This window comes from Pyrgilauda ruficollis, unplaced genomic scaffold (assembly GCF_017590135.1).
Source record: "Pyrgilauda ruficollis isolate IOZ18807 unplaced genomic scaffold, ASM1759013v1 scaffold1, whole genome shotgun sequence".
NCBI classification, from domain to species: domain Eukaryota; kingdom Metazoa; phylum Chordata; class Aves; order Passeriformes; family Passeridae; genus Pyrgilauda; species Pyrgilauda ruficollis.
In genome coordinates, this window is record NW_024508100.1 from 13,796,807 (window position 1) to 13,940,985 (window position 144,179).

The following is a 144,179-nucleotide window of genomic DNA, read 5'->3' on the forward strand; positions in this document are numbered from 1 at the left end:
TCCTGAAGAACTCTCACTTCACCTAATTTCCCAGCTGGAGTTGAACTGTGAAGTTACTCAAGGAATGAATTATATTCCTGAGATGGAGAAATATGAATTATTTAGTGTGCACAAATGAAAAGTCGTGTTAACTGAGGATGGTGTTAGCGCTTCCAAGTCCTCAATGAGGATCTGAACGTGCCAGACCTTAAGCAAAAATGCAAGGGCTAAGAGTGTATTTGTGTATAAGGGAAAATGGGGACTACTGAACTTCAAGCTGTAGCTGCTGCCTGGAAAACCCCTGCTCTGGCAATTGTTGGAGGAGGAATACGCCAGTACTGTGCTCGGTTTCTGCGTGGTAAGGCACCTGAGTCAGTCTGGTCATCAGCTGAGCTTTTGAATGGAGAGATGCAGGAATCTCAGCGTGGAGGCAGAGCAAAAGGTTCATTAGAAAAGAGAAAGGACTGTTTCCTTGTCAGTGATGCAACCACTCCCCTGCCTTACTGCAGCACTGAACCTATTCTGCCTGCTCAAAGTGACATGAAAAATAATAGTAATCAAAACCTGAACTTTGGCTGGTCCAATGGACTCTCTGCTCCTGTGGCCTTCCAAGCCCCACCCTCAACACAGATGGGTGTTTGGGGTCAGAATTAAATCTGCCCAGGATTCTGGGCAGATGTATTTGTGACTAGTGTGGACAAACACTTGCAAACGAGTATACAATTTCTTCTTGGACACTCAGAGAAAAGGGGAGTTGTTGCTTTATGGATGTAGTAGTTTACACTTGTGATAGAATCTGCAAATGTAAGCCCAAGATTGTTTGCAGAGCTGCTGTTTGGGAACAAGCAGGGTTACATGGCACTGACCTAGTCGGAGTTTGAAGTAAAGTAGCTAATAAATGGGTAAAAGGTTTCCAGATCATCAGCAGCACCTTTATTTACACCATTTCTTGCAAGACAGAGCTATTCCTTTCTGAACATATCTGCTGCAGGTGTAAACTACCTCATCCATTCACCCACACCAAAAGACTTTATATGTCTGCATTTTAGGCTAATTCCCTCCCCAACACAGATGCAATCTATGTACTCAGTGGCCTCCAGCTTCATCAGGTGCTAAAAATTTTAATCTCCTCTTGCCTTGCTGCCCAAACCTTCACCCTCCTTAATGATACATAAGTATGTGCTGTCACTCCTTCCTTGAAATTTATTGCATAGAGTGAAATTTGGAAAATGTATTTGTTTCCCTTTATTTTCAGTGGCTCTGTGGGCTGCTCCTAACAGGTAATTCATCATCACATCTCACTTCACCCCACAGAAAGAGATGGAGGGCCCAAATGCAAGAAACCAAGAAGTGCAAGATGGTCCAACAATTGTGAACGGTAATTTGTCAGGGCAGACATGGAAATCCTGAAATATTAATAAAATTAACCTTTTAAATTTGATGAAGCTGAATGCAATGCATCAGGAGAAGCAACCAAAAATTGCTTTAGTTTCCTGGATACGAAAAAACAGTAGTTTTGTCGGTGACCTGTGTGTGAGATACTCCCCAAGGAAAAGGGGAATTGCTGGAATTAGAGAACAGTTATAGGAGGTGAAAGAGGAAGATTCATGTTAAAGATATGGAACAAAGTAGAGGGACCTCAAGCCAGATGTGAAATTTTGCAGTACTAAAAACTGGGAAAAAAAAAAAATAGGGTGTAAATTTACTTGATGGTGTAACCAAAAAGCAGGTGTTCCTAAGTGTCCCTCCTTCAAAGCCCTCCCGCCTGATACCCACGATAGCTGATCACACAGGTGGAGAGACTCTCACAGACACAGCAAAGTGCTCAAAAGCACTTGCACAAATACTGTTCGTCCTGAGAGGACCAAGGACAAATGTAAGTAAATAACAATTCTTGGCACACAGGTAGAGCCTGAAGTTGCACAGATGGCTACATTTGAGCCCACAAGCACAAGGAAATAATATCAAAGTTCTTCAGTTTATTTTATGTGTTAGTAGATTAGAAAATGTTATTCAAACTGCATTTGGAGGAAGCACAGACACAACAGGAATCAGTTATAAAATTGCATTTTGGTACGTTTATATTAATTTAGAAATGTTACTTTTGGTAGAGTTAGGAGACTAATTGAACCCTCAAGGCACTGTAGCCTAAGCAGACACGTAGGTTTGGAAATTATTATCTAGCGAAGCCAGGTGGTAGCACTGAGACGCATCGCAGACTGCTGCTGTCAGTCCTCAAAATGAGGACACAGGAGCTCTGTGGTGAAAAAGAGCTTTAGAAAAGTGAGCTGGAGGTGAGGCAGGAGAGGCAATACCTGCTTCTTTCTGGTGAAATGCTAGTTAGTTGCTGGTAACTATTAAATGCAACCACCACAGTTTGGGGAGGGGTTTTGTTTTTTGGGTTTTTTTTGTTTTGTTTTGTTTTTTGTTTCTTTTTAAAATAATCCTTTGCTTCATTAGATAGTTGTTTTTCTACTTACTGCAACTGTTTTTTATGGTTTGTGAAGCCTTTGTCACTCCTACTATGTCTGATGGAATATCATGTTCCTGGAGGCTGCCTCCCCCCATGGCATTGGTAGCAGGGGTGAGTTCTGTCTTGGCTGGTGGACAAGACGTGGAGGAACAACTCCTGAATTAATTTCAGTACCGTACCTGTAGTGTTCTTTTTCCTTTTTGCATGTGGCAGAACCATCTTTTGGGATGCCAACAGGAAAAACAACTCCAAAGACAGAGTGTCTTGTATGACATTGCAATCCTCATATTCCTTTGCAATAACAGCAAGCCAGCCACAGCAACACTGCCAGATGTCCCCACAGGGATATGGGCTGAGATTTGAGCCAGTTGCAGAGCAAGGAGCATCTCTGGTTGCTCCACACCTACCTTCAGTTTAGCTATGAGATCCTGATGATCTCAGGTGTTAGAAGGAGCACAGCGGGTTTGTAGGAGTCAATGCAAAGTTCCCAGCTGGCTGGAAAGTTCTCTCTTGGGCATTATTATCTATTTAGCAAAGTTGCCCCTGTGGTTTCACCTCAGTATGTCATTCTTCACTTGGTCAGGAATGAGGCCTCTTAGCAGTTGCTAAATATTCTCAGAACAAGGCCCTGAGCAAGCATCCATTAAAGAATAATAAAAAAAATTGCCTCTGACAGCAAGCAAAGTGCATGAGTAGCCCCCTTCCTGTGAATTTAGGTTCTGTACATGTGACTTTTCTTTACGCCTGTTTTGTAACTCTGGTTTTTTTATAACTTTCACAGGACGTATGCAGTGATTTTTGTCTACTGTTTTAAATCAGACTTTGTATATAAGTTGCATTTCTTCATTGTATCAGGAAATATTTTTTAAATTTTAATAACTGTCAAAATAGCAGGACATCAATTAACTTGTGTTTACCCCATAGGGGATGATTCCTACTTGATGTTTGCTACCAGCAGATGCTAATGAATATGCTTTGTTTGTCTCACTTTACAGTGGAACAACTGACATCGTGCTAGCTCAAAATCAGCTTTTTGGACACAACTGGGAGTGGAAGCCAAGAAAACTCTTCATGAAATAGTTATCTGTGAAGATGCAGACAAATAGCTCCTAGCAGGGATGAATTGCCATTAGGCAGCAAAACAGGAGTTTTACAATTCATGAAGATTTCCTTTACATTTTTTTTCTTTAGGAGGTACCCAAGGCAGCCTAACAAGCACTTCAGAAGGAAAAAATAAAAACAGGTAATTCTAGAAGTTGAGGTTTTATACACAGTGAGAGAGAAATTCTGGCATGTTAAAGGCACACATTACTGTGCTGTATGTAACCCCTGGGAGATGAACTGGGTGCATGCTGGATAGATTTTGCATAAAAACTGAAGCTTTTAACTGAAATTAATATATGCATATAGAAAAAATGAAATTTCTCTATGCATATAGAAAAAATGACTGGAAAACTGTGGCCAGAGGGTGAGCAAACTGCTGACCTACATGCACATCTGAGTGAAGTGGTATTTGGTCGGTCTATGTTATATTTGAAGTGAAGAGCAAAACATTTTACAGAAAAAACCCAACCAAAAGTCCAACCTTTCATTTTATATTCTCTACCACTCTGTCTCTGATGCTGTAATAAAAGGGCTACAGCCTCTGCTCTCACGTAATCCTTTCCCAGATTTAAAGCCATTAGGTTTTATCTTTCTATATTTTCCTTTTGAGAATAGGCATCTTTTACTACCAGAAACCCTCAGTTTAGCTCAACATCCGTTTCAGTATTGACTGATCCTGAACTCATCCTGAAGTTTTCCTGAAGAAAAGCATTGTGATGAGCCATGCTGGGTGTGCTGGGGTTGCACCATCCTTGGCCTCAGAGGCAGAGCAGAAACAGGAGGGGATGCAGGAGCAGGTGGGATCACAGACAGGCTCTCCACTTTGCCAAGAAGGGCTTGGTGGTATTGGAAAAGAGGCCATGACTTGTATAAGGGGTGTAAACCTTTAGTGGCTGGAGTTCCAAATCCACAGACAGCTTTCCATTAAGAGCATTAAGGTATTTTGTCTTGGCAATAGTGAAATACCTTTCCTTTGACCCCTTACCAGTTCCTGTATTTAGCAGTATTGTAAGGCATCAGCATTAAAACATGCCCTAATAATAGAGGTTGCAAGTACTAGTGACAGAAGTATCAAAGGAGGATCTGGGTGTAATTAAAGCTCCACTTTTGTTTTCTGAACTAGTGCATCCTGCTTGTTAGAGAGCCAGTGTTCAAGAGCCGCTGTGCGAGCTCATCTGTAGGAGTGTAGGGGGATTGCAGAGCTGCTGTGTGCTGGGCAGGATGTATTGCCTGGAGAAATGTGCTCCAGGAGTCTGTCAGCTGGAGATGATGGGGGAAATGAAGATGAGAGTGCTTTCTGGGAAAGTAAATGTGGGAAGGAAAATAAACCTGTCAAAGAGGAAAAAATCATCTAGCTATTAGTGGTACTAGGAAATTAACCGAGAGATTGAGAAGCATGCAGTAGAAAAATCAGATGGTGTCATGCAGCTGAAAGAGATAAGGGAAGGACAGACGGAGGGGGGAAAGCCCTGGGAGTTGGGAGAAACGGAAAGAAGATAAAAACTTCCAAGATTTATGGACATTATGCACCTGAAATTCATTTGTTTGCCATTTGTCTGCTACATCTGGAAAACAGTTTGTTTTTAGTAGGATACTGCTTGTAGTAGGATGGGATTTTTCTCTACAACCCCTGTAAACTACTGCTACAATGAGATTTCATGGGCTGTTTTTATTTTGGTATGTTTATTCCACCCATATTTATTGCTGAATACCTTTCCAGTGACATCAGCATCTGAATTAAAGGTACTGGTAGGATGATTCTTTAACAATGAAAGGGAAACATTTGGACCCAGGAATGACTTCTGCAATGCACAGATCAGGAAAAATGGCATTAAGATGCAGAAGGGCTGAAATTTCCTGTGCTAGGAGACCAGGGCAGAAGAATACAAAATGACTGGATTGCTATATTGCATTTTACAAGCTTAATTCCTAATTCTTGCTGGAATTTGGCACAAGGCTTGTGGCTAAGGGAGCTTGAAAAAGAAATATTGTGTTGCTATAACAAGAAAATAGGTGCAGAGGGGGCAATGGAGGGGACGAGTGACGCACACACAGACGGGCCTTGGAGAAATGGCACATTTCAACCCTTCCCTGATTGTCTCCCAGCCACCACTCCATCAGGATCTTCCCCTGCCTTCCTCATTTCATCACCTCCAAATTGTGCTCCCTGACAGCTACGAGAAGGGAATCAATCAGAAACTCTGCTCCTTTCAGCTGCAGCTACGGGAGCCATGGGGGGCTGAGATTTGATTAAGGCATTGTTAAAAATAGCTTTTGGCTTTCATCTGAAACCACTGTCCTCAGACTCAATCAGTGAGAGCAGGTGAACTGTGCATGTCCTGTTATGTCACTCGGGTGACACAACAGGTACTGGAGAAGCTGCATTTACAAAAGGAATTTGCTTTTGAAAGAGCACACAGAGCTGTGGTATGGGCTGTCCTGCGATACATCACGTAGACAGCAATAGTCACGTCCAGTATATTATTAACATGTGGAGGGTTTTCTTACTTAAACAACAGTTTTTAAACTATTGCCTATAATTGATCCAGGCTTTCAAATGGTATAAAATGATTCACAAGTATGTTTTCTGCTGTCACTGTTCCACATAAATTCCAAAGCAGCTAAGTTTGTTCCTTCAGTTTCAACACAGAGGACAGGTTTGTAGAGGGTCTCAGCATGTATCTGTAAGTGAAGTAAAATTTTCATTTTATTGCTATGAATTAAATCCCGTAATTTAATTTGTTGGGTATTTGCAAAAGGTCAGATTGATGTCAGTAGTCTCAGCACTGTTCCAGGAGCAGCGCTACTTTATTAAGTAGGCAGGCAGAACGTTGTTTCTATGGATTGTGCATAAATAGTGTTTAGAATTTTTTTTTTTTAATTTCCTGTCTGTGGACAAGCTGGATGGAAAAAAAATAATAACTGAAATTGTGTCCTAAGTTGTTAGGGTAAACCATTTCAGGCAATAACTGAGTGCAGAACATGGATCTGGGTCCTGGAACTCACAGTATATTTCTAATTTAAAATCATTCTGTAAAGAGATCAGATTTTCCTGATTAAAAACCTTGAGATGGCTTATATTTAATATCCACATCTACATTCCACGCTGTACCCAAATTTAATCTCTGTCTAATAACAAGAGTTTATAATGATATTGATTCAGCTAGAAGATAGAAACATCTCCAACAGGATATTTTCACAAACCAAAATAAGTGATGTAACTTCTCCATCTGAGTCCCACAGAGCAAAGGACAAGACCTGAACACCCACACTCACCTGTGTGCTGCACAGGAAAGAGACTGGATTCTCGCTCAACACAGCACCAAAAATTACATCATTCAAACCTGTTCTACTCCATCCTGAATCTCTTTACAAGTACGTGTAGTTGGAGAAAATAGCTGCTCCAAAGTTTAGAAAAACTGTTTTCTGACAAAGCCTTTCAGCCTTTGCTCGTTGTCCCTGCCCTTTCTGCCATTCTGCACCCAATGCTTTTACTTCCATGCTGGTAGTGCCATGCCTGAAGTGGCTGTGAGTGAGTTTGTGAAATGTGACTGCCGTGGGCACCAGCTTGTGTCTTCAGTCCTGCCTCTTCTGTAAAACACCTCTTTGCTTTACCCCAAGCATTTATCCCTGTGCTTCCCACTGTGGAAATTTCCACACGGGCCTTTGTGGCTCATCTTAGACCCCAACACTTGCATATGTGGGTGCTTTCAGCTGCACAGAAGAAAGCCATTTCTTTGTCCTTGTTCTATGGGGTTTATATAAGTGAAAAATACATTATATTATGTTAATTTGTGCTATTGCCTGAATGAAGAAAGCATTCCACCCACAAAGTGAACTATATTTATTTTAATTTTATTTTTAAAAAAGACATTATTTTACTTAAAAGCATTAATTTCACATGGACAAGCCCATTCTCACCACTCCAGAATTCCCATGAGAGTGACACCAATATTATCTCAACATGTATTAGCTCAGCTAAAATAATGTGAAAAGATACTACAAATATAACAGAGAGATTTTTGCTTATGAGGCATAGCTAGTGAAGTGAAGACTGCATTACATATATTCATGTTGGAGGAGAATCTATTTGCATCTTGGAAATATCTTGAGATACTCAGAACTGCATCTGAAAACTCAGCAAAGCTGTTGATGTAGAGGACACCAATTTTTGCAGTGGAATTTATTACAAATAGAGCAACTTCTAAGGCTTTTCATAAAGTCCTTTATCTCAGAGCTCTCTTCCTCCTTTGTACTTTTGAAGGAAAGTGATTTAACACTCTTACAGTGATAGCATCAATTTCCCATAGAATTCTTGCTGTGTTTACTGTCAGCTGAAGTGTTTCATTAACTCAGGAGTAAATGGCATTCAGCTGATGCCACAGTCATGTTCCAAGACCAGTCAATTCACCACTCATTGCCTCCCTGGTGCAGCTCAGGGGGGTGCAGATGCAGACATGTGTGTGTAAGAACATTTGGAGAGGGAAGCCCTTGTCGTTTTCCCCTCCTCTTCATCAGCAGCCTCTCCCCGTGTGGCAGGGGGCTTTTGCCTGGCACAGCAGGTGAAGGTGGCTAGGAAGGCCATGCGGAAACGCTTGTTCATGAAGCAGTAAATGATGGGGTTCACGCAGGCAGAAGTGTAGGACAGCAAGTGGATGAAGGAGATGGGAGCCCCCGAGAGACGCCGGTCGGCGGAAGCCGTGTCGAAGGCTCGCCAGGCATTGACGCTGAAGATGGGAGTCCAGCAAATGAAAAACAAAACCACTATCACCATCAGCATACGGATGACAAGTTTCTTGGCCATTAAGTTGGCAGAAGAGCTGTTGCTTCTCACTCTCTCTATTTTGTTGTGGCTCATAGCAGAGAGCTGTTGCAATGGCATTTTCCTTTTTCTTTTGGTTTTGTTGAGGTAACATCCATCTCCATCCTCATATTTGGCGCTGCAGGTACTTATTCTTCTCTCTGTACATATAAAGTGCTGTTTAAATAGTTGGCAAAATATCTCTGAACAGTCGGCCAAATAAAAAATTAACAATGCAGTCTAAATCTAAATAAACAACATAATTCATAGCTGAGCAACTGTTGCAATGAAAGCACTGGCCTGCTTCTGAGTCAGTCATGTTATCAGCTGCTCTGAATCCACTGTCTCCCAATATTCTCACTTCTTACCTCTATACAAACTGATGCAAAAGGTGTAAGAATGTTGCTTAGTCCAGTATGGACAGAAGATAGTTTTCAAGGTTATATGCTTCTGCTTTAATTTGACAATTTTCATTGTGACATTTATTGACAAAAATGGTCCTCATCCATGGCCAGAAAAAAATCTTGGTATTTCTAGAATAAAATTAGAAATTTAACGTATTCTGCCCAGAATCTTTGCAAACAAGCCACAGGTGAGGTTTATTTGCTAACAGCAGAGTAACTGTGATCAGGAAATGCATCTGACAAGTTCATGACATAACTGACCATAACGATCATTTTTGCAAGTAGAAAGCTTTCCTTTTATTAGCCTCAAAATGACTGCTCGTATCTTCAACTGTAACTTAAAAAAGCCCACCCCAAAGCAAATTGTTTTGTTACCTCGTGAAGATTTTCTCTGGCTGGCATCAAATTTTATTCCTCTGTAGAGTTCCAAAGAAATTAGACCATATGCAACCATCATTATAATCCCAGGAATAAGAAAGAGTGTGAGTAGCAGGAAAGTGTACCTAAGGAATCAAAAGACACACTGAGAATAGGGTGTGGATATGACAGTCTGGTCAGAGAGAGAGAAAGCTAGATAAGCTTTCCCATTAATTACTCTGGGAAGCTTTAGGGAGGTGGAGAGAAAGAATGGTAAACAAATAGTAAATTATCTGTAGGTGGTGTTTTTAACAAGTCGTTTTTCTCATAAAGATGTTTACCCCAAACACCAAAGAGTGTCTTCTTAATAAGCCAGTCATGTGAAATGTATTGATTAAATGACCAATCAGGTCCACCTGGATCAAACCAGGGTGTAAAAGGAGGGGTTTCAATAAACTGGTTCTTTTAGCCTCCTAGCCTTCTGATCTAAAGTCAGTGTCACTTCGTCTGTTCCTGACTCAATGATGGCAATAAGGAATGGCAAAAAACAGAAAAAGTCCTTTTTATACAACTGAGAATTGGGGAAGACAGTATTTCAAGATTTTTTAAATTTCTTTCATGCCAATACAAAATATCATTTTGACATGTCAGAAATTTGAACCTTCCTACTTCTTCTCCTGCTTCCCTCAGCAGGAAAAAGACTATAATGGCCAAAAACCATCTTTCATCCCACCTGTGCAGCTCAGAGGAGATGGGCACTCCCACAGTAGTTAAAGGGGGCAGAAGTTCTCTCTGCCCATGACTGGGACTCCCTGCTATAACCAGATGAGCATTGGATGCCCTGTAGTTTTGGTCAATGTTAAAATTGCCTCACAGAAGCTAAATGAGCACCTGCTGATTCTTAAAGGGGTTCTTGGTACATTAAAAATATTGTAATGGTTGGACTCAATGATCTTAGAGGTCTTTTCCAATGCAAATTATTCTATCATTGTGCTTCAGACAGATCTGACTTCCAGAGGGCTGTGGCACACGTGGGCAAAAACCCAGCCACAACCTGGGTTTTCATCCCTGGGGCCATGAAGAGCTCCTGAGGAGGGATCCCAGGAGTGGCAATCTCTTTGGTAAAGGAAGCAGCTTTTATGTGGTTTCACATAGGCTACTCTCCTAGTCAGCTTCTCTGAAGTGGCGACAAGCTGGGAAATAATGATGTTTAAATGCATCCATGAGCCTGTGTCTCTCCTGATCCCTGTGACTTTGGGGCAAATTCAGTAACACACCTGGGAATCTGTAAGGAGACCACAGAAAAGAGAATTTTTTCCTGTACCCTTCCTCCTCATGCTGCCAAATACCTGAGACTACTACTGAAAGCATTAACACAGTTACTCTCTTTGTGGATATACCATACCAAAATGGTGTAGACTTTAATCTTTTTCCCAGTTCCAACTGACCTTCAGTATAAAAAAAAAATCTTACACTTTCTCAGTGCCAGTCAGTGTTTAGTCAACGTGCAAGGACATCATGTCTAAGTACTACTGCTGTTTGATAGTGCTGCTGTTTACCCTGCCTGGATGTGTAGGGCTGGGAGCATGTCTCTCCTCACCTCTCTCTGCCCCTATTCTCCATAAGCAACCAGAAGGATACTCAAATAAGACATTTGCAGCCTCATATTCTACTTCTCTGCTACAGAGAACCTTCAAACAAATTAACAGGCAAGGCAGCACACAGAGGGGTGTAAGTGTCTGCATTTCTCAAAGATTAATCAAGGATTTCTCTGAGAATGTTGAAATTTATGTCTAAATGAGTGAAAGCAGTATTCCTACTACAAGTGACAGATGCTTTCTTTACAGTGACAGTTGGGGCTTAGCAGACCGTGGTGTGAGAATCATTGCCATGTTGGGCAGTCTTTCCTATGACAAGGGAAAAGTCATTCAAATGTCAAAATGTAAGCAGCTTTAAAATGTTGGGGTCTTTTTTAACATCTTAAATAAGAATGATAGAGTGTAAACATTTGCTGAAGGTTAATACTTGATTTTCCATAGGCTTATTGCTACCATGAAATCCCGTTTTTCAGCAGATAATTACTAACATTTGCTAACAGCCAGTTATTCTTACCAAGACTGCTGAATGACATCGCTTGGCCAAAGGAGCCGACACATATTTGCTGTGGTGTTGTTGTACTTGGTGAAAGGTACCAGTTTGCTGTAGATTGGGTATGGTGACATGATAATAAAGGACACACACCAGGTCGCAGCAATCACTCTCAGGGCGTGAGATTTTGTCTGCCAGACCCTGGACTGCAGTGGCTTGCAAATGGCACTGTATCTCTCCAAAGATATGGCAACCAGGTTGAAGGTAGAGACACTTACAGAGACACCTATGCATATAAAATAAAGAAAAATATTGTCCTCTTGTTTTAAAGGTTATGTTATGTTCAAATGGTCCTGCTAGCTTGCTGTATGCATACAAAAAATTAAAAATAAAGCAAACTATTTATAAGCAAAAGTATTTATAAACACTAATCTGATGAAGTCAGTGAAGAATGTGTGGGCAGTGGGTCTGGGTCTCCAAACTGCTCCAGACTGATATTCCGGCTCTGCGCTTCTCTTTCTCCAAAAGTCAAGAAAAAATACACACTCTGTCACATCAAAAAATTCTGGTAACAGGGAAAGAAGACAATTTTACTCTTAATTATTCTCTTCTCTACTGCGGTTTGTTCACTAATTGCACTGAAATTCAAACAAAGCATTTGAAATCAGTTAATTACTCTCTTAACACAGATGTTCACAGTCCCTTTTTTATTGTTTTAATTTTTATGAGTGTCCTGCTTGATTTGTGATCTGATTTTCTCATTCAAGAGAGTTAAATCTATTACAACTTTTTAATTAGATGCTAATGAAGTTACAAACAAGGAGAAACAAAGTCATGAAGCAGAATCTTTGTCCTTCGAGTACCCTTAATTTCTTCTGTTCATATTTTATAAAATATAGTGTGGTTGTCTGTGTTTCTGTCATTGAGGTGCCCAAGTTCACCCCTGTAAAATTATCAACATTTCTTTTTAACTTTGCCACAAATTTTTCTTTCAGTGAATGAGTTTGTCTTTGTGAATATGTGTCAGACTATAAAATGCCAATATTGTTACAGTTTGCTTTACAGAAATAATCTGTAATTGAAAATTTGTCTTTCTATATCTCAAAATGAAAAATTGAGCACAGTTGATGCAATGGTTGTCAGTGTCTGTTTGTCAGGTGATGCCTCTGTTACCTGGACATTTAGTGGGAAGTCCTGTCTTTCTAACTCTTAAAATAAAACAGCTTCATAATGAGAAACTTTATGCTGGCCTATTTCACTGGATTTTTTAAAAAGTAATTTACACTGTGTGCAATAAGAGGAAGATGACAATGCTTCAGTAATGTTTTAAGGTATTTTTGCCAGCAATTCATTATAATTGTTTAAACATGGCCTTTAGTTTTATTGGTTTTATCTACAAAAAGATGTTGATTTCCCATTCGCACACTTTAGGTGTGTACTTTCACATTACATCAAAGTTCTCAAGGGCATGGATTGAAAGGGGACCTGAGGTTTCTGTAATTAGCTAAAGGTCTCCCAAAGCAACAAAAACTTTACATAATGTTCTCCCTTTTTTCTTTTTCTTTTTCTTTTTCTTTTTCTTTTTCTTTTTCTTTTTCTTTTTCTTTCTTTTTTTCTCCATTTCTTTTGTTTGGTCTGTTTTTGTTTTGTTTGTTTGGGGTTTTTTGGTTAAGAAACAAGCAAATGCAGAGGAAATATTAAAGTGAGACAAAAAAATCACTTACACACACATACACAACCCAGACATTTTGAAACTCCTAGATCCTTGGTCCACAACCAAAAGGAATATGGCAAGGCACAAAAAGTGATGCTTATTAAAGTCAGCCTCTAAAATCTATATCTGTGTTTTATGATCTTCTGGTGAGCTCTGATAACACCTGTCTGTCCACAAAGAGTACTTGCTCCAACTTCCAGCTCTGCAAATTACAACTGCTTTGGCCTATTTCTCTTTTCTTTTTCAGGTATCACTGCTGCCAAAATCTGTGGGTAAAATCTGCCCTTACTGAGGGTGTACAAGTCCATAATTTCTGGTGGGTTATCTGAACACTGACAAGAATCTTGTCAGTGATGGCTAAGCAAGTGTGTGCACTGGGTTCCTCACTAAAGTTTGATCATGCAACATCTTCACATCCAGCAAAACACTTCTGATGTCATTAAAGTTAAGTGTGTGTGCCTCTGTGTTTTGCTGGATCAGACCAAGGACACCAGAACCATGAAGATTTGCACTACAAAGTTGTTTCTTTTTAATAGTGATAACTTCAATGGTGGTTGGAAACAATCAGCCTCTTATAGATCTTTAAGTATCTTCTCACCTGTCTCATTAGTCAGTCTTCAAAATAAGTATAAACTTCCCAGACTTACCCATGAAATAAGTGGCAGTTTTGCAAACAGCACTTCCAAAAATAAAATCTTTTAGCAGGTTGGGAATGAGGGTGAAAGGCATGCAGAAAAGGCAGAGCATCAGGTCGCTGACTGCTAGTGACAGCAGAAATGTGTTGGTGACTGTTCTCATCCGCTTGTTTCTTATCAGCACTGTAATCACCAGAATGTTCCCCAAAACGCTGAGCAGAAATATCAAGCAATACAGCAGAATCCGTATTATCTGATGCAAATCTGAAAATTGTCACAAAAAAAAGATCAGTTACACAGTATTCAACTGAGATTAATATTATATATTTCAACCTTTAATCAGAAGGTAAAAGCCTTTCTGTATTCAATTTTATGAAGGTTTATGTCTTTACACCAACACAAAATCAGTGAAACTGCTGAAATTCTTAAATGCATTCTGATCTACCTAAATTGCATAGCATTAATCTACAATATAAGCAATACAATGTACATTTGGAGAGTCAAATACAACTTCTTAAAGCATGTTCTTCTCATGCTACTGACTGTGCACTACTTACTCACCATGGGAGATCCTATTTTATGCAGAAGTAAGAAAAGGTCAAGCAGTCAAAAGACATTTAAATATATGGATTTTTTTTTCAGCTTCAGAGTGCTATGATTTCATATTAAATCACTTTCATAGATGGTATCAGATCTGATCACTCCATTGTTATTGAATTGAGTAAAAATCATGCTTCTCCAAGTTCTTAGCAGAGATGTTTGCATTTTGTTCTCCAAAGTGCTACTGTTTTAGTGTTCCATTATATCCAAATTTTTTCCTAGTTCAACTTTGAATTTGGAAAACCAGCACATACTAAATTTTTTGCTGCCTGTTTCTCATATGAACTTAAAAGCAAGCAGTTGATTTTGCACTCTCTCAGAGAAAATGCCTTGCATAGCTCTTTCTTTGTATAGTATCTCTGCATCCAGCTAGAAATAAAACTGCCTGGCAAAAATAAATTTTCCATACATACCTTTAGAAGGATAAGGTGCATCATCCACACAGAAAAAAGTGTCATTCTCCAAGATGATATCGCAGAGGAAATCAGTAATGTTGCTACCATTCCCAAGGAAGATACTAGCATCAACTATTTCCATTCTTCAGTATCCACAGGGTCGCTTCGATGAAGAAGAAGGTGGGTTTGTAACTATCTGCCCATGCTTTCAGTGAGCAAATGGTTTCTGAATGAAGTCTTCAGAAGAAATACAAGAGAGGCAGCTGTGCAAGGAAGCTGTTCTGACTCTCCAGCAGGAGCACCCAGCACACAGAGCCCTGTTCTGGCTGAACAAGATTTATTCCAGAGGCACACACGGCCGCTCAGAAAAGCAAAGCGTGTGTGCACATACACACTCACACGTATGCACACACACACACACGCATATCCCCCCAGGTACTTCTGAGATCCACCCTCTTCTGCTACTGCATTACTGTTGGGATTATAAACAGGAAAAGATTACAGCATTAACCCCTTGCAAGATTGCTTCTACTCATGTCTCTGCATTATTTCTCAGAGTCAGCCTGTTAGGTCACAGCCTATAAATGAGACCCAGCAAGTGAGGAGAGTGATAAATCTGTCTCTCAATTAACATTTTAAATGGTAAGAGTTGCTTAACAAAAGGTCAGAGAAGAGAAAAACATAGTGAAGATTTTGCATTCCTTACATGGAAATGATTCTTGTCTTCATATTTTTCAGAGTAAACTGAAGATAGGGTAGACTCAGAAAAATAAAAGCAGCTACATTTATCTCAATTGGCAAAGTGCTAGTTTCCTATGAAAGTGCTGTACGTGCCTGATCCAAACCCCAGCAGGTCAGTAGAAAAACTCACTAATTTCACTTAGTGGATCAAATCTTATGAAAGTGTATTAGAATTGTCAGTTAATATAAGCAGAAGCCTATACATTTCCTCTGTGCAAGAACTTGACAAACTTGATAAATGTGATAAATCGTGGCACATTAGTTATACACTAGTGGAAAATACAAGGATCTTGATGGCTTAGAAGTTCTGCTTTTTAAATAAACATCATCCTCACTGGTGTTTTCACAGTCATGGGCTTTTACTTGCCAGTATATAGCTTGTTTATGGCCAGAAGTACAATTAATATTAGAAATTAATCTCTACTATAACTGAATGAAAAACTAATTTCACATTTTTAAATCCCTTTTGCTTAAAAGCAGAACAGTAACGGGTTCTTTGTAACAAATCCTGACCCCTTAAAGCTGATACACACAGAATGGAAAGCCTGGCTTTCTCTTCCAGTCCTGCCAGCTTTGCTTTATAGTATGAATAATGGGAATAGGTATGTAGGAAAGTAGATTGAAAAGTTAGGTTGAAAGTTCTAATTTCTCAATTATACTTTGTACCTCTGGGAGTCCTGGATGCAGCTGACCATCAGTGGCCCACACCACTGCACAGTCCCACTGACCACCTTGCTCTCAGGGTGTGAGAGGCTGGCCAGGGCTGAGATTAACGCTGGGAAGCCAGTGCAGGTCTCTTGTGTCAGTCTCAAAGATAAGTAGGGTGAAGGACCAGCTTCCCCAGGACAGCAGGAGCCCCTCACTGAGCCCCAGCCCAAGGCATGGGCCCACTTCAGTGTCAAGATATGCTTGCTAAGCACATGCAAGATGGGTGAAGCCAGTGAGGCCAGCAGCCACGGCTGGAGGCTTCACAGGGTCAGCTAAAAGGCAAACTGACCCAGGCTGCACTGGACACAGCTCGCCTTGTGTGCTGTGCAGGCAGCAAAGGAGCTGGATCACAGTGGTAGGAGACAGCAGGTGCAGCACAGTCTTGAAGAGCTGAGGGATAAGTACTGAGCCATGACTAACTCCAGAAGGTACTAATTTCAACCAAAAGCAAGAGCAGAATATGTGAGGGAATGATATTCTGTGCAAATCCCAGCAACTGTGGAGATAGTGTTTAAAACAAAGTGACAAACCTTGTTCACATACTCAGGACTCCGAATGTATAAGGTGCAGCTTTCCTCTACAAATTTGTCCAGAGATTTTTGTCTGTTAGTAGAGTCCTCATCAGTTTTCCTTCTCTGAACGCCAGACTTACAGACTGGCTCACAATTCCAAGGGTCTAGTTCCCCTGGAGTCCTTTTTAAACATTGGCATCACATTTACAAAATTTTTTTCCCCTGGCAACAACGTAGTTCTAAACAATAGATTGCACATCATAGTTAATAATTTTACTATTTCCTTTAGAAATTCTGGATGGATACCATCTGGTCCTAGGCTGAGCTTGATTCAGCATCTGCTAGTTAAATTGCCAGAGTAAATGAGGAAGAATTTGCAATGAACTCTTGACTCCCATTTTGGAGTGGATTTCTGCATGAAATGTATTGAGATCAAAGAGTTTTGTTTTTCTAGGCTTTTATTTTGCATAGATTTACTCAAATGTACAGCCAATAGTCGTCATGTTTGAACAGTTCTGAGTTGCCTTTATAATATCATTTCTCTCCACTACATTTAGCTAACTGCTTGATAGATCACTCTCCATGCAGATCAGTCTCATCTCATTGTCTCCCTGCAAGTTTCAGGAGAGACAAAAAAGGAGGCTTTAACGAAATGCTTGCTCATTGCAGATGTAATTTTGTCATTTAGGAGAAACAAAAACCCTGTCTGTCCACTTGTACTTAATCATGCATTATCTGGGATGTTGAAAGTTTTAGGCAAGAACTTCTCTGGAGCTGGCTGTTTTATTACCAACACTGATTTATTAATAAAAGTGGTTTTTAATTAAGAAATAATTTAGGTATCTTAATATGACTGCATTGATAGTTTGGACAAAAGTATACCAAAATATTTTTCCCTATATTTGAAGGAGGCTTGCTTATCCATGATAACAAAAGAATCTGCCTCTTTTATTTCTAATCTTAATCCTTTACTCCCCTGTAATGTCATATACTGAACACACTGCCCTTACAGCCAAAACAGTTGGTGTGCTCTGCCATTTCCTGCTATCTATATGTATATTTTTTCATCCAAAACTAAACTACATCAATGTACAGTTACCACATTCTTTTTTTTCCCTTGAAGAATACTCTGTTCTGTTTTTTTCATTAATTTGACAAAGATCTTAAATAGAAAATCCACTTGTAAAATGAGTAATTTGGAAAAGCATATCTGTATCTGGTGTCAAATTTACAAATAGGTTTAGGTTTACCTTAGGTTAGACCTTACCAGGTCTTTTTTGTCCTGACAAGTGAAATTAAATAAAACAATTAGAAAAAAACATATATGGAAAATCATGGTCTACTTCTGTTCAGATCATACTGATTTGAACTAAATAATATAAGGATGAAATTTAGTTCCGAGAACCTTGTTGTACTATCAGTGATTTCTGAAATGCCATTCACCAACCACAGATGGGATCAAAGGCAAACAAGGTTCTCCTGCTGCCGCTGCAATGCTTCTGCAAAGTAGTAGGCATTACATGGCACGTTCTTTAATCTCTGGAAGACTCCACAGGTCTTCAATAATGAAATTCTTGTATTTAGGTCACGTTATTATCAAGACACATCTCAATGTATCTTTTAAATTATTTGGGGGTGACCACTTTTCATGGTTTTGAAGTGCAAATTCATAGTGTTTGAACTTCCTGGATATTTGCAGTACAATTGATCCGACCTACCCGTGAGATGCAACACAGCTGGTCCTGATGCCTTCATGGGCATCCAGGCAGCCTGTCCTACCACCTGCCTCAGAAGAGAGGAAATGAGACCTCCCAGGTGATGGCTGTGAGCTCTGTACAGCATTCAAGGCTCTCTGATGAATGGGATGAATAAAGCATATTGTCTCTGTAAATCCTCAGGTCCAATTTCATAATCATGGTAAAATTTCTATGGGCTTCCAGGGTGCAAAAGGGATTTCTGCTCCAGAGATGTCTATGCAAGTTCTGTCTACAATTTAGGGAAACTGCTTCAAAGAAATATGTATAAATCATTTGTCCAGTGTAACATAAGTTCTCATAACAATCCTTCTGACGCCCTGTGATATTACTGAAGTCTGGGATGAGTCATGTCCCACTCATTCTGTCCAAATGGTTCACCATGCATGCTGCTACTCACGTTGGCACTTCTCAGACTGTCACTGAGCTCAGCATCTCCTCTCCCCACACATCTGGCCCTCTAACTATTAAAAATTGAGGGCAGAAATTACATCAATGCTCTCTGAACAACTGAAGCTGATCCTTTTCCTTTTTGTGTCTTATCATAATGGATTCATAAGTGTAATGAGGAATGAATACACACCCATGAAAGAGGAACACAGATATTTTTAAAAGGTATTTGTTTCTTTTGCAGGTTATACGTGATGTTGTATAACCCTTTTTGCCCCTTCACCCTGTGAATATTAATTAGTTCAGGATTTAAGCTAGAGATGCAAGCGAATAGCCCTGCATACCCTTATACTATGGGTATATTATGTGCTAGAGCTCCATGCCAAGTAAACTGCATCAACAGATGGCCCAGGAGATCACTTTTTTGGATATTAACACCATCAAATGTTGGTACCATTAATGTTCTCCTTTGAGCAAACCTTTACACATTAGACCAACATCAGTCAAAGTTAAAATCCATTACATGTTCTAAGGTACTGGTCATCTGAGACTTTTCTGATGCACAGTCATGGCATGGTTTGTAAAAAACAGATAAAAGATCAGGGATTGCCACCAGAAACAACCCCAATAGGTTACAACGTCAGCAACAAAATGGCAAACTGTTCTCGACAGTACTCAACCCCCTAAGAAAGCTTAAAACAGCAACAAGCTGCTAAATAAAACCCCACCTGTAACAACTGAGAACTGTGGTCTTTGATTTTAAGATTTCAATTAGGCACATAGTAAAGACTCACAATTATTTTCCCACACGAGACTTTCATTAGCATATCTCAGAGAGGTATATTCATGAAATTAGTTACGTTAACTGCAGCTGCTATGAGTTTCAATTTAAAGATGAAAAACAAAGCAAGTATTTGGCACAGGCCACTCCGTAGGAGAGTGGAAGACTTGGGAAAAGCAAGGAAGTCTTTTCAGACGGCTGCTGTCTGATACTTTGCTCTCAAAAGAAGCCACGCTATCCTCATGATGTTAAGATCAAATGGATTTCCACATTTCTACAGAATTAGATAAAGAGATGTTAATTTCACAACACCAAGTAAGTAATTTAGAGAGTGGCTGTGCAATTAGCAGGGAGGAAATGGAGAAGGTCAGCTGATGTATTATTGGGTGAATTGGTACCAGCATGTCTGAAGCCAGGGCTTCAGTTTGTGTGTCTTACTATGTACAGAGAGAAATTAGTTTGTGTTCCATAGCATCTCATCTAACATCAACATTTTTAGAGGAGTATCAGTGTCTGTTGATAATAAATTCCCTTAAGGTAATACTACTGAACTTTGTTTACTGACATCTGAGTTCCCAAGAGTCTTCTAATCCTTGTTTGAAGAGAACCCAAGATATGGGAATCAAGAGAGGCATTGTCTCTATTAGACAAATACTGAAAATTATGCTTACATAAAATGAATAAATTTAATCAGCAATAGTCATTCTTTAAAGTTTCAGTTTTTTATAGGAAACAAACTTCCTGTGAGCTGTCATCTAATTTGACATAAATTTGCACAAGTCTGCACAAGAAACAGAACATACAATTTGTAATATTTTGATGAATTCTCTGTTATTCTGTACCGAAGAGGGGTACATAGCCTTAGATTTTTTTAACTGGCTAAACCTCTTCTCAACAACTGATATCTGAGTATGCATTTTAGTAATTTGAAACAATTCAAACCATGGAGTGAGGGTAAAGAGCAAAAATTTTAGAAGATATTGCAAAATGTCTCTCCACTAGAAGACCTATCATTACTGCTGGTACAACACAGACAGCTACTGTATTCTATAAAAGCCTGTCAGCAAAGCCCTCAAGGAAACAACACTCCTTGAAAGTATGTAACCAATGTAGGATTTTGATCTAATAAATAGAAAAAGCAAAAGACTCTGGGATGTCTAGAACTTTGCTGATTTCCCCTTGTCATGATTTTGCATGGAAGGGTAGTCAGACAAGATGACAGGTTGTCCCCTTCAAATTATGGGCTTATATAATGAAAGTAAGATTTCAAATTCATGGCCTGCATTCTGTTGTACACAATTAAGCATTTTATTGTTTGACTCTTGTTCTCTTACTGTGATAATCTCCAGGCCAGTTTTTTCAGTTAAATGGAACTCTGCTAGCTGGCACTTCGGACTAATTACTGAACACAGTAAGCGGAAGTACAGGGAGACCCTCAGGAGCAAAGACAATTTACCCCAGCTGAAGTTTTCTTCCAGGTCTTAATTTCTGGGATGTTTAGCTTTATTTGTAAATTAGCTAAATGCTTTTTGCATTTTTGACTTTGATTGGTATAATGCTATCTAATAACTGTACATAGAAAGTTGTCTGAATAATTTTCTGAGAAACTGGGGGAGGCAGGTCAAGTCCATAGTGACAAAAAATACTCTAATTTATTTCAATTATTGTGCTAAGCAGTCCTGGAAGTATTTGATAGCAATTTCAAAACACTATTAAAATACTGAAACACTGAAAATAATACTTTCCAGAGTTTCAGCACAGATGAGCTGTTAAATGATGGTATTGTTGGACTTACTTGCCAGGTTTTTGTCTATATAATCCTTAAGAAAATATATTCTGAGGAACAATTGCTGTAGTTAGTTTGGACTATTTGCTCATGTTTATATGGTATTACACAGTGCAGGGAGTTAATGTGACTGAAAGCATGCAAGTTTTAAATTAGCTTTCATTGTTTAGTCTTTGCTTACATTACAAAACTGTTTTAAATCTGCCAAGAAGTCTCAGCTCTCAAAAGAAGGGAGAAAAAAATCTCCAAGGACAAACTCAGCTCTGAATTCTCTACACTCACTTTTTGACAGAATCAGATTCAGTCAGGCTGCTGTGGTATGTCCAAATATCCAGGGTTTATAAATTAAGCATATCAGAAGTTGGATCTTGTGGATGTAATCCTTGTATATAGAAAAGTTACATGACACACTCTTGGCTTTGTTTTCTTTTTTTTTTTTTTTTTTAATGAACATTTGAAAATTTGCAGTATATTAACTGCAATTAACTGGTGATTTTTTTCTAATATTATTGTGTGTGTGCCTGAAGCCATTATCTCATCTTTGCAATTTCATGTAATTCTGCTTTGGCCCTTTCCGGAACCAACTGCTGTAGTGCTAAGTGTGCTCTGTACAGAAAAAACAGTGCAAAGGAGTCACAGCTCATACTCACTACTGTGTCTCTTCTTGGATACTTTACCTCTTCACAATGTTCTCCTTTTATTCTAATACATTCATTTTGCAATCCTACAATGTGGGAAAAATGAATAAATTGAAGAAAGAAAGGTATTTCTGGTGAGATAATGACAAAAGATCAGTAACATTTTGTGTTTTGCTTTTACAAGCTTTGCTGACTCAAGTTCCTGGAGCAAGTAAAGAGTTTTTAAAATATTCTAAGCAATATGCTAGTTAAATACTCCCAGTTTACACTGTCACCCACTCTGGTTTTAAACCCAGTGGTACTTAAAGTATAATCCTGCTCAAACCATAGTCTAACAGTGATCTTATCTCTTTAATTTAAATTTACATTTCTGTTAGAAAATTAGAATTGCCAGCTGCGATTTTCTACTTTGTAGAGATAGAGCTCCCTAAAGTCTTCACTTAATCCTCAAATACTGTTTATGAATGTTTTTAGGAGTCAAATGGGAATGCTCTGGCAAAAAAAAAAAAAAAAAAAAAAAAAAAAATCACTATTTCATTAGCTGTTAAACTGAGCCATTTCATACCAGAATATCTTTTTCACAAGACCTTATAAAGAGAATACTAAAAATTTAAAATTGGATTCTGTGAGAAATATTCAAATAAATTCTAAAAAATCAGATCATGATATAAATTGGTAAATAAGTTTTCATCTTCTGTTTCAAGAGGAGTAGATGGTAGGTCACATGCCACATTATCCAACCAAAAATAATAGGAAACTTTTATTCCTGTAGTCTGAAGTGTTACTAAATAGCCAAAGCCTTACAGATTTAACATTGTTTGAGAAGAAACTGGCAGTACAAAATTGCTAGTTTTTTATTAAATCCAGCCTAATTATCAAGAAGGCAATAAATTTCAATTTCCTTAATAGTACAGGGGAATGAGAAAAAAAACCCAGGATTTTTTCTTGTTTACACTTTTCCCATCACCCTGACATGGTGGCTCATTTAGTTAAGTGACATGTTAACAACTTCTGTTCCTTCTTCAGTGCATCCTCATGAGTGGTTCTTTACTTATTGCTCATCCTATTTGTGTGTAGTTTTCTCCTGCTTTAGGCCAACTTAACCAAAACTGTGAATTTGAAAATTACACCTTAAGTCTGGAGTGTTCATCCCTTAGGCAATCCAGGTGAGCTGGGTTCAGTACCTCCAACTGGTGTTATTTCCAGTTCTAAGGAGGAAATAAATGGTTAAGTCTCAAAGACTTGTGCCTCTCAGATAAGATTATGAAAGCTAGTAGTATCTATTTTAAATATTTATCCCATCCATATTCTTGCTGCAAACCTCACAGATATATCTGGAAACAGAAAAACAACCCTACATTTTAAAAGTAGCTTCCTTGAAAGAGTCAGTGTCATGAAGTTGTGTCAGAGGAGCTTTAAGTTGGATATCAGGAAGAGGCTCCTCACCCAGAGGGAGGTTGGGCACTGGAACAGGCTGCCCAGGGAAGTGGCACAGCCACAGCCTGGCAGAGTTCAAGGAAGCATTTGGACAACAGTCCCAGGCACAAGGTGCAACTGTTGGGGATTGTGCTGTGCAGGGTGTGGAGCTGGAGTTGATGATCCTGAGGTCCCTTCCAACTCAGGATATTCACTGCTTCTTTGATGATCTCATGCTGTTATTTCCCTGTATGCCAATACATACGTGGCGGCAGAGCTTATGTATCACACCTTTGATCTAAAATTTTATTATGCTGCTTTTGTTATTAGCCTAATTTTGCCAAAATGAAAAGCCTATCATAGGTTGATGCTATACTTTATCCAGCAGGAATCCACCCAGCTCTACTCTCTGCGAGTGCAAGCCTCAATTCAGTCCCAGATAAAGACCAGGAAATATGTGTATTTATTTAAGCTCAGAGTGCATTTCATCCCATCTGCTCTGGAAAATGGGTCCCTTGCTTAACAATGGGTAGGAATGTTGAGTACCAGGGTCCTTCCTATGAAGATCAATACATTGCATTGCTATATGACTGCTTATTCATATTAATGACTGATAGTCTCAGACAAACTGTACAGTTTTTGGTTTATCAGTTTCATACCTTGTCTCTTTTTCTTTTTTTTTTTTTTTTTCAATAAAAAAAATTTATTTCAACCCTTCCTGAGCCCTTTAGCACATTCACTTTTGTGAATGTTTTCTAATTTTCCTTCCTGGTCTTTCTGGGAGCATGCTCCAATATAGATTGTAAGAGTCAAGCCTGTATCCTGTAATTAACAAAATAATACAATTTTTTAGGTACTACCTCTGTCCTTTTTTTGATTTAGCAAATTTGTTGTGCATTTGAAAGATTTCTTTACAGGCCTCTAAACAGTGATGCAAAACAGAAAACCTAACTGCATTTTTATATTTAAAATTTTTGGTTTCAATGTGCAGAGCTTAGTCTGAAATCAAATCATTTGGGTTTGTTTGTGCTCCCTAGAGCTGTGTACAATATTTTGGTGTCATTTTTCCTTTAAGCAGATCCGTATATTAATTTGTATGTTTTGGGTTAGTGAAAGCAGGGTAGTCTGCTACTCAATGGCTCTGAATCCAGCCTGCAGAGCTGTGCTTCACATATGTGTGCTCTTCCATCCCACTGTTCCACTCTTTTTTGGGTGAATTTTTGAGCATATATATACAATGAACACATTCCCACAGTAAAAGTTTGATCATCTAGTCGTGCTTCATATATGCACAACAATTCCTGTAACAGGCAGTATTAGTAATCAATGTTTCAGACAAATTTCTGCAATACTGCATTCCTGTATACGAACAGAGAAACAGAAGAAATTTAGAAATTAGGGCTCAGTTTTACATTTTGACTTAATCTCTTTTGAGCTAATACAGGACAACTGCAACTGTTTCAACATAGGATTCTTTAGGCCCTCACTTATGGCCCGAGATGTGTCAGAGAAGATTCTTTTCCATAGTTGGTGATGATATTTAATCAGTGGCCGGTGCTCCCTTTCGATTATACATGGCATTTATTTGTCCCTGCAGGGAAAGGAAAGCATCATCACTGGAGAAAAAAACCTATGAGAAACTTATGAAGGTTTGCCTGCTATCCTCTGCTCATCCAGCATTTCCTTTTTGCTGCACTTCCAACTGTCTTTCCAACAGAGCAGACATCAAGTTAAGGAAGCGGAAATCAAGGTAAAAGATATGTGAAAAATTCTTGTAATGGAAGTAAAAATCTCCCTGACTGAAACTAGATTGTTTTTTTGAACAGATACAGTAGCTGGTGAACCATAACTGTGGTAGTTTCTGGGGTGCCCATCAAAGGAAGGAAATTGAATCCGACTCTATGTTCTTAGAAGGCTAATTTATTATTTTATGATATTATTATATTAAAGAATACTTAAGCTAAAACAATACTAAACTATACTAAAGAATACAGAAAGGATACAGACAGAAGGCTACAAAAAATGATAATGAAAGCTCGTGACTCCTTCCAGAGTCCCGACACAGCCTGACCGTGATTGGTCATTAAGTCAAAGCAATTCACATGAAACCAATCAAACATGCACCTGTTGGTAAACAATGTCCAAACCACATTCCAAAGCAGCAAAGCACAGGAGAAGCAAATCAGATAATTATCGTTTTCCTTTTTCTCTGAGGCTTCTCAGCTTCCCAGGAGAAAATCCTGGGCAAAGAGATTTTTCCAGAAAATATGACAGTGACACCATAACCATTACAAAAACCCTTCAAGAGTTTCTAGTTCCTTTTGGTTTGTTCTCCACTTTTGATTCTTCTATTTGAAAATTTATCAAACAAGGAAATGAAACAATGGAATAATCCTTCACATAAAAAAAGAGAGAGAAGAGAAAGGATTAATCAACTTTGTCATCAAATCTTAATCAGAAGAATAAAGTGCACTCAAGAAGAGATCCTTTTTCTGCCAACTGAAGTTTATGATTACCTCTTAATGATTAAGGAGAAGGCAGCTATGATCTAGACACGACATAATGTATCCAAGGTGGTCTGTGGGTTGTTGAAGGCTTACAACACGCACTGATATGACTGTGTAGTAAATTGTATATATTCCAGGCAGTGAACAGACGTATAACAGACTACCTTAAAACATTTATTACATTTTCCACAGAAGACAGAAGTCCCCTACTGCAATAAGTAGGATATAGCATCAAGAAGATATTTCAGTGGAGTAGTGCTCAATATTGTGTAACAAATAGAGAATGAGAGGGTTTGATATTTTTCAAAAGTAGATAATAAAACATCACCACGGATATGTTTTTAGATATTTTCATAGCATCATGGAAAGGTTTGGGTTGGAAGGAACCTTAAAGATTATCTAGTTCCAATCCCTCCCCCTCCAAGGGCAGGGATGCCACCCACTAGATCAGATTGTTTCTATTTTTAAAAAGAGCATACTTCTTGTGACAGACAGGACCCAAGTCCTGCTTGTATTTACATCACATAAACTCACTGGAGTCAATGGGTTTGAAAAGAACATAGAATCTCACTCTAGCACACGCACACACCAGCAAACTCTGACATGGAGATGTTAACTAAGAATCCACTGACACAGTTCTTTTTACTGCTTTTCTCCCTTATAGACCAATTGGTTAAATTTTGTAAAAACCTTAAAAGAAATAGCTAAAGTAAGCTGCTATGTATGACCTGAGAAAATGCTTGTTCATGAATGCTGAATCATGTCTTTTAAAAGGTTTGGCTAAGTACAATAGTTGTATAAATTTTCCAACAGACTTGCTCTCAGGTGAATATACAATTTAAAGAAACAAAATATACATGCCATGTGTGTAGTGCATAAACTACTCAGTGTATCAACTGTATTTGTGATTCAGCATGTGTTTCTCTTCAGTGTGTACCCAGACGGACTCCATTTCTGCCTTACATCCATGAAATTCTACATTGTCGTAATTACATCTTCATGCATGGCAAGTGCACACAAGGGATTTTACCAGCCAGAAGATACAGAATATTACTGCTAAAAACCATGTCACTTGACTAATAATAGAACATAAAAAACTGACTAAATCTAATAACACAAGAAAAACTAGGGACTGTGTGCATGTTAGTTTTGTTACACATCCGATAACTCACAGTTCCGGCTATGACTCAGAAATGCTACAAAAAAAGTACCACTAACAAATATTATGACCTGAAATACATGGTCCTCTCTAGGGAGGCTTATACTACCTAAAACCAAGGTTTGGCAGGGAATTACTGAAAATCAAGAACTGGAGCAACATGAAACTCTTAAGACTAGACTGATAATCCTTGACTGGTAGTCTAAGTCCAGCTCTCAAGTTCAGCCACATATTAGAGAAAATATATTACTTCTCATGGACAACATTCTGCAATAAGAGATGTTTTCTGCTCTGATAAGTGAAGATACACCATCTAAACTTCCTACATTCTTCAGATTGCATCAGTGGTATTGGGGCAAAAAAAAAAATCTCATTACGCCACAGGAACTGATTATTTTGAAGAAAGTATTGAAACTTGTCAAAATACACACTGTCACTTTTTGGTAATTTGAATAAAGTTTGAAAGTCAGAAGGGTGAGTCACTGACAGACCTTTCTTCTTTTGTCATACATCTGTTATCAGCTCCAAACAATATATCATGATTCTGACTGCACAAGGAAACCGGTGGATATTATAAAGAGTAGCTTGAAGGATTGGCCCATAATAGAGATTAAAGTTTAATATACATTTGTCTAATATAAAGAGTGAGCACACTGAATAAAAGACTGAATATGATGTTCTCTGAAAGTATCTGCTTGGATGAGAAATCTATTGGAACTTGACACTTTAGTTCACAGGTGAAGTTCTGATAATGGCTTGAAACGGGGGACTGGGGTAATGGATTTCAAGCCCTCATGAATTAAAATGGTTCTAAGTGGAGAAAGAAGAAATTATATTTTGTACAGGAGTAGCTCTTTAGATGAAAAAAACTACTAACCAACTACACAAAAAATCCAATTTATCTGAGTGAGGATAAAAGTACCCTGTCTGAAGAAAGGTAGATTTGGAGGTTTGGGGGGTAAGGGAGAATGTGTGTGGCTTTTGTTTAAGTCTGTTAGGGTTTTTTCCTCAAATGTCTTATCCTTTTGTTTTGGTAGAAAATAGAAAGTTGTTGGGTTGGGTTGCTGTTGTTTTTTGGTTTTGGTTTTTTGGGTTTTTTTCCTAAACCTGGGTTTCTGTGGCACTTGGCTGACACTTGACCCAGACTGCGACTGGGGTTTGCCCACACTGTCATCCTCCTGCTAGCACAAAGAAAAAAGGGAATAACTTAGAGAGCTACACAGCACTTATGATGCATTATCAGGCTGAATGCATTATGTAGCTCTGCCTGGATAGCATTAACCCCCTTGGCACTCAGGGTGCAAAGGAAAGGGAAGCAGCTCACCCACAGCAGTCAGTCCCAGTGATTGCATGCTTAGTCTTAGTCTGCACCACACCTTGCTCCCTTCTCCTGCCAGCACTGAGTGCACGAAGGCACCCACCCTCAGCACAGGTAAGGGGGCAGTGCTCCCACTCCAGCCCCTCTGCATCCCTGCTCCCCCAGCAGAGACAGCAGCCCTAAGAGGAGACTTCATGATTTGGCATTTCCCACAGCCACAGAATGAAAGGTGAAGGTGGGATCAGTGCAGCGTGGGTGTTGTGAATGGCTGAGGCGGAGTGTCTTGGGAGCAGCTGACTGGAAGTGCTGGGATTTTGTTGACTGCTGGGATTCTGTGACTGGGACTGTTGGGATTTTATTGACCTTGCTGGTATTTTGTTGTCTTCCCTCACCCACTATCTGTCACAGAACACCCCTGCTTCCTGGTGATACCTGCAGACAGCCTAGTTTGATATTAGGTCAACTACCACATTACGTGGAAAAAGCCAAGCTGACTGACTGTAATTTTTACTTTCTGTTTCCGGATTTTCGGTGCTTTCCAGACCTGATGTGGCAGATTAATAAAAGACACTTGGGATACCAGTATCAATGCAGTTAAGTAACTTGACACAAAACACAAGTAAACTAAGGTATAACACTGTAAAGCACTGCAGTGGAATGGAGGAGGAATACAAAGGGAAGACAATTGATGTTCAAGGTTGTAAGACTGAGACACTGAGAAGGAAAGACCAACAACCCATAACAGAAAAATGGTGACATCTACACCAGACCTCCTAATAAAAGCAACAAGCTACCTCTGGTATGTGGTACTGGACATCATAAAACCACTCTATGCTGACTGTACTGCAGTTGCTTACTTGCAGTTTAAAAGTAAATCATGATGAAAAAGTTGTAATTGTCAAAAACTTATCACAGGAACCAAGTTAAACTAGTTGTGTGATAGCAAGGGGATAGGCTAAAGCATTAGTTGGGACTTCTGCCAATGCCTGTTATTTAAGTGATACTTTCTAATAAAGACCACGTATTTCTCAAGCTGCTATGCAGTACACTCCTTGTAAGGAAACAGAAAAGAAGCACACACTTAAGCATGAGATTTCTTAACTAGATATGGTAGGGATACACAAGAAGCTGTTAACAGCCCTTGGTAAGATTCTGTAGATTATCTCTTTATATTGCCCTACTTTTAAGCTTGGACTGGCATTTACAAGAAGTAAGTTTTTCTACACATACTGCAGATGTAACTGACCAAAGGGAAATGCAGTGGAAGGAAACCAGGCTGGAAACAGCCTAAAAAACCAGGGAATGAAGACTGACAGATGTGCATAGGCAGAGGGTTATAAAGGCAACCTCGGAGCAGAGATATTATTTTGGAAATGCAGGAAATTATTCATCTGCAGCTGACATTAATTTTTTGTCCTGTTTTCTTGACCTATAGTGATCAGGATGGCTTTTGCAGACCCGCAAAGTCTTGTGCATTGCACAAGAAACTCACCTGATGCATGGTATCCCCATACTCCCCAGTGGCAGGGGAACACACACTTCTAACCAGCAAGGTGTTGTGGCTTCTGTCTCACTCCATGACCTGCCCTGTGGCCAAATGTGGTGCCTGCAGATCCCATGGAAAGCAGCCAGAGACCCTGTTGTGCTACCAGCAGGAATGCACCCAGCCCCTGAGTCCTCACATATAAAGCTGCCCTGACAAATAATACGCTCACCAAACACAACATATGCCTCCCATCCCTGTGGCACTCCACAGGTTTGCTCACAAACTGGAAAGGAAAACGCTGCTGAGGACTGTGCCAGGCAAGGAGGGAGGGCTTTCTCTCCCACTTGCAGCTGAAATGTGAAACTCTGCATTTCAGCTATTGCCCTGCAGAGCTCATGGCCACGCTCCAGTTTTCTGCACGTGCTTTCCTTAGCAAGTGAAGTTCCCACACAAACAAATGATCCTCATAGAAAAAAAAAAAAACCAAACAAAAAAAAAAAACCACCAAAAAACAAACCCACAAACAAACAAAACAACAAACAAACCTAAATGAGGTGAGGTACTCTCTGTATGGAACATTTTGCAGACTTTTTTTATGAACTAGCATAGAAAGTTATTACACTTTGTATGCTTGTTCAGTTGGGAATGTAGACAAAAATATCATTAACTCTCTCAATACACAGGAAAAGAAAAAAGTGTTCACCGTTGCCCTTAACATCATACATGCATGTAAGAAAAGAAGTGACAGAAAACCTGATGTAAATCAGAATAGATATTCAAGGCACTGGTAGGCAACTGGGTGCTTCATTTCCCCATGCTCTCCCCATGACATACTAAGAAGAAACCTCTCCTCAGTATTTTGATTAGCATAAGTGACTTTTTCAGGTTTCTCTACAGTTCATTAAAGAACTTCATCTCTCTGACCTTCTATTACTATTATTTTTTAAACTTCAACTTATCCAGAAATGATCACAGCTAAGTCAAAACTGGCTTCAGACAAATGAGTTCAGGTGCATTTTTTATACCTATTATAGGCAGTTGTTTTTTCTTTTGATGAAACTGATGACATCTATCATTTCCTCATATCTCTCACTCCCAACAGTGAAAAATTACTCCTGAGGTTTCAAAATCTTGAAACATTCTTTGTTTTACAGAGGTCATCCTCAGAGCTGAAAACAGGTCCTAATGCTTTAGAGGTCAACGATCAGCTTTTCCATGTTACCTCCTCTCTTAGCTTATTCCTTAATCCTTCTGGGACTTTAAAAATGGGTATTTTGACATAGTAAATAAGTTTATTAAGTGAAAATTTGATGGCATGGTTCTGTTGCTGATGCACGTAGGAGTAGATTTTCCCAGAGAGGCTAAAGAGAGGCGAGCTGCGGGCAGGTCCCTCACGCCGGGCTGCGCACAGCGCACACGCCCGCTCGGCTCCAAGCACTGTGCCGGCTCCGGCACCGGGCCTCGACGAACGCCTCACCACGCCGAGCAGACGAGGAAAAATATCCAAAAATGCTAGAAAACTTCCCATCAATAAGGGCCGACTTGTATCCCTCGAGAAGCAACAAAAACGTGTCTTGGGGCTGGACAAACCGGTCCATAAGGAGGAGTCAGCCCAGGGCCCGGGCACCCCAGCAGCTGAATCGCTGCGCTGGGACCAGCACCCGTCATCTCTTTCCCTTCTTTCCTTCCTTTCTTTCTGTGCTTATATAGGAGGTCAGGGCAATAAAATTTCCAATAATTTTCTCATAACGCTTTCTGACTGTTTGCGGACCCTCTGACTGTCGTCGCTCATTTCGCTCGGGAGCACCTCGGGCCCCTGGGCGCCTCCTTCCCCTTCAGGGCAGGGCAGCGACGCCGCGGAACCTTTCCGTGCGGGGCCGCGGAACCTTTCCGTGCGGCGCCGCTTCCCGCCCGGACGCAGCCGCAGGCCGGCGCGCTGCCGCCGTTGCCGGGTAACGCGGCGGTGCGGCGGCGAAGGCGGCCCGGCCGCGCAGGGGCCGCGATGCTGGAGCCGGACCGCGGGCTGTCCCTCACCATCGCCAGGGTCGTGCAGCGCCTGCAGGGCTCCAGCCTCCACTCACAGCTGGAGCGACAGGCCCGGGTGAGCCCTGACCTGCCGCTGTGCCCCCACGCACGCCTCCCTTCCGCGCTGCCCCTCCCCGGCGCTTTGTTCCCGGCCGTCGCCCCCGGCCCGGGTGGCCTGCTCGTGGGCGGGGGGTCCGGGCCCCCCGGCGCCCCTCGTCCCCTCCCTCTTTTCCTCCGTGTCCCGCTCCTCTCCGTCCTCGGCGGGGCCGGAGAGCGGCGTGTTTGCTTTCTAGAGCCGTGTTTGTTGTGTTTCCCCTTGGGACCCAAGGATTTCGTAGTGAATATGAAGACTATCCGTCTGAAATCTGAGTGCTTCAAATATAGGTCCTGAAACGAATTGCTTTTTTAATCTTTAATTTGGAGAGCTTTAAATTCCACCCACCCTCCTCCGCTCCCCTAGTGTCCCTGAGAAAATGAGGATTTGGTGAAAGGAAGTGAAAATAAATTTAAAAAATACGCATGGAAGTAAATTTTAGTAGCTGGGATAACAGTTGCTTTTTAAAAATTATATATTTAATAACTTATCTTCACTTGGAGCCAGATTTTCATATTTTAGCTGAATTTAATTTAGGATGTTTCAGATTAAAATTGCATCAATTTTCATGATCATAATAACCTAGTCATTGTGCTGCAACAAATATTGTGCATTACTGAAATATTTTGGATGGGGTTCTGCAAAATCTTGTGCTTTTGGTTTTTTTTTTCAAATACTGGTTAAAATTATACAGGTTGGGTTTTTTTCTTTGTTTGTTCTGGTTTGTTTGTTTTTGGTTGTTTTTTTTTTTATGATGCCATGTCCATTATTTGTCCATTTGTTTTGTTGCATTTTTAAATGAAACGTGATTTTCCTCTTTGAATGTCCCTGAAGCTTTCTATAACAAGTGACATCACTGTCACACTGCCTGTTTCTTTGTGTTTTGTATTTAAATGTACTGATTTGGTCTCTAAATGCTTTTATAAATGTGTGTCTGCCTTGCTTCTGTTGACAGGGCTTTCTAAATATTTGCATAAGCCAATGTACATGACTTGAAGGGGGCTGGAATTATGAAGGAGTGTAGAGGCTGGGTTCTGCTAAATGTTGGGAAATTGAGTATCCAAAAAAGCCTGGCATGAAGAGTGGAGAGTCAGACCTTGTCCTCAGAAAGGGTGGAAGGGTGGTGAACAGGGCTCTGTTCCTGTTTCTAACAAACCTGAATGCACTCCCTTCCACGGGATTCTTTTATCCCTGTCTCTGACAGGGCCTGATTTCAGTAGTTTCATTCTTTGCATGGTTTTTTTGGGACAGGAGGAAGCTTGGTGTCCTCAGGACTTGGCTGGGTGTTTAGAAGGTGCTAAACTGGGTGGGTGGCTTTGGTTTGGTGGAGGCATTTTGTGCAGGTGGGCACTGAGAACGTGAGCGGTGTCCTCCCAAGGTGGTGTTTGGAGTCTGAAAGGGCAGTGAGGTGCCCAAATTCCTGCTGGATATGAGAATGTATCTCCTATGATGGCTTTGCAGGGTACTGTTTTACAGATTTCTTGAAGAAGAAAGAAAAGGTGTTTGTATAGGTCATGATCATTCTAGTCATATGAAATGCTAAGGGGAAAGAAAAGAAAGACAGCAACAAATATTCAAGCTGATTCTTAGAGTTGTGTTTGAAGGGTTTATAATAGCAGGTTAAATCAGAGCTGTAGTTTAGTGTAGTGATCTGAAAGTTTATAGATACATCAGCAATGGGATTTCTCAATCGAATAAATTATCTCTTGGAGACTGTAGTTTAAATTAGTAGGGCCAAATGTACACTGTGTTTGCCAGGAATCTGTGTGTTCCTGATAGAGGAGGCTTTTTTGTTGACCTTGCACGCATTTGTGTTCCTTCAGGTACAGAAGACTTGCTTTGTTTATAAAGCTTGGACAGTCATGTTAGAGCTGTACTGTGCAGTTGCAAGGGCCCCTCAGGCAGTGGCTGGTCTCCTGTCCCTCCCTGAGCACCTCTACAGAATTCTGAAAGTTTCTGAGTTTTGCTTCACTCTGTATTAAGCTAATGCTTGATATTCCTCCCACTACATCAGTATTGCTGGAGTTGCACTGTCAAATAGGAAATCTTTGCTGTTGCTGTGCATCGCTCCTGAACTTCAGTTTATTGGTAGGGTGTGATGGAGTTTTTTGTCTGCTGTTAACAGTGCTTGGTCTGCACAAGTTGTGATTTTGAAGGGTGGACCCTTTTTTAGGGGATTTTAAACTATTTTGGTAGATGCACACTGTATTTTGAGAAATCTTTGGAATCAGTGCATCAGAGTGAAACTGACTTTTGTTTTGGATCTTTGTACTGCAGTTATACTTCACAAATATTCTTCACCTCTTAGTGTAGAAAAGTATGTTGGTATTTGTTTCTCAAAAATATTTACTGTCTCTGAAAACATTACAGTCAAAATGGATCCTAAGGTCCATTATGATATTGCTTGAAATTTTGAGAGAACATACAGTCTCACAAACAGTATTTAGCTATTAGAAAAACTATGTTTTGTAAATTTGTCTCTTCTTTTATTTTCTAGGAAGGAGAACTCAGAATGAACGGTTTCATTGATGAGTTAATAGAATTTTGGGGAAAACACAATGTCCTGACATTATTTGTGAGCGGTGATAGAGTAGCCCTGTGGTTATAAACTGATCAAAGCAGTGCTTTGCTTGGCTGTCACTGGGAGCCTGAGCTAGTGTCAAGGGCTGTGATACACAATCTCTTTGAAATAACTTTGGCGTGGGCATCAAATGATTTGCTGTCAGAGCTTGACCTCTGGGGATACCAAGATAATGACATTTTTATCCCAAGGATTGAAGTAGAGGTAGTGTCATGTAAGTGATGAATGAATAAATAAATAAATGTTAGGTTGATTTTTGTAGGTTGAGTTTTGATATATTTATATATTACTGCAGTTAATAGGAGAGATTCATGTGGGTAAGAGGGCTAATGTGCCTGTCACTTTGGAATTTCTTCTGAGCTTACTTTGTAGTGTTTTTTTTTGAAAGGAAAGAGTAACAGTGACAAGAGCCAAAATATTAGGTAGTAACTTTTCAACAGGTAGAATTGCTGCTGGCGTTAGTGGGGTAGCAGAGGAGAGACTTAATTTTCTGGGCACAACTTGACTGTGCAAGTTTGTAATCAAATTTGCTTGGTTTTGTCTTAACTTTTCCCCTTTTGAATTGTAAATGTTTTTAAGATAGAGATTAGAGGTGTTTAGAAAAACTAAAACATCACATCTCAAGGACAAAATGCAGTTTTAAAACAAATTATTTTGTGAAATCTTGCTAAAATTCTGCTCTAGGGAAAATCTATGTCAGTGAACAGACAATAAAAATGAAACTGTTGAGAGACATGAAAATGTGCTAAATTTTTAACACATTTTCACTTTGAGCCAATGCAGAAACTGCATTTTTCATGATCTTTGAAAATCTTTGAGTTGGGCTTTATTAATCAGTTGAGATTAATCAATCTTAATTTTTGTCCCATGCAAACCTCTAATAGAAATCAGTCTAACTCAGAGTTGCCCAGAACCTCTAGTCACCAGGGACAAATGACAAAGTTTTAAAAATACCCAACAAAACCAATGAAAAAACAAAAGCTTCAGTAGTTTATTCCTAAAGAACTTTTCTAAAACAGGAGGTGACAATAAAATGAAAAGTTCTACATTGAAGATAAAGGTTCTAAATTATGTTTTAAATGGAACAAGAAAGACTCACAGTGCAAGATGTTTCTTATAGGTATGACTGGAATAGGACAACCTGAGGGGAACTTATAACAAAGCATAATAAGGGCTGTTAGAGTAGGCTAAAAGGGGTAATGTAAGTGTAAAAATCAGGCCTGATACCCCATCCCACCCCACTGTAGCAATTAAGTTTGGGAGTGAGGATACATTGGTGGAGGTACCTGAAGGTACGAAGAAGGGTGGAGAGGAGGTGTCATGGTCAGAAACACTGTCCAGGGGATGGGAGTCTGCCACCATTCTTTGAGCAGACTTGTGGTGGAACCGGAAGGCTTTAAAGACAGTATTGATCAGAGGAAGAGGTCAGGGTCTTTACAAGACTTCAGATGGAGCAAAGGAGGATTGGACTTTGGGAACGCTAGGAACATTGGAGCTGGAGTAGTGCCTGACTGTGCTTCTAAAGAAAGGGGAGGTAAATAAGCTTAGAATAATTTATGTGGAGTGGATGGTTTGCAAGATGTCTCAGCATATTGTTTTCGTGATATTTTTTGCCAGTTAAAAAAAAAAAAAAGAAATTGATACCAATCTTAATGTATACAAAAGATCAAATTAAGAAGGAGAATGTTTCTGTGCAATGTAGCATTTATTTAATAAAAATTAGCAAACAAATATAGGCCCATGAGTCATCATGGATAATTAATGGTTCATTTTCATGCATTGTATTTGGCAAAAGATTTACTATGCCTGCTGATAGAGCTTGTGCCTTTGTTTTAAGTGGCTGAGCAGTAATATTTGCATTATAGTGAATTTTAAATTGAATGCAGTGTTGATCAGATGATGGAGTTCAGAAGCAATGCAAGCTTGATTGGCAGAGTAGTACTTTTTTAGTAATGTGGATTCTGGTTTATAGCTTGTGCATGTATTTTATTATCAGCACTAATTTTGTATTCAAAACCTAGAAAATTTATTAAACATTAAAATTATGTCATTAACATATAACCTTATATCTTGTACCACAGCATAACATTTGAAGCTCTTTACTTCTATATGAGGCTGATTGAAGCTGTTTGTATCTGCTAGGTTATTTTTACTTGTATAAGAAAGTTCACAATACTTTTTCCCTTATTGTAGTTCATGTAGAAATGTGGAAGGCTTGGAAAATTGTCATTGTAATCAGGGTTTCACATTTACTGAAATGTGTTTACTTAGGCTCAGAATGATTCTTCTTTCTGTTACAGAAATTTACAACCCAAACTAAAATCTTTCCCTTGAAGTTGCAGGGGTTTAAGTTTTTAATGAGTGTTTATGTTGAAATTGTTGTGGTTGTGCTTGAAGTGGTTTTTACCAAGTCAGCTTGGTCCTGATAAAGTCCAGTTATGACAGAGTGAAGTACATAAAGAAAGCTGAATATTTATTAACTTTCATTTAATTTACTTCTTCTAAAGATGGGTTATATTTGGGGATTCTGTTTTATTGTAATTTGGGAAATAATAGCAATAAAACTGAAAAACATTGTGCACTTGTGCAAAAACATCCGGAACAGTAATAAATGCTTTGAGAGGGTACATGTTTATCTAAACAAAAAAGGCTTTGAAGAGAAATTATGGTTGATAGCCTGTAAAAATATTAGGATTGTGTAAAGTTATTTGCAGAACTGTTTGCAACAGGATAAAAATATGTGTTCACCTGATGCAATTCCACATTTCGCTATAGTTGGATCACTTCTCTGCAGTATTTATTCTTGTTGAAAAAAGAAATAGTTTAACACAGGAGTTATGCTGGAACACTTTGTTCTGTCAAGCCTCCTCTTAGTAGTATGTTGCTGGTCCTTTAGTTATTTTCCTATACTTCTTTGAGTGCTGTGATTGATGGATCATCTCTTGCATGATCAGTGCTGCCCCAGTCATGATCACTGAACGCCACTTTCAAATTTAGATGCTAATTTGCAAATAGGTTGAGCTCTGTGTTCAGTTCCTCTGTGAATCAATTTCCTATTTCCACCAATTTTATTATTTTACTGTTGTGTTATCCTTTTGCTTCCTTTCAGCCACATCAGTGTTGAGTGTCTGGATTTTCTTCCATCTTGGTATCCAGGTACAGGGGGAGTACGTTTAAAGTATCACTTCTGATGGTGACTGGCCAGATCTCAGCAGGATACCTTGCCAAAATAAAGACATACACACAAGATTGTTAGTGGTACCTTAGGCACCGGCAAATTTGGCAAAATTTTAAAGGTTCCTGAACTACCCTACTGTTCTGTACAGCTGAAGAATGAGGGTTGCTAAGAAATGCTGTTTTATGAAGCTTTATGATAGCTTGTTTTATGAAGGAATGTGGAAAGGACAGATGTGTCTTGATTCACAGGAGGCTGACCAAGACTGTAGGGGAACATAGACACCCCACACCTGGACCTTGGTGCCCTATCCATAAGATTATGCACAATGCTAGTTTTACAGGGAAAAGCTGTTAGTCAATAACATTTATTAAAAATAATTCATTATTTCTTGCTGAAATGTTTGACTTTCATCCCTATTTCCTTTCAGGGCTCTATATTGCCCTGACTCAGCCTCTGAATATTTTACTTTTTCCCTGTTCTAGCTGTCATCCTTTGCTTTCAGGGATTGTTCCCCTATATTGCTCACTCTCTATTACCCTGCCTACTATAGTCTCCTTATAGTAACAGATAGTATTTTTCTGATAGAAGTGAGATACTCTTTCATCAAAATGTGTGTTGAAATTGATAGTTCTACCTGGGTGTTTGCTGGTTTTTGATAATGCAGGGAATTGATTCAGTTCATGAGTACAAATCTCATGTGGGGTTTTCTCTCAATAAATTTTAGGCAGGCATTTTTATCTATGTAAAGGTGTAGTAATGCATTTTTATATAAATAAAATTTTGTCAACATATTTTTTTATTCTACCAAAAAATCACAGGGAAAAAAAATGCAAATGAGACTTAGTCAGTATGTGGTACCAAACAGTTTAAAACAAACCAACCCTGCCTAAAATATAAATACCTAAATGTGTTTTCCAACATGGTACAACACAGAAATAAATTAGATCAGTTAATCCAAAGGAATAATGAGATTATGTGGGAGACCTGGACTAGTAATCTTGGAACATCAGCTCTGCTAAGTCCCCTTGATTCCTCAGTTTAGTTCCCATAAACACCCATATGAATTTTAAAGAGGTACCATACTGTTAAGTTACAGCAAAACAGTTCTGAAGAGAGTTCCTTTCACTTACAAAATGAGTATTTTCCCTTGTTGTGTTATACAGAGCTGGAATATGGTCTGGTTTAGAGCTGGCTGCAGCTGCCAGCTGAACTGTTTGCCACATTCTCAAGTATCTAATTTCTGATTTGAAAACTGATCAGCAATCCAGTGGGCAATGAGTCCCTAACAGTTGCTGTGGCTCTCTTGTTCTGCTTAGCACTTAGGAATGTGTTGATTGTAGTACACGAGTTAACAAAACGAAGAGTGTAAATGGGAGGAGGCTTTTGCAAATGATCTCTGAATTGATAAAAGTGGAGACAAAAGTGCCCCCATCATTTGGGTGGGGGGGGGAATTTTCACATTTCTTATGTGAAAATTTGTCTCAGTAGAGCTTTTTTCAGTGAAGAGAAGAAAAAGGACACAGGAAAGGTGCTAAAGATAGATGTTTTGAAAAGTTAAAGATTAGCCTAAGAATATTGGCTGCATCAGGCCGAGGAATAATGAAATGTCTGACTGAATACATGGGCATGAAGAGGTGAAGGTAGCCAGTGCAGGTTGATGCACTGATGTAATCCTTGGGGAGAATTTTCCCCAACGTGCTGTCCTATTTCATTTTTGACTGCCTTTCTGCTACATACAGGAGAGTTACTGGGTTTTATGTTCTGCAGCTGGGGAACAGGCTCTGTTTGGAACAGCAGTTTACAAGAAAGACCTCTGTTGTTCTTTTGGCCTGACAGGGAAATTGGGAAGTAGTCTGTGGATTGAACTCCTTAATGCCTTTTAATGTGATATACTCTATCAATTTCCAAAATTTCCAGGAATCTCTAAAAAAAACCCTGTTGTTGTCAATAGGAGTGTCAGATACTCCTTAATAAGCCAAGAGCTCACAGGTGTGTGAACACCAGAGAATTAAAACACTGTTCTGATTGCACTTAGATAATTTCTTGTACTGTTTCCAGTATCAAGGTAATTAACCCATTTTATAGCAGATTGTACAGTAGCTTTCTTTTCTTTGTGTGATTCATCATCTGTCAATGAATTGTGTTTGTGAGGGGATTTGTTTGCATATCTAAAAAGTGTACCAGACCTGACAGGTAAACACCCCATGGACCTTGCGATTAGCATTAGCCATATTTAACTCAAAGACAAAGCTGAACATTTACAAAAGGGTGCACAAAAACTTCTGAGGAACAGTATGGCAAAATCTGCCCTGCTTGATGTGTGTTACTTTATTTAAAATTTCTACAGTCATATATACCGAGTAGTCGCAACTGAAGTGGGGAATGTTTGGTGCACAGTCTTTTTTTTTTTTTTGTTTGAAAATGGCATTTCTTACCTAGAAGAGGTGAACTGTGGGAGGTTAAGTGAAAAACTGTGGAATATTTTCAGTTTTAATTCCTTCAGGTGAAATACAGGGGTTAGCTTCTAGTTTTTTCCATGTGTACCTTATGACCAATTCCTGTGTATTGTCTAGCATTTGGGCTAAGTATGTGGGGTATTTACTCAGATTATTAAACATGCATGTTTATATGCATTCATTGTGTATTTTACTCCTTTTTTTCTCTTCTTCTCCACATACACCTTTTAGTATTGATGAAAAAGATGAAGGCATTTGAATGAGAAAAAAGTTAACTGATATTTTTGACTGCTGTTGCTCAAGGAAGGAGTTTGTTTTGGGTGTAACCTTAAGCATGTTCATTACTTACTTCATAACTTGAATAATGTAATTTCTCTTTAGTTCTTGATGCTTATTTATTTATTTTCATATTAGGTAAGCCTACACAAACCAGAAATTAAGCTGGAATCTCTAAAAGAGGATATTAAGGATTTTCTGAAGACATCAGGTTTGTAATACTTCATTGATATATTTGTGAATAAGGTAGATGTATGTAGGAACATATGTGATATAAGTGATGAGAACAGTAGTTTGTGGAGCTTGGTGTCTTGTCACTGACAGTAGCCAGAAGCAGACATTCAGTGATTCCAGATTAAGTCAGATAAAGAAAATTTAAAAGGGAAAGTGTTGTTGGATTCCATCAGCATTTTGAAAAACATACTATGCAAAGTGATTTTATAATTTTATAAGATACTGGTGATTTTTTTGAAAGTTCTGAGGGAAATGAGAGTTTAGTCACTTCTGAAAATGGAAATTAACTTCCATGGAGACACTCTTGAAAATTTTACCTTTAGTTAAATTTCCAATTTGCATTGAAAGTTGTAGGCTATGCTACTATAATGTGAGGATTTTATGATAAATGATCTTAGATTCATAATCATCAGGAACACTGTCTCTGTTAATATTAATTGTTGGTTTAATAAAATGAAGACTTCAAGAAATAGAATGTAAATTTTTTAGCCAAAACTATATTGTAATTATTTGAACAGCAAATGGAAATAAAGGATATTTGGTCTCTATAAAGGTTTCAACTGGCAGTTTTCCTGTCTTAATTAGATTAAGGTTTCTTTGTCTCTTCTTGTCTCTCTGGTAGGTAGGCATGAACTGAGACCAGACATAAAATTCCAGTGTCTGCAAAGCAACCTCTGATTGATGTTCTATTAGTATTAATTCCTAATTTTGTCTTCTGGTTGTTTTTTTTTTTTATTTTAACAGGTTGGGAAAAGAAGCTTCAGAATGCTGTTTATAGTGAACTCAGTGTGTGAGTTTATTTAGTATTTTCACTTAATGAGTTCTACTCACATGATTTACTTTTGTTCCATTTGTTTATAGAGGTGTATGGTGTGTTACTGTAATCTGCAACATCTGTCATAGCAAGGGTACCTGCTTAGCTTCTGTTTTTAAAGTGCCATTATTTCTTTTTCATCCTAGTGAAAATACTGAGCTCAAGTGCATTTTAAAGAATAAATGAAACAAATATCACCACATTTTGTAGTTACTTTAGTATTTTCCTTTTGGCTTTATTTCCAAAGGTACCAAGGGTCATAATATAATTATGTAAATGAGGTAGTTGCTGCAAATGAGTTTTAACTGAAGTATTAGTCACAACATTGCATGTATTTTTTGTATTAGTTATTTTTATAAAACTTCAAGATACTGGATCTCTAGGTTTCTCAGGTCAGTGCTCATCATGCTTGGGATATGGTTATAAACGCAGTCAAATCTGCCAAGTTTCCTTTTTATTATTGTTCAGCAAACTTTGGATTAGACTTCTGGGGAGCATAATTTTTCTTTACATTCTGGCACTGTGGAAAGGTGAATTTCATAACAGATATAGCCATGAATGCAACTATAAAATAAGAAATGTGTGTGCAAATCTATTTGTGCTAATGTAAATAAGCTTGTTAGAGTTACCAGTTTAGCACAGTGTATATTTAGTAGTTTGAGTGACTTACTTCTGCAAAGTGCTTCTTTCTGTTAGCAAGCATTCATCTTCATTGTATCTTTCCAGGGAAAAATATTTACCTGTCTCTAGGGCTAATGCACGGAAATAAGCAGCAAAATAACAAAATTTGCCCTTGAAAATTGAAATTAACTGTGAACACCATGATTTCATGAGCATTGTGGAAAAGCCAAAAAACAGCATTTCTGAAATCTGTTGATATTGATTCTATTTTACACATTGGAACAGAATAGTCCATAACAAATTTGCAGCAAGTACAAGAATGATATTCTTATATCATTAAATGATATAATTATCTTTTAAAAATGGGAAGAAATTCGGGAAGGGTTTCCCAAAAACATATGATAGGAATTGATGGAATGCATTCAAACAAATGAAAATTCTGGCTAACTATTAGAGAAGCTGTGGGTAAATTTTGTTTCCTGAAAGATGTTTGAGACACTTAAAATTAAACTGGATGTAATGTTTGGCAAATACTCACTGGAAATAATCTACACTACTGAAAGATAAATTAGTGTTTTGGTTTCATTTTTAATTTTTGTTCCAGCTTTTATATTTTGTCATAATGCAGTTTATGAATGGATATTCAGCTTTGCTTAAGTCAACACATCACTCAAAATTCTAATTACTTTGGACATGTACATGTTCACTACTGATTTTTAAAAGGAGACCCTCAAAAAAAATATATTGTCTCTTGAAAAAATAAGATGACTTGGAGAGGGAAAGTTCCGGGCAATCATAAAGATAACATGATGTGAAGAGAATGCACTTTTAAAATACCTGATTTGTTAATGTAATTGTTTTATTTTATTTTATAAATATGTGAAATTATAAGGGAGTGTTATTTTTAATATAAGAAAAACTCTTCTTGAAATGTTATTAATCCTTGCATATTGTTATCATATTTGTATCCATAGAATGGATGAGGAAAAAATACTTCTAAAAATAATACTCAGTTTTAATCAACATGCACTTGTGTTTTTCCTAGTGCTCTCATGAAAGAAGTTATATTTAGGTTTACAAATATGGGATTAATTAAGCAGAATAAAACATCAGGATATTTAAAGTTTACCATATTTTCTTCTTAAGGTTTCCTTCACCCTGTCATCCTGCAGCACCACCTGAACATATTAAAGAACCTTTAGCCTATATGAGGAAAGCACAGGTTGGTTATCAATTTTACCATTCATATCAGAGCTTTAATTAGACTATTTGAGATTTACTCTGTAAAATGTTATTGTGTTTCTAGGTTTTATACCTTAGAAAAAAGTACAGATTTGTAATTGCATAAAAGTTAATAGTAATATTGTATATGTGACATTTTACATACATACAGAAAATGCTCAAGTAATTCTCCAGCCATGAAGGAAGTAGGATATAGTGGCAGGTAGGTGAAAAATGTAGAATAGAGATTATGTCAATATGTCAAAGAAGCAAATTTGGTTTCACTGAGAAGAAAAAAAAAGGTGTAGCTATAGGTCATTTCCTTAGGGTTACAAAAACATATTTTTGAAGGGACACAGGCAGTGTCATGATGAAAGATAACAGGCTGCAGAGATAGTGAGATCTTTAGAAAGAAGAGATATATTTAGTACTTAAAAATGTGAAAGGAAGATGAAAAATGTAGAGCTAAGGAGCTTAAGGCATATTGAAGGAGAATAAGAGAAACTGGACTGTAAAGATTAAACGAGGATTTTTGGTGTCAGGAAAAAATACTTTTGCTTGTTTAATTTTTTGCCAATATATGCCATTTGAAATAAACGAAAAAAAATCAACATAAAAATGTGAATGTAAAAAGAAAAAACAAGCTTCAAGAGTAAGGTCTAACAAAAACATCTGAGGTAGGGATAAAGGTGTATTTAACTCTGCTGTGCCTAGAAATACATTGCAGCATTTTTTTACAAAATACTCAACAAATTGTGTTACCTTTGCAATCATACTGTTGTTTATTCCCCTAAGTCTTATCTCTCTGTCCTGGGTTTCAGTCTTTAGGATTTGGGGCTAAGGATTGCTTTAATAAATTTTTCTTGTGTGGTGTGAAATGTAATGCCACAATTTGCTGCCTGAAAAAAATTACTAGTTTATTAATGCAAAAACCAGAGAGATATATCTATATGCATGTTTGTCTGAACCAGTTTCATGGGTTATTATTTTACAAAAGTGTATGTCATACTTGCAGTGTTTTTAGCTGTATGTAGAAAGGCCTGTTAAACCAGTAGTTTAAAACTGAGCGGGAGAAGTCCTGTCTTTGCTGGTTTCAAAATTTGATTCCCTATTCCAAAAAGTGTTAGTCATCCATGTCCTCCAGGTGGGTTAACCCTGGTAGGCAGCTCAGCCCGTCACTCACTTTCCCCAGGGAAGTAGGAGAGAATCAAAAGGGCAAAAGTGAGAAATCATGTTACAAAGAGTTTAATTGGCAAAGCAAAAGCTACATGTCAACGAAGTAAAATAGGAATACATTCATTACTTTCCATCACCAGGCAACTTTTGTCCCAGCTTCTTTATTTGAAACATGATGTTGTATGGTCTGGAATATCCCATTGCTCACTGGGGGTCAGCTGTCCCAGCTCAGTCTCCTCCCAAATTCTTGTGCACTCCCAGCACTCCCAATTCTTCCTTGCCATTGGGGAAGAATTACAGAAGATCTTGAACTTCTCAGCAGTAGCTAAAACATTGGTGTTTTATCAACATCCTTTTGGTCACAAGTCCAAAAGAGAGCACCATAAAACTACCGTGAAGAAGGATAACTCTGTCCCAGCCAAATCAGTAGATGCTCTTTCAAACCCTTTCTTGAAATACAGCTCTTTGATAAAGACTTGTAAACCCTTTCCATAGAGAAATACTGGTAAATTAGGGTAGTTGTGAAATAATAAAAAATACACAGGTAGAGAACCAACATTATCTTTTCTGAAGCCACTGAGATACATGCAAGTGTTTGATTTTCAAGGTGACACAGATTTATCACTGTAGATAAATGCCTGTAAGAAAACAAGCATCATCAGAGCAATTGAATCACAACTAGGTTTTGTTTTGTTAATCTTTTTGATTAAATAAACAATGTGAAAAGCTTACAAAGTCAGTGTTTCAGTGATTTTGTTTGTTTAAAATATTTGGAAGTAGCTAAAATACAAGTGTACAGATTGCTAATACCTTTTGGGAGAGAGATAAAAGTGAAAATGATTTACTTCCACAGGTATTGAAAATCTAATGTTTTGACAGTATAGACTGGGGTTTTTTTATTTGTAGGTAGATTTTTTAAATTTTTACTTTGTTTTATTTAGCATCACAGCAGTTGGAAAAAATACTTTGGTGCTATCATCAAAATTTGTCCCCATATAAAAATGTTCTGCATATAAGTCATATTTGTCATATTCTATTTTTATTAGATACAGTCACCATTTAAGATGCTGTTTCCATTGTTATAAGTTTGCTGACAATTTCTTTATCCTTTTCTATCTTAATTAATTTTGTTCTACTTCAGAATTCTGGAAATAAGGGTACTACTCCCAGAAAACCATCTCTGATAGTTACTGGAATGACTTTGAGTCAGTGATTAAAGCAATATTAGTATTTTTTCTGGAGTAGGTACTAAAATGTTCATAGTTAACCCTTTTTCTCCTCACATTGGTTCTGTTTTCTCATAGATGGCAGACTGAAGTTTTTATATTAATTTCTTTTCCTACCTCAAAAAAAAAAACCAAACCAGGTTTCAAGAAAGGATAGAGCATTAATGGCAATGAGTAGTAATGCTGTAAGTCATAGGATGATAGAATGGTTGGGATTGGAAGGGACCTTAAAGACCTGGTTTCAACCTTCCCTTGCAAGGATACTTCCCACTAGATCAGGTTGCTCAGAGCCTCATCCAACCTGTCCTTGAACACTTTCAGGCATGGGGTATCCACAACTTCTCTGGGCAACCTGTTCAGTGTGTCACCACCCTCACAGTAAAGAATTTCTTCCTCCTGTCTCATGTAAACTACCCTTTCAGTTTAAATCCATTTCCCCTTTTTCTATCACTACATGCCGTTTTTAACAATCCTTCTCCCTCCCTTCAGGTGTGCTCTTTAGGTGTTGGATACCATTCTGTGATGCTATGAAATTGTTTCCAAATTGCAGTAATACCTTTCTCAGTTTTGGCTATTTTACTGAATAATTGTAACCATAGCAGTCCTAATAGTGTGTATTCTTAGTGCTGAATTTCTTTGTAAGACTAGAGGAATCATCCTGTTAAATGTATTGTTCCCATCAATAAAATGATGACTTCTCCCTTTGCTTTTTATTTCAGTCAAGAGCAGTGCATTCTGTTTCTACTCAGTTCATGTACCTGCTGTCCTGGAGAGGTATCTTGCTTGGAAAGGCTGTATAACCCTCCCTTTGGTTTTGTCTTTTTTGCATTTATTTGAATATCTTTTATTGGGTCTTGAAAGATGAATTATGTCACAGTTTGTGACTGTGTATAAGTGGTTTATTACCAACATGTTGCATCCCCAGTGCAATAAGTGGATTAGTGTCTGGTATGGCAGTTTTAAGTCAAACCAAGTGTGTTGACCTCCATTGCTCTTTGGAATTAGATGGTTCTTGGTCTTGCAAAGCTGCCATCTGTCTCTTCTTCTTTTGTAGCTTTCATATCTTTAGGTACATCTCTGCTATTCCCTTCCCTATGCCCCTTCCACCTGTCCTCCCTTAATTTTCATGGTATCATGAAGTGATGGTGCCAGTGGTACCAAACCAAGTGGAGAAGTGGCTGCATCAGAAGGGAGAGTCACTGTGCAGAAAAACTTGGATATGCTGGAATAGGGGGCTGACAAGACACTTATGATGTAAAAACACAAATGTAAGGTCTGGCGTGTGGGAAAATATAATCCAGAGTGCAGCACAGCCTTGAATCTACATGGCTGGGGAGCAGCTTGAAGGAAATGAATCTGAAGGATAGCAAGCTCCATATGAGTGGACAGTGTGCTGCTGCATCAAAGGCTGTTGCCTGTTGGATGCTGGGCTGCATCAATGTGGACATCACCAGCAGAGACAAAGAAGTACTTAACACTTGTCAGGTCACATCTGGAGTACTGTGTTCAGGTTTGGTCCCCACTGTACAATAAAGGATGTAGACAGACTGGAGAGGGTCCAGAGAAGGGCCACAAAGAACTGGGAAGCCTGACATGTGAGGAAAGGCTGAGGGAGCTGGGTTTGTTCAGCCTTGAGAACTGGAGGCTTAGGGGAGACCTTGTTCCAGTATTTAAAGAGTGACTACAGAGAAAATGGAGACTCCTTTTTACAAGTCACATGGAAAAGATGAGAAGTAATGGGTACAACTTACTCCTGGGGGTATTCTGATTGAACAGAAGAGGAGAAATTTTCACATAGGGAACAATCAGCCATTGGAGTAATCTCCTTAGAGACACAACATTGGACACTTAGGATTTGGATGGACAGGAGGCTGGGCCATCTGATCTAGACGACACTTTTGCCAAAAAAGGCTTTACCTTTAACTTGGTTTTTACTACTACTACCTGCGTATTCTCCATTTCCACTTTCTTATCCTATATAGCCTAGTAATCTTCATGTTCTCTCACTCCTTATTTCTCCAGCAACAAAACCTCACTTCTTAGCAAAATAGTAAATGCTCAATACTACTGATTCATGAGACATGAACCAGTTTGTGGCATAGTATTGTGTAATTGCAGCATTTGAAAGTAATTTAAATATGGGAATACAGTTAAAGAAAAATACTTTTATCATACAGAGTATGATAAAAAGTATGCAATTTGGAAAACATACCTTACATTCAGACCTTAGATCTGTTTTGTTTATACAAAAGAAAGTGAAGGGATGACTCGATTGTGAGGAAAAATTTCTGGTGAAAGATAGCAAGTTTTTGATGGAAAAAGGTATGAGAGGATCTTGTAAATGATCTTGTAAGTGAAAGCTAAAATGAAACAATTATAGACAAGATTTAATTTTTTTTTAACTGTCCTTCCCTTCCCTTCATTTGCTTCCTGTCTAATAAACTGCAGCCTCTTTTGGACAGAACTTTGAGGAGCATGGTTCAACAGTAACTAACTGTTGTAAAATTTGTGTCTAGAGCAAATTACAAGCAATAAATAGAACTAAATTAAATTTAGAGGAGTCTTTGCATTCATATGATCAAGGTCTGGCTTGTCATCCACAGAAAACTAAATTAAGTATAACACCCACCAGCGGTACTGTAATCACAGTAGCAAAGTACCAAGTCCATTGACAAAGAAGTAATTACTAGCTGGCATTAACTTCATAGGAGTTAGCCATGGAGTAGGCACTATTGAAGCCTAATGCAGTTGTCAGAAGAATCTGGTTGCTTTTTAAGCTGTCCACTGGTCACTGAGATATTGTCTACCTCTGTTTTTTCTGATTAGACAGCTATTTCCTGAACATTGTGTTAGAAGAACTGTTTTTTTAAGCATTACAGAATAGCAGATTTCTAACTTTCCTTAATTTCTGACAACATCTAAGATACTTTTTGTGGAGAAAGACTGCCAGTCTCTTCAGACCCCAAAGTGGAGAAGGTGTTTGCTATGCACAGTTGATTGACCTATTAGAATTGTTTGAAAAATTTGTTAAATGTTGATCTATAAAGAAGCTTGATCATTAAATAGATATAAAACTCAGTAATTGTGAAAGAAATGCTTTTTAAAAAATCTGCAATATGAACAACTAAATTTTCTGGTTCTTTTTTGTGTTGTAAAGAATGAAATCTGTTTGATCTATTGTTTCCATATAAAGAAGCATGTAAATATTCCCTTCATATGTTTGCAGATGTCAGTCAGTGACTTGCTATCCTTTTATGTATATCTGACTTCAAAAAACAGCTTGTTATTGCATAGTAAATTCAGTTTTTGGGAAAAATAAATTCCTTATAATTTATCTTCTGTGTGTATTTTAGGGGAGCTGGGAGAAGCGAATTCTGAAAAGTCTGAACAGCATGTGCACAGAACTTAATATCCCACTAGCACAGAAGGTAATGTATTGTTAATTTTCTGTTTTCAAACTGACATTTTCTCTGAAATTAAGCCTCATCTTGCACACTTGTAATGTAATTTTCATTTTAGACATGGTTATCAAGAGCTGCAGGTTCAGTATGTAAATAATTTTAATGCAGAATAATTTTCAGAGGTGGTGACAATGAATGTGTCAGCTCAGCTTGGAAGATGAAGCTTCCAGGTAGATTTTCCTCGTTGCTGTTGCAGTAGTTATCCTCTTGAGGGAGCAGCATGTTGGAAAGCTGATTACTGTGTTCATTGCTCTTAACAGAGTATTTTGTGTGCAGACTCAACTGTATAACTTGTGCAACCTGTGTGCAATACAGATGTGCTTTGTGTGCACAGAGGGCTGTAGTTGAACTGGTACATGAGGAGAGAGAGATATTTGTACATTGCTGATTTTGTTTGTCATTCATTCTGGTCTGGCTGTTTTGGTTTGTTTTTGTTTTTTTTTTTGTTTTGTTTTTTTTTTTTTTTTTTTTTGGGTTTTTTTTTTTTTTTTAATTAATATAGAGGCTTTAATTTTAAAGATAATGAAAGTAGGGACTAACATTAGAATGTTTTGTTCATTCCCCTGTTTTACCTCTGTGATAGGTGGCAGAACCTCTATGGTTCATCATGAGCTAAAGAATGCTGCTACATTTCGTTTTCATGACTGCCAAGGACAGGAATTTGCTCTCTGGAATGGGCAGCTCTATGGAATGGGCAGGAAATCTTCAGTAACACAAAATTGAGAACTAAATGTCCTAAATTCATTACTAAGCACCTGAAACTATTTAATGGGCTTCTTTCCTTCTGGGAACTGAAACCTGGGTTTTCTGCAGTGTAATGTACCTTCAGGCTAGGGATAATTTGTTAGCAAATAAGTTTGTATTGCTCTTTTGTAAAACATTGTATTAATGTATAGTTGAAATGAATACATATTTGAATAAGCATGTTTTTATTTATTCTGTTAAAAAAAGAAGATACACTTTTTATGTATTTCAGAGGCCTGCAAATGAACAAAAAGAGCTGCTTAATAAATGGAATGAAATGGGAACTGATGAGCCAGGTAAGGTCAACTAAATTTACATGCATTAAATTTTTGTACATAGAAAGGCAGGATGCACATCTTAGTTACCAGTCAAAGGTTAATCTAATCTCTTCAAGGCAAATTGATTTAGCTCTTTCTTTCATTGGTAATGTGTCATTATGCATAAATAAATACTTATTTCCTTGTTATTTTGTTTCAAGTTATTATACTAGCGTTGAATCATTACTGAGAGGTTAGTTATTGTGTCATATTCCAGTGCTTTAGAGATTTATTCAACTAGGAAACAGCATCTCTTATTGTAAACTCACGCTAACAGAAAATGTTCAGAACTATGGATAATTAAGCTCAGATGTTTTCCTGACAAAAGATAAAAATAACTCTTGCACAGAATAATCAGTGATATTTTACTTGGAGAAAGCAAGGCTAATTCGTGCTAGTTCATAGCCAAGTTCCTTAAAATGGATTTTGTAGAGGTGCTGGTTTGTATCACACTACCACCTCTCTGATGGCAAACACTTCTCATGGATTTTTTACTACTGCTCTCCAGTTTTCATTTGACAGCAGTATGTGTAATTCAACAATCTAAGTGGTTAAAAAATACCCCGCTTTTGAAAAATCATACCTTTCCTATGTCTAAGAGTGATTCAGTCTAAACACTTATGAGGATTAAGTAAAAGCTTCTCTTCATAGAATCATAGAATGGTTTGGTCTGGAAGGGACCTTGAAGAACACTCTCCTCTTCATTTATCTATGGCTTAACAAAATAAGGCAATTATCAATAGCATAAGCATGACAGAATATGTGGTAGTTGTTGGCATGATATTTGTGATGATTTTATTTTGATCTTTGCTCTTATCTGTTATTTAAATTGCTAGATTGTGTTATAAATATGGCACATGTGTTTTTGATTTTTTGGTTTTAACATACTGTCATTGAAATCTTACTTCAGATCTAAGTCTTTTCCGGCCTGTTTATGCACCTAAAGATTTTCTTGAGGTAAGCCTCTATGAAACAATACTCAGCCATTGGCTTGTATCCATTATAGTCTTTTATATGAAGTGGGAAAAATAATTGCTAAGTTTATTTCATACTAGTTTTTATTTGTAGCAAGTGAAATTTGGCATGATTTTTACGAATCCATGTGTGGTTTACAAAACAAAACACTATTGTCCTTTTTTTTTTTTTAACTGCAGTTTTAAATTGAACCTGTGATAAACTTCTCTAAAGCATAGTCTAGGCCCAACTTTTTTTCCTTGGAGAGCAATTCTCAAGTGATTTTGTAATACAAGTTTACATTTTCAATTCCAATATATTAAGCTCATAAATCACAATATATGAAGCTAATAGTCTGTTTGATAGTAGATTGCAGACTTGTATGTAATTGGAGGTCATCTAGGAAGGTTTTAAAAAATCAAACATGAAACAGGGCTGTGTGGAATTTCATGGCTTTTGTTTGTAATCAAACTGGACCATTAAAAAATTGGTGACTGTGGAATCTTTAAAGCCTTAAATGTCAGTATTATTCATAATTTTCTATGACTCAAGCACAGAACATCATAGTAAAACAGTGCTTATTACATATAACTCCTTTTGTTCAGTTAATCAAAATAATGTTGAAAATGTTTTATTTATTTTGTTTTCCATCATTGTAATAACAGCTGTGGTGTGTTTTTAATCTGGAATCTGTAAATAAATCTGTCGTTTTTTTTAGCTTTATTCAGTGACCCTCATGAGCACTCTCTTTTATGCTGTTTTCTTTCCAGAGTTTGCAGTTTCTTTAAATTAACAAGTCTGACAGTGATTATATGGTATTAGAATACTTACAAGAGTGAGAACTGTAGAGGTACAGTGTTATGAGAGAATTTCATAAGAGCTGGAAATTCATGTTAAAAAGAATCTTTACAGTTCAACGTCATATCAAAATCTATACCTTGGAATAACAGTATGTAAGAGACTGTAAATTCCTTAATAGATCACAGTTACTTACCTTGAGATGATTCCTTGTCCTTTAAATTATATTTGCTTTAAGTTTTCAATTCTGTAATTTATTTTTCTTATATGAAAGAAGATATTTGGATATACTGTTATTTAGTAAAGAATTATTTTAATAGCAAATCATGTAGCACTTTTATTGGAAGCTCTTTACAATTGCCTTTGTAAGAAGATGGATGAAAATTCTTTCAGAGAAAAGTAATGCTGAAGAATATCCTGGATACTGTAGCCATCACAAATATGTTGTTGGTATAGCTTAAATGAGGAAGTAAATTTTAGTCAAGACTTTACTATGTAGCCAGCACTTAATTGTGTATATTAAAAATTATTTCTGCTTTTTTATTGAGCTGACTTTTCAAAGTAGACTATGTTAGCTTCCTTAAAAATGTCAATACTTTTTGATTTTGAAAATGTTGAGATATAATTTGATCATTTGTGTATTTATATATATAAGTTGCGGGAAAAGATGTTATGCTGAATGTACTGTTTGTAATGCTGATAATGTTGAGAAGAGTTCTGAATGTAAGCAAGAAATAACAGAGCTACAATTTTTAAGGTACTGATGAATCTTCGAAACCCAAATTATGAAAATGGAGAGCAGCCTAGTTTCAGAAATCATCTGGGACTAATTCAGGTTCCCTTAAAGGTTAAAGATATTCCAGAATTGGTAAGTATATTTTTTTTTCGTATAAGAGGTTTCTGTAAGAGGTTTTTTTTTTTTTTTCTAATGAAAATTATTCTAACTAATAAAAACAAATACTAGTATCATAATAAATTTTTCCTTTTCAAAGTGAAAATCAATCTAAAGATGTAGGTAAAATACAGAGCATAAAGAATTTCTGTGAAAAAATATTTTTAATGAAAAAGAAAACATAAACAGTAAAATTTCTGCCAGTAGAGAAGTTTTCATTTTATGCCACACAGGTTTAATTTGTGCCAAAAATACATTTCTGTACATGTTGTTCACTTAATAATTTTCCTTCTGTACAAGAAATTTCAAATTTGTAGCACATCTCAATTCTGCAGATTCTGTACAAGATCAGTAGCCTGACAATGAGTTAGCTTCTGACTTTCTTCTCAACATAATTTTAAATCCCCTCATTGTAAGGTTGTAAATGAAAAGAAATGTTTGAGTACTAGTGTGTTATATAGGAGAGTTTTTCTAAATGCTTCACTGATGAGGCTCTTGCAGATTATATGCTAGTAGAAAAACCTTCACCTGGGTTGGAAAAGAGATGGGAATTAGAGGTCCTTAACCCAATCTTTCATTCACCACTTCACTGCATCCAGGTGTAGCTCATACTTGACATGCAAACTGGGGCTTATAGCTATAACTAGAGTAAGGATTGATGTGAGATTCTATTTCAAATGTATGCATTTAGAAGAACTTAATTTGGTTCAGAAAATATTCGTATTAAGCCTTTCAGAAGAAATCTCAAGTGATTTAGAGAATGAAACATATTAATTACTTTGTTCTGTTCCTTTACAGAAAGAAGAATTTAGTGAACTAGGCTTAAACATAGGACAGCTAGGTATCGATGATTCAGCACAAGTGCCTCCTGGTAAGCTAATGCCATGCTCCAGTCATTCAAACAGAACACTAATGAGTAGAATCCTTTGAAATTATTAAAAAAAAAAGTGTATTTTTCCCATAATAAACTATAAATATTTGTTCTGTAACTATGATTGTAGTGATTTACATAGTAAAATACAGCTAATAGTAAAATACAGCTAATAATAGAAAACATTGCATATATGAAGAGTCAGATTTGGAGAAGTTTTAAAGTCATCACCTTAAGTAGAGAATGCATTAATTTCAATATGTTTGAACACTTCAGGATCTAGAGAACCACATTGCCTCTTTCCAGAAATACAGAAATTATTAGTAAATATTAATCCAGCTAACAGATAGGTGTATTTTTATATATATATATATATACACACATACATACAAATATACATACAAACATTTAAGATAACTGTTGTTAAAATATTACAGGACATATCCGTATATTAATATTCAGTAATTTAAATAATTTATAATCTCTGTTGATTTTCCATGTATGCATCTATTGCTGTAGGAAGGGGTTTTAAAATGGTCTTTCCACATAAAAATGGAAATCACTATCGTATCACAAGATTTTTCTTTTTAAATGGAAACTTGCCTAGTTGAAAATCATGTAGTATAGTGGTGCTTTGATATTTGTGTTTTTGAAACACAAAATTAGTTTTTGAAAAAGAACTTTAACTCTGATGCAGGTTAGCTTTTAGTGATGTTAGCAGGAAATAGGAACTGAATGTAATTATGTGTCTTAAAAATATTGAATATGTTATCAGCTGGGATGTCTTTTTCACTTATTTTTTGCTATGCTTTTCTGTGTTTTTATTTTCTAGAGTTCTTTGAAAATGAACATGTATGTGTTGGGCAGAAAGGTATGGATCTGTTTTTTTCTGTAATAAACTGTGAGTAGTTAAGAATGCATTTAGTAAATTTGTATTTGCATGCACCTCTTAGAATTTTAAGAACTCAGACTAGCACAAAGCATTATCAGTAATACCATTATAATTTAGACAGGCAATCACTAATACTGTTATCATTTAGACAGGGACAGAAATCCAAACATTTGCCGTCTACCAGTAGATACCAGATAAAAAGCTCCACAGGTATTTCAATAAAAACAAAATAGAAAGCACATAGACATCTTTTTGGTGGCAACTTAACTTATTCCACTACTGAATTTCAGTTTAAAATCAAAATTATGTGCAGTCGCTTCTCTGCACACAAAAATCTCACTATTGTAATGGGATCTATGCCTTTGTGTCAGAATAGTCGTTTTAATAATCAGTTGCAATTGCAGAATATTGCAGTATTAGCAATTAGTATTAGTATTCCATATTAGCCACTATGGAATATTCACTTACTTGTCTCTTTATACTGCTTTTTCTGAAAAGTTCCAGGATTGTTTTTGTAGGTTAAGAAATAACCTACAAAAGGAAGGAGAAGTTGAAAGAAGTAATAATTTAATAGTTTAAGTTTGCTTATAGAAGAAGCATACAATGAATGGTTGAAATACACCAATGTTTACTCATTATTGTCTCTTCTGATTCCTTTTGAATGTTAGCATCAAAGGAAAAAATTGGCAGGATACTGTCCCAAAAGTACTTCATCCTAATTTTTTTGTTGCAGTAACAAAACAATGATCTTTCTCTCTTTCTTTCTTACTTCTTTTGTTGTAATCTTTCTGTCCTGCACTATCAATTTTCTAATCTGAGAGCACCTCATTAGGTACTGTCCACCTCTCTGTTTTTTTCCCATTCTTCCAAATAAACTATATTTTCTGGAGCCATTCATTCAACTCCACATTGTCATTCATATTCGTCACATATATATATATATATATATATATATATATATATATATACACAAACATATATACATATATATGTCATATTGTCTATACCAAGCAGCTCTATTCTAGGGAATGCCTTAGCTTTTCCTATATTCAAAGACTAAAAATTTTGTAAACATTTAAGTGCCTTGACCAAAAAACAAAATCCTTTTCCATTCAGTGGGAGTCCTGCTGCATGCTCTAACAAGTGTTAGTTATGACTTTGTTTGCCACTGTGGTATTGATTTTGCTTTTATATTAGATGTATTGCCAAGTCTGAGGATTTTATTTTATGGTGTTTAGTAAAACCCATCTTGTATATACCAAAACTACTTCTTAATATTTTCTATATCAGTAAGAAAAATAAGGTAAATACTCATGGACACCAAGATGAATCACAGTATTTCTGAAGTTCTGTGGGGAATGTAGGAATGGGGTTTTTTTGCCATCTTCATGCAGGAACAAAGGATCACAGAAATGTCTGTGTTAGAGCTCTGCAAGTTAAACAAAAATTTGGTGAGCTGGTTTATTCAGTATTTAAGCAAAAAGGAAAGGAAAGAAAAATCAATTAGATGGATATTTAATTCCAAACCTCATCCTTCCTTTAACTAGTGAATGAGATAATCTGTTCTATGGTATATAGAGTACTGTATTCAGCATGAGGCCCTTGTGATAGAGTAGCCTAAAGCTTCACAACTGTGACCCAAATAAGCAAACCTGTCAGCAGTAGAGTATTTGTTTTATGTCAATATGAAGGCAAACCAACATCTTTTGAGGTCTTTATCCTCTAGAGTAAATACACCAGTAATGAGAGAACATGACAGTACACTCTGGAATGGAAAATTCTGACCCCACAGTTATCTGTGAAGATACTCATATAGATAACATGGAAAGAAAGAAGACAAAAAAGCCAGAATTAGTGGCAATCTCGTATTTGAACTGAGATACCACTCATAGTTAAATCAGGAGTATTTTGTGGCTATATATGGCTGCTTGTTCTGCGTGATGCCAGCTTAGTAGCTGCGACTAGCCTTGATATAGTCATGTGTACATACTAAGTGATGTTTTATGACAAAATGTAGTACAGCCTTGCTGATTAATACCAATTGCCTTGTTTCCTAAGGAATTAGTTAAAAATTGCAGTGTGGAAACGAGATCTTTTCAGTATTTTCCCATGCGCTAATGCTCACAGCATGGTAAGCCACTTTTTAAAGTTAAAAATGAAGGTATTTGATAGAAGTCTTACACTACATCAACTCTTTATCTGCTTTGTTTCTTACAGTTTTAGCAGAGCAAGATAGTGCTGCAGCTCAGCAGTATGTTCGTCAGGGATGTCCAACAGCACTCCGAGCTGATCTGTGGGCCCTCATTCTTAACATTTCTAACCAGCCAGAGGTAAGTAGTGAAGGGAAAGTAAGATGTGAAGACTAGGTGAGAACACAAAAGTGCAAGCACATATCTTCTAGTGATGTTTTTTCCAAAATAGAAATGCTTTACTGAGTTGTCACAGAAACTGATAAACATTTTGTGATTTAAAAAGCTCTGTGCTGTGGTGAAGTCTTTGCCACTCTTCCTAATTTTTAGTAGATATGTGAGCAAAATACTGTAAAACAAATTATTAAATTGATCTGACTGACTCCTGAGATTTTCCTATATGATACTGATTTTTTTAGAAGGGACAAGAAAAAATACCTGGGAAGAAGACTGAACCGCTCATATCTTTGCTAAGTTTTATAAAAAGATGTGTTATATGTTTTTCCTGATTGTTTGACCCTGTCATCATATGCACTTACTTATAAACTGCTTTATCTATTATGGCATATACTCTGCATAGGTACAATCACAAAGACTTAGAGAGGAGCTAGTAAGATGTGGGTTGTTTCTATGTTCCCTTGTACTGCAACAGTTTTTCATTGTACCTTATATTTGATGCAAGTCCTCAACAACGAAATTTTTGCAGTATCTGAAGCCATGCAATAGTTATTATATTTAATACACCTTAAAAGGTTAAATCACTCTTTAAGGTCTTTGCATAATTGGGGAAACTTTGATGTGAGGCTTTTATAAGTACATAATAATTTACCTTGTGATAATTTTTTACACACTTAGCAAATGATACTTGTCAGCTATAGATGCAGAAGAAAAATAAACGATTTTAAACATGTACATTATTCTGAGACTGAGTGCAGTAGAAATTTTCATTTCAGAGACATTCTGCCAGATCCAGAGCCTTGAGACTGAACTGAGTGGATTGTGTACAAGGAATTAGTGGTGAGACAGTACTTTATGGTGACGCTGAAGGAACACTAGAAAGATGAGGGCAAGTGGCTAGAAAATGGTAATCATAATATTGAGACAAAATGGTAAGAGCAGATAAAGTGATGCAGATTGGGAAATTAGTCTACTGCTTTGAGATTATTGAAATAAAGGATTGAAAAACTGTGAAATACAAAATGCACCCTCAGTCCCCGTAGAAAACAGAGATCATCAAGCTGGGACAAGATACACTATGTTGAAGAAAATAATTTAAGCTGTGAGGTAAGTGCATGTAAATGTGTTTCTTCATGCAAAACTGAAACTGTTCTTCTAATGTAACAGCTGTCATAATCTCTCTTCCAAGACTATTTTTGCATAGCATTTTTATCCTGGGTTCTAAGTTGAAGTTGTTTTATGGACTTTGAGTACATGCATTTAAAAGATCCGTTTTCTGAATGAGACCTAGCAGGCTGCCCATGGATCAGCACGTGGATTACCACAGCTGTGTTATAAGCTGAGTAGCCATGGTTCAGTTTAAGCACTCCATTAACTGATGTTTCTTACACAGAAATAAGATGTGACTACTGCCAAAATGCTAACACCCTGAGTTGTTCTTCTTGCACGGAATGAATACATGGCTTTATTTTTTGTGAAGTATAGCAAAGCAGTATCCATATACATGTAGCTGTTTTATGATCTGCTGAATTTCATAGAGACTTTATGGATTTATCTAACACTTCTTTTCTCTACCTCTTGTGAACAGTTTCTGTGCTGGAGTTGAGTTGTCTGCAGACATTCCTTGCTGTAATATTTCTGATTTGCAATTTAGGTTCTATTACATTTATAGCTGTATGAATCTCTAAATCACATGAACTGTGAATTTCCTTTCTTTGATGTGAAACATTATGAGGGTTTGGTATGGGCAACACTGTGTGTCCTAGCATCCAATATTGTTGTTTGGACAATTTTATTCAGTAAAGCTCAGCCTCTGCATAAAGCTAATATGCAGCCAAGCAAGGAATGATACTAACAATCTAGCATTGTAGTAATAAAAATGATAAACTGTGAGCTCAGTATGCAGGATTATTTGGAAATGTTTAAAACACATTGCCTGACAATGAATTGTTTCTCAGTTTTCATTTGTAATGGTACACTTTAGAGGAACTGTGTTAAAAGAGCCTTTTTAAGGTTGCAAAGGCAAACATTTGAAGGTGAACAGTGTCACAGTTAATATTGTCTGTGTAAACAGTCCAATTTGCTGTATATATATTTTAATCATATGGTCTTGAATCACAGAATCACAGTTATTTCCTGTGGGATGTCTTGTCTCATTGAATGAAATGGATGGCACACACTTACTGAGAATCTGTTTAATTTTTTTTCCTTCTATTCACAGTGTTACAGAATTGTTTAGTCTCTGCATGCTACTGAAACAGTGCTCAGGAAAGAAGTTTGTTCATTATCTGACAGGCTTTTTCCTTCCCCTCTAAGTTTTTTGAGTTAGTAGGTGGAAAATCTTAATTCTGAAAATTCCAGCATGGAAAAATCAGTAATGCTTTACTTTGCTATAGGTATTACAGAATGTAGTTTCCAAAGTTTAAAAACTTAATAAATAGGTGAGGTGGTAAGTTCATAATGGGACATTATGTATATCTGCCTTATCAGAAGGTTTTTGAGATTACGATCAGTAGCCAAAGGTCCCCACTGTATCATTCAAACAGCAGAAAACCCAGTTACAGTAACAGTCTGTCATCATTGACTGCGGAAGGATGTACTTTACAAGTAGATTTCACAGATCTCTGGCAAAAGGAGAATAAGCTTAGGACCTTCTTCAAGAATTCACTGGGAGGGTCTTCCTTTAACTCTTTTGTCTGTTTTCTCTTTATGTAATCTGATTAGGTATTTGTTTTGTCCTTGTTAGATTGAGAAGCAAGTGCAATACTGCAATCGCATGGTGAGGGTGACTAAAAATGGGTCATGACCTGCCAACAGTTCATCAGTGAGAGTGTAGCTCTAGTGCCAGGGATTTCATGACAGAACACAGGTGGACTGTGCTGGCACAGAGATTGCTGAGTAATACAAACCTTTATTTCAGAGAAGGTGAATATCCAGTTTCTGCTTAAAGTAGCTTTGCTGGGTTCTGCTGAGCTGTTTCCTCTTGCCCATGAGCTCCTTTCAGAGCTCCCTTATGCTCTCAAGTGGATACAATATGAATGTTTTGGGATGTGGCTCTGTAAGGTCAAGAAGGCTTCTCACTGCAGTCCTGAAGTGTACTTAATTTCAGTCTAGAAAGATAAGTATATTTGGAGGTGTGGTATAAAAGTATATAATTTTTAGAAAAGCTGCAGTCTATATAAAAATGCAACATATTTTTGAAAGAGAAAAAGTTTACAAATCAATGTTACATGAAAATTCGGCAGACAAAGAAGAAATATTGAATCAGATGAAAATGGTAAGATTTTTGTTTTATAACCAAAAAAATTTTAAATAACATAAAAAATGTAACACATTTTTGGACACTCCTGAAACTTGACAGTAGTGGAATTTCTCATCTAGAGAAAGAAATGCAGCCAATAAATAGTAAAAGAAGACTTGAATAATTTTTAAAGGCTGAGTGAGGAATATTTTAAAAATTTAAATATTCCTCACTGTCTAAGTGAGAGACGGATCACCAGAGAGTCTTGTGTCTTGAAAGTAAATCTTGTTTATGATTCAGATCTAAGGAATAAATTTTTTAATAGAGCATCAAACACAAGCCTCTTGTCTTACTAAGAGACACGGGCAAGATCCTCTTGTAGCCAAGTTGTGTCTGAAAACCTGGCATGATTCCCAAGCCCAGCTTCATTTTGCATGACAGCAATCACAACTTAAGAGAGAATGAATGGCAAGGAGTTAAAACCTTTATTCCTAGAATAGATATAATTTTGTTAGATTTGCAAGTCCTTTTTTAATAATTAATAATTTGTTTCCTAAACTTGTTTTTTGCATGAGTTTTATTTCAAGTGAACAGCTTGTCCTTCTGGTCTTAGAATCGTAGAATAGTTTGGGTTGGAAGGAACCTTAAAGATCATCTTGTTCCAAACCCCTGACCATAGGTTTTGGTTTTGGTTTGTGGTTTCTTTGGTTTTAGTTGTTTTTTGGTTTTTTTTTATTAATATTAGCTTCTTGTGTTTTAATATAGATAGTCATTGGAGATGGAAAAAAATGTTATTCATTTGGCAGTGTTATACTTAATTAGACGACAGCATTGATGCTTTAAAATGATGACTTGAGTATTCGAGTAGTCCTTCATAGCTTTGAAGAACAGAATACTATGTTCATACTGCAGATACTTTGCATTTAGTAAATATTTATGTCTGATCCTTCCTAAAGAAATAGTGTAATATTTATACCTCCCCTTTTTTATTTCTCAAAAGGAAAAATGTAAATACTTTCTCTGTGGGAGGCATCAGTACTTAGTAAATACAGCTTTTGTCCTAATTTCAACTTAGCAGTTTAGTAATATGTTAATTCTAATAGTTTCTAAGTATGTACTATTCACCGTTCTCTCCCTGCAAGATTTCATCTTAATTCCCACTGGTTCTTCAAATCCTTACTCTGGACTTGTATTTATCAAAGAAATCAGCAGTAAATCTGTGAAGTTTGGAATATACAAATATTTGTGTAGTGTCCGTATAGATACCTTGAAATCACGATAGTTTTGTGAAGTGGGAAGGATCTTTGGGATGGCTGACTTAATTTATCAATTAGTTCACATCAATCAGAAGTTGTTATTTAGTTGTAGGTGTAATGGCAGAGAGATATTTAAGAGTTTGGGAGTTATGGAATGACAGTGCAATATTTAATTCTGCTTTTCCTTTGCAAGCTCTTTCTAAGAAGGAAGGGACAGGATAAGTAAAGCAGATAAGTTTGTTCTGATTCTTCCCCATTGTTTCACTTGTGTGTAAGTTCTGTAGACATTCAGGAAATAATTGGAGTTTAAAAACAGATCCTAGTTTTTTGTATTCTTCACCAGTTTTTTTTATGTATATTTGTCATTTAATCTTTGCACAAATTTAACCTGTTTACAGGTTCATACTAGTTCAATGTCAAATATTTGCAGCAACTCACTAATGCTTAAAGATAAGACAGAACCTATTGGTGGAGAGGTGCATGAAAATAGAGGGTAACAAAGAAATAAAACATAATGATTTTGAGCATTGAAAAGATTTAGGTGTAGAGAGAACCAAAGGTTGGAAGACAGGGGTCTTTGGTTTGAACTAGTCCCTTCATTCTCATTTTATTACTTATCTGAAGGTGAAGTCATTTTATAATGTTTCAAATCTCAATTCTTAGGACTTAAACTAGGACAAATCATGATAGAGGCTTCATAACTATTCAGTGCTTTTTTTTCAGTTGAATATATGCTTTTTTTTCAATTGCTGAAAATTAATTTTTTTACTTTAAATATAAATTCAGGTCATGTCTCAGACAGATGATGGTAATATTCTTAATTTTAGGACATCTTGTATTATGAACAGCTTAAGTCAAATGTGATTCAACACGACCTTTTAGTGGACAACCTGATTTACAAAGTAAGTAATCCACTAAACAGTGAGTGATTTATGTGCTCATCACACTCATATCTTCTGTTGGTTTTTTTAACAAAGAAAATACTAGATGGCTTGATTTCGAGGAGTGTAAAAATAATTAGTGTGAACTTATTATTGTGAACTTATTCCTTGTGCCTGTGTTGTCTCTCATGTATGACATTTGCATTGAACCGTTAAGTCATAAAGGAATGGTATCTTCATTTGAAGGAGTAACTGGGTTTGTGAGAAAGAACCAGCAGGGTATGACTGCTTCCATTTCAAGTTTCAACTCTGAATAATTAATCATCAAGTTAATATAGCATTTTTTAATTTTAAAATGTGGAGTCTAAGCTTAACTATAGTTCCTTGAATGAAAGTGAAACAGTGTCTTCTATCACCATGTTAAGTTTAGCCTCCATGGGAGTCTGAAGAGAGGTCTTTTGGCTTCAAAGTCTTGTATTTTTTTATTACAGGATGTAAAGCTGACAGCAAGCAATGATGACTACTATTTTGTGTTTGAGGATTATTTATATCAGGTATGTAACTATTTTTTGGTTCGAAAACCTAGGAGGTATACTCCTGTGGGATTGTATCGTCTTTGGAGAGAGAACTGCCTTTGTAAGGTAGAGTACAGTGGAACAGATACATCTGTTCACTGCGTATACATTCTTGTCTGAATAGCAATCTTGGACACTTAAACAGATTAAGCAGGGCAAGCTTTAAAAACTCCTGCTATGAAGGACCATACACAATGTCTTTCCAGTGCACTAAGCTGGAAAATACTAAGTCAGCCATATTTTTCCCCTTTCCAGCTTTGCAGTAAATAACCCCCAACAATTAAAAGTTGTGTACAGAAAAATTAAGTCATGAGAAGTATATTCAGGATTCTATTTAAAATACCCCCTTACTTTACAGTGGCCTATTGCAAGAAGCATATTGACATATTTTTTAATTTAAGACTTTGATTCTGCATAAGGTGGGGACAGGTATGGTTATTTGTAGGATTGCTCCCATTGCAAAGCTGTTTCTAGGAATCAGGAATCCAGTTAATTTATAAAGAATTATCTTTGTTGGTGCCTATCAAATGCCCATGATTAGAAGGAGATTACATTTGTGAATTTCCTAATGTATAATTGATTGCAGTGTCAACATAACTGTTATGAAGCAAATTTAACATTTCCACAGTGCTTTTGATTTCATTAGTCATATCTGTTTTGTTAGACTTGCTTAATTGTTTTGTTTAGAGCTATGTGAAACGAAATAATTTCTTTCGTGGGAATACATAAAACTGGTAGTAATTTAACTAGGCAAAAAACTGTCCTTTATGCTGCTTAATCCATGTAGATATAAAAATATACAGTACTGCTTCAGCATGTTCTTCAAGCATGTCTGCTTATAATTCAGCATTTAAATATTAATAGTTAAAACTATAAGCTCACAAAATTATGACATTTTCATTTAAAAATAGACACAATATTAAGACCTGTATCTGAATTTCTTTCAGATTTAAAATTTCCTCTCGATCCCCATCACCTACCTAGGTGCAACTTCAGAATAGGTATGAGGTCCTGGATCAAGAGGGTCAACCAGATGATGTAGAAGAAAATGATCTGCCCAGTGAGCCTCCCAGTTATGCTTCATCTGTCAGATGGATAACCATGTCTAACATTAAAATCAGGGTGGTCATAGTAGGTGGGGCCAGAGGGCCCTGTATGACGGCCAGACCCATCCCACAGGGAGGTCTGTTGCGTCCCTGGGGCCCGGGTACAGGATATTACTGAGAGACTCCCTGGGCTGATTTGGCCCTCTGATTATTACCCACTGCTGATACTCCAGGCTGGCAGTGATGAGATTCAAAAGAGGAGTGTCAGGGCAATTAAAAGGGACTTTAGGGCAATGGGTCAAGTGGTTGATGGGGCAAGAGCACAGGTAGTGTTCTGCTCAGTCCTTCTGATGGCAGAGAAAAAATGATGAAAGGAACAGGAGAGCTCACATTATCAACAAGTGGCTCAAGGGTTGGTGTCATGGGCAGAATTTTGGGTTCTTTTATCATGGGGAAACTTTTTTGGCACCTGGAATTGGAACTGGATGGGCTCCATATCTCTGTTAAGGGCAGAAGGATTTTAGCTCATGAACTGGTGGAACTCATTGACAAGGCTTTAAACTGGGTTTGAAGGGGAAAGGGGATGCAGCTGGGCTCTCTGGAAGCAGGCCCAAGGGTGTTAAGCCTGGGTTAGGGCTGAAATCAGTAGCCCAGCTGAGGTGCATGTGCATCAATGCACACAATGTGGGTGTTGGAGGAAAGAAAGATCTAGAAGCTATGGTACAGTAGCAAAGCTATGATGTAGTTGCTATCGTGGAAACGTGGTGGGATGACTCACATAACTGGAGCACTGCACTGGATGGCTGCAAGCTCTTCAGAAGAGACAGGAAAGGGAGAAGAGGTGGAGGGGTGGTTCTTTATATTAGGGAGGCTTTTGATGCCATAGGTATTGAAACTAATGATGATGAAGTTGAGTCCCTATGGGTAAGAATTAAGGGGAAGGCCAACAAGGCTGGCATCCTACTGGGAGTCTGTTACCGTCCACCCAGCCAGGAAGAGGTGGACAACTTATTCTATAAGCAGCTGGAGAATGTTTCAGGATCACCAGCCCTTGTTCTTGTAGGTGACTTTAACCTACCAGACATCTGCTGGGAACTTAATACAGCAGAAAAGAGGCAGTCCAGGAAGTTTATAGAGTCTGTGGAGGACAGCTTTTTGTTGCAGCTGGTGAGTGGGGCCCACCAAGGGAAGGACTATGTTAGACCTGTTTTTTGCAAATAAAGATGGGCTGATGAGAGCTGTGGTGGTTGGAGGTCACTTGGGGCACAGTGATCATGAAATTATAGAGTTCTCGGTATTTGGTGAAATGAGGAGGAACATCAATAAGACTTTCACATTGGTCTTCCGGTGGGCAGACTTTGGCATATTTAGGAGAATTAATCAGACAGTTCCTTGGGAAGCAGCCCTTAAAAACAAAGGAGTCCAGGAAAGGTGAGCATGCTTCAGAACAGAGATCTTGAGGGCACAGGGACAGTCTGTTCCTGTGTGCCCAAAGATGAGTTGATGAGGCAGATGTCCAGCCAGGATGGGCAACAAGGTTTTGAAGGAATTTAGGAATAAAAAGTGGATGTATCATCTTTGGAAGGAGGGTCAGGTTTCTCAGAAAGTATTTAAGGGGGTTGCTAGGGCATGTAGGAAAAAAAATTTGAGAGGCCAAAGCTCAGTTTGAACTTAATTTTGCAACTTTTGTAAAGGATAATAAAAACGTTATAAATATTTTAATGGCAAAAGGAAGGGTATGACCAACCTTTATTCTCTGCTGGATGGGAGGGAACTCAGTAACTGCAGATGAGGAGATGGCAGAAGTGCTTAACGCCTTCTTTGTCTTAGTCTTTAGTGGGAAGATGGCTTGTCCTCAGGACAACTGTCCTCCTGGCTTGGTAGATGATGTCAGGGAGCAGAATGGTCCCCCTGTTATCCAAGAGGAGGCAGTCAGAGAATTGCTGAGCTGCTTGGATGTTCATAAATCTATGGGACAAGATGGGATCCATCCCAGGGTGATGAGGGAGATGGCAGACAAAGCTGCTCTCCCTCATTTACCAACAGTCCTGGCTGACTGGTGAGGTTCCAGATGGCTGGAAGCTGGCCAATATGGCGTCCATTCACAAAAAGGGTGGAAGGAGGATCCTGGTGATTGTAGGCCAGTCAGCCTGACCTCTGTACCAGGTAAGGTAATGGAGCAGTTTATACTGAATGTCATCACACAGCACTTACAGGATGGCCAGGGTATCAGACCCAGCCAGGAGGGGTAGGTTGTGTTTGACCAATCTGGTCTCCTTTTATGACCAGGTGACCCACCTGGTGGATGCAGGAAAGGCTGTGGATATTTTCTGTTTGGACTTCAGCAAGGCCTTTGACTGTCTCCCTCAGCACTCTCCTGGAAAAGCTGCAGCCCACGGCTTGGACAGGAGCACTCTTTGCTGGGTTAGGAACTGGCTGGATGGTTGGGCCCTGAGAGTGGTGGTGGATGGTGCTGCATCCAGCTGGGGCCAGTCACCAGTGGTGTCCCTCAGGGCTCTGTGCTGGGGCCAGTTCTGTTCAATGTCTTTATTGACAGCATGGATATTGAGTCTTCCATTAGTAAATCTGCAGATGATACTAAGCTGGGAGCGTGTGTCGATCTGTTGGAAGGCAGGAGGGCTCTGCAGAGAGTCCTGGAATGGTTGGATGGATGAGCAGAGTCCATGAAGTTTGATAAGTCCAAGTATCAAGTCCTGCATTTTAGCCACAATAACCCCCGGCAATGCTCTAGGTTGCAAACTGTCTGAATGTCAACTCAAACATTGATATTTTACTCTTACATACATGTAAGAGTTTTTCTTGATTTAATGGTCAAAGATGATCTTCATTGTTGTTTACACTGTGTCTTCATCTTGGGATGTGAAAATCTCGTTCCTATTTATTTTTCATTTGTTATGTAGACTACCATGGCATTAATTAGTCATTAACTGGCACTTGCAGTAGACAGGGGGTTATAAACTATGAAGAGGTATGAACTAGTATATTATATAATCTTTTGTTTTAAGATCATCAGAAACACATTTTGCACATCATTCTCAATATATAAACCAGTGGAATGTTTTCCTTTTTTATATCTCTACTCACTAAAAGAATAGCTGCAGAATGAAAATCATTAAAAAGACTAAACTGTCTTTAGTAGTTTGAAGGAGTCTCACCAAAAATCTTTGAAAAATTATGTGGCTAGTTTTACTGCAGGGCTTTGAAGCAGAGAATATCTCAAACTTCTAATTATTTGTTGTTCTAGTTTTGATTGCTATTTTGTGGTATTCTTCAGACTCTGCTCTAGAAAAAAGTTATCCATTTTCCTTGATAATTTCCTCTTCCAACCTAATTTGCAAATGCTTTACTGCCAAATTATTTTGTTCTATAGCCCCTGGAAAAATTTTGTAGTATGAGTCACTGTGATATGGGATATTATTTATTGATTTAATATGATAAATGGAATTAAATATTGGCTAAATAAGATAGATAATGAAAATGTTAGTTTAAACCAGATACATTTTTTCTGGGTTTGCACTGGGTTTATGGCTTTTTTTTATGACTAGTTACTGCCTCTTAAGTTTTCCAAGTCATTGACCGGAGTGTGTCTTTTGTGTGTTGTGGAATAGATGAAATGTCCAGCAAAAGAAGAAAATTTGGGCTTAAAATAATGATGAGGCTATTTTGTTTCATTATTGGTACCTCTTCAGTAGCATACAACTGTTTTCAGAAAAAACACTATGAAATTACATCATTTATTTCCTTTAATATCTTTGGGTTTTTTTCCCCAAAGTTTATTTATTTTTATTACTTCTTCATAACTGTTGAAATAAAATACAGGTACACTTAAAAAGTAATTTCTTTTTGATAAAAGCTTTGACTTTGGGTTTTTTTATTTCCCTCAATGATTTGAATTCAGTGGTTTCTTTTCACTTGGACTATACATATCCAATAATTTGCTTAATATTTCTGTACTTGAAAAGAAGTTTGCCATTCTTTTCTTTAGCACTATCATTTTGTTAGTGAGGAAAATAACACATGGATTAGTAAATTCATAAATTCTTTAATTCAGGCCAGAAGTTCAATTTGATTACTTTAGTCTTACATCCTGCAGAATGAATATGTGCAAAGAACCTTGCCCAGAGTTTTTTGGGTGTAGTCATAGCTTAGGTTTGAGCTAGAGTCTATCGCTTATAAAGATGCAGAGTCTTCATTTAAAGACTTCCAGATACTGGTACTGGACACTGTATTCCCAAAAAAGAGGGCCTCAAATGAAGGTTACATTCTTTCCCTTATGAGAGAACATAGTTTATGTCCTGTTCAGATTGGTTTCTCTTTCGTTCACCTCAGTTAACATACACATAGAATTACATTTGCCTGTGCATTGTTATTGTCAGTGATATTTTGGCAGCTATGAGCATGATTGTGTATTGCACAAAAAAAATATTTAGCTTAAACTGTTTGAGATAAAGAAAGTATTACTCATTTTTAAAAGATGTTTGTATTTGAGAAATAGTTTTGAGGTTCAAAAAAGAAAAAGGTCTCAAAATATGACCTACTTTCCATTAAAAAAAAAAAAAATTAAGCAATAATAGTCAGATGTGTCATTTTGCTTGTTTCCATTTGACCAATGCTGATATGTGGAATATGTTTGCACCAATTAGTGGAAGGAAAAATCCATTCATTGTTATTCACAATAAATTGTGTAGTGAAACACATCCTCCTTTTATACCTTGACTGCAGTTAAAATAGACTTTTAAAATCTTCAAGAGCAGAGTGTCCTGAGTTCAGCTAGGGTAGAGTTTATTTCTTCTCAGTAGCTGTTACAGTTCTGTGTTTTAGATTGGGAATGAGTGGTGTTGATAACACACTGATATTTTAGAGCATTGCTAAGTTGTGTTTATACTAGGGACTTTTTCCTTGTCTCACGCTCTGCCAGTGAGGAGGTACACAAAAGAAACTGGGAGGGTGCATAGCCAGGACTGATGAAAGGGATATTCCGCACCACAGAACGTCATGCCTGGTGGAGAAACTGGGGGGAGTTACCCGGAATCAGGTGGCTGATCTGGGTTTGGGAAGGGTCTGACATTATCATAGTCTTTTATTATCATTATTAATATCATTTGCCATTATTCCCTTACTAAACTGTTCTTATCTCAGCCTACAAGTTTTACTTTGATTGTCCTCCCCATTCCACCGGGGTGGAGAGGGAGAGGAGGGGGTGGAGCGAGCGTCTGAGTGATGCTCGGTTTCCAGCTGGGCTTAAACCCCAACAGAGAGGGATTCAGGTGTGCAAAAGTCAGCAGTGAGTTGAAGCCTGCCTTATGTCTGCCCTCTCGTGTGCATTCTTCATAGTGCAGCCTTTCAGTGCATGGAAACAAGAAGATTTTAAAGTACAGTACTAATTAATACCATTTTTGCAACTCCAGATAGGGTGAGATTCTTTATTGTGGTTTTTTTCTATGAATGCTTTTACTGTTTAATTTTATACTCAGTTGCTGTGAATGGAGTTTTTTACATTTATATAAACAATAAACCCCAAATATACTTTAGAGTATACTGTGTGCATTTTGATCTTTGGGATACAAGGTGAGCATTATAATCTGTTTTTTGAAAGAGCTGAATTGCATGCAAACATTCTGTAAAGATCCTGGGAATGAAAGCAAATGTACTGCAGAGCTGCACACATTTGAGAGTGTAAATTATTAGTTTGCTTATTCACTTTCTAGGACATCCCCAGGTCATAGTAACTGAGTTGAAAAACAGTCTAAAAGATGTAAGGTACACTAATGTTGTGACAGAAGGGGATGAACACCTGCTGAGGTGAAAGGAGAAATGTTGAAGAATGTGGATATAAAACTGATAACAAATGAAGGTGAATGTAAAAGTATAGCAAGTTCAAAGTGAGCGTGGAATTTTGAGCAGAAAAACATACTAAGGTGGTGAAGAGCTTTCAGCCTTATTGGCTCTCTTAAATAGCATCTAATAAGTGCTAATTAAGACATTACATTTGTTTGACATTGCTTTGATCCAGTTAATCAGCTGACTTTCTTTTCTGCAGGTGTTGCTGTGTTTTTCCCGAGATACATCTGTACTGGAGCACTTTACTTACAGTAGCGCCACCCCACCCAAATCATACATACAAGGTAAAAAGAGTTGTTTTTAAACAGATCATGTAGATTTTTGATAACTGATGCACTAATACAGTATGTGAATTTGCTTTGTGTCCCTTACACCTAGTAGACTACCCTTTAAAGAATGTTAATAAAAATGTATCCAGCTGACTTCTGCATAGATTCTATTATGACAGTTTAGAAGCTGATCACAGATTGCAATATTGTTCTTCTACTCCACTTTCCTCTATATAGTTCTGCACTGTTTTACCAGGAGAAATTAAAAGCAACTATGACAATATGGTAAAATCATGACAATGCCTGTCTTCATTTGAGCTAGACATTTAAATAGACAATATTGTCCTCTGCAGCTCCAATACATTTAGCAACTGGAAGTTGTTACAGAATGTTGTCTATACAAAGCAGTAAGTTTTGCAAATATTTGTAGACAGGAGCAGAACATGTTGCTAAATAACTGTGGGCTCTGTTCAATAGTGTGGGACAGTAGAGCTTTACCAAGCATATTTAGCACTGATTTTTTAAAAAAAGAATTGCATCTTCCAGAGTATTAGCTTATTTTTGGATGTTCTTTGACTTGAGGTCTCATTATTTTTCTTAACAATCTTTAGATTTCTTGATTCAGTGCACTTGCTTTCTCTACCAGCTTCTCATGCCATTCTTCTGGATATTTCCATGCTTCTTAGAACCTCACTTGCCTTGATTTTGCCTAGAGGTTCCTAATTTTGCCTTCCTTCTTGAATCATTCAGTGGTTGAATCCAATCACTTTTTTTTCCCATGCACCTTCATCTTCTACATTCCCATTGATTTCCTTGGTCCTGATGCCTGTGTATTTAGCCAAATATGATCCCTAAGTACTTTTTTTGCATGGGACCTCTGCTGAAAGTTTTCATCTTGCTGCTTCTTAGGTCGCTATAAGTAGTGTTTTTCTAATTTTTAATTCCTTTTTTATTGCTTTTTTTACTGTCTTCCAATGAATTATGGAGTTTTCTTTTCCTACTCCCTGAAATAAGCAAAGGGCTCACCTGAGAGCAAAACAGCAGTGGGATCCCAGGTCTCACTTCAGACACAGAGCTGTGGCAGCCCAGAAACACAGCAATGGAGAACATCCTGCATATTCCTAGACAAATCCTGGGGAATGATATTGCTGATACCTAAATCTGTGCAGTGCAAATCCAAAAGGCTTGTATGTCCTATTTTTAGCTGATTTTCCAAGAGATGTGCTTTACGCTAAAAATACTCATCCTCCCAGATTATAATTCCTGGCTGTGCAACAATCAAACTGTTGAAAAGAAAAGGAGAAGATAATTTTTAGTTTCATGAAGCAACTTACTTGTGTAATTGGAAAACACTGGATTTTGTTTTCATAGGATAGTAGGCAGGAGTTTTGCAGGTTGATTTTTGTTTTAGTTTAGTTAGTTCATGCTATAGGAAACTATCAAGGTCCAGATTCTATTGAACCTGAAAAAAGTTCCATGTGCTAAATTCTATTGTGAAGAGTAAATAGAGTACACTGAATATTCTATACATTTTCATGTAATTAATTAAATTTTTAGTTGAATGTTCTCATTTTAGAACTAAAATAATTTTAAATTTTAATTACTTGTAATTATATTTAATATCACTTCTGTATTTGTAAATAAATTGTTAATTTTTATTAATAGATTTTGGATTATTAATTTCTGTAGTTAAAATATGGTTTAATAATACAATGTGTTCATTTTGCAGGGAAGATAAAAAAGTTATACAATCAGTGTATATGATCAGTGATTTTCTTGACTTAATTAAGTCTCTTGTATCCAATGGATTACTTAAATATTTGTTGGTTATATCAGAATGTCCCTCTTCCTCTGTTGCAGACCTAATGATGCGTTGAATATTTTTTATCTGTGGTTATATCTGTTTGAAGGCCTTTCCTGTCCCTAGGTCAGTCTGCCCGTATTCGCTCCTAGAGCTTCACTGTCTTCCAGGTCTGCAGCAAACACCTTTAGAGCTCCTAAGACACACCCAGATAGAATCTCAGTGGAACAGCATTGCTGAAATTTTCCTCTTTTGTTGTTTGTCATCCTTCTTTATTGGTGCTGCATTTCAGTTTTATATCTGACATTGTACCTGTCCCATTGCATTGCTTGCCACATTTTAGACTATGTCATATGGTCAACAATGTAATTAGGTATGATTTTTGTAATTGTAACTTAAAATCTATTTTTTAATTTAAATTGTTAAATCTTTATACCTTTTTACAGCTTAATGACATTTTCTTTGTGGTTTGATGGTTCACAGGAAAACTCGGGATGGAAGAATATGCTGTTTTCTATCCTCCAAATGGTATGAATTATACTATTGCCTCCTCTAGTGGTAGTTTGGAAAGATTTTTTTTTTCTCAAATACATGATATTTTCTTTTTCTATTACAAGTTATGTTTTGCTGTTACATTGTGAAATTTATTAATTTAAACGAGTAAGCTGGATGGAAGCTACTCCAAACCCACATTCAGCCTGGTGTTAGTGATCACAAACAGAGTTTGTGTGTGTGGGAAGGAGAAAGAAAACAACTTGTGATACAGCAGCTTGTATTCAGTCTTGTATCAGCACTTAGAGGATTTGAATGATGAATGCTGAAACTGGCTGACCTCCCAGCTTTTCAGTACTTAACAAACCACACCCTAAGGTCTTCTCCTTTCAAAATGTGTGTTGACACAACAGATCTATGTAATTTTAATATCATTGCTGTTGTTATAACTTCAGTTATTATAATTGGTTTTTTCAGCTCTTACCTTGACCATTTCAATCCCTTATTGAATCCTTTCCCTCCTTTTGTATTTCAAGTTCAAGCTCTTTCCTCCTGTTTCAAGGCCTTACATCACCAATATTAAATCTGTGTCTCTGGCCTTGTCTTTTATGTCTTCTGTATTTCAGTATAGTCAGTTGCAGTACATACTTTTGTTTCACTTTTTTCTATGTTTGCCTCTGCAATTCTTGCAGCTTTGTAGCCATGAAGCATTATTCTTAAGATCTTTTTCCAAAGCAGCCACCTCTTACCGGTCTTATATAAAATCTAATGAATGGGAGCTAAGATCAGCTGGGAAGGAGGAGCGAGCTGTCATGCTACAACTGCCAAGTACTGTGGATGTTCTATCTGAGTACTACATGAATTACTAGAGTTCTTGGCCTTCTTTTTTTCCTACTCCATTCTTGTCAGTGCATGACACTTATGGGTTGTCATTTATCTGAAATTAGGTTCTGATATCAGCAAAGCCAGTGTAACAACTTCATAGAAACTGAGCTTTACTTGACTTTCTAGGAACTCTAGTTTGTGTTTAAGCATGTCATTGGTTGTACTGACATAGGTGATACTGTACTTATATGTGTACAAGATGGAGATCTGTGCAGGTGCGATAACAAGGAAATACTTTATTCCCTATGTAGGCAGAATACAATTTGATAATGTGAGGGGGAATATTATTTTTTGCATGCATAAAGAAGATTATTAAAGAACAAAAAAAGAAATATTTTTGTTTTGCAGGTGTAATTCCTTTTCATGGCTTTTCTATGTATGGTAAGTGTGACTCTCATAAGCTAAAACCTCAGGACTGCTTTTCCTCATATTGTAGTTTAAAACTGTGTATGCTTTTCTGCAACTTTTAAACTTGTGTATGTGTGTGCTTTTATGATTTTTTTTTGTGTGTGTATGAAGATTGTTGAATATAATTTTTTAAATTTCAGGCTGTTTTATTTATTCATATTACAGCTTGCTGCCGTTTGGGAATTCCTTCTTTGAGAGCTAATAGCTAAGCTAAGCTACACATCTTCATGTATATGAATAGAGGGATAAAGTTTACCAACAAAGTGCTCTTTCCTTGTGTTTCACTTCTGGGTAGACCAAGTTACCAATGAAAAAAGTTCTTAAAAACATAAACAGTGTGAAAGGCCTGTTGTTCTCTACATTTACCTATAAGAGATGTTAAAAGAGCATTACATAATGTAATGCTTGCTAATTTACTGCAAAGAGGAAAGCACAAATATCAACAAGATTTTTAGGAAAAAAAAAAAATCTCCTGGGGTTACAGACATATTGCAGCTATTGCAGATGTGAGATTAGATGTTATGGCTTTTCAGTTTTTTCTTTTGGTTTATCAAAAGTGTTTGTAGCATCACAGGGCAAGTAGATTGTAACATTATACTTAAAATACTATGTTTTGCTAATAATGAAGTTTAATGATCACACACAATCATTAAAATAATGGAATTGAAATAGGAAATGCTGATTTGAACCTGAGTAGGGAATCCAGAGCCTTTGGAGTAATGAGCACTTAAGTTACAAACTATTCCCTAGGGACTCACTTAGAGATGTTCACTTGTTCTATGTGAACTGCTTTTCAAAATGTTTGGATTTGACTCTGCCCTTGAGAACAGCATCTCCCAAACGGAGGTGTGAGTTTTCCTCCCTCCCTTCTGTCCTTGCTCTTTGCACAGGCTCAGAATATGCTGGCTCTGAGAAAGAGAAAGGGTGAAAAGCAAGGCAGCAAAAAGATGGTAATGCAAGGCTGTGGCCAAGCAGAGCATCTGCTATATTCCATGCTGTACTGCTATGTGAGGAAGTGTCTGGGTCCTTATGAAAATCCTATACCCTTTTTCCTGTTTGCATGCATTCACTGTCAGGGTGCCAGCTGTCAGAGGCTCTTCTGTTACCCTCCTGGCCGTTATGTACATGAGCACACTGACATGTTTTCCACCTCCATCTTCAAGCATTAAAAACATGAGCACAGGTAACACCCTTTGCTTTTCTGGCCCCCACGGAAATACATGTTTCTGTGAACATCTCACCCTACCTTAGCACCCCACCTCTCATACACAGACACCATTTTTGTTATTAGGCCACATTCTCTAATACTTAGATAAGAAAATAAATTCAGATATATCCATATATATGCATATATTGCATATATCCATATAAATATTAAGAAATGTACATATATCTTTGTGTGTATGTGTACATACATACACAGGTCAATATATCCATGTCCCTAGCTTAGTGTAAATAAAATGGAGGGGAAGGTAAATGTAGAGATAGAAATTATGAGTGTGTTAAAATGTAAACTGTCAGCTAAAATGATTAAACCTGTAAAGTGAAGCAGTTAGCATGATGACTGGACAGATCAAAAGGCTGTTCACAAAAAGGTATGAGAACTGTCTGTGAGAATGCATTGAGTGTATGGACTGTCAGTCTCAAGGAGTGATGGTTATGTTTGAGCAGCACATACATATAACAGATTTATCTGTGTGTTAGATTTTTATGAAATAAGCAGAGTTTCAGAGCTGCTGTTTTACAAATGTAACCAATTATTAATTTGAATCAGGTCTAGTAGAAGACTATTAAACAGTAAACTACCAAATGTCCATGGTTTACAGATCTTGTAAGAAATAAACATGTCTCTATGAGTTTGTCGTACTTAGTGATGTTGTTGTGGCAACCAAAAGCTGTTCTTTTAATGTTTTCATTTTCACAATATCTGTCTTCAAGCAGTCTTACAAATAGGGCATCAGTTTGGAGCTGGTCACTGGCCCCGTGGCACACTGAAAGTTAGAGACAGTTTAATTAAAAACTTGTACTGTTCACATTGCTCTACACCTTAGGAGTGCTTTCCTTACAGCGTATTTCTTATGGTTCAGAAGTCAGGTCTATAGTAAGCAGGTTCTAATTGGTTTAGCTTCTTGAAATATGTAGGAATAATATCTAGAATGTATCATACTCCCTTTTTTGACTTTTTGCATTAAGTGATAAACTGTGATTGAATACTTCTTTCTCAATAATTGATTTAGTACTGTTTTTGTAAATTGTGGTACTATGAATTACCTGGCTTTTCCTCATACTTCATGCGCTTAATCATTGAACCCTTTTAGCAGTTTACAGTGTTGAGTCAATTATAATTCTTTTATCCTTTCAGTTGCTCCACTTTGTTTTCTGTACCATGAACCTTCCAAATTGTATCAGATATTCCGTGAGATGTATGTGCGTTTTTTCTTCAGACTCCATTCCATCTCTTCTCATCCCTCTGTAAGTTCATTAGGAATTAAATCCACTCACTTGATATCCTGTTTGCTGCAGAACAATAATATACAGTAGCATGGTTTTCTATGTGATTGAAATGTAGCCTTTTATATATACTAAAATATTTCAGGCAAGCTTGGGAAAATTATTAGGTAATTCCAGTCTGGATATTGTTGTTTTATATGTCAGTGTTAGTCTTTGCTATTGTGTACCTTATTAAAATAGTAAGTTCTCATTTTATGAGGGTATGGGGTCTTTTATAAGAGTGAAGTTTTTTAATCCAATAGATTTTTCAGTTCAAAGAGTCACACAAATTTGCTTTCATTAAAGATACATAAATGGACTCCAAAATAGTCTGGGGTAAAGGGACTAAAATATGTGTACAGAGATATTGTTTCTGTTATACCAATTTAGTGTCTGTTTCTTTAACTGAAGAATCTTGGTATGACAGCACGTGCTTTTTAGTACTGTGAGATGAGTTTAAATAATTTGTCTGTCTGTGACCAGGATCAGCTGTCTTGAATGTACAAGACTTGTAAAAATTGGCTTGTCTTCTATTTGTGAAGAATAAAACAGAGTAGATATTTCTTTTTTCCTTCAAAAAGTGCTGAAGAGTTACATTTCTTTTTGAAAATATTTCCTGGTTAAAAGAAAATCCTATCCTTGGTATACCGTTTCAGTGCTGTGTATTGTGCTTTCCATCTTTAATAGCAGAGAAAGGGGTCAAACAAGAATCTATCCATTTCCATGGTAATTTTTGAAACTATTTTTAAAATGTGTTTATGTTTAACTATTTTTGTAGTTATCCCTATTGCTGTTTGGTTTTACTTATCAGAGAGATACTTTTTCTCACATCCTTTATTTTTAGTGCAACTGAGGTCTGTTTCAACAAAGTGGAAATATTTCAAGTAGGTTATGTTATAATAACCCATTAAGTACTTCAACCCTGACATACAAACACCATAGGTAACTCAGACTTGCAAAGGACTATCAGAACATACCATGTTGCTAATACATACATGGAATTGCAGGAGCAAGAGTTTGGTGACTGAAGGTATTAGAATTGCTTGTGCCTTTCTCACCTGACTTGAATACTGTATCATTAATAGTGTTTTATTGCTTGAATTAAAAATTCATGAACATTTACATGCTGCTACTGTTTTCCCAGATTTGAGGATGAGTGTTAGTATTCATGATATGATCTTGTTTCTTTAGGGCATTGTATCATTGTGTTTGCTTTTTGAGACTCTTCTGCAAACCCATCTGCCCCAGCTCTTCTATCACCTCCGAGAAATTGGAGCTCAGCCGTAAGTACTTCTTTCTGGCTTGTTACAAATATTGCACATTCATTATTCTGAAAATGCTCTTCTGTACTGTTTTAATTGAAGATCTAGAGGAAATTACACAAAAGCATAACCATCAGTGCTCCATTTTTTCTTGAGAGTCAGATGGAGTGCTTTGTCTAACCTGCGTATCTGTGCTTTGTGCATTTCTTCTGTATGCTCTGTGAAAGAGAGAGAGTTGCTCTGTGAGAAATGCTCTGTGCTGCATTATTCAACTAAGCTTCAGTAATTCATGTTGTATCTGATGGAACTAAGTGATATATTTCCTAGGGGACAGAAGACACAGAGATGTGTTAGTTGCAGCAGAATGTACTGGAAGAGGCAAGAGAGCAAGAGTCATTCAATAGTGAATTCATGGCGCCAGGCACAACAGAACCTGAAAACCGTTTTGTCTTAATTGGTATCCATCTTAATAGCATAATAGCAGAAAGGATGAAACATTGAGGGTGATAATAGCTGAAGATCACTCTAATGTGATTGTTTGATCAGAATGATTATGAGAATGATATTAGTACTTTATCAAATGAGATGCTAAATAATTTTATGATGGCTATTGCAAATCAAAGTATTGATTATTACTGCAGCAAGAGAAAATGCTTTTTCTTCCTGGAGGAGAAGAGAAATACAGAAGGATAATGAAATATTTTCAATTTACAGACAATCTGATCATTATGGGAGGCAGAAATATAATAACCATTGTCTGTCACTTATTTGCAGGCTACGAATTTCATTTAAATGGATGGTACGAGCATTTTCTGGTTATTTAGCTACAGACCAGCTCTTGCTTCTGTGGGACAGAATCCTGGGATACAATTCTCTAGAAATTCTTGCTGGTAATAGAATTATTTTTACAAAACATATGAAGTCTGTGTGAATGTAAGGCAAATACTCGTTAGCTTCAATGTATTTTGTGATGAGAAGAAAATAGTTGCTCTTTGACAACCTGCAGACAGCAGGTTACATACAAAGCATATATCATCTAGAAAAATGGAATTGCATGAATGCTGCATCTTAAATAAAAAATATGTCAGGTAATTTTTTTAATGGCAGTACTCAAACAATGCTAAGTGCTCTCTGAACAGAACACAGTCTGTTCTTCCAGCTTCAGTGGTAGTGGTGAATGAATTCATCACCTTTCACAAAGTACAAGATTAATTTTATTTATGGCAACTACCTCTACGGTACTTAAAGCAATTGAGAGTCTCCCTGATTTAGCTGGGTTTCTTCCTTCAAAGTGGCATCTTTTAAGACACTGTGAAAGTTTTTAGCTAAATAATGTCCTCATGTTTAGGAAGGTTTAAGATGGATGTTTTAAAGAAAACATGTATCTTCAGTTGAGTCAGTTTTAAATACAAAGTAGGTGAGTAGAAGAGAAAAGGTTTTGGTTTCATTTGTATATGTAAGACAGCTTGTCCCTTTTAATTAAAACCTATTCATCTTAAACTTTTTCACTCAGAAAAAGCATTTTCACTCAGACTTTCCTGAAAGAGTGTTATGTTTTTCCTCTCTGTTTAAAAGAGCAGTCGAAGAAACTCAAACATGGCCACTTTTTGTATATTATTCTTCAGAATCAAAATAATTAAACTAAGTGAAAACTGGTATTTTATATCAAGATTAATTCTAACCACTACTTATCAGGTCAGAAACCTAAATATTGGGCATTTTCTTTCAGTCCTGGCAGCTGCTGTGTTTGCTTTCCGAGCAGTCAACCTGATGGAGGTGACATCACTGGCTGCAGCTGAAGTAAGGATAAGTTTCACTTAGAGGAGATTGAAATAGTTTCTGATGCTTTGCCAGTAAGAGTAACTTAAGCTTCACATGGCACATGATGCATAGTGCAAATCTTTCTGTCTAAATTCTTACCTTAGATAAAAAATAAGGAAATTGTGAGCATGCAGTACATAATGCTGCTTTTCTGGAATAAAATGAAATAAAGCATATTTGCTATAAAAATGCAGTGTTATAAAATTATTTTTTACAGTTCAGTTTTTTTTAATATATAATCTGTGTTAGTGGGATATATTGTTTTTGAATTATTGCAGAGATACCCTTTTCCTCAGTACATTTTAGTTGCTTCTGTTCTACAAAGTACAAAAATTTTGCAAGCTTACTTTGTCAGTGTGAATCTGAAATTTCACTGTGCATACTGCCATAGGAAATGAAGAAAATGAAGTTATTAGCATGAAGATTATTATTATATATAGTCACTTGTTAATTTTTTTCCTTTTTTTTTTCAAAAATACAGTGATGGATTTTTTCCAGATTTAGAGAGTTTGTGATCATTTTCTTTGGCTTTTTTTAAAACATACTTTCATGAGAAGACATTGATTATTTGATGCATTACATTGGACTTAGTTCATAAGTACTAGCCAAGCCACAGGATAAGGATTCTTAATTCCCAATTATTTTTAGAAACAAGTTGAAATGTTAGACTCCTTATTCACTCATGATGCAGTGTATATTTGAAGTAAGGCTAAAGGCTAAAATAAAGTTACTTAAGTAATATACATTGGGTATACCTGTTTTTTCTTTGAAATGTTAGAATGAAAAATTAGGCCATACAGTACTAACATAAACCAGTATAATTTGTTTCTAGCCATGTCCATATCTGATTATTGGCAGTATTGTAGTCAGTATTTAAATCTTTTCCTGACTTCTTAACCTGCTTTAAGGAAATTTGATTCAAATGTCAAATTTAACAAGCCTTTTTGATTTTCATCCTAGGCTGTACTTGCTGACCTTTCAACCCTGAAAGTTATGCCTCTTCTTCAAATCTTCTTGTTTGCTACTGTCACTTGATCTGTTTCAACAATAGTGGTACCACATCCCAGTCTTTCTGGAGAAGCTAAGCATCAACTATGCAATGTCTGCATAAAACCAAAATTAAACTCCATGTATAAAATCAATTTAGAAATAATTACCTTAATATTTTCTAACTGGAAAAAATAACTTTGCACACAATTGTGTGAAGTGCATGCTAATGAATTCCACTGTAAAAGCAATGGTTATTACTTGTATATTGGGAATGACTACTTGTGCAAGTGAATAATATGAATCACTGTCTAAAATGCATGTAATATTAAATTAAATAAAGTAAATGTAATTCGTCATTTGATTTTTGTGATGTTATTGTCAGAGTTGTAAAAGCTTTTATTCTTTTAATATGAAATTACTTTTTCAGGCTCACAGCTTAGAGGATATCATCTCCAATACTGTCAAGTGAGAAGATACTTGCAAGATTATTTTTTCTTGTTTTCTAAACAAAAGGTGGTATCATACATCACTTTTGTTGTTCCTATCTTATTTATTCTTTTCACAGAGATTTTCTCCATGTTCTTTCTCATGTTAACTGCTCCTGTTTATTCTTTTCATACACAGAGATGTAGTCACACATTCACCATTCATCTTTGGTTAGGTCTAGAGCTATCTCAGGCGTCTGCTGAACTCCTCCCTGGAATCCCATCAAAGGCACAAAATGCGTTCCCTGCAGAGAAGGCATGAGCACAGCTTCCTTCAGAACTTGCTGGAGCCGGTCTTCGCGTGAGACAAAATATTGCCCTGAGAATGATGCCAAGAGTCCTTTTGCTGTGCCCCACACCCTCTCTGGGAGGGCAGTGCTATGCCTTTGACTGTTTTCCAGCCTCTGTGGTTAACATCTCAAGCTTCAGTGCAAGAGCCCCGCCCATATTGATGTGTGATGGATTGTCACAACAGTCAGGCTGGCATCATTTGTTAGCTCTCATACCTTTTTGTGAGGTCTTCCTCACAAAATTTGTTTGATTTGTTTAATACCAAAGTTGTAATCAATAATCTGATTTGATTGAGTGTATTTAACACCTGAAAAAGGCTCTAAGCCAAAAAATTATAATGGATTATATAGTTATTGCATTTGCAATAGGACTTTTGTCTTTGTCTGGTTTATGAACATGTACATGCTTATGTACATGTAGTTGTCATTATTTGCCATACTGAATGTATGTCAGTGAAACATGAATCCTTCATACCTTGCTCAAAATTTGACAAGTGATCTAAACTGTAGTCTCAGGTAGGGGTATGAGCTGTATGTCTGTGAATCTTGTTGTCTGTCATGATAAGTAGTAGAAACTTACTGAACTAGTAAATTTATAAGGCTAATTTAAAAAGAGGTAAGTTGTGGACTTGGTGGTATCACTTCCTATATGAAGAATCAAACTGCTTAGCAGATATAATGTTTGAGAATATTTGGGGAAATTTTGCTCTGGATAACAGAGAAAATGGATGTTTATTTGTAAGGAGTTGTTTTTAAATGTTTAACTAGAGGTTTTTCTGTGACACTTGGTTTTTAAAAAGATGTGATAGCTTTTATCCTTTACAGCAAGTATTACCCTGTTTTATATATGGGAAATGAAGGCATAGAAAGATTAAGTAACTTGCTAAAGATTACAGAGTAGATTCCTCAAGGAGGTGAGCAGTCTCTCTTCTCTTGAATTTCTGTTTGCATTTCTGGATACTTAGTTTGTGTATAAACCACAAGATCTTATTTCATCTTCAGATCTACATCTGAAAATGCAGCATTTTGCAGTTTTTAAAATCCGTAAATTGGGTAGCAGTTTAGAAATTATAATGTTACAAAGCAGTCGCAAGGATTGTGGCTCTATAAGGTCATTACAAGGTTACCGTGGCATTATAAAGAATTAAAAGTATTTACTGAGTAGCAAGAGACATCCCCTACAGATCTGCTGACCCTCTAATTCCCTTTGCTTTGTGCTCGTACATGGTGCCGAATCTGAACAGCACCTTAACTTTTTCCAGATTAGGATTTTTCAGCAGTATCTTCTTTTTAATTTTCAATGAATTTGGAAATGCGATAAGTAGGCAGAGATAGAGAGACTGTTGGATTCTTGTTTGAACAAGCAGTTCCATGACTAACAGAATATGGTCTGGTTTTATCTCCCATCTCCCTTGCATCCCCTCCATCTTCCCCACTGGGGCACTTAAACTGTGCCTGAACTGCACTAGTGTCTCTCCTGATGACTGGAAGGGGATCTTGTGCTGTGGAGCTCATAAGGGTGCCCACACATCTTCTTGTATACAGGAGTGTAAGTGCATTAAAATGAGATTAGGATGAGATTAAAAACTGAACTAGATCCTCACCTTAAGCTTCAACTATACTGTTAGATTTCTATATTTCTTTAAATTCTATTTTAAATTGTCATTTTTACTGAAGTGGTGTTGTTTTCTTGTTCCCCTCAGTTGCTCATTTAGTTCCAGCAAAATACTCTGTTTCAGATTCTGGCTGATACTTGTACTTTTAATCTCCTTTTCTTAAATAATACTAATTTAATTTAATATTAAAATGACTGGTTCCTGTCTTGCAGATAGATACTTCTCTTGTATACATAGGTAGTATCAATTATTGAAGTTTTAATTCTTTAACTTTAGAGATCGACTCAAACTTCTTGACATCTATAGTCTGTCATTTGAATTCCAAATTCCTAAAACTCTTTTTTCATTTTTGCTGTTTTAAGTAATGGCCAGATGTGATTGTAGAATCATATCTAACTTGATAATTACATTGTTTTAAACAGGCTCAGCTTAATGTCCAATGGCTCAATTTAGTCAAACTGTTTTGGTCCATTCCTCCCTATCTGAAATCAATATAAACAGACATTTCGGTACAAGAACCAGTTGTCTTCATATTTGTAGATAATGATCAAATATTTTGCTCCTTACCTTAGGATTTTGGCTATGGTCTGTCAAGGGTTTCTTGTAATGTCAAATAGACTGTTGTAAAAAATGCAAAAGTAAATAGGCTTGTCTAAAAATGTACCCACATTATCTTCTTTCAGTACTTCCAAAATATGTTGAAGCTCAAATCTTGATGTCTGGGTCATGGAACAACTGAATAACTAGAACAGTTTATAATTTTTAGTGGATTTTTTTTGTCATAGTAACAGATTTTATTATGAGAAATGACAAGAGTATAAAGACTGTAAAACAGTTAGATATCCCAGTAAAGGGAAAAGGCTGCAAGGAGTCTCCAGTTTAAGACACATTTCTACTTGTTGCCAGAAAAAAGGGGAAAAAATGCTGAACCTTGCACCTATTACTGTCTTCTAATGAATTTTATAAAATGCTTCCAGCAAGATGGAAGGGATTCCTTGAAACAGAATTACTGTATAAAGATCAGTTTGGGGATAGCAATACAGTGAGCTGTTAATTAACAATAAATTAAGCATTTTATAAAAGATATTGAAATAAATTGCAAAACTGAAGGGCTGTATCTTTAGTGTTTTAGTGTTTATTTTAACAAATCGGTAAAATATTCTGTCCAGTATTTTATGTGAGGAAATGGGGGAGGGAGGGGACGGATGCAGCTGGGGCAGTGGGAGCTGCTGGGCGCTTCCTTTTCCCCTTTTCCTCCAGGCCATTTCTGTCTGTGCCTGGCGGCTTGCGTGTGCTGGACCAGCAGCTTCCATCCCCACAGCCCACACAGAAAGGGCAAGTAGCTGAAGCACGTATTTGTGTTGCCCAGCCAGCTCCAGCAGGTTTCCTCCAGCCCCAGGAAGCTCATCTGCTTTGGAGAAGCAACTCAGGATACTTGTCTTTTCTGTGGAGGACACAGTGCAGCACAAGTCTCCAGTTATTAAGGGGGACAGAATGAGTCTGTGGTTAGGACAAGATAAACGTTTGTCTTGGGTTCATCACCATTCTTTGTAAGACTGCAATGCATAAACAGTGGTACTGCCATGTGACTGTTCTAAATAGTAACCAGGGATCAGCCTTAAAATTAATACAAAGGGAGAAATATTGCTTTTTTGGCAATTTTTTTTTGAGTCTTTGTTTAAGCCTAGGGAGGTTCACCTGATTCTGTGTCTTGTCAGACATTGGTGGTTACAGGAAGTAAACTTAAGGTTCTTGGAAGAAAGTTGCAGAGGGGCCTCTGTGTGCCCACATTTCAAAATTGTAGAGGTTGAACTACTGATATTTGCAAACAATTATCTCTAGAGAATTGGCTTTATGGAGGACCACAGTGCTTTGCCAAATGGCATTGTGTTTGGCTAAACAGTTTGAACAAATTGTTTCTTTTGGAAATATGACCAAAATAAATTGAATATTTAACAAAAAAGTTAAAGACACAATTTGTGCAAGACAAAGCATGTGAACAATTTTTGTGCTTTGCTTTAAACAAAAAAGTCTGTATCGTGTTGCTAAGAGACAAGTTGGAATCTGATAGACAAGGGAAAAATATTATGTTTTCTTTGCGTAATATGTTTTAGTAGGTATCTGATTGTTCATTTTATTCAAGAAACTTGTTCTCTGAGTGTTACATTCTATGTTTTGTTTTTTTTTTTTTTTTTTCCTGAAAAGCTCTGTTTAGGATAGTTATACCCTAATAAGTCTAGTTATAAATAGTAGATCAGCAGAAAATATAAAAAGCAATAATATTTAATTTTCTATGTATTCAGTACTATTTCTTATCTAATTTTTTTGATAATAAGTCTGGTGTCACAACATTTTCCCTTTTCTCCCTTTTTTTCCAGGTGCATCTGGGTTACAAAAACAAACATTTCTTTGAAGCCCAATCGTGGTTTGTTAATGTTAACATCAAGTTCTAACTGTGGAAAACTGGCATAGTTGCAGCTTGTGAAGGAAGTTCCAGTTGCTAGTAGCACTCACATTACTGGTGAAGTTCTCTCTATAATTTCTGATCTTAAGACATAATTAGATGTTTCACTTTAGTTTGTAATACTTTCTGACCATACCCAGTTTCTTAAAGCATTTCAGCTAACTGATAGACATGGGAAAGGAGTGTTAGGAGCATTAATGTCCCTCATTTCCATTAACACAGAGGCAGGAGAGCCCATCTGCCACCTCTGCCTCGTGCAGTGCACTTCCACTGTGGGGAAAGCAATCCTTGAAAGAAAGGGAATAGATGTGGAAAAAGGTGTTCAAATGCTGTAGACTGTGACCTCTGCAACACAAAAAATGATCATTTGCTACTTGTATTTTTAACAAAGTACACTTTCTCCTACTGACTTTATATTGCATCTTTAGTCAACAGTTATTTTTTTTTATTTTAAAAGCTTGAGTAAGTTTTGTTAATCATACAAAAGATGTCTTTTTGATATGTTTGTATAAATTTTGAAATTCAGACTTGTACCACTAGATTTTTCTGTTCAAGAGCTTTATCTTCTTCTCTCTTCTCTTTTTGCAATCATCAACAAATATCCTTACATACTTTTGTCTAATCTGGATTTCCTGTCTATGGGAATTACAGTTTACAGCTTACAGATAATGGGAACCTTCCTGATTAGGGTTGTTCTCTTCCCCTGAGAAATATGTTTCTATTCTCTTACAAACAAATCCTGGAAAAACTTTAAAGTTGCTATCAGTCCATTCCTGCATTAAGTGGTAATAGGGATAAGGGGTAAGTATTAAAGTGCAGAGTTGGTTTACTGCAAGTATTATTTATTTAGGCAGCTAATCAATATTCAGTCTTGAAAACACAGTTAAAAGGTGGAAGTGGTAGATGTTTGGCTTTGCAGCAATCTAGGTTAATAAAGACTAAACAGAGGTTTGCAATCTTAGATAGCCAAATATATCAAAGACCTTCCTGTCAGAAACAGCAGGAAGTGATGCCCAGGGTGTTTTCTTGAACAGCTTGGGTGACCATTCTAAATGCAGACACTGGAGAGCTCTGTGGACAAAGGGAGTGCTGCATTGCCTGCCAGGATTTCAGTTAGAAAGGAGTAGTGAAAGAGAAGCAGGGAAGTTGCAGGCACCATAGTAAGTGCAGATTTCCTCAGGCTGGATGATAACCTATGTGTTTACTCAAAGTTGGAAAAAGCCTGTCTAAGACCTTGGCTACCTTGGCTTTGGAAGAAATCACACACACAGGAGTATTAGGCACCAATGCAAGCAAGTAATGGAAAACATTGCCAGAAATCTCATCCCTACTACTAGACTTCTGGTGAGGGAAGGGCCAAGGTGGTAGATTGCGCAAATAAACTTCTTTGTTTTGTATATACTAGATCTTTACACAGGATTCTAGAACATGAGACTAGGACAAAGTGAAAATACTGTTTCCAGAGAAAAGACAGAGAATGTTAGGGTTAGCATTAGGCTTAAGTTAATCTGACAATCTGGGCAATGAAAAAGTCAAGTATCCTCCTACATGGTATCTACAATAGTAATTCATAATGTTAGCAGCTGGACAGTTTTTTTTCTAGTTTGCCAGATTTTTCCTGGTGTCTGCAAAATGATGAAATTCTGCCTCTCAGGTTTGTAATTTTTTTCTTTCTATTTTTTTAAAGTAAACTGGAGAGTTTTTTGAATATAAAGAGCATGGGTCTCTCTGACATGTAAGGTCCATCTTTGCCCATTCAGATGGGATTTTTTTTGTTTTCATTGAATAATGAATTTTGTGTTTGTATATTATCATATGTATTTGTATTTTCCTAGTTTGAAAGCTTGATCTGTAATTCTCAGTTATTTTGTGTTTTCAGCTCAAGGCTACTATTCTTCTTGCTAGACAGTTCTGAACATTATTATAAAATCTCGGTTCAGTCTGTTTTATTTTATGAGAGAAAATATTACCTTCTTTTCAATACAAACACTTGCAATGTAAAATGTTAGAGAAGAAATAGCCTTTCATAGATAGGGATTTTTTTTTCACTAGGTCCAAACAGTTTAATAAAAAATATTCTGAGTTGAACTGGCTTTTTTAGTCCTCTTTTTGTAGAATTTACTGTAGATCTTCCAGAAAACTGGGCACAACCCAATGAAATGAGTATGTTCTTGATGCAAATGTAAGCCATCTTTTCAGTTTTCTCTAGATGGAAGTTTTGTTCCTTCTTAGAAAACACCATGATGAGATTTTAAAATTACAAGTGCAGGATAAATTACTCTCTCCTGACTTCAGTCCAGACATTTAAACAGAGATGGTTACTGATACTGCTCAGCAAATTGTTCCAGTGCAAACAGGTTTGTGCTGTGCACTCTGCTTTTGCTGGGACAGGGCCATTCAAAGGCAGAGCTGTTATGGAACATAAATGTTCTTTCAAGACTCAGTGCTTTATTAAGATTTCAGTGAGAATTGATGCTAGGCATTTAAGCTTTTTATTTCCTCCATAATGTAATATATTTTAAATTTTCACTAGCCTACTTAGTTCACTGTGAGTTTTCAGGCTGTGAGATCAGTTAGATCTAAAAAGGGAAGTTCGTAGCATTTAAGAAGTACACCACTCATTCTTTTCAGCTTAAAACTCTGAGGATGAGGCAACCGCCCTGCCTTAAGGAACAGCACCCACTGCCATAGTTTGTGGTTTACTGCAGTTTCTCTCCAGTAACTCTGTAGGTGTCACATCTGCCTCAAGCCTTTATAGTTCAGAAGCCATTAGCAGCATACAAGGTGACCTGTAAGGTCCCTGCCAACTCAACCCATTCTTTGATTCTATGAACCTAATTTTTTGGATCATGTAGGTAACTGTTTCTTGAGCTTGTCTCTTTTTACAGATTACAGAGAGATCAAGATTGTGTAGAAGAGACTTGCTCTGAAGTGATACCGAAACTTTCAGTATTGAGAGACCACAGACACTAATTCCAGGGGAAGGGGAGCACTGCTGGTGTTAGCACAGGTAATCCCAGTGGGAGCACATCTTAGGAACCAAATACTCTTCTGGGTCTCCCTTTAGTCATTTTACTTCTGAAGACAGTCTCTGAAATTACTGCAGCATAAACATGAAAGCAGATGCTAAAATATTAGGAAAAGTTTGCCCATTGCTACAGGATGTGCATTCCAACTCCTTCATGCAGTGAGCAGTTTCTTTTATGGTTGTTTTCTAGTTATATCAGTAAGGCCTAAAAAGTATTTTGATTCCTGTGTCCCAAGAACAGGAAATAAAGAAAGGCATCAGGGGCAGTTTAGTTGGTAATTTCCTAATGAATAAGAGACAGAAGATACTCAGGTTGTTTTTCCTGAAAGTTGATTTGCCTCTCCTCTCCATGTTTGAAAATCATCAGATCTTAGATGCTTATTTTAGTAAGAAATTAACAACCTGAAGTTCCCATTACTCTCTATTGATTCTAAAGGGGTTAAGAGTTGACTATCTCTGATTTAGACTTTTAGTTGAGCCCTTCCCTGCATTTCCTATTAACTACTATGAACAGTTCAGAAAGAATTGCTCAAACTCATTGAGTAGAAGGTAAAAAATAAGACCTGTCCTATACAAGTCATATCAGAAAGATGAAAAACTTCTCTGAATACAGAACCTTTTTGTCCCACCTTAACCAAAACTGTCACAATTTCATAATGGACAGGTAAAGGAATAAAAAAGGTCCACATCCAAGGAAGATCATGAAAACTTGTTAACCCCAATGCTCAAGGAAGCTTAGCACATTGCAAGTACCACAACCTGCAAAGCAAGCAGGAACAAAGATGTGTACTCTTTCTGAAAATGTAAGCAATGGATGAAATTTTACTCTTTTTTAAAATTTATTTTAATTTTTTTGTAAGAAATGCAGCTGTTTGTACTAAGTGATAACACCAAATGCCCAAAGTTGTGTTCTGACAGTAGGAAAATGGCCTGTATCCAATGACCTTGTAACTGAGGATGCAGTCTCCAATGCTTTCCCTCTATTATTCAACTCAAAACATATGAAAATTGAGGCAAAGAAAAAATATCTATGGTTTGATTTTCTTAGCAGTGGTTTTCATATGTTCTTCAACTTTCTGGGTAATTTGAGACCAGCTTTCTCTTCATCTGCAGAATGATCTTATTTATTAGAGTCTGTGTCACTCACAGTACCTGGCAGTGCAATGCCACAGATAATATAGAGAGCTCCTGTTTACAGGATGTGCAACTTGCCTGCAGAAATTCCAGGAAACAGCCTGCTTGCTGTGACCTCAGAGCAGCCATTTCAATTTACCACAAGCCATCTGACAATAGAATTGTATTTACACGATACACATGTGCACTAGGCTTGTTATTGCTCTCTGCTAGTCACAGATCATGAGAATGTAATCTCCTATTCACCGAAGATCTGACTTCTGATTGAGTGATTGCTCATTCCACTTTTCATTCAACATCTTCTAAAAGTATCATAACCACACTTGAAGCTTTTGTCAATTTCTCCTTGCTTCTTCAGAAGGTCATAAATAGTCTTTGTTCTTATCCCAAATATTGTCTCAAAGGGACAAATTATTTCCATTGTAAATAATTAATCTGACAGCATTTTCTGACCATCATCATTCAGGTAAAGAACAGCTCTGTAAATTATTAACTGAGCCTTTATTTAGAAAAAAAAAATCTGAAAGTTACTACTCACATTATTTTTAATGCAACAGTTACTTTATAGACACTGAGAAAATGAAAACTGATCCCCAGAATGCCTCTACCAGCCTGAATAAGCAGACTCCATTCTGAGAGTTCCTGTTACACGTGAGTAGGGACTATTTTCTCTGAGTAAAACCATACCCAAACGTGTCCCAGGAGGTACTGTTCAATACTTGCTACACTCGTGAGAATGTGCTAAATGACTCTGTCCAAATTATATTTTTTTTAAATTGTGATTTTTATTCTAGTTGGCCAATATGCTTGTTGTAAAATAAAAAGTAGTCATGTGCAGTAGTGACTCTCATCACCTTCTGATTGTGCTTTTCCTTGTTTCCTGTGTAGCAGGAAGGGAGGGAATAAGAAGACACGAAGCACTCACTGTCTCTGCTTAGGTAATGGCAGATTTAGAGATTTGCTGAGATTCAGGGAAAGTGAAAGAAATATTATGTACATACTGGGATCTTTTTTTTTTTTTTTTGATGGTAAAATGCTCTGTTCTCCATTCCCTCTAAGATAGCCTTTTTTGGCGAGTCATGTCTATAGCTTTCACTTCTGTGTTGAAATTGGTTAAATTCTCACATTGCTTGAAGAGTGAAAAAGCCAGCAATTTATTTTTAATGTATGAATTTGTTGTGTTAATATTGCTGTTCATTAAACATCAGGAATGCTTACACTGATCATTTAAAGACAGTTTGAACTACAGATGAACTCATTATAATTTTCTTGTGAATGCAAAATTACCAGAATCAAAGTCTTGTTAAAATTTAACAAGATGCCTGGACTTTTACAGTCTGGCAATCAATTTTGGCAAAACCGGTTGTAGTGATGTATGTTCTGAGTAGATCAGATGATGAACTTTGTCATATCATGATCTCCAGGATTGTCCCTTGGTAGTTTTTAACATATTTCTGATTACCTAAATCTGTAATGTAATTCATTTCCACAACCATTTTTGTGTTGCTCTAAATGGTCTTTAGCTGTCAAAATATGTAACAACCCATTGCTTTGTTGTAATCTGACAAGCCAAAATATTCAAGATAGCAAGATCCCTCCCTGCTCCTGCACCACCAGTAAGATTGTGTCCTGGCAACTGTTTGGCTCCTACTACAAATTCCAGAAATCCAAGTACTGCCTGAAATATTTTATTCACTCATTTTGCCATTGTTTTCCTTCAGACTCAGTATCTCTGGATATGCCTCCAGATCTTGTGTAAACAGATTGAGTCTTTGTTTATTTTTTAAATAAACAATCCAACCACAGTCTGCCTAGCCAACATCTTCTAACTGGAATGGCATCTCAGTTCCCTTAAAGAACTCAACAGTTTGAAAAAAGGATAAGCAAAGCTTCTATGCAAATACAAGAATCAGCTGCAGTGAACATTGTGTGTTCCAAGACTTCTTTTATATTTGTCTTTACCCCATAAGTGTTAAAGAAAAAATCTTCTGCAATGCCTGTGGCAATGCTGATTGAAAAAAAAATTCTAAAACTAGGAAACTTATAAAATTCTTTGGAGATCTGCAGCTCTTGTTTTGCCCTTAATGACTGCTCCTTCTTTTTTATTGAAAGAGATTTTGTAATTTGTGCAGCATTTTAGCCTATTACCAGGTAATTTGCTCATTTGAGGGATATCTAGACTCATGGTCACTGATAAGATCCTAAGGGCTAATACTCCCAGGAGATAAGGAAGATGTTTCACTGACTTCCCCTGTCTTGAGTTCAATTTTCTTATTGGACTGAGACAACATCTCTGACCCATAGTTTCTTAGTCCATTAACAGCTGGAAATCCAGGACCACTTAAAATACTTTGTATAGTTTCCTCTTGAACTAACAAGTTTCTCTCCCCAAAACATAAACTTCAGTAATCCAGAAACAACTAAGAAGGGGCTCCAAAACTGATCCTCTCATCCTGGCAAATATAAATCTTACAAAATTCCACCTTCATCTGATATTTTATCAGCACATGAAATCTGAGAACTAGAAAGTTTTGTAATTTGGGTGCAGATGTGAATAACTTCTGTAATTAAGAGAAGGTATTTGAATTTTAATCTCAAGCCTGTTCAAAAATGAATGTTTCTTTTCACAGCAGTAATAGAATCAAATGTTTCTTGGACAATTTACCAATAATCTGATTTGCTTATCTGAATTTGAACTTATTGCCAGTTTGTAATTGCATTGTTTTTTAACAAAATAAAACAAATTATTGTATTAATTTCTGAGCCTTCTTTCCTGTAAGGTGACCTTGTAGCATTTTTCATAAGTTCGTGCTTTGTTTCTGTTTCCTCCACCAGGTTTCTTTCTCATCTGTTATAATTAGTCTGGCTCATTTTTCCTCATCAGTCTTCTCATCTAGCCAGAGCATTCACAGCTTTTAGTTTGGAGAGACTGCAAATGGCACTAAAGGACAGAAAAAAAATATTGTTTTTCCTTTATTCTCTTGTTGAAATCTGCTTCAAGGTTATTGTAGGGCTGGCTGGATGTATCTGTTGGAAAGAAATATTGGCATTAAACAACGCTGAAGATTATTTCCTCTCCTTTTTTCTGTTCATATAAATCAATGTGGTGATTAAGGCTAGGTGAAGGATAAAATTGCTAACAGGAAAGGTAACTCAAAGCAGTTAATACACAATAATAAGAGGGAAAAAAAGCTTTCTGCTCTGAAGATCAATGGAAGGATGCGGGACAGGACTCACATAAAAGCCTCTCAGGTTATCCGTACAGCAAAGAACTCTCAGAAAATTTGACCAAGACTGTAGGAGTCCATTAATACTCATCAGGATTCGTGACAGAAAGTAACACAAATGTCTGAACTCGTAAGGCTTCGAGACCAGTTTACTCCCTGCAAAAAGATAAAAGTAGGCACTTTTGGGAAATGCTGTTGCAACATTCTATCAACAATGTGAATGTGCCAGTGATGGACCTTCTTTGGGGAAGGTGGTTGTACTTTGAGCAGACCTCAAAACAAAGCAACATTAACTTTTGTTCACACTCCCAGGGTGTCCCACGCTCTGGAGCCCCTGGAACATGTGCTCCCCTATAGCCACAGGGCACCAAGGCAGAGGTGACCAGGCTGCCATCTGGCACCCAGAGGTGTGACTCTGTCCAGACCATGCTGGGTCCAGCATCCATGGCAATTACACAGGAGAGAAGTCACACCAACTCTGAGGTTCTCCTCACCTCTAGGTTTCTCTTGGCTGGCAGCAGTGCAGAGATATTGGATAGGCTTCTTTGTAGCCTTTAACACCTTATAGTAATCAGTCTCTCCATCCTGCCTCACCTCTGGAAGCGATCAGTATTTCTTCATTGCTCCTTGGCTCTAGAAGAAGAGAAAAAGTGTCTTGCAAAACTGAACACAGATGTGCTGGGTTGGGTAATTTGGATGCTAATAGCATACTCCAAGGTGAGAATTCTTTGCTGGTCTGTGCTCCATACAGTGACCCCACGCCCAGATATTACCATAAAATCTCCATTCAAAAGGAATTCCAGAGCTTCTAAACAGGGGTTAGGATTAGGCTTACGTTTTGTGGTTTTCAAAACCCTAACCCTAGGCATAACCCTAACCCTAGGCAGTAAAAGCAGCCTTGGTCTAAGGCTGGCTCCAAGGAAAAAGCTGTGGGAGAAGCCATGTTGTGGCAGTTTTGTGTTCCCCTTGGCATGCCTTTTGCAGCTGCAAGGTGACTGGATCTCTGGGCTTTCTGGTTTTCAAAACCCTAATCCTAACCCTAACCGTAGCCCGTAAAAGCAGCTGTGGGCTAAGGCTGGCCCCAGGGAAAAAGCTGTGGAGGAAGCCATGTTGTGGCAGGTTTGTGCTCCCCTTGGAATGCCTTTTGCAGCTGCAGTGTGCCTGGAGCCCTGGGCTTTGTGGTTTTCAAAACCCTAACCCTAACCCTAACCGTAGGCAGTAAAAGCAGCCTTGGTCTAAGGCTGGCTCCAAGGAAAAAGCTGTGAAGGAAGGCATGTTGTGGCAGTTTTGTGTTCCCCTTGGCACGCCCTTTGCAGCTGCAGAGTGCCTGGAGCTCAGGGTTTTGTTGTTTTCAAAACTCTAACCCTAGCCCTAGGCAGGAAAAGCAGCCTTGGGCTAACACTGGCTCCAAGGAAAAAGGTGTGGAGGGAGGAAGATTTTAACAGTTTTGTGTTCCCCTTGGCATGCCCTTTGCAGCTGCAGTGTGTCTGGAGCCCTGGGCTTTGTGGTTTTCAAAACCCTAACCCTAGGCGTAACCCTAACCCTAGGCAGTAAACGCAGCCTTGTGCTAGGGCTGGCTCCAAGGAAAAAGCTGTGAAGGAAGGCATGTTGTGGCAGTTTTGTGTTCCCCTTGGCCTGCCTTCTACATGCAGACGTAGTGACAAGAGTCTAAAAAGGAAGCATATCCAAACCCATAGATTGCCCCTGATGGATGTGCCCAGTCACTTGCGATGAAGTAATGTGAAAGGGCTGAGATGTTCAAAGCCCTCTTACCCTCGTCGTTTATTATTGAGGTCAACCCTTAAGGTTCACAGAGCCCTGTGCCTAATTTTGCAAGGTTTTGAGAAGGAGACTTCTGGAAATTTAGGAAACTATCTGTTTGCAAGTCCTTAGGAAGGAACACGAGGTGTTTGTAAAGGTGCTGAGGAGGGTGATTAACTTCATTGTGCTGCTTTCTATCACCTTCTAAAGGCAATCAGATGGGATTTCCAGGTATTGGAAAAAAGCAAGTGTCACATCCATTATCAAAGCAAGGTGCAGGAAACTGCAGAGCAGTCATCTTTACTACATCTCAGAGGAGATAATGAAGGAAATGTTTCTGGAAGCCATTTCTGGGATGATAATGGATGAATTCAGAAAACCAGCACAGTTCCACCAACACAATTGCCTTCGGTCATGAAGGAGGTGGCTCTATGACTGAAGTGATAAGAGCAGCACATACTGGTCTTTTGATGTGACATCCACAGCATCTTTGCAATCCAGTAGGGACTGGGTAAGTACACGAGATGGATGGCAGTCTGAACCACTCTACTTAAAAAGTAGTGGTCACCAGTCTAACATGAAACTGGCGTCTGGTTATGAGTGATGTTCCTCAGGATTGAGTAAGGGAGTTTGTTGAGATTCATCAAAGGGGGCTCCCCGGAGAGTCCCCAGAGGGCCCCCTAAGCTGAGTGTTCGCTGGGAGCAGCCGGCAGGCAAGGAGACTCCACACGACTTCTGAGGGTGCTGATTGATGAGGGTTTATTGGGGGTCCCATCCCCGGGAGCAGCATGGTTACTGAGCGGGAAGGGGGAAAGGGGGAGGGAGGGGGAGAGAGGGAGAGCTTGGAGAGAGAAGGGCCAAGAGAGCGTCTGGTCTCCCTCACACAGCTTAACAAGGAGATCCAAAGTGGGCACGGAATAAGACTTGGGCCAATGGGATTACAGATATATGCGACTTCAGGGGAGGTTCACAGCTTGGAATAAACAGTACATTTTTGTGGGGGGAGACAGAGCATACCATTTAACTAAAATGCAACACCACATATCACCCTTTTTCCGTTAGAAAGAAAAGATAAAGAGAATTAAAACAATTAACAATTAAAAAAATGAAGCAGTAATTATAGAGTCTTGTAGCATCAAAATAAATACCACTGCAGTGAGGATTATGTTTTGAACAGTCCATTTGACTTGATGTTTGCTTTTGGTGGTAGGCAGCAAAGATGAAATGAGCATTTAATTGTAAAAATGGGTAATGTGGGTCCATATTCCAGATTTTAAATGAATTTAAAGCATGGGTGAGTGCTTAAAGGGCTTCAGCCTTTGGCACTGTGGTCATATGAGAGTTTTGGGATTGGCCTTTTCAGCGTGACTGGTCCAGTGGTGTCTAACCTTTTCCAACTGGCTTTTTGGACCGCCACAGCCCCCAGTTTTAGGCTGAGGTGCCGAATTCTGCTCCCCCATCCTAAGGGACAGGGAAGCCCCTGGAGCTCCCTGGACTCCAGGCAGGTTTGCGGCCTCAGATTCTCACTCTTGGATCTGAGCTTTACCGCTGCTTTCACCTTCCAACCGGTTTAACCCAGAAAACCCCTGGTTTTAGGTCATTAAAAGAAAAAAAGAAAGAAAGGAAATTTGGCTTCAGCTACTACCTATACTCAGGGATCATTCACCACAAAAACCGTCAAAATACATTCCCAGACACCATTTTAGGTTATCAGTCACCCTCAGAACCTACTGAGGACAGCATAAACCCAACAGCGATTATGATTCAGCAGTTTAATACTATCTTTTCCAGGCTCTGCCTCTCTTCCCCTCCCTCCTCCTTTCCCCCTTCCCCCTCAGTAACCATGCTGCTCCTGGTGGTGGGACCCCCAATAAACCCTCATCTAATCAGCACCCTCAGAAGCCGTGTGGAGTCTCCTTGCCCGCCTGCTGCTGCCAGCGAACTCACAGCCTAGGGGGCCCTCTGGGGACTCCCCGGGGAGTTCCCCCAAAGGAACCACATCAGGGGTTAGACTAGAGGAACTCTAGAGGTCATACATTTTTCTCATGAGACATTTCCAGCTAAGAAGCTTATCATTGCGAGATCTGCTATGGTGTCCTGACCAGCAGTGACATCCCCCCAACTCCAGAACACAGATATTGCTTGAAAACAATCCATTCCATGCTTAATGATTTGGGGACTTGTAGTTAGATGCAGGAGGTGAGAATGAACCAATACTGAAAGAGGACTTTTAGTAAGGATCATTTATTATTTCAGCCCCACATAGTTTTTCTTGAAGTGTCCCCATCTCACAGCTATTCTGATGCAGAATAGGTTTTTCTTTACAATACTTGTGCAGTCTGGATCTTTTGACCTCACTAACTCTCAGTTAAAACAGTTCACACTTGTCCAGGAAACTTGTATCTTTCATGTACCCTTTATGCATTCCTCTCTTTGTAATATAACATTAGCTAATTAATTAAATTAACAGCCAGCTTCTTTGTTTCCATCTGGGAAATTTACTGTGCTCCAGCTCCCCTCCCTAAAGTTAAACAACACTGAACAAGCTTTCTTAATATACAGGCTTTTCATTGTTCTCTTTGCACAAGATCTGGTCAGATACTGTTGGTCTTTAAAAGCTGTTGTATTCACCAGCAGAAATGATAACGCTATGCACAGACTTCACAATTCAATCAGAGTTCATCAGGTTTGGAAACATTTTCCAAATCTTTATATGCTATATGATTACTTGAAAGTTTTGGTGTTTTTTCCCCATAAAAATATGTTTCAACTGGGTTGGAGTTTGCATGCCCACTATATTAGTAGATAAATTGTTTCCTGCTGCATTTAAGAGTACTGTAATGATTTCACCGTTAGCTTTCCAGATTTTGCTGACCCGCAGAAGAGCTTGTACAACTCTGTTTCGTGCTCCTGTCTCCTGCAGGGTGTACATAGCAGGCAAAGGCTTTTCTCAAGGTTCTTTCAGCTCCTCTTCTGTTATTTCCTAGGTAATTGCAATAGTTAATAGAAAATGTAATGTTTATATAGCTTTTAGCATCTGTGTTGCACTATTTTCTCACGTACTGTGTATCTAAGATACTAGATTGAATTTGTTCTTTAAAGGCTGTGTTATTCTCGTTAAATGGCTCTAAACGGAATGCTGTAAAGTACCACAGGTTTGGACAGGACAAAGCACAGACTTTACTGCCATTCAGTGGCTTGATGGAAACATCATAAGCAAAAGTGGTGTTTTTTTTGGTCAAGATTTTAAGCACAATGAAATCACGGTTGAATTTTAGTGAAGACTTAGTTTTCCTGGTTTCAGTTGTGTGAGATCAGATTTTAAACTTTTCCTTTTCTCGTTTTGTTGATGTTTTGACAGTGCTGTAGTACACACCGAACCTAAACTTCAGAAAGCTCTCCTCAGGTGTATGCACCGGCGGTGCGACAAGGGCAAGTTTAACAAAGTCCAAGGTTTTTCCCTGTAGCTAAAACATCTTATTTTCACGTTGTGCCTTCCCTGGATCCGGCCCGGCCGGTCTGCGTCTGAGGGGTTCCGGGACACGCCTGGGGGCCCGGGGGAGCCGGCGCTCCGCGGGTCCCGGCACGGGCAGGCGGGGAGCCGGGCGGGCCCCCGAGGGCCGCCGCGGGACGGCTGCTCCCCGCAGCGCCACCTGAGAGCCCCGGCGCCCCGCGATGCAGGCGGCCCGGGCGCGGTACCGGCACCTGCGGCTGCCGCCGGTCCGGTCCTGCCCGATCCTATCCTATCCTGTCCTGTACTGCCCTGCCTAGTCTAGTCTAGTCTAGCCCAGTCCAGTCCAGTCCAGTCCGGTCCGGTCCCGTCCCGGCCAGGTCGCGGTGTCCGGGGAGCGGGACCAGATCCACGCGCCGCTCACCGCCCCCATCCCGGTGACGTCACCGCGCGGTGACGTGTCGCCCGGCGGCGCGGGGGCCGCCGGAAGCGGCGGGAGGCGGCGCGGGGCCGGCGCGCAGCGGGTTGGTGCCGCCGGAGCGGCAGCGGCGCAGCGCGGAGCTCCAGCCCTGCGTTCCTTCCGTCCGTCCTTGTGTTCCTGCCTTCGCTCCGCGGCAGCGGCGGTACCCATGAGCGGGCTCCGAGCGCCCGGCGTGCGGCCGGTGCCGACCTGCCTGCTCCTGCTGGGGCTGCTCCTGCCCGCCGCCGCCGCGGGGTGCGAGCTGGAGGCTGCGGACGGCGGCGGCGGCCGGCGGGGAGGACGGGGAGGCGCGGCCGGCTCTGCGGCGGAGCCGGTGACAGGTAACGGCCCCCGCGCGTCCCGCAGGCGGGCGGGCTGTCGGTGGAGGGGTGGGACGCCGCTCTCCCGGGCGCCTCCGAGCCGCCTCCCGCCGCCGCGGGGCCGGGCGCGGTGCGGCTCTGCAGAGGGCGCCGGGCCGGTCTGCAGAGGGTCCGGCTGCGGCGGCGGCGCTGCGGTACTGCCCGGCGCGGCCCTTCCCGGGAAGGAGCCCGCCGCAGGATGTGTGCAGGATCCTGTTGAATAGCGATATTGTTGAGATCCGGAGCCGCCGCTTCCGCGTCGGCTCCCGCGGTGCCGCCCGTGCGGGTGTCCGGGGCGCCGCCAGCCGCGGCCGAGCGCGCCCGCCCCGGCGCCGCACCCGCGGGGCGGCCTCCGGCGGGGAGCCGGCACACGCAGCTCGCCGGTCCCGCTGTGTCGCTGCACGGCTCCTGCGAAGGCAGAGGCGTCCGTCCCTGCCCCCAGGGGTGTTTAGCTCTCCGGGAAAGGGGAAGGCGTTCCAGCCTTCACTTAATTCTTTAAAGAAAAGTCACATTACCGTACTTAGGGCAATTGGGAATGCCTGCAATTGGAACTAGCGGTTCTACTGAAACATTTAAAATAATCTAATTTCAGCCGGCTTTGATGGCTCTGAATTGCTTATACGCGTTCTGAATCTATCTTTTAATGAACAGGAGGAACTTTATTGCCTTTAGACAGTTCACTTAAGAAAATGGGATTTGTATGTTAGGAAATTCTCGGAAACATTTAGAAGTTTGTCCAGTCTCATAATGTGCTTTTCAAAAAGCTCCGTAATTAAAAGGAAGAACATGGAAGTGGACAAAACGACAAAACCCATATCCCTTCAGAATCAAAGTAGTGTACGTTTCTCAGAGAAAAACTTTTGATGTTGTTTGAAATAGTATTGACACCCTGAAGTGAAAGTGTTGAACTTCAGCTGATGACACATACCGGGTTTCTTCTCAGCCCAACACCTTAAAGACATGAATTTTAATTAGAATTAATGAAACTTCAGCGGTAGTCATGAAATAACTCCAATGCAGAGATGCAAGGCTACGTGATCTAGCGGTCCTGTTTGGGGCCGCGACGTTTCTGCAATGTGAATTGTCCAGTCTGTTGGCTTGCTGTATGAACTAAGGAAGTTGGAACATCCTCAGTCTGTGGAGCTGCAGTTGTACCTCCCAGGGGTGTTGTGGAAGTGCTGTATCAGAACAGCTCTCTCCCTTTTTGTTTTTTGATTGTGATTGATCTGGTTGTAGGTGGTATTAAGTGGTTCTTACTATGAATACTGCTGATGCTGTCTACATTTTCTGCTTAATCAATTTTGATGTGTCAGTCTGTATGGAAAAAAACAAATTTTTTTAATGTTTTATGGACTGTAAAGGTACTGAGATGCCTATCAGCTGTGTTCTCTCCCACTTAGTAGTGACTCTGGTGAAGAAGAAATACAATTATTTGAGAAATCTAACATGCTCTACGTGGATTTATTGTGTTACATGACAATATGGTCTGGAAAATATATATGCTTAAAAGCCATGTTACAAACAGTTTTACATTTTAGGAGGTTTCAGCATAGTTCTGTGTTCATCCACTTAATAAACACCTTTCAATTTGTCGTGGAGGTTGTTTGCCTATCTAACTAACTCCCAAATAGTTACTTTCCCAAGTTACTTTTTGCAAAGGTGGAAGAACTCTTGAGCGTTTGGAAAAAGACAGATTACTTTTTCAGGGGATGATTTTAGTTATATTATCTATCTTTTTCTTAAAAGGTGAAAGTTGCAGATGTGCTGCTGAGTTAGGAAAGAATGCCAGCACTCGTCTGGTGAACAACAGAATCAAGTTTAATTCACTAATTTTCACTTGTTTGAGAAGTACAATCCAAAAGATAAAAAGCTGCTAAACATAAAATGCTGCACTAGGAAGAGGCTATGGGATGCTCAGATGGAGATGTTTGGGAAACAGAGCTTAGGAAATAATTCAGGACTACTAGTCACAAATTGATCCGAATGGCTGGCAAAAGATGCCATCCTTGGATATGTTGATTGAGTTTAAAGTACAGAAGGCTTTTTTTTTTCTTTTTTTTTCCTTTTTGATTGCACTTTTGTGTCTAGTTTTGAGTATTAAATCGTGTGGCTTGAGAGGTTCAGAACCTATGAATTAATTTTTTAAATTTTATTAAAGTATTGCATTATTTTGATGTGGTGGAAAAGGCTGTGGAATGGGTATGTAAGAAATGGTTCATGGAAGCACTGGGAGTTTTTTAAAGCTTTTTTTCTGTGTGTTTTTTTTTTTTTTTTTTTCCTGTGGTTGTGATGTAAGTTAAGAGGAAGTAAATTTCAGTGGGTGTGATTTATTAAATATAGGCTGGTTTTTACCTATAACAGTCAAATTGCGTAGATTGTTAAGCAGGTTCCCACTATCAGAGGTTTTTATTGGCTTAGAGAAGAAGCTGGCAAAGATAATCTAGATGTTTGACAGAAAAGGGATGTGTGTTGAGTTTTAGGACTAGGTGAGAGCCTGTGATTCTATTTTTGCCATATTTTATCAGATATTCAGGTATTTACTTAAATGAGTATATAGACTATCATTACTGTTGTCTTTCCTGTGTGTGTGTGCCTTTTTAACAGTATTTTTAAATGACAGCTGAGTATGTAATGTGACACTGTGCTTGAAGGTATTTAGTCATGATTATGAAAATTGGACCAACAGAACTGTGTCTCGCTTGGAGAGAACACCATGAGGCTGTTTGCTATTCACTCCAGCTCTGCTTGTTCACTGCTTAATTTTGTAGAAGGTTTTAAGGAACCTTCTGTGCTAAGCTTGAAAATAGCACTGGGTTTCCACATTCACCAATTTTAAGTTGCTTTGTAATTCTGGATAATTCTGGATTCTTTTCATGTTTAAATTTAATCCATGATCATGGATTGACTTGGCTGCCTTTGGGTGGGACAGAGAACCTGCACCTGTATTTGGTTAATAAATTTCTCTCTAATTATGTCTTAAAATATTTGAGACCAGTTTTAACTACAGCACTGCATTGAAGGAACAATAGGCAACATAATGTAACCTTTTTTAAAAGTAATTAAAAGATTTTTCTTTTAATTACATTTCTATTCTGGAACTTAGCCATCATATTAACACTCTGAGCTCTTCAAATTAATCAGACTTTGGCATTTGAGAAGTGAAGGTTTCTGGAAAATTTGTTTTTAGCTGCGACTCTACAGTTGTCTTTAGTTGTTCTAATGTGGGTGGCTGTTTAAGTGGGGCTTTTTTCTCTGGATTGACCCCAGCTGGTCATGCAGGCAATATTGTTACCAGAAGAGAGCTAGTAGGAGTAGGCATGCTGATCTCACTACGGGAAACCCACCAGGAGGGAAGGAGTTTTATGCTGCCTTTCTGCTCTGTACTGCCTGACTTGCCCAATGTTGTGATGAGCACTGTCTGTTCTTTGGCTTGCAGGGATGTGACAAGAACCAAAGGCAACAGGAAAAACTATGAATTTCTTATCAGAAATCTTCCCTGACTTACTTTAAGCCTAGCACCAGTGCAAAGAAGAGGGAGGACCAACCAACCATGGTGTCAGGAGAGGGGAACAAGGATGGTCTGCTTCCTGTGATGGCACCTAGTGATAGTCTGAACAGAGCTGTTAATAGAATTTTATCACTAAGGTGACTGTGAAACTGCATCAGTGACCTTTTTGGGGCTTGAATAATGCATTTGGAATTTGGTGGTTGTGTGTGAGAGTTCATTGTATGGTGAGCTAATACAAAGAGGATGGTGAATTTGGGCACATAGCAAAATGCTTTTGCATGACTAGTTTGGCATGCACTTGTCTAAAAAGTTTGTGAGCTATGAGATTTCCCTTGCTTTCTTAGTAAACTGCTAGTAGATTTCTCTAGTGATGGAGACTCAGAATTACAGGTTTGTGTTTTTTTTGTTTGTTTTTTGCAATTCTATTTCTTTTGTTTGTCTCTAGAAAAGCTCCTTGTAATCTGGTTTTACTATTTCTGGTGGGAGGACCGAAATTTCAAGTCCTGTCTCCTCTAAAGGGTGTTGACTTCAAGCTGTCATTTACTTTTTGATAGCATCTCAATGCAGTCATCTGTCTTTGAAAGAGAATGAGTTTCTCAGTAAAATTAAATTTTTAATTTCTTAGCATGTTTATTTATTTTTAGTGATGAAGAATAGAAGAAATTCAGGAGAGATCTGTGCTTTGATAGCTCATTCAGCAGTTGCATAACTATGAGATACAGTTAAAAAAGCTGTGAATGGCTGGATTTGTAGACAGTTTTGAAACAAATATTAAAAAAACAATTAACCAGGAAAAATCCTGGCCTTTATGTAGCTTAGTGGCATTGTACTCCCACTCAGAGATAAGACAGCAAGCACTTGTAACTTCCTTTGTTCTTAGCTGAGTTTTTTTGCCTTGCAGCCTTCCAGTGTTTTGATTGTAACTCTTTAGTGCTTCTGCCAGTGTGTTCTGCACCTTCTGGTGTCCTGTGAGGTTTTTTCTTCACCTCTTCTGAGGATTCAGTCTTAGTGTTTTGATTTAGACAGCTTATTTAGCTGTTTTTTTTCCCTTGTGTTAGAGTAGTAGTATGTAGCAGACCCTTTTTTTATACCCCCAGTGTTGCTCCCTGAAATGCTGGAGCTCTGTCATCTCTCCATCAGCAGGTTTTTGTGTTGCCCTTTCAGCTATAAGCTTTCTGAAGACAGATCTGCTTTTCTGAGGACCTCCTACCCGATTCTGCAAAGCTGAGCCCACGCAACTTGGGCATGACTCATTTTCTTCTACCTAACTCCAGGGATGCTGATCTGTCATAACTAGGTTGGGCTGCCATATATTTGTCAAAAGAGGACTGTGCCCAGGGACAGGAGCTGTTGATCTTGATAAGATTTCCTATGATGATACTGCTGCTATGAAAATCACCTAAAAATGCTGATGTTTTTTAGCATTTGTATGAAGTAAGCAGATTGATAGCCTTCTAATTGATTTTTAGGTTGTGTTCTCTAACTTGTACATCTTTACATCTTTTTTGTGTTTAGTGTTCATTCTCAATCAATATTTAGGAAGAGGAACGCATAGCAAAGAGCTGTGATGTGGGAAAGCTAAGAAAATTACTAGTATTTTTTTTAATTAAAAAAATTAATTAGTGCATGGTCACAGACTTTTTGAAAGTCAAAAGTTTATTATTTTACATAAGTGTTGACTAATTTACTGCAGAAATCCTGATGTATGAGAAGACTTCATTGGGATTAGTTTGTTACATCCTGTCTGTGAAACTGGCTTCTTAAAATACAGAAACTTGAGATGCTTATCTTGACCAGGGAATGTGTAAAAAATAAATAACCACAATGTTTGTTGTCTTAAAATAAGCATATACACATTTTTAGAAACTGAGGTGAGTTTCAAGTTATTACATAAGTTAGTGTTATTCTGCCTTTGGTTACTACTAAGTATTGCCAGTTACTATGGAAACTGCATATCTGAAAGAGGAGGGGTGAATAAAATTATAATGTGTTGTTAAAATTTAGAACCAGCACAAACAGAATGTGATGATTGTCAGAAAGTTTGCCCTTGCTCACTTGATTTCTCTGAGCAATTCAAACCTAACTGAAGAGAGTATATTTATACCTTTCCTCCCCTGCCCCTTTCTTCTGGATCTTGCTCATTTTCCTTCAAATCCGAAAAATCCGTGGCATTTTCCAGAGATCTGGTAGAGGCAGGTGTCTTTAAATCTGTATAATGAGATGTAGAATTTTAACTAAAATTCTTCTTGGAAATTGAAGATAATGTGCTTGTCAGTACAATTAAGAATTAAGAGCTCACAGCACTCAGAACTGTTGACGCATTTGTTTCAACAGAATTCAGAATAAGAGGTAAGAGCCACTGACCTTTTTGATCTCATTCCTGTGGTGCCTAGCCAAGATTTTTAAGTATATCAGGAGATTTTCTCTCTGTGCAGGCAGTGTTATGTTACTGCAGGTGAATCCCTGTTCAGTGATTCCTAGATGTTGAGGTGGGAAGGGAACCATCTCTGAGTTACTGCAGCTTGTATTGCAAACCACAAGCAGCACCACAGAAACATGTGTAAATTGGAATTGTTGTTGAGGCTACTTGGATTGTGTTAATCTTGACTTCTGCAGTAGCTCAGAATTTATAGGAATGCAAAGATAGCTTTGATCCTTTTCCTCTAGGCAACAGTTTCTCAGTTTCTGTTTCCTGCCTTTTCTTATGCATCATGAATCATTTAAAAACTGTCAGCAGCCCAGCCCTCTGGTGCTGTCTCCAGCTAAAATTTTAATACCTGATTTTTTTTCTGTGTGTGTGTGTACTGTGTTTCCGTAGTTAGTGTTCACTTGTAAGAAATTGTCATATGCTCAGCTTCTAGAACTGAGATGAGTAGTTTACTAAAAACAGTAGTTTACCTTAACCTATTTAAAGCTGTGTTTAAAAGCAAACAAACCTTGTCATAGAGTATTAATTTAATCAAGGTTTTCTTGAATAAAAATTTGCTTAAGATGCTTTGTTTTCTAGGTTCTGTGTACTTTCTACTTGAAAAGGGAGACTTTGTGAAAGTGTGGTCTGAATGCTCCTTCTCACTTCTAGTTTAGAATAAAGGAAGGGGTTAATTTTATGCAATTATTAAACAAGTGTTACAGAGATAAAGGAACAATTTTTCTCAGTTCCATCAAGTGGCTCTGTGAACTGGATTACTTAAATTCAGTTTCCTGCAAGTTAAATATGTTATTTAGAAAAGGAGTTTTTACACAAATGTTATTTTATTTTTAATAGTAAATAACTCCTTGTGGCTCCCCTGGATATTTGTCAAGAATATCTCCTGAATGGTGGTTTTTTTTTTTTTTTTTTTTTTTTAAATTGATTTTTAAAATTTTTTTATTTTGTTTTTGTTTTCATTTGTTTTGTTTGTTTGTTTTTTTGTAAATATATCTAGCCTTTGACAAATGAGTGAATGGCTCAATAAGTGATTATTTTTAAGATATACTTAATTTTCTTGTAGAAGTATGTTCAGTGAGCTTTGGTGGGGAATTACAAGCTTCAGCTAATAACTTTTGTCAGTCTGAATTTTTTTTTTCGTCCCAGCCACAGGCTTTACTTGAAATGCATTCCACCCTCCTGCCCACACTAGATGCCTTAAGTAGATGGGTCTTCTGTTTTTATGCCTAAATCTAAAGCATATAAAAAGAATGTTGTTTCTCTCTAGTAGTCTGAAATGACAAGCTTGATTAGGTTTTCCACATCTTGAAGTGTTACACAGTATTTTCATCTGAAGAACAACAAACAAGAAATACTATACTGTTAACAAATAAAAATATACAAATCAGGTGTTCCGTGATGATTTTTAAACAGATATGAAAGGTAGTTGTTCTGAGCAGGAGTCTCCCTTCTACCATAGTTTTAATTCTGTATTGCTACATATAGAAGGTTGCAAGGTAACTTCTTGCTGTAACATCGTATGTCTGTGTGAAAATACTGTTGGCTTCAGTTGTTTTCATTGCTTGAAATATAAAAAAATCGTTTTGAAGTGAAAATGAAATTGCTTTTTTTAGTGCCAAGTACTTTCTACTGTCTTGCTAAATATGAAATTTAGATTATATAATATCATATAGTTCCAAAATTTATATTGTTAAGTGTCAGGAAGGGAAAATATATCCTTTCTTACTGGTGGATTTTACTTGCAAATGAAATGTATAGAGACAGTTCTGTCTTTCCCAGAGTATATTTTTAATTTTTATTTGAAAAACTTAACTTTGCCAGTATTTTTATGGAACTGGCTGCCTCAGTCTCTTGTTCATACCTGGTTCATGTTCCCTGAATATATTTACTGAAACTATCCGTGCTGTAGAAGGTATTCTAGTTACTTTGGAAGCAGCACACGAATATGTCAGTCTAGAATACAGATAAGAGCCACTGAAAAGGATTCCATTGACTTCAGTGTCTGAGTCTGTATTATGTATTCACTGGGATTTCATGCCAGGACTGCATTTAAAGTAAAGTAATGTTTTGGTCTTGTGAAGCTCCACTGCCGGTAACTGTTTTACAGTGGCAGTGTGGCAGGCAGGGGCTGGGGACCTGTAGCTCTGCAGCTTTAGAGGATGTTCGCCTTGTGACTCTTTCTGCAGGAAGGGCTGCTCCTCCTTTGTGCTTGTTGCTTTCTGTCCCGCCCTGCCTATTTTGTGTGTTCTGGCTGCTTCACATTCTGTGTCTGGAGGTGGTCTGCTTGGGGGAATTGATTGAGCTGAAAGCTGAGGTTTTTCATCAGGATCAGGTCTTTGCTTCAGTTCACTGCACAGCTGCACAACAGTATCTTGTGAGGAGATAAAAGTGTTGGGGGGAAATGATAATTAACCATTTTAGTGGAAGCCTACACATGCCAAGTAAATAGCAATTGAGAAAGGTGGGTAAGGGAGACTTAGCTTACAAAAAGCAACACTTTACCCTGATGTTACCAACTGTGAATCTGAAAAATTACATTCAAAATTGATAAGGAAGTACTTTGGCTATCTGTAACACTTGGAGAGGCTTCTAGATTAGCAGCAGAGCCATCATTTTAGTAGGGCTTCTGAAAGAGATTAGTTATTGTAGATGATAGTAACTTAGCTTGCAGAAAAATGGGTGGTTTGGAATGAAACTTTTGTTTTGGCAGTTAATTTGTTTTTGCTTATTGATTTATTGTAAGAGAGTTTATATCTCAAAATTAAAATTGCTTGCCAGGAATAATTATTTACTTCTATTAAGTGAGACTGATGAAATGTGATTTTATTAATACAGGATAATAAGAACATGTCGTATTCTGATTTGGCTGTAGATGTTTGAAAGGTAAAAAACTCCACCTATCTGTACTCTAAATGCATCCAATTGACTACTTTAAATACTGTTATAAAAGAATCCAAGTAAAACTAGTTTGTTTTGTTTATTAAGTAAACATCCTAAGAAACTATGCATCTGTGATGTGTTACTCTTTTGTCTCCAACTCGGAAGCTTGTTTTATGTTGCCTCATGTCTGTTTATAGTATCCCATGAACAGTAGTCAAGGCTCTAATTTCTCTTGATGTTGAGGAGTGGTAAGACTTCCTTATTCCAGCAGTGGAAGCTCTGTGTGCAGCCTGCTCTGTGATCAGGTTTGCAGAAATCACTATTTTCTTAAAAAACAGTGGTGAACAATTACAGGTACCAGGTTGTCCTACTGTAAAGAAAAAGGATGCAGCTTCTCAGTACCAGATGGTTACAAATGGAGCATCAGAAATTACTGGAAGTTAGATTGAGTCCCAGTTCATCATCCCACTACACACCTAAGCTGCTGTTGCTTGCACAGGTCTCTGAAAGTGTTTCATGATGCTGTGTGACAGAGTGATGAGATGGTAGTGTTGACATGCAAAAGAGTGGTGCAGGGAGAGAAAGGAGAAGAAGCTTACTTTAATGAGTGCTTTTGTACCATTAAGTGCATTCTTAGAGTTGATTTAACTGATTAAATGTATCTCTGATTAGCTGTTATATTTGAGATTTTTGGAAGTAGTTGTGGGTTTTTCTTTGGAAAAAGCCTGGGTGTTGGTCAGGAAGAAATATTATGAATTATAAATACAGAGAAATAGAGTACTAATCATTGTCTCTTGAAAGCATATGTAAAACTAGAAAATGTACAGAAACACACCGAATATTCTGGGTTAGAAGGGATCTGGAGGGATCATCGAGTCTTGCCCCTAAATAAATGACCCACACTGTGACTGAACCCACAACCTTGCTGTTACTAGAGCCATGCTCTAACCAACTGAGCTAAGATACTTGAATCAAGCTTGCCAGTGCTTTTATATACATTTTTTTTGTGTAAGATAAGCTAGTAGGGCTCCTTGGTGTTAAAAGACCTGCCCTGTGGCTGTAGTTCTTCAGAAGCTAAAGACACCTGCAATTTAGGCCTTCAGCATGTCTTCTTCCTCATGCTGAGCAATTTAATTGTTGGGTTAATTTTTTCTGGAATAATATACTGCAATTAGCTAAGCAAAGGTTGAATGAACACTGGGCTGGAAGCAAGGAAGGCCAAGAAGGTGGAGGGAGGGATGGAAAAGCACTGTGATGGCCAAATGGGTTTCGAGTCTTAGGAGGGAGGTAGCAAGGGTGTGGTAGGCCTTTTTGAAATAATAAGTAGATAAAGCAGGCAACTGTAAGAAAACAGGTACTTATTTTCATGCTGTGAGACCTGGAGGCATTAATTGTAAAATCAGCAGAATGTTTGAAAATAGATATATCTCTGCCCTGCTTCCCAGTTTCCAGGGTGAAGTGGGAGAACATGTTTGCATGAACAGGTACAGTTGAGCTAGAAATGCCATTACAGTGGACTGTTTTGTAAAAGAAAAATGTGCTGTTTCAGGGAAAAATTGCTGTTGCCATCACTCTTTGTACTGCACCATTTGCTGCTAGATAGTCCTTGGCAAGATTGAGTTGGGTGGGCACCTTGCACTAAGGGTGGCGATTTCATATGTTTTTGCTAATCTTCTGTGAAACTACAGGTATGATTGTGTTTTTTGAGACAAAACAATTTGACACTATAGTTGCCATTTCCATTAGCATTTCATTTTTCTTTTTGTGCAAATGTTTAAAGTGATTGCTGAAGTAGAAAGAATAAGGGTAGAGTACTTAAAGGAGAATGTCATAATGTTGCAGTAAGCTGCATCTTAATTTATGTGCTTAGCTTTTGGGAGGTATAACTAATTTCGTGTTTCCAGTTTGAGGGCTAGCAAAGTTTTTGCTGTCATTGACTGACTTTTAAAACTGATTTTATTGAACTTTGTTTCTGCTGTTGATTTGTATTGGTTTGCAGTCTCCTAACACTGAAATTTCTTTCCTGCCAGAAGTTAGCAAAATTACAATGACTTTTTTGGTTTTGATTTTCTTACTTAGTTCATACTTAGTTTTCTGTACCCAAAAGGCTGTCAGCAGCACGTTAACATTCATATAAAAGCCAAAGAACAAGACAGCAATGCCTTGTTGCCCAAATTATTGGTTTTATTCTTTAAAAATGGATGTAATAGTTGATTGTTCATTTGAATAGATGTTCTTTACGCTTTAGTAGAAATGTCTTAAGAAGTGCTTCTGATAATTTGTTGTTTGGTACTGTATTTTTGCGGTCTGTGATGTGTTTGAGAAGACTTTAGGCAGAGAATAAGCATACCAACTGCATATACAGAGTTTTCAGAATACAGTAACAGTGTAACTGCTTAAAGATTAGAAAATGTGGCTTGCTCTCTGTCTTTGGTCTTTTACTTTCAGATCTGGCCGTGCGTGGATATTTTAGGCAGCTGTAGGGTTTTAGGTGATAGTGATGATTTTGCAGGTTGATCAACTAGTTTTTGAAGATCATTCCTCGAAATTGCTTTAGAAAATGCGCATTGCTCTGTAGTTACTACCAGGCCACTCTTATTTGTAGGATGCTGAAGGAATGTAACTAACTTCTCAGACTTTGTGGCCTCTCGTATCTTTCTATTCTGTCCTCCACCTGCCCTGCCCCCAAAGGTTTATAAAGATTATTGGAATGAGAATAATTGTTTCACTGCTTCTTGTATGATTGTGGATACTTGAAGTGAAACTATCTGGTCTTGTGTTCTGCTCTGGAAACTGACTGTAGAAATGTTTCATGAATGTGTCTAATTCAGCTTGCCGTCTTCAAAATTTTGTTGGTGTTTTTTTAAAATGAAAGTGGAAGTGAAACACTCTGCTGGTTACAAGGACTTATTGCACATAAAAATTAAGGGAAATATGATGTTTAAAGGAGTGAAAATTGTGTTTTCTTTTCCAGGTCTGTGCTGTAGTTTGAATGATCATAAAGGACAAGCTTAATTCTCCTAAGTTAATTGGGAGTGTAGTGAGAGACTGGCTAGAAGCTGGAAAGGAGCATGTATTGAACTATCAAGACAGACCTTGGCAAGTTTTGCATTCAGAATTTTGAGGAAGACTGACTTAAATATGAAATTCTTTGTTGCTTTTTGCACACAGATGAGTATTGGAAAAATGAGTGCTAAACCACTCAGGAAAACAACATCTTATGTCTTAGGATCAGCTCAGAGGCTGCCATGTATACTACTGCTTGAGTATTTCAAAGCTCCTTTTGTTTGGCTAGGTAGTGAATTTGACCTCAGCACCTGACTACAGAACAGTCTGTATTGTGTGGAGCTAAAGCATATAAGGAATTTCCCTGAAGCATTCTGCTTAACCCCAGGTTGTTTGATACCTAGTGGAGGGGATAGTTCTGAGTCTTTTCTTAGTGTTAGTATGTGAGCTAGGTGTAAGTTAAGAGACGTAGTAAAAGGTGAATTATGACTTGACACATTCATGCTGGTGTCACGTCCAGGTGCCAGCACCAATAATGAAGTTCTCAATGTATTGCAGTGCTAGGGCAAGGTAAATGCTGTTCTTATCCTGTGCATCTCACCCAAGAGTTTTAAGTAGCCTGTAATATTTGCATGAATAATGAGCCATTGTCTTTGACATGTTCACCTATTTTATGAAGTAGCCTCAACTGATAGTCTTGGATATCTTTAGTTTGTTTGTGAAATAGGCAAAAATCCCTTGATTTCACAGATCGTACTTTTCTGTTAGCAATTTAAATGGCTATGAGGTTTAGTTGTAATAAAAGTAACTTCAATATTTCATCCCTAACTTAGAAGATTTTAAAGACAATAGGTATACCTAAATATCTGAATATGGGTTAAATACTTCTATCAGAAATGATATTTTATTTTTGTTAAGGTGTCACTCTCCGAAGGATGGCTTTCAGGTATCCTCCAGTTCTCTCTTGGTTGTTGTTCCTTTCAGAGGAAATAGGGAAATAATGATTTGCATTTGGCAGGGCGGGCAGAAAGCTTTGTTTTTGCAAAGCTGGGTGAAGCATTTGCGGTGGTTACTGGTGGGGTGCAGGGTGCAGAGCAGAGGAGAGCAGCCAGACCAGCAGCAGCTGTTGCTTCTCACACTGGAAATACCCAGCAGTGAGCCTGCTTCCTTCTTGGCTTTTCTGAATGGCTGTTGCTCATGCCAAGGCTATTGTTGTTACTCTGGGCTTTTAGAGTGCAGCATCATTTGGGAGCTTGGTGTTTCATACCATGCAAACTTCAAGATGTGGTTGGAAAAGCATATTTGTGTAGCATTTACTATGCAGTTTCCTGCTTCACCTAGTCATACTATTTTAATTTGTTGTTTAACATTGTTGAGTTTGTAGGGCCCAGAGGTGTTGAAGTGCATACCCACGGTGTTACTGACCAGAATCTTCAGGGACGGGATTCATTTCAGGTCTTTTGAGGTGTCAGCATCTGGGCTCCTTCTAGAATAGACTAAAATTGCTTTGTTGTGAGATAGGAATTGCTGTTTGGACATATGGACCTTGCCACTAAGTCTGCTCACTGTGTCAGATTTCTATTGAGAATGAAGATGACACTTAGTTCAGATACAGGGGAAAAATTGCTCACCTAGCTTTACATGAGAACTGTTCTAAAAGGGATTTTTGCCATATTTGTTTAACGTCTTTAAGTTTTTTGAATGCTACAAAATGAATAATTAGTTTGATATTTATGTTTGCAATGCTTACTAAGTGCACTTAAGTTTTGTTTCCTCTGTTATTTAGTTTGAAAATGTTGCAGGATAAGGTTTCAGCCAATCAGTAATACTACCAAGATGCTATAGTTAATATGTTACTCAGGGAAAGGGAAGTCGTGTTAACTCCTTCTCCTCATCTTTCATAGCCTTGTTAGCAATAATTTATTACTTTCAGGAGGTTTGGGACTTCCTAGTAGGTGGTTTATTTACTAGACAAGATCAATGCTTGAATTCACTTCAGCTTTTGAACTGTTTTACAAACTTCATCTGAGTTGCAGTATAACAGAATTCTTTAGAATGTAAAGTTTCCTAAAATATTTGCTAAATTGTTTTTAAAATGTCTTATCTTTGGCATGTGTCTTGCCTTGCCTTCTTCACCCCAACAAATCCTGTACGTGTTTTATATGTTCTGATTGTGTACCTCAAGCACCCTTAACAGGCCTTCTCAACTCATTTGGTTTACCACTTATGTTTTGCTCCAAGCTAAGAATGGAACAGGAATACTGAAAAGGTAGAGACAGCAATTCTCTAATGGTAAACTTTTGATGTAGAAATTGTGTAGGTCTTGTAAAATGCTGGATGGAAGAGTACATAACTGAAAATGCCACGTAGATTCCAGAAAGAATTTCACTGCTTTACTAGATCTTTTCTGGGGGAGCCATATAAGATGCACAGCTGGTTTTAGAACCTTCTGCCTGCGTTCGTAAAGAGTGTCAGAAGTAAAGAGTAGACTGCCATCTGCCAATGTGGTTCTGAAACTCTTAGCAGATAAGATTGAAGCAGAGCTATGGAAAAAAGAAAGAACAGTTCCACCTCTGCATTCAATGCATCAGGGTGCTTAAAGTTACACTTTGTACTTCACAGCAGAATGTTGTGCTAAATTAGAAATTGTGATATGCTCGCCCACAATTGTTCAGTATGGTGCAGCTGTGATTGGTTTAGTCACAGGCAGAGTGCTGGGCTGCCTCCTCTGCCTTTGAAGCTACCACAGTCCTGGAGTTGCTCTGAGTGGCTTATTAGTGTTCATTTTTTTTTTTTTTTTGCAGTCAGAAGGATGAGAGTTGTGGGCATTGCCTTTTTTTCTGGTGGCATAGACTTGTCTTTGAAGGATATCAGAGAAACAGAGAAAACCCAGAGTCTTCATGAATTTTTGGTAACATAATTTACACCTTGTTAGGAGGCTACAGTTGTCCTGTGTTTGAGGATCTTCTAGAAGTTGTTGGGAATATCTCACAGCATTCTCCTGAGTGGCTGTTCATTTTTTTGGACTAACGTTGGAATCTGCAAGAACTCTTGCCTGTTATCTCTGATTAACGCAAGTTGTAATAGTTGAACATTTATTCCTAAGTTCTGCACTGTAATTCTGAGCACAACAAATGTGTTTCATGTAATTAGGGCTTCTAGAAATCTTCTGAGCAGCCCTTTATATGCAAATCTTTTAATAACTAAATATTTTTAGAAGTAATGATTTTTCTAGTATAGAATTACTTACTTTGTAATGTAATTTTAAAAACATGTTTTTGTTTGGGAAAAACTCTGGCTTTGGATGCCTATCTAACATTACCTTCACTTTTGGGCTTTTCGTCAGGTGAATGTCCAATGGAACTTGCCAAGCAATGGGTTAAAAAAATTTTCTGTGCAGATTTTCCTTTTATATGTTTATAAAGTAGTTTGGTTCAGATAGAGGAGAAATGATGTGGGGTGAGTACTTCAGAAATATCTTCTTAATGAATATGATGCACAGCCATTTAGATTAGTTAAGGCTGTATTATTGTCTGAATTTATTTTAACTTTTTGTGATTTTTGCCCAATTATTGAATGTCTGTATCACTGAATATATGCAAAATGACTGCTTTATGCAATGTGACAGTGTTAATATCCCTGAACTGGGACTTTGCTGGTGTATAGTGATGCTGGTAAATAACTGAATGTTCCATGGATATGAAATATTCCATAATTAAAAGTAGCATAGTCAACTTTCAGCAAAAGGTACATCAAAGTTTTAACTCTTCCATTCTGTGCATGCACCTGCTTGCTGCAGATGTGATGTCCCAACCAGATTGTGGAAAGAAGAGAGTAACTAAGGAGAGGTTGCCAGCCTGGCCTAATGAATGTTCAACAGGAGACAGAGACTGACTGAACACGGGTAGAGCAACTAAGTAAAAGTTACCAGTGGAATAAAGTGTGGATTGGGAAAAGCTCTGTCACAGGAGGGGTAGCAAAGATTGTCCATGCTGTTCCATTGTAAAATTTTTTGAGTTATTTTTGCATTTGTTTAGGAAAAAAAAACCCCTGGCCATTAATGGCATACTATCCTAAAGACATACATGTGACAGATTTGTTTTGTGTAGGGTTAAAGGGTTGACTATGCAGTTGCCAGCAGTAAACAAGTCAGGCAGCTGTGAAATGTTGCTTTGGATTGTTCCTTGTCTCCCATTCTTTTGGTGTATTTGTTCATGTAAGTAAATAATACTTTTTAGCTGTATAAATTTTATAACTGTAGAATAAACAATTATAAAGCAGAATAGAAATGCTAAATTAAGAAACATCTTTAGTTATGTTGTTTATTTTTATAGGAGAAACATGGTGATTTTGAAATTTTCCACTCTGAGGGTGCCTCACAGGTTACATTGTGTATTTTTTAGTCCACTCATGGCATATTCTTGCATACTTTTGTTACGTGCCTGGAAGTTCTTAGCTAATTCACTGACAAAGCACCTTTGTGTTTTGAGTAGGTTTGCTTTTTTAAAAAACTTGGTTTAGCAGAATTTGTTTTAGTGTACGCATGAGAACAGATTGTCCAAAAAGCAGTAGTACTTGAAAATATGCTGCAACAAACCCTAAAGCTTTTTCACTTTGTTGTACATAATTTAGCCTTACTTACAATTATTTGTTTTCTTCCAAAGTCTTGGAAAACAGACAAGGAGGATGCATGTATCATACTCTTCTCTCTAACCCATTTTAAAGAAAGTAATTAATGGAATCAAATTTTGGATGTAAGTGTAGATCTTCACAGACTATCAAAATACTGTATTCAGAACAAAGTGGTCTTGGGCATTATTTTTACTGCTTTCATAAAGGAATTATCTTACTTGCATTTCTGCCGAGCATCTATCACTGTCATCTGTTATTCAGAAGCATATTGCTAAAATTTCACTTCCTGATGGGACAGAAGATTCAATTCCTGTGGGATACTCTAAACTCTAGCTAAAACATTGGTGTCTTCTTTTGTAAGCAACAAACCATGTTTATTATCCATGCTGGTGTAATGTAGAAATCCACAGAGGCTCTTTAGGGAGTTGTATTTTTTCCAGAGACTGGTCTGTCAGACAAAAACTGATGCTATTCACAAATGGGATGTTAGGCATGTTATTGTGTGCTTTTCCTCCTGCACTGGTCCATAAGTAACTGGTTAAAATCTTGTTTAACAGCCTAATCATTACCTTACAAATCCAGAAAATAAATAGCTTATCTAATATCTTGAAATAACCATCTGCCTGGGGCTTGAGAAAGGATATTGCAAGAAGTCTAGTGCACAGCAATTTAATATAATTCTTCCTAACAAAAAGCAATTACTAATTGCCTTGTGTCCTGAACTGTGAAGATGTGTTCCAGACTGCTTGATTTTTATCTTACCCAATAGAAACATGGCTTTATGCTCCATCATGTAAATCTCATTTGGAAAAAAATTGGTGTCTTGGACATGATGATCAATAGAACTCATAATTGTAACTGTGTATTAAGTCATTTATGTAAAGACAGTTTATATCTAGTTTGTATCTTTTTTTAGCTAGTAGCTTTTCAAAATACTGTCAGTTGGAGAATAACTTTTATTTTCTGTATGCTTTTGGTTTGTTTCCTTTCACTTTATCCTTTGTATGCTTTTGGTTTGTTTTTCTTCACTTTGTTTTCTATCCTGTGCTTTTTTTTGGTTATGAAGACTTCCTCTTTCTTTCTTGAAAATTATGCTGATTCTGTTTAGGGATGAGCAGAGCAGTATGCAGTGCTCAAGCAAGGAAGGTGTAATTACCTCTGCTTTTCTCTGTTTAGCAACTTTTAATAGCTGCTTATTAAGCAAACAATTTAATGGAGTTAACACCAATTAGCAATCTTTCTGGTAAGAAGTTCTCAAAAACAATATGTTTAATTACCTCAGGTGACTTAGTGTGCCAGTCAGCATTGGTCAGCTGTTCTGTCTCTTCCCCTCCACATCTCCCTCTGCAGCTCAGACTTGAATTTCTCTGCCAATTGTCATAGATGTTGTTTTCTGCTAACATGTTTTCCTTTGCCAACAGCAAAATTCAGTAGGAAGGAAGAAGATTGTTATGCTTGGTGTCATTTCTGCAAGTGAGCTTGTAGCTCTCCAGCAGGAAAAAAGGAAGTCAGTGTTTGTTTCAGGCATAAACTGGTTGTGAGCCTCTGAGAACAAAAGTGCTTCATACATTGTGTTCAATATTTCTCTGATGCATTTGTATCCTGTCTCTGAAGATTGTCTTTTGTTTGGTTCTACATGTTGTACGGTCTCTTCTATTGAGTACAACAGCTTATGAAAAGGATTTTGTATGACCTGCTGACTGTTGAATTTGTCTACAGGTAAAATACTAGCTTACCTTCAAGGAACAAAGTCAACATTTTTCAGACAGAATTGAATGCAGCTGTTTTTCTCCTAGAACATATTTATACAATATTTATTATATTGATGAGGGAAGAGAAAGCCCAATGCGCTCTGGTAGGCTGAGTTAAAAAAGGCCAATTATGGGGAGGGGTAATTTTCCCATATTTGGTAAACATGTGATGTTAAATAGCAAACAATTGGAGGACATTGTGTCAGGAATCTGTTGGCTCTGTGTGACCAAGCATTCCTGTGGATCCAAACAAGGCAAAATTTTCCTGATTTTTGCTAAAGCATTTCACATATCAAATGATGAATGATATCACATTTTTTGGGGGGTAACTCCTATTAAGAAGAAACATTTATTACGTATTATGCATATTTATGTGCAAACCTTCTTTGGTAATGTTGCTTAGATTCTAGTGAGTTACTGTATCTCCAGTTGAATATGTAATTATGGAGATATTATTTCCTTTTATTTTCAGCGCATTTCTTGTCTCTCCCTTGTCCCGTAACAGAAGAGAAAGTATTTGCCTGGCTGTGAACTGAGCATACAAAACCACAGGCTGGTGATTATGTTCACTTTGCAAGTCCTGCTTGAGGCATGTGCAAGCTGAGTTAAATATTTGCACCTATACAGAAAAACTCAAAACTGACTTATGAAATCATCTTTCTGTTATCTTCCTGATTAGTTAATGAGGCACCAAATGCTGCAGCTTCAGCTTGTGCTGCAGTTTGTTCTGCTGCTTTGTGCTTGCTTTGTGCAAGGGACCTGGGGGTGGCTGGGCAGGGGAGCTCCGATCGGAGTCGGGATGATGCTCCTGAGAAGAGAGAGGATTTCAAGTTAGTTTGGAGTCTCAGAGGTGCCAGGAAGACACAATGCATCAGACATGGCTGTATGTTTGACCTGGTTTCCTTGTTTCTGCTTGAAGCCTCTCTGAGGTGTGGCTTCTATCAGCCACATCTTCATGTGGGTGTGTAATTCGCTACACTGCAGAAACAGATTAATCAGACACAGTGTGCAGGCAGAGCAGCATGCAGGTGGCACTCTTAGGTTTGGATTAGGATAATAGGGATCATTGAACAAATTCTAACTGGCATTTTTGAAGGACAAATGTAACATGAAACTGTTGCCCAAGTTTGTTCTAAGTTGCCATCTGGCTTATTTTCAACAAGGTAGAAAACTGTTCTCAAAAACTCTTCCTCCCTTCTGGGTTTTACTGGGCTATTGCAGGTGTTTTGCATATGTAGGTCAATGGGCCTGTGCTCAGGTATTGTTATACGAACTTGGCATATATTGATGTGATTTATTATGTAGCAATACCTATGGGAATAAAAATAAAATATTGTGAGAACATGTAAATCTTCAGATGCCATTTGTATCTAGATGTGTGTGTGAAAAATGGGGCTAAAATTTTACTTGTCTTCATTTTAATTTTCTGTAGTTGCTTGTGTTTTGTTTCCTCAAATTGTTTCCTTTTATTTAGCAATTATGTACACTCTTCTTTGTGCTCACGTGTGTACTTTTTTTTGTGCATAGGTAGAAGCATACAATTCTAACAAATACTGATCTAATTTGAAAAGTGCAAGGGGATGTTAAAGCATATAAAATGTCTCCTCTAATGAAAGTCTTTACCCTCTCTTTTTTGGAGCCATTTCAAATAGGCCTGAGGTAGAAAGCCCTTTCAGGTAAGAAAAGCATGTGCTTGTGTTTATTAAATGAGATTTTTTAAAAATGTATATGAAGTTGCATATGCTAGAGAGTAGGCAGGAATTAGTTGTTACTTGTTTTTAGAATAAAAGGAATAGTAGCTTTTAGAGTAAAAAAAGTGAAAATTCATGTTATGGAGCTAGTTAATTCATTTGTCACCTTATTGGTCTGCATTTGTGGAATTGCCTATTTTTGTTTGGCCTGGAAGGGTACACATAAATGGTGGCAAAAGGGATTATTCATTTAAAGGTGATGCTTTAGAAGCATCATAGATTGCATTTTTAGTAAAGTAGATTTTTTTATTGTCTGTGCATGTATTTGCAAAATTTTGTTGCAATTTGAAAAAATTGTACTTGGCTCTCTTACTTTTAAACTTCTCTAACTTTTTAAATTAAAGTTGTGGGGTTTTTTTTCCACTTGTTTGACAGTTTCTGTAAATTTTTGGTTATCTGTACTTGGAATAGGACATCCTTAATTTTTGCCTCAGTCTAGTGCTCTTGCTGTTGTGTCTTTGGCTTTTAATAGTCATGTAATATTTATTTTAATTGCCAAGTTAAAGGAATTCTATTAATCAGGTTTTACTACAACACATAAACCTTTGTAAGGGATCAGTAAATCATTAACCATGTGGTCTTGTGTCAAACAAGGGAATTTAAAGAACACAAGTGTTTAAGTTTGTTTGTTGTAACTTAGTTGTTGTTTCCCAAGTGTAAGTAAGTTTGGGCTTTTCTGTTGAAATAATTTAACTTCTTCGGGGAAAAAGCCCCAAAAAACAAAGAAGCTGTTAGTGCATAGATTAAATTTTACTGCCATAATTTATATTATCTGCCGACTTCTATATTCTCAAAACCTGTAGATTTAAAAGCGCAATGCAACTTGCAGTTGTTTACACCAACACATTTAATAAACTTAAGCAATGTTTGTTGCATTGATTTCTCTCTGTTAGTTTGTTGCTTGAGACTGATTAAGTACTGTTACTTAAAGATGTTAATAGTTTTACCCTGCTTACTAGGTAAGCTGCACCTGGCAAGTGTGAGAGTCAAGGGTATTGATTGATTGATTGTATTAAAGCCTACCTTTAAGCAATGCCCAAGTCCTGGCAAGTGTGAGAGTCAAGGTATTGATTGATTGATTGATTGTATTAAAGCCTACCTTTAAGCAATGCCCAAGCTCAGTGTGCAATTCCATGGAGCAGCTGATGCTGTTCAGAAAAGATTGGAATTCTTTTGGGCATTCTGTGTAAGTCCTGAATTTACTTCAGAGTTTGTACCTTCTGTAAGGTGTTGCTGTGGGTGGCTACAAACAAATGAGTTCTGAGCTCAGTATTTTTCATATTAAGGTAGAACTTCCTTTGAGTTTGCGAACTGATCTCTGTTGGGATAGATTTGGGTTTTTCAGGGTGTTGTTGCTTGCATTAATTCTGCATATTAATTTCACTTCAATATATCTGAGTTTGTTGCTTCTCTTTATTAGTGCATTTCATATATGGAATAATTTCTTCAGCTTTCCCGTCAAAATATAGATAAAGTCGAAGGTTATGTAGAGTTGCAAAAAATTTTTGCAATGCACTGAATGATTTTTGTAAGATGCTTTTGTTACATTGCCTTTAAATAGATCAATGAAATTGATTGTTTACTATCTTGTCTCTTTTTCTACTATTTCCATACTCTTCTCTTTCCCTTCCCTCTGCTTTTGACTGCAACTTAGCTAACAGCATCTTGAATCTTATTTTATTCTGCAGTTGTAGTGCAGTAACTTATGTAACACTTTTTCATTAATTACCTTCTTGGCTTGTAAAAGCATTTTGAAAAGAACCTGTCTTCCATTCTCCTTCTGCACATGAAAATTGCTAATTCTTCTCAAAATGTTTTAGAACTTGGTGAATGCCATAAAGCTATATACCACTTTTTAAAATGTATTAATCCCCAGAGAATCTCAGATGTGTCAATTATTAAATCGCTGAAAGCAAAGGTGAGACTTCTTACCAAAACAATGTGAAATTTACTGGAATGTCAGAAAACTGGCAGTGTCAGAGAATTTCTTTGCTCTACTCATGGGACAAATATGTAGACTTTTGTAATAGATCTCATTTAAAAGTGTGGGTTATCATTTATTTTGGGCTAGATATGGCCATGCATGTAGATTTTCAGTTTTTCCCTTTATAAGGTTGTGCATACAAAATGTCTCCTTGTGTAAAAAATAGTTCTTTAAGAACTGCAAGATATAAAGCAATTTTATGCAATGTAGTGTAGCTTTACAGAAATCCTCATTCTTGAACGAGCATGCCTGTTCTTGTTGAGATGAATTCTTTCTTCTGGATGGTTATTGCCCTATTTTCAAGCTCTGGGCTTCTACAGGCATACCAATTCTTGACACCCTGTTCTCTTAGCATGCTTTAAGTTCCACTGAAACTTGTCTCTCTTCAGTATATACAATGTATTGGTTCTAACTGATGTGAGGGTGAAAACATACAGATTTTACTAAGGCATTTCCTAGGAGAAGTTTATTTATATGCATGAATGAACAAATACAGACATTCTTTACTATTGACACGAGATACATGTTGAAAGGAAGTAGAACTTGTGCACAGATAATCCTATTTGGGATTTGATCAGGACTTTCTGAGGGCTTTTCAGCCTTACCTTGTTTCTTGTTCTGTTCTAATTTACTTTATGCTTTGGGATGTAAATGTGCTATGTCAGCAACTTCTTTAGTACAGAGTGCTTCCTAGGAGCATTCTAAGAAAATAGGGTGAGGATACAAGGTTTCATAAATAAGGATGACATTTTTATTTGTGTTTGTGGATTGGAGCCCTCAGTTTCAGGGGGCAGGGGAGGAAATGATGATGACGCAGTTGTTTTTGTGGGATCTGCCTTTGCAAAGAGATGATAGATGCTGAATGAGAAGGGACCACTGAATGTCCAACTTGTGCTTTGGGCAGGAATGTCACCATTGCAAGAACACATAATTTGGCTAGCTCCCAAATGCTGAAGAGAAGTAAATTTATAGACTTGCTTAAAGGAAAGATTTCAAATTGAATTTCTGACATGCCTGGATGGAAGACTTTTCCTTTAATGCCTTCACACCTTCTCCTTTAAAACAAATCTTAAGAATACCAAATTTAAACTTTAAAGACGAAAGGAAGGACAAATTGAGAACTTAATTGATGATTACTAAGCTAGTAGGAAAGTGGGTCAGTAGCATAGTCTGGTGTAGGCAGTGTGTAATGTTATCATAGGTAAAGGAAGTGAGAAAGCCTGCATCTGCTTACAATATGGTGAGCATACTGGGCTTTCAGTTTACAATGATACTACTTTGAAGTAAACTATAAAAGCCTTGGTTTTCAAAGTTGGGTTCTTTTTCATGATAGCCTCATCTTTGTCACATATGCAAGTACTGCTGTTCTTTTGTCTCCAGTGTGTTTTGTATAGTGAGAGTTTTTGTACAGGAGTGAAATTTTTCTGAGCATATTCTCCTAGTTTGAAAAACGTTGATTCTTTTTTTTTTTTTTTTTTTATAGTGTTAACTGAGTAAGTTTAAAAATATTTTAGAGGCAATGTTATGGCTTTGGTTTGACATTGGTAGTAAAATTTTACTTGCATGAAGAGGACTTCAGCAAACATATTAAATGTCAGAAGAGGATTTTTTATGCTTGTCTGTCTTTGTAGTAGCTAGAAACTTTTCCAAGTGTTACCTTATATGTTTCAATTAACATTTCAGTAAATACATTAAGTTTACGAACGGAGAAAACTATTTGCTTTGTTGTTTAGTAGAGCAAATAGAGAATTTAGCATTTTGTTATAGGCGTTAAGTCATAAATATGCTCCCATTTTCTGGTATCAGCTGTATGTCAATTGTACTCAGTATTTTTCAGAAATACAGAATAGAAAAACATGGTCTGCCTGCCCCCAGCAGATGACTTGGCATAAAAATTACTTTAAAATTGTTACAGACAGAAAAAGATTTAAAGCAAAGATTTATAGCCTACAAGTCACAGTGTTGGTATAGAAAATATTAAAACATTTGTGCTGGTTGATAGATGTGACTGACATGGAAAAACGTGATTTTTTTGGATGTCAGCTTTTAGGGTATTGCATTTAGGGCATGAGAACAGAGATAAAGCCTGGAGTATGTATGTTCCTTATATTTGATTAAATCAAAGTGAAATTACAAGGCAGAATAGTATTACCAAACGTGTTTCTCAGAGATATGAATGAAGAACTTCAGATGTATTTTATTGCCTGTGAAGGTCATAGCTCAGCAACAGGACACTTAACAAAACAAGACAGAAACTCCAACATATTTAAAAACAATTCTGATTTATTAAAATTGGGGTTTTTTCTTTATGTTCTATTTGTAGTGTATTTCTGTGGGAAGCAGAATCACATTTCTTGTGAAATTAACTTCCTGTGATTTTTGAAAATGGAGTCTAATTGAATGTATTGAAGTAGAATTAATCGTTCATGATTCTGGTTTATTTTTGTTTATGTTTAACGAAGGGCAAATAGCTTTTTTAACTTTAGGAAGTTGCTTCCTTTTTGATATTGAAAATGATGGACTGCCTGTATGTGTTGATACTTGATACATTAAGACGAGGTAATGTAGTGGAAACACTTGTCTGTTGCAGTTTGACTCAGTGCCTGTTTTCCTACTGCTGTCTGGTGGGGAGAGCTAATAGCTCTGTTTGCAGTATGTGTCCAGGACAGTTAAAAAAACCTAGAATATTATTTTTCATGCATTAATATTTTCAAATATGATAGACACAAATTAGTGTTAGTGTTTGAATTCTTATGTGACAAAACTATATACTTAAAAATTTTATGTTTAAATAAATAATATATGTAAATGTCATAAAGTATGTGTAATGAATCCCAGAAGTTCTTGTCTGGGAAAAGCACACTGCCCTTCATTTCTTCTTGACTTTTCCCAGTGTGTGTCAGGAACATATAGTGGGTTTTAAATGAGGACTGAAGAGTAGATGATATATATCAACTAATGTCATTGGTTACCTTTAAGGATTGTATATGAATATTCTTTTGCAATTGATTATAACTTCAGTTGTCATGGTCTTAAGTGATAAAAGATGTTTTTACTTTCTTGCTCTTTCCTTTGAGCTTTCCTTAAGTATGTCTCTCTGTTTCTTCTCTTGAGAAAGCTGTTGTCTCATCTGCCAATAATAAAAATTTTTAAAAGTCCCTAAAGAGCAGAACAGCCCCAAACACAAACTCATTTGGCTTTGTGTAGCCAAGTGTCATAGTTTGTGAGCTTTGGGACAGATTCTGTTATGCTGCTTTTTTTTATAGCCTTGTGTATTTAGTTGTTAATGCGTGTTCTGGCGCCAAGGTTTTGGAAGAGGGTCAAAAAAACTGGAACTTAAATGAAGGCACAGTGTAAATTAGAGCAGTGCTTGGGGCAGACATGCGCTTAGCAGACATCTTGAGCTTGCTGGTGTATGTTTGTAGTGATGTGCGCTGACTCCTGCCATAGCCCACTCAAGTGGGCTATGCCTGGGGATGTGACTTTTCCAGGCACATCGTGGGGAGGGCCTTGGAGAAAGACAAATTGTCGGCTTACGGGCAGTGGTGTTTGAAACTGTTCTGGGAGATGTTGTGAAGAGGTTTTTTTGCGTTTGCTGTTACTTCATCTCCTGTTATAGTGTTGCAAAGGTCTGTTTTAGGTTTTGTAAGGCTACAAAATACATTCAAAAAAACCTTTTAAAAACACTTGATAATTGCAACAAGTTGTCTAGGACACATCCTTGTCCTGCACCTCCTAGTAGTGAAAGCCAGGATCTAAACAATGAGGTGGCGTTTTCCACTCCAGCAGTGTAGGTGTTGTTCCATTCCATGTTTTCAGGGGTTGGTCCCTGCCGTGCTGCTGGGGTTCAGTTGGAGCGTGGGGTGTGTCAGTGCCAGGGCTGGGCAGCAGCGCTGGGGCTGTGCAGGGCATCTCTCTGCTTCTGCCTGGCTTTCCTCCTCCTCCCCTGTGCCTTTGCTGTCAAAAGGGTTTCTGCAGGTGCATAGAGATCAGATTCAGACAGAATCAGTTTCCCGGTCCTTCCTGCAGCAGGGTTGTACAAATGTGCTTGTGCTGGTACCAGGAAGGAGATAGTACAGGAACAGAAATGAACAGCAGGGGCATGAACAATTAGAAATCCTTTTAGCATTAGTCTTTGGCTTATTCTGCCTTAGAGCATATGTGGAATTATTGACTTGGCTCTTCCTTGCATCCCAAATATGATCGTGCTGTTGGGGAGCAGCTGACAGTGTTTGAAGCTGTACAAGTAGTGTTAGTACAAGGTGTGCTGTTCAAGCAAATGTAGAGTTTCCCTTATTGTTTTCTTCTGTATGCAGTGACTAGAGGTGGAATAGTACTACTTTAAACTTTTGTGCAAATTATATCTAACTCATTTTCATAGCAAGAGCCATGTGTTTGGTGCATGGACTTTTTAATCAGTCTGAGCTAAATCTAAATGATAGAACTTATTCTAGGTTTTGGAGTTCTTGTTTAATTACTGAATTTCCTCTTTTTGTACTCTGAGTGATTCCATTGGATGGCTTTATGCACAGAGTATATGCTCAGTGTGTACTCATTGTCTAAGAACTGCCTTCTATTTTACTCACCACTTTTAACGCCTATGAAATACATACTGGAAAAGTACACCATTTTACTAGTGTTGCTACTGTAAAAAGTACACCATTTTACAACATTTGCTACTGTTTTTTTGGGCCCAGAAATACATTTGCCAGAATGGTATCAGCCAGGATGTATCTAAGATATGTGCAGCTCTGGTCTATTCTAACATTCTGATAATTGTACATCTTAGTATCTGTGCTTAGTTTGAGCAAGAGCATAATTATGATATGGTATCTCCCGAGATGAATGACTATTTAATTATTTAATTTTTTTTTCTTCTTTATGAGATTGGGTTTTTTAAAAGGCTCTTGAAATGTAATTTCCATCAAATAAGCCAAGGTGAACTGAGACACCATAAGTAGATTTGTCAGCCTGGTTTATCACTTGGTGAAATTCATCATGAGAAAAATATTTAGCAGCATATTAGTAGGAGCAAAACTGCCAGTTATGCAATCTGGAGTTGGAGTGCTAACAGCAGAGCAGTTCACGTAAGCTTCTGGAAGTAGGATAGTCCTTAACCAGCCAACAATCTGTACTACTAAATTTTCACAAAAGCTAATAGGACTATTTAAAGAAAATGATATTTGTACATACATGAAATTGCTGGTATGTTCAATTGGGCTAAAAGGAAGTGTTTCATTATAGTGTTATTAAATGAAGTGAATCTATGCATTCAGTGCCTTTGTATTTCTGAAAGTGTAAACATAGGCTGGCAAATTTAATACTCAAATGCTAGAATGCTAACAGATTATATATATATAGATATATATATATATATATAAAGTGCCCAGGTGCTTTCTTTTAGTCTTCCTTTATAGTAAGTACTGTTACATCTTTTCAATGTAGGTTTCAGTTCTATAATTCTGATGTGATCTCTTAAAGTATAAATACATCTTGACAACATGTTGTTACAGGAACTGTGAGGGAACTGGTGATGCTACAGATGGTGCTCACAGAGGATTAAATTTGATTCCTTGGTTGGAACAGTTAATAATATGAGCACTAGATCAAATGGTGTAGAAGAGTGCAGTAATTCAGTAATGCCAGCAATGTCATGCTTACATGCCTGATTCATGGATATGGGATATGATTATGAATCACATGTGAAAACAAATATATCAGAGGAAACACTGACGTGATTACAACTTTAAGTTTAAAGTTGTATACATATATATATAATTTTATATGAAAATAACTAATTTGACTTTAATAAACTCCTCTAATTTTAGAAAATTGCAGTTTGTTTGTCTGAAAGTATCAGATGTTTTTTAAATTTTAAACCCACATCTATAAAACTTTCTAAGCCTTTTATTAAACTTAAAAAGAAAAATAAGGTGCTAAAATTCTTTTCTCCAGTGCTTCCCTACCTTTCCCTTTTTCACTCTTGGAAGTTGTGAACTACCTGTTCAGTATGAAAAAAATCTGTGAATTTTTGATATCAGCCATATTCTCATGGTTGCTATATTTTGCAGACACTGTCTTCCAAAAAGGAATTTAGTGGTTCCTGCTCTTTCTAGCTCTTGAGCCATACTTGACTAGAAATCAGTACACTCAATATTGATTATAGGCTTTCACCAGGCATCTGGAGAGCAGGCTTCCAGGGTAATGTGTTAGTAAGGATGGAATTCTGAGCAAGAAAATGAAGTTTTAGTAAGAAAATGGTTACCAGCATGTTTGCTTTTGAAATCACATGGGAATGTTATCAGACATTTGAAGGTCACCTGTATATATCACTTTTCTCATTTCCTGACCAAATTAAGGAAGTGGCTTAAATGCTATGCTGCTTCTCCATCTTAAGAGCTGACAAATTCTTGGGCAGATTAAAGTATATAATCAGGGATATACTGCATCTTTTCCAGCTGCCTGCTGTTAGAAAAGGGAGAAAGTTTTTAGAAGAGCAGTAAAGAACCAATCAGACCTAAAATACACAAAACTTTAGAAGTGTGTTGTTATATGTGCTTAGATGTGTGTTATGCCTTGCCACCAAGTACATATTAGTTGCAAATCTGTAACTTTTTTCGTCAGATTAATGAGTGTTCTGTTGACAAATGAACTCAAAATTCACTAAATTCTTTTTCTCTAAACACATTTATTCTAAACACATAAGGAAAATAAATTGTCCTTTTAAATTTTGTTTGAGAGAAGGATGTATTTATTCCAGGTGAATTCTCGTAATATTCAAAAGTCTGCAATTTTTTTTTTTTTTTCTTGGAACTACTGTAGTTTTATAGTGTTGATAATCACTATAATGTGCAGAGTGCATCATATATTTCTGAAGATGCATTAAACAGTCTTTACTACAAAATCATGAAAACTTAAACTACTTCAAGTATTTCCCTTCTTGGTCTTTTACTAATAAATATAAGTCAAATGAAAGAGACTTTTCTGTTGCTGAGAGCAAGTATCAGACATTTGGCATCTTATTTTACTCTGAATATCCATCCATATGTGTTTGTAGGTTTGTATGGTAGGTATCACAAAAGTACAAGTAAGGTTAGAAGGAGGAAAAAACAGGATTTTAGGGGCTTGCGTAAGATGCATCTCCCAGTTTCCTCTCGTCCTGCTTTGTTAGGGTTGGCAGGAGTTCCTCTTCTAAATCAGTCTACTTTGACCATTGTATACAATAATTGTCGAACTTCCTCTTCCCTTCAAACTGGGTAATTGCTCAGGGAGGGTGTGGGAAGGAGATGGAAAAGCCATGAACTCATCTTCTTGGTTTTTATTTAGTCAGACAGAGCAGCATTGTAATTATAATAATTAATTTCCTATCAGTCTAAATGAAGTATTTATGCTGATATTTTCATCTTGACAGAATGATCCTTGGCATGATTAACATATTCAACCCCCTTTTTGCAACTTCCTTTTTAAACAAGCATTGCTGATTTGGAATAGTTGCTTTTAATGCAGTTATATTGTAGCAAAATTAATTTGGCATCAAAGCTTATTCTGTAGGGAATTCCTGTCTTATATTTTCCTTTGAGTTACTGTTTATCTGGGTACGAAGTTCTTAAATATTTTTCTGAGATGGTGTGTAATGTTTTGATGTCTTAACAAGTGATCAGAAAATTAAGTTCCTGCTGCTTCTTTTGAAGATTTTACCTTGGAAAGATTAGAAAAGCTTTAATAAACCTGCCTTAACACTTTTGTTAATAATATTATTTGACTGAATTTCTACTTTAAATAAACTGATCTCACTGATATTCTCTCTTTTTTTTTTTCCCTGGTGTATAGAGAATGAAGTTCAGAATTAGACAGCTTTTTTGTGGGTGTGGAGAAAGCAGAGATGAGCTAGTGATGATTTAAGAAAAAAAATCAAAGCCTTGCTTGCCTCATCAAGTTTCTATGCGGGGGAAAGAATCTAATTAATCTGTATATATGAAAAGATACTGAAATAGCAGAATAAATGGACACTTTTTAATAGTGACAAAATCAGATTTGAATCTCATGCGAAAATTGCTTGTTACATATTGAAACTGTAATGATTTATTTTAAGGCTGTTTGAAATGTCACTTTTTTACTGAAGGTGTCTAGTGGATTTTGAAACAATCATGTCAGTTTTCTTGCAGCTTATCTGCAAGTAGTTTGGGGCTTTTGTTGATTTTTTTTTTTTGTTCTGTTAAACTGCAGTGTTACCAGTTACTCAACATTGAGTGTGTATTCAGAAACAAATGCTCCAGATACCAGACTTAGCAGTCAGGAGTTTCATCTATGAATTTAATTACTGTTATTGCGTGATTTTGTAGAAGTCACCTGAATTTCTCATACAGAACAATGGAAAAGCCAAATGTGAAACGTTTTCAAAATCTTTGTGGACAGCAGTGTTCCAAATTTCCTTTCCTTGGCACCTTTTCCCCTTGCCCTGCTGTCATTAGCATTTTCCTCTTCAGGAAGCTCATTTAAATAACGTCACTATTGTGGTTAGAAGATAAGGTACTCTACACTTTTTGTCAAAATTTTACCTGTTTGGGTTTTTTTTGGGTTTTTTAAAATGTTTTTAGTGGAAAGATGTGCTGCAATGATGAACTTTTATTTAAATAATTAGAGTGAAAAATAATGTCACAAATTACTTTGTCAAGTTAACTGTTAGATGCTGCTCAACCTACTTGCCATATGGAGGAGTTTAATTATTAAGAGTAGGAGTGATTTGCTTTGGGAGCTTTTAATTGAAAGATTAAAAGAAGCTCACTCTGAGGCTGTCTCAAGCACTTGAAGATTTTAGTGACAGGATGTATTATGTAAGGATTTAACATAACATATTTGCCTTTACTGTGAATAAATTTATTTTGAACATCAGGTAAAGTTCTTGAAAACACTTGCTTTTCAGTATTTTCATTAACGCCTGTTCTATCTGAAGCTCCAGTTTTTGCTCAGATCTTCAAAAATTGTTCTTGTAAAGGTTTTTTGCCTTGAAAGGTGTCACTGAATTAAGAAACTGCAATATATTAATGTACCTGTAAAATAGAAATGTAAGGAAATAGGAATCCCAGTTAGGTGAATATTCATTTGGCAGGGGGTTGAACATAGTGTGGACACTTCCTTTGTGTCTGGAAAATGCAAAGAAATCCACGTCTGTCATCATGGCATACTGAAGCATGGTTATTTTAAGATGAGAGTATGTACTGAGGAAGCTGATGCTTTATAGTACATGCCTTTTCTATGAGGCTTCCCTTTATCCCATATGGCTTTTTAGGAATGAGGAGTCATAAACCTAAAACAGCATGGTACACTTCTGAATTCATCAGTATAAGACAGGCATGGGAGCCCTGCGGGCTTCCTTAGGACTGCCATATGTTATTATAAAAAACATGCTTTTCTTTCTTGATGAATGCTGAACATCCTCACAGAACAAAAACAATGTGTGGTAGTCAGGCTCTTGAAATAACTCCCAAATGCTACGTTGCTCTCAGTGAATTAATGGAAAAAAATTAAAGGCATTTAAATTTTAGATTTGGAAGCATCTACGTGATTCTAGATACCTGTGAAAAATCATGAAACTTCTGCGTGTCCCTGTATTCTTAAGAAGGCTCTTTCAGACATTGAAAAGTTCCAGCCTGAAACTGTGAAACACCTGGTTGGAGTCATTCTGTCAGGCTTGGCACAGCCATAGATGTTTTGTTCCAGTGTTTGTATGCAAAAGAAGGTGTGTGTGAGAACTGCAGGCTTATTCCCTGTTTGTTGGCCTGTCAGTCTTTTTTATTCTGAAGTCTGTAACGTTTGCAGCTGTTCAGGGAGAAGGAAATGCAAGGTGGATGAAAGGCTATGAGGTGCATATACCTTTTTGCTTTGGAAACTCTTCTGATGGTGTAGTCCTAAATAAATTTCAGGAGCTTTGCTGAGATAAGTGCTTGAAGATAAGGGGTAATTAATTTTTCTTACTGGCTTGTATTGACAATGTCACATTTTAAGTTTTACCTCTGTTGTCTTTAGGAAATGGAATAAAGAGCTGTGAATCTTAAGTTGAGGGGAATTTCAAACTGAAATTCTTTTTGTAGTCTCACCTTACTTTAGTCTCACTGAAGAAGATTAAAGTGGGGGGGAAGGAAGGGTTGGGTGAAAGGGTGTGAAGTGTTATTTTCTCTTTACCTATAAAGTTTTCTTTATCTTTGGTTGGATAACTGTGCTTGGTTCATTATCAAACTGTCTCCTGTGGGAGTCTCCCATGGACTGGTGAGGACCTCCCCCCTTGCCTTAGAGCTGGGAGGCGCTTGCTGCTTCAAGGCGGGAGGAAGGTTTGTATCAATATCCTCTGCCAAGTTTTTTGAGCCACGACTGACATTTAGTAGTTCAGGAACAAATTCCTTCCTTATTATGACCAGAATTTCTGATTCTTCCTTGCTTCTGAGCAACATGAAAAACTGAGGTATAAAAGAACTTGTGCCTGGAGTGGTATCTGCTGTGCTTTTATGCCTCTTGCCCACCTTGTCTCTTTTGTTTCCTTTGCTAATTCTTCTGTACTTTTCATTAAAGGAAAGCTCAAATTCCAAACTGTTGGTTCACTCCCTGAGTGAATTTATCATCTGTTCTTTCCTGTGGTGATGATTTTGGACTACATGTATTTATGACAACACACCAGACTAGGATGGAGAAATCGGTCTAGACATTAAACCAGGCTTGTCCTTAAAGTACAAGAGAAGGTTTGGAATCCCAGATCATCTTCAATAGTGTCAATTCAAAGTGAAAAATTATCAACTAGGCTTATGATTTGTTGTGGGGCTTCAGGGCTATATTTATGATGTTTGCTGTGTCTTGAGATGTTTTCTCTTGGCTTTTGTCTTAAAAACTTCCCGGACAACCAGTTAACTAACCATACTCCATCTAGTATTAATTTGAATTGTTTTTGCCATGTAATTGAGGCAAACTACTGCATGGTAGAATATTCTGCAGAACTGAAGATGATTAAATTCCCATCTGCTGTTTTTGGATTTGGTACGTCTCCCTAGGTATGCTTGTGAAATGCTTTTCACTTATTCTTTAGGTTGCGGCTTTGTAGTTTGTTTTGAGATTGTTCTCTGAAGAAGGGGATAACCAGTATTGTCAGTCTAAATGTTTAGTTTTAGCAGATGAAAATAAGCTTGAAAATAAATCTGGATTCTCTTTAGAGTGGGTTAATTTTTATTGCAGTTGACGTGTGGTCCTGCTCTGTTTCTCAGTCCCAAAAAGAGCAATTGGCACTCTATCGGCTCTTAAGAGAGAGATCAAGTGTTCTTGGAGCCAGCACATGGGACATTTGAAGCACAAGCAGCCTGTTTACTTCTCTCAAGAAAAGCCATAGCTCTTTAAAGTGCCTTCATGCTTAAATATCCTAAAAAGGCATATTTAAGATAAGTACCCTGATTAAGGGACCCATGAGCCTCGGTTGTGAGCAAATGTACTCTGAGGAAACCTTTTTGATTTAAAAAACTGGACTTTCAGCTGAACAAAATGAAAAAACATTTGAATGGGTGCTTACAAACTGCGAACACATGAATCTGAAATTTGATTCCATGTTAGAATAGAATTAAGAACAAATTAAACAAGTTGGGTTTGTTTGAGGGATCTGTTTCTAAAATAAGATAGATTATAACTTGTAATACAGAAATTATTCTTCTGATATGATTGTATTTTAGTAAAATAATATTTTTTTTTTTGTTCATGGCCATGAGAATTTAATTATTAGAACTTTGAGGTGATCATTGTTATTGCAAGGGAAACCTTTCTACATGGAGCACCCTGTAATTGCAGGGATAGGTCCTTTAACCTCTCAAATGATAGTAATTTTTTCATTGCAAGGCAAAAATCTAAAGGCTGAGTATTGTGCAAATTAAACCTTTGTAATAAACAAAAAAAGGACAAATAAAATCGTTTTTTTAAAATTTACCCCTCCTACTTCATAAAGTATCAGTTGCATTCCAAAGCTGAAAATTACTTTGTTTGTGATTGGTCTAGTTTAATATTTAGAAAAAAAATTCGTTAATACTTAATAATTTACTAACTAATAAATATAGAAATCTGTCTTTGTATTAGGTGTTGCTTTTAGAACTACATGAAGTAGTTCTAAAAGCAACACCTCTCAGTTCTTGGACAGTGTCAGTGAAGTGTTCGGGTTTTTTCTGCTTTGTTTTGTTTGTTTGGTTTTTTTATTGATGCATGGGAACAGATAACAGATTTCCATTCATTCCTGTGTAATAAAACTCAAGTATGAAGTAGGAATGCCTTGACTCATGTCTAGCTGTGGAAACCAGTCCTGTTAATTATGTGTTTGAGATTCCAGCTATGTCATGGTTGTTATCCTTGCACTTCCTGCTTTGTAACCTTATGCATTCCTTTATTTTGGTTTTTAATTATTTTAAAATTTGTATTAGACAGAAAAGCAGAATCATGATAATCCAGCTGGTATGAAATCATAAACAAAAGAATTTATTTTTCTCTGAAAACATTTGATTCCTCTCTTTTTCTAGAAGTTCTTCCTTTACTTATTATATAAGTGAGCCTTTTAATAAACCCTGTAGCAACATGAAAGCTTAATTGTTTCATAGATTAGAAGAAGCAGAATTACTCATATTTTTACTTGCATTGATATGATTTAAGTGTAGTGTAACAGTATGGAACTAGTCAGTGCAGTTTTGTAGTGGCTAGTACAGTGGGAATTTGCTACCTTATTTAAGTTCAATTTTGAAGAAGTCATTTCTGAATTCTCCACCTTCTGTTCTTTGCTGATGTTCAGTACATCAGAATTAATGCAATAGCTGCTATTAGTTAATGCCAAGGTCTGTGTAAGGCCACTGTGATGATGGTTGATCGTCATGCATTCTAGAATTTTGGAGCATTTGGCGTATACTTTGTAGAAGGGAAAGAACACAGATTTAGCAATTTGATGTGGTGCAGGCTGAGCCATCAGATGTGTGCAAATCATGAGCCTTCAGTAACGAATGCAAATGAAAGTGTTCTATTTTTGACTTGGAATCCTGCTCTACAGTGACTGCAGTTTGTGATCAGAGTGTACAGGACTAATACATCGTGTACTACTATCAGCTGAATTTTCTTTGCAGTGTGCTTTCTGCTCTTGCAGTCCTTGAGTATTTTCTGTTCAGTAGTACCGCCTGTTTAGAATTTGATCTGCAGTGTGATTACCATCCCTTTGTTATCTGTTTCTGGAACTATGATTGTATGATATGGCAATTCCTTTTCTTTTCCTTCACTGTTCTTTGTTTCACTCAGACTTTCAGAAAGGAGGTTGGGAAACATGGTAGCTTTATTTGCCACTACAGTGACATAAACTAAATGTGGATAATAAAAGAAAAAATGGAGATAGTAAGTTAGTGGGATGGAAGAAATAAATGGAAGTCAAAACTATTCCAGCCTATTTTTTGGGACTCCTTCCTTATTAAAAATAGAGTTGATTTGCACACACAAGCCTTTCACTTTTTTTGTACAATCACTATTTTACAGTTAAATTTTTATCTGTGATCTGGTGACTATGTGCAAGTGAAGTACATTTGCACAATGCAGAATTTTAAAACCTTTATTTTGCTTGGGAGCTTTATATTCTGAAGTAAAATTAAATAATATTTCTGTTGTGTTTTGATTTTTTTTTTGTCCTCCTCACTTTAGATCCCTGCAGTTCACTCAGCCCGCCGTGCTTTACTGAGGAGGACCGATTCAGCCTAGAAGCTCTCCGCATGATCCATAAGCAGATGGATGATGACAAAGATGGTGGTATCGAAGTAGACGAGAGTGATGAGGTAGGAGTAAAAAAACTTTACTTGTGCATGCATGAAGTCTTTTTTATCCTTCTGTTTTGTATAGCTGCTCTTTATGTTTCAGCACTTGAGTAGTTGTTGCTGTTCTTATTAATTCAGCCCTTTCCTCAGACACATAGGAAGGGAAAGTCTAATTTCTGTGTTTATCTGAGATGGGATATTAGTGTCCATTGTTCTAGCCTAGAGGAAAGTTTTGTATGACTATGTATAGAAGGTGCTACTTTTGTGATTGGTGTAAGAGGTGGGCAAAGGTGAAAGGTTTAGCTTTCAGTAAGATAGTGGTGTCTTACTGACAGATCCACTGCTTGGCGTTGCAGTTTCTTCACTCAAAATTTTCTTGGTTGAGGCATCACTGGGTTATCTTATTTACCTTAGATCTGTTGCAGGCACTTCATGGTGTAAAACAATACCTGTTACAGAGAGCAGTCTAGAAGAAAGATTTCTGGTTTGGTTTACATTTTACAGACAAGTATTAAGGACATCATGCTTACTAATGGTAAATTAAGTCCTACAACCTAAGGAAGTTTTTGTGAGTGTGGTTGAATGAGTTTGGTAGGTAGGCTCCTGGTGGTCCTGGCAAAGGACTTGCCCTTGCATTTACAAAACTTTACCACTGGAATTCTCAGAATTACTTGGTAGGAATGTGGTTTCGTTGTGCTTGCTTATTTTGCTTTCTGGCCGTTGTTAGGCACATGCTTGACAACTGAGGGGATGAAGATGTCCCCTAAGAATGAGGGTATTGTCATGTGGTTCTGACACCCATTCTTACTGTAGATGAATGGGAGAAAAATCTAGCCCTGTTTTGTCATCCTTTTTTATAATATCTAGGGGAAGATTATTCTCCCTGAATGAGTTAAGTTATGAATTATCATTGTCAAATTTTATGTGATGCTACTTACTTTTCCGTGTGCCTATGTGCAAACAGCATCAACAGGCCCCATCCAGCCTGACCCTGAACTCTTCCAGGGATTGGGTCATCCACAAAGTCTCTGTGCAGCCTGTTCCAGTGCCTCTCTACCCTCTGAGTAAAGAATTTGCGCCTAACATGTAGTCTAAATCTCTCCTGTTTTAGTTTAAAACTATTCACCCTTGTTCTGTTGCTATCTGCCTGGGTAAAACGTTGCTCTTCCTCTATTTTGTACCCGTCCTATACGTACTGAAGGCCGCAGTAAGATCTTCCTGGAACCTTCTCCAGGCTGAACAGCCCAGCTCTCTCAGCCTGTCTTAAGATAGGTGCTCCAGTGCTCTGATCATCTTCATTGGCCAGTCTTGTTCCAATAGGTCAATGTCTTGTGCTGAGGCAGCACTCCAGGTGGGATCGCAAAAGAGCAGAGGGGCAGAATCACCTCCCTCGACCTGCTGGCCACTCCTCTTTCAATGTAGCCCAGGATGCAGCTGACTTTTTGGCCTGTGAGTGTACACTGTTGGCTCATGTTCAGCTTTTCATCCACCAGCACCCCCAAGTCCTTCTTGGTAGGGATGCTCCAAATGACTTCTCCAGTCAGTCTGTGGAGACTCATGTCTTGCATTGCTCCAATGCAGGTGCAACACCTTGCCCTTGGACTTCATGAGATTCTCATGGGCCCACTTCTTAGGTTTGTCCAGATCCCTCTGCATGATATCTCTTTCTTCTTCTGTTCAACTGTGCTGTTCAGTTTCATGTCATCTGCAAACTTGCTGAGGTGCACTGTCCATGTTGTTGATGAGGGTATCAAAGAGCCCCTGTCCCAAGAGAGCCCTGAAGGGCACCACTCATCGCTGGCCTCCATCTGGACAGAGAATGATTGACAGCTATGTCCATTCAGGCAGTTCCTTATCCATCAAATGATCCATCCTTTTAATCTGTCTCTCTCCAGTCTGGGGATGAGGATGTTATGTGCCGCTATGTCAAAGGCCTTTCAGTGGTCTAGGTAGATGACATTTGTTTGGTCTTCCCCCATCAACCACTGCAGTCACCCCATCATAGAAGGCCACCAGATCAGTCAGACACCATTTGCCCTTAGTAAAGCCAGGATTGTCTCAGATCACTTGATTGTATGTGCAGTAACATTGCTTCCATGAGGATCTGCTCTATGATCTTCCAAAACACAGAGGGGTGAGGCTCAGTGGTCTTTATTTTCTCAGGTCTGCATTTCTCTCTTTTTCAATAGGACTGATGTTTCCTTTTTCCTGATCACCAGACCTTCCTTCACCTGACTGCCATGAGTTTTCAAAAATAATGCATATAGTTTGCCTTTGTTATTGCGGAATGTTTGGGACAGGCACAGTTCAGTCTGCAGACTGAAACATTAGTGATGGAGTGTGAGCTTCCTGAGGAACTTCCCAGTACTTTGTTTGTTTCTCTTGACTTGTACTGCATTTTTTATACACCAAAGCTGAGGCAGTTTCTGAAAGAAAATACCGAAACATTTATACACTGGAAACATTTTATTAGTATTCAGAAGATTTGCCCTGGTTTCTAGTGGACCATCTTTATATGTGACCTTAAGTTTCTTCCTGTTCCAGAGAAAGCAAGAGAAACTATGCTAAAGACCTGTTTAAATGGCTGAAATTATAATAGTTGATGAGGCATGTTGTTCAGCTGGGATAATTAGAGATGGGTGAAGCTATATGTTTGAACTACACACTGTACAGAAAATAAGATGGCTTAATTGTAGCCCTTGTTTCTGCTAGTTAATTTTTAATTATTGAAGAAGTATTTAATAGCCCACTCCCTGCAAAATAGCACTTTTCTACATATAATTTCCACGCAAATCAGTGATGAATATGTGTTTGCATAGAGTGCTTTCTTCTAAGACATTAAATGCAAACCTGAAATTAATGAGAAATGCAGTTTAATTGCAAGTTCATCTAGTCACCTCTGTTTTTCTTGTAGTGCTTTTACTAAATCTTTACCATTATCTTAAAAGATCTACATTTACACAACATAGTTACATAGTTACCTGATTACAGTAGGTCTGAATATGTACCAAATATGTCCTATTTATATTTCAGAAACATTTTTTTTTTTGTTCTGTCACAGTGGGTAATGCTGCTTATTCTGATTAAGAATGAGGACTGATAATTAAAAAAACCCACTTTATTAGAAGTAAAGCTTACATGAAATACAGGGATTTTACTTAACAGCAGGGAATGGATTTTCTGTTTTATGCTGCATGGCTTTTACTTGCAAGACTCCTGAAGCGCAGCATATTGAGTATGTGGATTAGATGTTCATTCGCTTTTTACTTGGCAGGAAAAATGTGACAAAGTAGAATAACTTTCTGCTGTTTTACCTGCACTACAACAGTGTTGCAAGGGTATATTTACACCAAGGAAGGAAGTTCTTGTAAATAAGTTATTTTGAGACAGGAAGGTAAAAAGAGCTAAAGATGTTGAACTATTTATTTTAACTGTTTTAATTTGCTAATCCAGTTAACTCCCGACAGTGATTCCAGACATTTCATCTGCATGCAGTTTATTTTTCCTAATGTTTTCATGCCCTGTTTTAGGTTGTAGCTTGTTTTTCCTCTGTAAAATGAAGGACCACGTGAAGCCATTCTGAAAAGAAGGAATTTTTTTAGGATATTAGAAAATTTGAAGGAAAATATTTCTTATTATATGTCGTATTCCCCAAAACTGTCTGATGGTGGAAGACCTTTGGACATACTTTGTACGGACTGGAAAGAAACTTGTATTTGACTTTGATAAAGTTGATGTGAGGAAATGTGATCTAAATTTTTAGCATGGGATTTAATAGTCAGCAAAACATGAGGATTTTCTTGAAGTCTTCTTAGGAAGTTGGAGGGGCTCTAGTCTGAGCATGGAGTAGTTACTTTTTCTGGTTTTTTCTTTATTATTTGTTGTGATACAGCAGAGAAAAAGAAAAAGGAAGACTAAAAACCCTCTATGCTTATTATGAGGCAGGCTAATATGAATTTTCCTATCAGACTTAGCTGCTGATATTATTACTTTATATGTCAAGGATTGTGATTGTTTAAGCTGGTTTCAAGAGGCAGGCTGTAAACAGGTAACTGAATGGGAGAACGTGGTATTACTAACTGAGGTTTTAGTCATGTGTTGTGGGAGGCTATCTGCCTCAGGAAGCATCTGTTGCACCATGGGAACCTGTTTTGTTTTAATGATGAGACACAAGCAATAAAACAGACTTATCATATGTTCACTATTTACATAGGTTTTTCCTGTTTCCTCAACTTCCCTAAGCAGGTCCTACATAAAGTAATTTCCTCAAGGAATCTCTCTGCAATGTTACAATAAGTTGATGTTTTTGAACTATTAGTATCTTACTGTGTATTTGATGTCTCACCAAGCTAAAGGCACAAATGTACAGTTTTGCATGGGATCTGTGGATAGATCACTTCATATTTTGCTTCAGTTTTTTTAAGGAGGTAACTGGAGTTGTCAGTTTATAAAAAAACTGCAAACTGAACAAACCCCATAGAAAACCACCAACACCCTGTCCCATGCCATTCCCTGAGAAAAAGAATTTAAAAAAAAAGACAAAAAGGTACAGTAAGGAGAAGAGACTGCAGCATTGAAAGCATCTGAGAATAGCTTTTAGCAGGATGGTCAAAGAAGTTGGAACCTCAGAGACGATATGTCGAAGTGACTGACTTAAAAATGTTGTCTGGAGGCAAAAATCAAATACAATCTAACTTTCGTGGCCTAAACCAGGGAAGATTATTCTCTTCTGTACAGTGATTAAAGCAGGAAATGTAGCTAGCATGGTCTGGAATGATAATACTATTGTAGCACTTTGGCTGCAGTAAGTTTGACAGGGATAGGCTTCATTTTATTCTCTGGAAATATACTCTCGGCAAGTTGTTAAATGTCCTTTCAAGTTCCCTTAGTATTTTGGTTTTGTCATTCTCATTTATGTAATAAATGTCCTTAAACTGGAGTAAATATTTCTGTAAACAATTTAATATTTTTGGTGTCAGCTCTTTAGACAAAATTGTGCATGTGGAAAAATACATGCTGCAGTGGTTCAGAAACTGAAGACGTTATAACTGATTTTTCATAACACTGGGATGACTCCTGAGTGCATTTTACATCTTACTGTGCAAGACATTCTGTTACAAATATTGGTCTTTCAGACAAGGATTTTGAGCTTCCTAACCAGTGCAGCAAATCCTTGCCCCCAAAGCTGCTGGGTTACTTTGAATTCCTTAATTTGTTGTGGCTCTCTTAATAGAGGTCTTTTTTGAATTAATTTTTTTTTCAATCAACTGCTATTGTATTTGTCCCCAAGCAGAGTGTACTTTAGTCTCCTGAAGTTTTGTAAGCAGCTCTGAACGTGTCTAGGCAATTTGTTTTTGCAGAGCAGGATAAGGAGCCAGGTCTTGTGTGAAAACATGGATGGTGTTAGTTGACAGCTGTGCCTGTGCAAAGAAGCCCTCTGGAGAGGCAGCACGTGTTATTGTGGGTACAGTTGCACAGAAACCTGTTCCAGCGGGGTTTGGACTACACCTACCTCTCGCCTTGCCTCCTTGGACGTGCTGAAGCTAATATGAAGCTGTCTGCACCTCTTTATTTAGTCCTGCTACAATGAAGTGATCCCTTGGAAATTCTGTCTTGGCTTTGCAGAGTTTACTTTGCAGTACATAGCTACAGTTTTGTTTTGAGCTGGAGTAACTTTTTTCAATAGAATGTGTAGGTTATTTAAGATATACTTGATAACACTTTCCTGGCTGTATCCTACATTGTTCTAGTCATGTTTTATTATTAATTATTAATATTATTAAATAGGTTTTTTTATTTTACTTTATAGCCTCTTTAGAAGCTATTTCTGTAGGGTAGGCAGTCATACCTAAAACGTAGTGTTGTTGCCTTTTAAAAGTGCATCTGCCATCATAGTTTAGTCAGTAGGTGTGACATTGCAATAGCTGCAACAAATCTTGCAGCAAATAGATGTGAGGAAGTGTACTAAAAGGCTGAAGTTGTAACTTCTGCTGGTTTTCCCTTTGAAGGAGTAAACCTGAAGGACATAACACTGTTTGAGGAATAGATGCTCAAGGGTGAGAGTAATACCTGGCCAGGAGATGTTACTAATTGCTCTTAAAGTAAACTTGTCAGTTAGAGGGTCTATTTTAAGTTGATGAAACTGAAAATCATAAACTTGAGCCTTCACCCAGAACAAAATATAAGCATCATGAGTGTGGTTCATTTTACTTTTCCAGTGGCATTCTTGAAAGAATGCAATTGCTTGTTTGCCCTGCAGTCATGTCTTGAAGCATCAAAATTTTAAGGTTTTTTTCTTTTTTTTTTTTTTTTTTTTTTTTTTTTTTTTTTTTTGGCTGCTATTGTACTTCTGGGATCAAAACTCTAGTTTCAAGTCTAGGTGTGGTGTTTTTTTGATTCTGTACTTGTTTTTGAAGTAACTGCTTTGACAAATGATTATTTTTGTTTCATACAGAGTTTTTTAGGCAACTTATCTTCTGCTTTCTTGGTTTCAACTTTGTAGTCTTAAAAGGACTTCTCCTTCCTGAGTAATTATGTTGGCTAAGATAATACTTAGATATGTTTTTCTTAGAGCTTATTCTTTTAACCTCCCTATTTAGAGTTATTTTTCTAACCCTTTCTTTGTATACTTAATGACCAGGGCAACAGAAGAGAGATTAGCTGCCATGACAAGGAACAGAAAAATCCTCTTTTTAACTAGAGGTGTTCTGTTTTTGTCTTTCTTCAATTTAGGTCCCAGTTCTTTTTCTTAAAGAAGCGCTTCCATATTAGGCCACTTTTGAAACAAACATCTTTTATACAAAAGAAAGATATTGGATGTTGTTAGATACCTCTTTGTTAGGGAATGCACTTACTCTTTGAAACACGGTGACCTCCTTCCAGATACGTGCACTGTAACTGTAGTGTTGTGACCTTGTGGTGTCAGAGGACCTCTTTAAGGAAGTCATCGTGGTTATTTTCTAAGGATCTGGGAGCAGTACGGGTAGGACAGAACAGAAGAGGGGCTTTTGAACAGTTGGAAGTAGTTCTCACAGATGTACTATCTCTGCCCATGAGCTAGTTACTAACTGTACTGGTTACTAACTGCAAGCTGCTTTCCAGTTTGTGTTGACGTCCGTTTTGGAAGAGGGACGTAGTCAGATACTCCAGTGGGTGTCCCGGTGGGCGCCAGGTGCGCTCCGCCCTTCCCTGTCCCGGGAAATCCCGGGCAGCGCGCTCGGATCCGCGCTTCCCGTGCGGCTGCTGGCGGCGCCCTCTGCGGGCGGCGCGGCGGAACTGCAGGCGGAGCCGCGTGCCGGGGGAGCCGCGCTGCGTCCGCCGCTGGCTCGGGATGCGATCCTGCAGAGCCTGCTCACGGTGGGATGGGCAGAGCTGGAACACCTTGGCATCTTCCTTCTCTTCTTTGCTTCTAACAATTGAGTACTGCTGTTAACAGCAATTCAGATTTTCCTTGACAGCACGTGTAACTGAACAAAAATTCTCATACTTCGATATTTTACAGCCTTTACTGACAACTATCACTAAAGGTAGCAAGTCTGTACAAACAAAAGTGATCTGAGTTTTAGCTGAGAAGACTCAAAATTGGCACAAGCCTGTATATACAACATATTCTGTCCCTCTTCAGCAATTTGATCACCCTACAGCACTTGTTTTGAAAAAAATGTCCATGCCTGACATTTGGGGTCTCCAAGGATGGTACATCATCAGTCAATAGAAAGCTGAAGAGTGAACACTAGCATTTACTGTAACCCCCATGTGAAAAGAGATAATCTTTACAGAGAGGGACATATATGATATGTTTTTGCTGTATTTTCAGTATATTTTTTGCAAGTTCCTGAAAGATATTCTGGGGATGTCAGTTGACAGCAGATACTTGCAGTCTGGAGGGAAAAGGTAAGGTGGGAAAGCATCAGTTCTTTCCTGCTGTTTCACCTGTAAGACTCTACTGTAATCTGGAAAGGTTTCGGGACATTAGTGGATGAGAAAATTATTTTGTTTTCTTTTTGTCTAGTTCCTGCTCTTCAGTTTAGCCTTTATTAAACATGGAGTGGGAGTGAACAAGACAATCCATCTTTCATTACATCTTGCGTGACAATTGTAGAATTTGGCAGCTTCATGGTAGCATTGCAAATATGGGAAGTATTAAGAGTTCCCACTTGGATGATGGAATATGCAACAGATACTTTTACATTTGCATACAGTTACAGCATACAGTCCTGTGCTTATTAAACCTTTTTACTGTTGCTGATCCATGGTTTTTCAGAAGTTCTGTAATTGCTTTTGCCCCATCAAGCTGCTATTTTCAGTTCTCATATATTTCATAAGTTTCTAATATATTTCTCATGTATATGCATGTGTGTGCATATATATATTTATATATCTCAATTTATGCCATTCTTATACTCATGGGGAAGAGGAGTTAAAAATGCTTATGCATTTGTATGGGCTAAACAGAGCTATTCTAGGAATCAAAAGACTTTACAAAACTAATGTCTGACAATGAGAAAAAGTTTTGAAGTAATAGATAAAGACGAGAGGATTTACATCCCATCAGTGTTTCAATACTATGGCTCTGCGGTTTGGTTAAGGAGGGCAAGCTAGTATGTTGTCCCAAGTCCATCAGTTAGGGGAGAAACTTGAATCCATTCACAATCTGAGATTCCCTCACATTCTAGTAAAAATATTTTAGTTAGGGAGGATTGGTAAGTGTTAGCTTTTGCTTGCATATTTCTGCTATTGTATACTGTTTCTTTTTCTTAAGAGTTAATATTATTGTTTAACAATAATATTATTGTTTAACGTTGGCTACTTTTCAGTCTCCTGCAGTTTCTGAATGGTATAATCTCTAGATCTGTTAGCAATGGAGCCTTTGTTATAGATGGAGCCTTTGCGGGATGCTCTGCACTTGAATTATTACCTGGACTGAATTTTAAGAATTGAGTTCTTCTGCAGTGCATCGCTAGCGTGGCTTTCTTCCTCGCCTCTCTTGAAGTGGTGATGACGTATGATCAGCTGTATAAAAGGCTGTTTAGTGACTTAGCTCTCATGACTATCTGTAGCTGGTTTTGTTTGAGCAGCTTTATCCTTCATGAACTGAAGAAAGCAAGCCATCTACTGTGGAAGATTACTTGGTTTTCTGGTACTGTTAGTACCAGGTACTAGTTTTCTGATACTAATCCCAAGGTCTTCACCCAAAGAGACTGTTCATACAATGCTTTCAGGGACTGATACTTATTAAGGGTTTTCACTATTAATAGGAGGTTATTTACCAACCAGATTCCAGCTTTTCTAGGCCTTTATGAAATAAAAAAATTGAATGAATTTTGCAGTTCCATGGCTTTTCTTGGTTATGTATTTGGAGAACTGTTTGTAGCAACTTGTGGAATACTGATACAACACTGCCATCATATAATTGTGTCATAGAATCATGGAATGGTTTGGGTTGGAAGAGACCTTAAAGATCATTTGATTCCAACTTCCCTGTTGTAGGCAGGGACATCTTGCACTAGATCAGATTGCTCAGAGCCCAATCCAACCTGGCCTTGAATGCTGCCAGGGATAGGGCATTTACAGCTTCTCTGCACAACATGTGCCAGTGCCTCACCACCCACTCTGTATGTCATGATTGCATGATATTTCTTTTTATAATGTTTGCTAAAAGGCTTCCTATTAATTACTGAAAATGAAGCAGCTTTATGTAATGCTTCTGTGCTTGGAGTGTAACCACTGAGGAATGATTAGCAAGCAGAAAATTGGCCCTCACATGACTTCTGTTTTTTAATTTGATGAATAGAAGTAAAATTTTTGTTGTCTAATCAAAAGACTTTAATACTACTTAGTAAACAGCTTACTCTCATCCCTCAGGCAGTTGCATTTAACTGGAGTGGCAGGATTCAGGCATTACTCATCCAAAAATGACTGGCACACTTTCAAATCTTACATG

The 144,179-nt window shown here is 37.7% G+C and overlaps 3 protein-coding genes across 4 annotated transcripts in view; 2 read left to right on the plus strand and 1 right to left on the minus strand.

Annotated features, from left to right (window-relative positions):
* Positions 1-7,991: 7,991 nt before the first annotated feature.
* On the minus strand, positions 7,992-14,850 carry CCKAR (cholecystokinin A receptor). Its single transcript, XM_041458291.1, has 5 exons — positions 14,569-14,850; positions 13,568-13,819; positions 11,231-11,492; positions 9,137-9,264; positions 7,992-8,518 (listed from the first exon to the last, which is right to left on the minus strand). Exons 1-5 carry the CDS (start codon positions 14,690-14,692, stop codon positions 7,992-7,994), a joined length of 1,293 nt encoding a protein of 430 aa, XP_041314225.1. The 5' UTR covers positions 14,693-14,850.
* Positions 14,851-31,697: 16,847 nt separating this feature from the next.
* TBC1D19 (TBC1 domain family member 19) lies at positions 31,698-80,578 on the plus strand. Its single transcript, XM_041478323.1, has 21 exons — positions 31,698-31,847; positions 40,495-40,567; positions 41,335-41,380; positions 43,172-43,247; positions 49,002-49,076; positions 50,086-50,149; positions 51,081-51,127; positions 52,680-52,790; positions 53,613-53,685; positions 54,518-54,556; positions 56,795-56,907; positions 62,268-62,342; positions 62,813-62,875; positions 70,004-70,088; positions 72,358-72,402; positions 73,600-73,632; positions 76,022-76,131; positions 77,341-77,432; positions 78,186-78,301; positions 79,141-79,211; positions 80,193-80,578. Exons 1-21 carry the CDS (start codon positions 31,749-31,751, stop codon positions 80,265-80,267), a joined length of 1,581 nt encoding a protein of 526 aa, XP_041334257.1. The 5' UTR covers positions 31,698-31,748; the 3' UTR covers positions 80,268-80,578.
* A 17,581-nt stretch (positions 80,579-98,159) lies between these two features.
* Positions 98,160-144,179, plus strand: part of STIM2 (stromal interaction molecule 2) — a 70,298-nt gene continuing 24,278 nt past the window's right edge. For both annotated transcript variants that reach the window (XM_041467029.1, XM_041466940.1), the window contains exons 1-2: positions 98,160-98,479; positions 134,127-134,257. In XM_041467029.1, coding sequence (XP_041322963.1) covers positions 98,308-98,479; positions 134,127-134,257 — 303 coding nt within the window. In that variant the 5' untranslated portion in view covers positions 98,160-98,307. The remainder of the gene's footprint in view (positions 98,480-134,126; positions 134,258-144,179) is intronic.

What these genes read in the sequence shown, in the direction of transcription:
- CCKAR (XM_041458291.1), bottom strand. Translation starts at nt 14,692, where the DNA reads ATGGAAATAGTTGATGCTAGTATCTTCCTTGGGAATGGTAGCAACATT. An exon ending in TGCACCTTATCCTTCTAAAG is followed by an intron (nt 13,820 to 14,568) that starts GTATGTATGGAA and finishes GACAATTTTCAG; the next exon opens with ATTTGCATCAGATAATACGG. An exon ending in AACTGCCACTTATTTCATGG is followed by an intron (nt 11,493 to 13,567) that starts GTAAGTCTGGGA and finishes TTATATGCATAG; the next exon opens with GTGTCTCTGTAAGTGTCTCT.
- TBC1D19 (XM_041478323.1), top strand. Translation starts at nt 31,749, where the DNA reads ATGCTGGAGCCGGACCGCGGGCTGTCCCTCACCATCGCCAGGGTCGTG. An exon ending in GTTTATAGTGAACTCAGTGT is followed by an intron (nt 41,381 to 43,171) that starts GTGAGTTTATTT and finishes TTTCTTCTTAAG; the next exon opens with GTTTCCTTCACCCTGTCATC. An exon ending in TGGACAACCTGATTTACAAA is followed by an intron (nt 62,343 to 62,812) that starts GTAAGTAATCCA and finishes TTTTTATTACAG; the next exon opens with GATGTAAAGCTGACAGCAAG.